The 125,502-nt window shown below is 36.6% G+C and overlaps 3 protein-coding genes and 1 non-coding gene across 10 annotated transcripts in view; 2 read left to right on the top strand and 2 right to left on the bottom strand.

Annotated features, from left to right (window-relative positions):
- Positions 1-28,996: 28,996 nt before the first annotated feature.
- Positions 28,997-48,658, bottom strand: FAM76B (family with sequence similarity 76 member B). The gene is made up of 10 exons (XM_029209668.1): positions 48,514-48,658; positions 47,620-47,684; positions 46,653-46,707; positions 45,442-45,597; positions 43,444-43,643; positions 40,255-40,302; positions 39,985-40,065; positions 39,207-39,342; positions 36,356-36,457; positions 28,997-31,644 (listed from the first exon to the last, which is right to left on the bottom strand). Exons 1-10 carry the CDS (start codon positions 48,598-48,600, stop codon positions 31,555-31,557), a joined length of 1,020 nt encoding a protein of 339 aa, XP_029065501.1. The 5' UTR covers positions 48,601-48,658; the 3' UTR covers positions 28,997-31,554.
- Positions 48,659-49,619: 961 nt separating this feature from the next.
- CEP57 (centrosomal protein 57) lies at positions 49,620-96,446 on the top strand. Of its 4 annotated transcripts, XR_003791444.1 has the most exons (12): positions 49,623-49,869; positions 61,994-62,150; positions 78,519-78,698; positions 79,058-79,179; positions 82,560-82,676; positions 83,788-83,865; positions 86,642-86,749; positions 87,297-87,374; positions 92,313-92,551; positions 93,381-93,525; positions 94,918-95,044; positions 95,232-95,424. XR_003791444.1 is itself a non-coding variant. In XM_029207986.1 (11 exons), exons 1-11 carry the CDS (start codon positions 49,825-49,827, stop codon positions 95,463-95,465), a joined length of 1,503 nt encoding a protein of 500 aa, XP_029063819.1. In that variant the 5' UTR covers positions 49,620-49,824; the 3' UTR covers positions 95,466-96,446. The 4 variants fall into 4 exon arrangements, 3 of the variants coding, with proteins under 3 accessions (XP_029063819.1, XP_029063821.1, XP_029063820.1); XM_029207986.1 differs by lacking the exon at positions 94,918-95,044 and having other exon boundaries at positions 49,620-49,869; positions 95,232-96,446; XM_029207988.1 differs by lacking the exons at positions 49,623-49,869; positions 94,918-95,044 and adding an exon at positions 55,452-55,511 and having other exon boundaries at positions 95,232-95,465.
- On the top strand, positions 77,596-77,668 carry TRNAE-CUC. The gene has a single exon. It is a non-coding gene; the product is annotated as a tRNA-Glu (tRNA).
- Positions 96,447-101,687: 5,241 nt separating the features above from the next.
- The window catches only part of MTMR2 (myotubularin related protein 2), a 108,531-nt gene continuing 84,716 nt past the window's right edge, over positions 101,688-125,502 (bottom strand). For 3 of the 4 annotated variants that reach the window (XM_029207587.1, XM_029207590.1, XM_029207589.1), the window contains 6 exons: positions 117,852-118,037; positions 114,503-114,709; positions 109,932-110,024; positions 106,131-106,244; positions 103,826-104,002; positions 101,698-103,099 (listed from right to left, as the gene is read on the bottom strand). In XM_029207587.1, the coding sequence (XP_029063420.1) occupies positions 102,938-103,099; positions 103,826-104,002; positions 106,131-106,244; positions 109,932-110,024; positions 114,503-114,709; positions 117,852-118,037 (939 nt within the window). In that variant the 3' untranslated portion in view covers positions 101,698-102,937. Of the gene's footprint in view, positions 103,100-103,825; positions 104,003-106,130; positions 106,245-109,931; positions 110,025-114,502; positions 114,710-117,851; positions 118,038-125,502 lie in introns of all 4 variants that reach the window. The other variant, XM_029207588.1, reaches the window with a different exon arrangement.

Here is a 125,502-nt window from a genome sequence, read left to right as displayed (position 1 = left end):
AAGGAAAGGAAAGGAAAGGAAAGGAAAGGAAAGGAAAGGAAAGGAAAAGAAAGGAAGGGAAGGGAAAGGAAAGGAAAGGAAGGGAAGGGAAAGGAAGGGAAAGGAAGGGAAATGGAAGGGAAGGGAAGGAAGGAAGGAGTGAGGGACGAGAGAATGGCTTTTTTTTTTACACTTCTCTGTCTGAAGGCAGAGGTGAAGGCTCTCTTTGCTTGATTCTACCTGTGAATCTGAAATTCTGTACTGATAATTTCAGAGTAAAACTGGTAGAATAATGTAACAACTAAAGGTGGGCTGCACCATACTATGTGGGTTAAAATTTTTGGATGTCTCTTTGTAGCTGTGTGACTTTGGGGGAGTTATTTAGCCTCTCTTTGTCTTAGTTTCTAAACTCTCAGATAGGGATGATAACATGAGGAGTAAATATAGTTTATATAATATCTATATCTACCTATCTGCTTATCTATATATGTAGAATGTCTGGTACATGGTAAACACTATGTAAGCCTGAAGGACTAGGAGTAGAGCAGTAATGAGTTTATGGACCCTTGTTCCCATGTCAATTGCTCTCTCTTAACACGCTGTTCCCTTTTCTGCATCTCTTAGAATTCACTTCTCACAAGGCGGAGGCAGCATCAGGGGCCAAGAACCTAGCAAGGAACAGCATGTATATATTTGTCTGGCCTTGTCCTTTAGTCAGATCTCTCTAGTAGAAGTGGCATCTAGTCAAGGACACTATCTACCACATGGTAGACTTGTGCCCTCTGGCCTTCCCTTTTCTCTATCCTGGGGGTCTCTCATTCACACCTTCTACCCCCAGAGACCATAATAAATTCTAGCCATGCAAAACTCCCACAGTCTCACCAGAAAAACTGTATTCACATCCTAGCTTGGATATTGAGTCAGCGTTACATGAATTCATACAACCAGTAGGATGACTGTTGCTGGCTGAGCAGTGGTCATCTCAGGGACCCATGCTTCATAGTCACCTTCCTTTTTCTCAATGAAAAGTGCTTTTTAAAAAATCAAGTTAATTGAGATATAAATTATATGTAATAAAATGTGCCCATTTTAAGTGTTCAGTTTAATGAGATTTGATAAATGTATACACCTGTGTAACTACTACCATCATCGATACATTTCCCTCCCCCTCCCCAAATTTCCCTTGTACAACTTAATAGTCAATTATCCCCACACCAATCCCCAAGCAACCATTCATTTACCACTACTGATGAGTTTTGCCTTTGCTAGAATTTCATATAAATTCACTTTCGTGTATTCTCTTTTATTCAACATGTTTTCGAGAGTTATTCATGTTGTTACATATTTTAGTAGTTTGCTTCTTTTTATTGCTAAGTAGTATTCCAGTGTATGGATATATTATAATTTGTTTTATTCACCTGTTGATGGACATTTGAATTACGTGCAGTTTTTGGCTGTTACAAATAAAGCTTTTATGAACATTCATGTACAATTTTTGGTGTGGCATACACTTTTATTTCTCTTGTGTAGATTCCTAGGCATGATTGCATGATTGCTAGTCCTATGGTAGTTGTGTGTTTAACTTTATAAGAATCTGCCAGATTGTTTTCCAAAGTTCTTCACCATTTTATGTTCCCATAAGTAGTTTACAAGTGTTACAGTTACTCCACATTCTTGTCAATTCTTGATATTATCAACCTTTTTAAGTTTTAGTAATTCTAGTAGATATGCGATTATATCTTATTGTGTTTTAATTTTCATTCCCTAATGATTAGTGATGTTTGGCATCGTGCTTACTGGCCATTTGTATATCTTCTTTGGTAGAGTATCTGTTCAACTCTTTTACCCATTTTCTACTTGGGTTTCTTTTGTCTTCTTATTATTGAAATCTAAGAGTTCTTTATATGTTCAGGATATAAGTGTTTTGCCAGATATGTATTTTGAAAATACCTTATCCTATGTTTACTTTTTCATTTTCTTAATGGTGTCTTATGAAGATCAGAAAATTTTGATTATGGTAAAGTTAAATTTTTCAATTTTTTTCTTCACATTTCATGCTTTTTGTGTTCCTAAGAAATCTTTATGCCAACACAAGTTCGCAAAGATTTTCTTATATTTTTCCTTTAACAATTTAATAGTTTTGGCATTTACATTTAGGTCTATGAATCATTTCAGGGTACTACATGAGAATGATGGGAAGTAAAATACAATGTTCATTTTTTTCTAAGTGGACACCCAGTTGTTCCAGCATCATTTGTGAAAAAGATTTGCTGCAAAGTGAATTCAGTACATGCACACGCACACACACACAGACACACACACATACACTATCTTCTGTTCTGTTGATCAGTGTGTCTATCTGTACATCAGTACCATGTTATCTTGATTACCGTCATTTTTGTTAATCTTGAAAGCAGGTAATGTAAGTTCTCCACTCTTGTTATTCTTCAAAATTGTTTTGACCTTCTAAGTCCTTTGTATTTCCATATAAATTATAGAATCAACTTGATAATTTCTCCGCCCCCCCAAAAAAAAGTCATGCTATGATTGAGGTAAAATTCTATGCAAGGAGAATTGATATCTTAACAATAAGGAGTCTTCCAATTCATAAACATGCTATATCTTACCATTTATTTAGGTGTTCCTTCATTTCTCTCAGCAAGGTTTTATAGTTTTCAACTCTCATAGTGTACAGTCTTAATATCTCTTGTTAAATTTATCCTTTATTATTTTATGTACTTTATTCTGTTCTAAATGGAATCACTTTTTTGTTGAACGCTCCAGTGGTTCATTGCTAGTATATAAACATGCAATTGTTTTTTGCATGCTACCTTTTATCTTATGACCTTGCTAAATCCACTTGTTAATTCTAGTAGCTTTCTTGTAGATTCTTTAGGGCTTTTATACATGTATGATCATGTCATATGTGAATAAAGGCAGCTTTACTTCTTCCATTCTAATTTGTATGCTTTTTTTTTTGGGGGGGGGGTCTGGCTTTATTGCACAAAGTAGGACCATGTACAAGGACAAATGCAGTGTTGAATAGAATTGATAAAAACAGACCTCCTTGTTATGCTCCCAATTTTACATTGAGTCTTTCACCATTAAGTATGATGTTAGTTGTGATTTTTTTGTTGTTGTTTTTTGTAGATGTTCTTTATCAGATTGGAAAGTTTCCTTCTATTCCTAATTTGCTGAGATATTTTACCATGAATATGTGTTGAATTTTGTCCAATGCTTTTTCTGCATCTAATGATGCTTATATTGTTTTTCTTCTTTATTCTGTTGACATGGTGATTGATATTGATTCTTTTAATATAAACCAACTTTGCAGTCCTCGGATAAATCTTATTTGTTAATTTTGTATTATTTCTTTCATGTATTGCTGGATTCCATTTGCTGATAATTTGTAGAGTAACTTTTTTTCAATATTCATGAGGGACATGGGTCAACAGTTTTCTTGTAATGTCTTAGTCTGGTTTTGTTTCAGGGTAAGGCTGGCCTCATAAAACATGTTAGGATGTATTTCCTCTTCCTCTGTTTTTCAAAACAGTTTGTGTAGGATTTGTTATTTCTTCCATAAATGTCTGACAGAATTCACCAATGAAGCCATCTAGCAAATCTGTAGGGTTTTTTTTTTTTTGTAGGAAATCTTTTCATTTTGAATGCAGTATCTTCTATAGATATAGGACTATATAGGTATTCTATTTTTACCTATGTCGTTTTTGATAATTTGTGCTTTTCAAGAAATGTTTATTTCATCTTAGTTGTCAATTTTTTGACATAAAGTTGTTCATAATATTTCCTTATTTTCCTTTTAATGCTGCAGGATCTACAGTGATAAATCTTTTTATTCTTGATATTTGTAAGTTGTAGCTTTTTTTTTCCTGATCAGTCTGGCTAAAGGCTTATTTATTTTATTGATTATTTTTCAAAGCATCAGCTTTTGGTTTTATTTATTTTCTCAGTTAGCCCACTTTCTATTTAATTACTTTTGTTTTTGTCTTTATTATTCCCTTCCTTCTGCTTACTTTGGGTTTCATTTCCTCTATAGTGTACAATATGCATCTTCTTAAAGTGGAAGCCTAGATCATAATGCCCTTCTTTATCCTGATAATATTCCTTGCTCTGAGTCTACTTTATCTACTATTAATACAGCCATTCTTTCTTTTGATTAGTTTCTCCTTGGTATTTTTTTCCTTCTTTTACTTTTAACCTAGGTTTTGATATTTAAAAATAGGTTTCTTACAGGTATCATAGAATTGAGTATTGCTTTTTTTAATCCAATTTGACAATCTTGGTCTTTTATTTAGGGCCTTTAGTCCATTTACAGTCCATGAATTATTGATATAGTTGAGTTTAATTCCATAATCTTGCCATGTGCTGTTTATGTTTGTCTGAATAAATCTTTTTCTCATTTATTTCTGAAGCATATTTTTGCTTAATATAGAATTTTAGGTTAACAGGGTGTTTTTTGTTTTCTGGGTTTTTTTTTTACTTTTTTCAGTACTTTAAATCTGTTTTTCCATTATGTATTGGCTTGTACTGTTTCTGACAGGAAGTCTGACATCATTGTTATCTTTGTTCTCTTTTATATAATACGATATTCTCATATCCTTTGGTTTTTTTTCTTAATATTTATTTATTTGGCTGCATCAGGTCAGTTGCAGCATGCGGGATCTTTGTTGCGGCATGCGGAATTTTTCTTTGTGGCACGTAGGCTCTAGAGCTCGCAGGCTCAGTAGTTGCAGCATACGGGCTTAGTTGCCCCGCAGCATGTGGGATCTTAGTTCCCCAACCAGGGATTGAACCCATGTGCCCTGCATTGGAAGGTGGATTCTTAACCACTGGGCCACCAGGGAAGTCCCCCTCTGGCTGTTTTAAGATCTTCTCTTTACCAATGATATTCAGCAATTTGATTAAGATATGCCTTGATGGGTTTTTTGTTTGTTTGTTTATGTGATTGTTTGTTCATTTTGGTTGGGGTTTGCTGAATTTCTTGAGTGTAAAATTTTATGGTTTATATCAAATTTGGAATTTTTCTACTTTTTCTACCCCTTCCTTTCTTGTTGGATTCCAATTATATGTATATAGAGTACTTGAAATTCTTGCAAAGATCACTGAGGCACCATTCATTTATTTTAGTCTTTTTTCTTTCTCTGCTTCCATTTGGATAGTTTCTATTCCTACATCTTCAACTTAACTGATCTGTTTTTCTACACAATCTAATCTTCTGTTATGTTCATCCTGTAACATGTTTATGTTAGATATTGATTTTTTTATTCCTAGAAGTTCCATTTGCTTTTTTTGAAATATAGTTCTCTCCTCACTAACTTCATGTTTCTCTTTAAATCCTTGAGCATATTTGTCATGGCAATTTTAAAGCTGTTATATGTTAATTCTGTCTTCTTTGTCATTTCTGGGTTTACTGATTTACTTTTTCCTGGTTATGGGTCACATTTTCCGGCTTCTTTATACACAGCTAGTAATTTTTATTGGATCCTGGGAATTGTGATTGTTATACTTTGAATGCCAAGATTTTGTTGTTTTCCATTAAAGTGTGTTTAAGTTTGTTTTGACAGGCAATTAAATTATTTTTGATCACCTTGACCTTTTTGAGGTTTGTTTTCAAATTTTTAGGAATGTCTAGAGTAGCCTTTACTCTAAGCTTAGTCTAGATCTAGTACTAAAGTGTGAACCTTCTGGGGTCCCCATTTATCATTCATTGAGGTCTCACTACTTTGGTTAGTTGGAACTCAAATATCTTCCAGTCAAGTAAGATCTCTGGAAATTGCTTATTTTACACCTCCCTCATTGTTCCTTGGTTGGCTTTGAGGAGTTTTCATCCTCTGCTTGCATAGCTTACAATTCATCAACAGACTCAAGTGGACCTCTGTGCAGGTTTCTGGTGCTCTTTCTCTGCATGGTTCCCTACTGTCCAATTCCCTGACCTACAAACTGCATCTTCCTCAGCCTTCTCAACCACGGGTTTCTGTGTCCTCAATGCAATAGGACCACTGCATTCTGCTTAGGCTCTCACTCTACAAGCTGGGGTCATTGAAAAAATGACCCCACACTGCTTTTTTGTCATCTCTTAAGGGTCACAGCCCTGCACTGCCAGTTGTCCAAAGTCTGAAGACAGTTATTTAATGTATTTTTGTCTAATTTTCTAGTGTTTTTAGTGGGAGAGCAAGCCCAATCTGTTACATCATCATATCTGGAAGTGGAAGTCAAATGCTGTGTTTTTTTTTTTTTTTTTTTTTTTTAAATGCTGTGTTTTGATTACTGTTATACTTTAGGCAAAAATGGTTTTCTGATTTAAGTAAAGTTCATGTTAATCTACAAAAGACTTAACCTTCCCCTTCAAAGATCACAGTAATCCCTTTTCATCGTCGACAAGATTTGAGGAAGAGAAAAGAACAAACGGTCAAAGAAATCCTAAAATGGTTATGTTGTCAGGATTTCCATTTAAGAAGGGTACGTACGTACCCACTTCACTTAGCAACAAACCTCTGCCTCACCACTTTTCTTCATTTACATTCTGGGTTCTGGATTCCCCATGTAGTACACCGTGATCCTCGCTTTTTTCAAAATGTCTCTCAACAGAATTTTCTGCCCAATGATCCATCTGCTCAGAGTCCAGCTCCCCATACAGGGACCATACATGTGGGACACACTTCAGGGGTGGTGGGAGACTAACTCAGGGTTTATTGCCTTTGACCAAGGTAATATCTGTTATTATCAGCACACCGCTTCTGGAGAAACAGTTCTGCCTTTGTTGTTTAACCCAAAAGAGTACATTTAATCAATCCAGGAAGAACAAAGACCTCTTGGCCAGTCATTGGAAGTGAACATTTTAATTAGATCAGGTATTTAAATGTCTCCAGGTGTGCAGTTAATAAAACAAGAGAACTATCAATGACGTTTAACCAAAATATATTTCTCTCCTTCCAGTATGCAGAAGAGCAATCGAAGGAAGCATTCAAAACGATTCCTACTTAATTGATCTCCAATGGATGATACAGTTATACCTGGCAAGTATTTACAGGCCAGGTGTTTGTTGTTGTTTTGGTTTTGCTCTTTTAAGTAATTTGTTAAATGGTATTTTTATTTATTTATTAATTCAGAAACATTTACTTCACTCTTACTATGTGTCATGCTTTGTCCTAGCCATTCCCTAGTGGTGGCTGGAGATGGTGGCTCTTCCCAAGGTTCTCAGAGTCCCCTAAAGGAGCAAGATGTATAACTGGATCATTATAATATAGTGAACTCATTTTATGGAGATATGCTCAGAGAGCTGCAGGAGCATAGAAAAAGGAGTAATTCTCCATGCCTGGGAAGAGCAACCCAGAGGGAGTATCATTTCAGTAGTAGATTATGGTCAATATATCTGAAGCTTTCAGAATTGAGGCAGTTTTGAACTGGGTACATTGTAAGAAATACAAGGGAAAGTAACACAAAAGGAGACAAAATTGTATAGTAACCGCCCATGTACTAGTTTCCATAATTATCAATAGATAGCCAATCTTGTTTCACCTATATCCCCTTTTCTCACTGGACTATTAAAAACAAAATGACATTACCATTTTTAACATACCAGCAATATCATTATTACACCCCCAAAATGACAGTAAATACTCAGTACCATCAGTGTACAAATTTCCCTGAGTAAGAGTCCAAAGTCCACCCTGAGCCTTTGGGTTGTGAGGGCTCCAGAAGTTTACTCCTTACTGACCTGTCCAAACCCTCCTAGTTAGAGTCCTCTCTTCCCTTCCCCTGCAGCTCCTGAGCCCGAGCTGATCAGGCCAGGATTGCAGCAGCAGTGTTAACCACCAGCAGGTGGATCGGGAAATTATCTTTCTTACCATAGCATCTATCAACTATAGGTGAGCCTGATTTTCCTTTGTGCTTCTGCTTTATTTCCCTGATAAGTTTCTGACCATTTGACTACTGCACTCATGACTATCTGTGGTGGTTTTAAAATCTGGCTACAAATTCTTTGACACCCTTTCTATTGAGAAATGATGTCTATGCCCCAGTTGAATTGGGATGAGTTTTAACTGTTTTGATCAACAAAGTATAGCAAAAGTGATACAATGTGACTTACAAGGCTGGGTCATAAATGGCCAGGGAGCTCTGGTCTTTTTTGCTGCACCAGTTCACCATACTGTGAGGAAGCACAACCCACATGGAGACGTCACATGTGGGCCTTCCGGTTGAGAATCCCGACTGAACCCAGCCTTTTCACCACCCCACCAGACACCATATCTGTGGTTGAAGAAGTTTCTAGCTGATTTCAGTCCATTATTATTTGAGTCATTCTAGATGTCTGAATCTTCCCAACTGAGACTTGAGGTATTATAAAGCAGAGACATGCCATCACCACTTAATTTTTATTAGAGAGTGACCCATCTGAAATCCTTACCCATAGAATAATGGATTCAGCATAATAAAATGGCGAATGTTTTTGCCACTAAATTTCATAGTAATTTGTTACATACAACATTAATAAGCACCCTAGTTCCTGCATGTCTGTTTCCTTGGAGCACTAAATCCCCCCAAACTTCTGCCTCAGTTCAATCCACTGAATTGTCATGATTTGGGAGACCAGCTGAAGAAATGGACCAAGAGATCTTACCATTCACCCTGCAGAATTTAATGTAATCCTCATTTCTAGTAAAGTGGCTCACTCTGACCTCAGGCTGTATCTGTCATCATTAAGTCCAGAGTGTCTTGGTTCCATTTTTCTGGAGAATAAATATCCAGATGCCTGGCTTTATGGTTGTGGGAGAAGGGTTTAAATAGTCTGCATTTCAATCAGTCTTCCTACATTAAGCCCATTCTCACCCTGCCTCCAATCCTTCCGTCTTTCCTGGGTCTTGCAGAGTCAAGCTTCACTGTTGGCATCTTCTTTGGAGGCACTTACATTTCCACTGTTTTCACTTGGCTAAGTTGGACTCCACCAGCATTCTCTCTTCTACAGTATTTGTTGGCATAACACGTCTGCTGTGGTTTCCCACCCTCTTTTCTCTGTCCTTGTGTATTTGTATCTTGTTTTATTCATCCTCAGGCTTCTGATCTCCTAGAAGCAGATCAGGGAAAGTTGCTGGAGGGCTGGCCATGTTTTCTGGATGTGGACTCTCACTCAGTCCCTGCTTTCTGGCCTGCCTCTCACCCTAGCCAAACACGATGCCCAATACTGCTGAGTTCTAAGCTCAAGCTTTCTTCTGTGTGTTGCAGACTCTCAAACACTCTTCTTATTCTCAGTCCTGTGCCTTGTTCCCAACTTCCACAGTACCTGACACCTCCAAGTTCTGAGCCTCGTATGGTCTCTGTGGAGTGGACAAGCTCACCACTTGTAAATTTCCCCCTTTTCAGATGCTACTATGTCAGTCATCACTTCTCTGTCCACTTTCTGTCTCTCAAAAATGTATCATTCCCCCCTAAAGTACCATTTTCTTCCTGGGTCTATAGCTTTTAAATTTCTTTAGGTCTTAGAAGGAAGAGGATATAAACCTATGCGGTCCATATACTAAGTTTAATAAATTGAAAATTGTCAATATTTACTTAGAAAGTCACCAATGAATAATGAAGGTTTGCTAAGACAAAAATCAGAAATCATATAGTAGTTGCTATTTTATATCATACTCACTGTCTAATGTACTTCTTTCTTTTTATTGGGTTGCAGAATATTGAGAGGCTTCTATTTCATAGAGAAAAATAGTTGCAAACAATATTGTTTTTACCAGATTGCCCAGAAGTCTTCTGATACTCAATATAATTGATCCAAAAGCTTGAAAGAGGAGCTGCAAGATATGTTTTATCTACAAACAATAAATGTTGGAGAAGGTGTGGAGAAAAGGGAACCCTCCTACACTGTTGGTGGGAATATAAATTGGTATAGCCACTATGGAAAACAGTATGGAGGTTCCTTAAAAAACTAAAAGTAGAACTACCATATGACCCAGCAATCCCACTCCTGGGCATATATCTGGAGAAAACCATAATTTGAAAAGATACATGCACCCCAATGTTCATTACAGCACTATTTACAATAGCCTGAACATTGAAACAACCTAAATGTCCATCGACAGAGGAATGGATAAAGAAGATGTGGTACATATATACAATGGGATATTACTCAGCCATAAAAAGAACAAAATAATGCCATTTGCAGCAACATGGATGGACTAGAGATTGTTATACTGAGTGAAGTAAGTCAGACACAGAAAGACAAATATCATACGATATTGCTTATATGTGGAATCTTAAAAAAATAAAGGGAGTACAAATGAACTTATTTACAAAACAGAAGTAGAGTCACGGATGTAGAAAACAAGCTTATGTTTACCAGGAGATAAGAGAAGGAGGGATAAAGTAGGAGATAGGAATTGACATATACACACTACTATATATAAAATAGATAACTAAGAAGAACCTACTATATAGCACAGGGAACTCTACTCAATACTTTGTAATGACCTATATGGGAAAAGAATCTAAAACAAAAAAGAAAAAAGTGTATATATGTATAGTATAACTGATTCACTTTGCTATACACCTGAAACTAACACAACATTGTAAATTAACTACACTCCAATAAATTTTTTTTAAAAGATATCTTTTTTTTAAGTTGATGCCTAACAATACCTCACATCTTGTCATCGGCAAGTATTCAGTTTGGAGTGAGTTGGTGCGACAATTTTTTGAACAGCACATAATTGGGAACATAATGAGATATCCAATAATGTCTTTAAAAATCTCAGAAAGATTTCTGTTCAAGGTTGTAAATGAAGCACACACTTCCCTCCCCTTGTTCTTGAAAACCAGTTGGAGTGACAATAAGCAAAGAAGAGGAGAAATTCCTATAAGGGCTGGAATTGGGAAGGGGGGTATCAATGTAATTTACCAAAAGGCATTGGTAGACTTCCATAAGACAGAATCTAGGTGATGTGATTCCCATGGAGGAGCAAGAGTAGATGGCACTCCAGCTCTGAGCATGTCCCAATGTGGCTGAGGCAGAGGGCTGGTCAGCTTTAGTAGTGATACACACCAGAGTCAGGACTTGATAATTATCATAGCTGAGTTTTGTCGAGCGCTTACTACATGCCAAACAATGTTTGTTTTCTTTGTTTGTTTGGTTGGTTGGTTTTTTTGCAGTACGCGGACCTCTCACTCTTGTGGCCTCTCCCGTTGCGGAGCACAGGCTCCGGACGCGCAGGCTCAGCGGCCATGGCTCACGGGCCCAGCCGCTCCGCGGCATGTGGGATCTTCCCGGACCGGGGCACGAACCCGTGTCCCCTGCATCGGCAGGCGGACTCTCAACCACTGTGCCACCAGGGAAGCCCCAAACAATGTATTTGTAAACACCTTAATAGGTATTGTCCCATTTAATCCTGACAACAACCTTATTAAATCTGTACTATATCCAGATGAAGAAACTGCGGCACAGAAAAGTTAATATTATGCCCAAGGTTCCTCAGCTAATAAGTGGTAAAACTACATGTGGGACTCGGGCAGTTAACTCCAGAATCTTATAACTGCTTTACCAGACTGAGGCTGTTTCCAAACGGCTATATTCATTTTGTTTTGCATGTAGAATTCAAACTTTAAGGTTCACTTTTATTGATGATATTTCATCTGTATTTGCTTAAGCTAGAAAATACTGAGAGACTGCACTGTAAAATTGAGCTTATTCAATTTATTAAAAGTCAGACAGAAAGCACCAAAAACTCACAAATGCTAAAGCTGTCATATAATTGGATCACGAGTTACCCATTCACATATCTTTTAAAACCGGCTGTTTCTCCATGAAAATGTCATGCATCCAGTGGAAGCATTTGAGTGTTGCCTAAGATTTAATTGAGCACAGCATACAGTAGCTCGTTATAATGTACTTGTCTATACAACTTTGTGAGGAGGCACATACAGCAAGCTGAATTCATCCTACCCCTACACTGGGGTAGGATGACAAATCTCCTATAGAATGCATTTTTTTAAAGTACAAGTACAAAAGCTGTCAGAAAAATTTTATTCCAAAGTTTGCACAAAAGCTAGTTAAACTAGGTATCACAAGTCAACACCTAATTTGTGGCCCATATAGTAGACTTTGCAGAGGTGTCCTAGGCCCAGCACACACAGGAAGAGGCTCCTGGCAACCGTATTTATACTGCATGATTCTGTGCCCTTGGCCATGGTTGATTGGCTCTACAGTCGATGCCTGGGTCAAGTTAGCCAGCTGGATCCTCTCTCCTAAGCATTTGGAATTGGTACTGCACATTGAGTCAGTGTCTGCAGATACACAAATGCAGAGGGTGTATAGTGGCGATATTTTTGGCTACAAGGCCTGAGGAGCACAGAAAGCATGTCTTGAGAGAAAAGAATGAAGAAACACACAGAGATGAGAAACAGCCCTGTTGACCTCTGGTACCTGGCTTAGGTTCCTTTGTGAGACCTGGCTGCCTTCTAAACCTTGGTCTAGGACAAAGTCCTGAGTCCTTCAAATAAAATACTCCATTTTGGCTTGAGCTAGTTAGGGTTGGTTTATATTACTTTAAATCATAACCCTAACTTATAGGATTAAAATTTAGTATCATGGGGCTTCCCTGGTGGCTCAGTGGTTGAGAGTCCGCCTGCCGATGCAGGGGACACGGGTTCGTGCCCCGGTCCGGGAAGATCCCACATGCCGCGGAGCGGCTGGGCCCGTGAGCCATGGCCGCTGAGCCTGCGCTTCCGGAGCCTGTGCTCCGCAACGGGAGAGGCCACAAGAGTGAGAGGCCCGCGTACCGCAAAAAAAAAAAAAAAAATAGTATCATGGGTTAAAATTTAGTATCAACCCATGGGTGTGCTTTTTACGAGTTTTTGAAGTATTCAAAACGTCTTAAATGAATTTTTCCTATGTTTGCAACTCCTGCTACTTCTGTGGCATGCACAGCATGGAAATCTCTCATCTAAAGCTGCTGAACAGAATGAAGAGTATGGCCAGCCGGAAGTGCAAACATCACACCATTGGCAAGATGTAAAAACCAAGCTGCCTCTCGATCGGATTAGTAAGAAGTCTAGTCTTGCTGAAGATGCGTTCTTGTATCTGTTGGGTTATCTCTTGCTGCTTTGGGCCCAGTGGAAAACAAACAGGAGCCCTGGAGATTCAAAGGCCCTCCCTGCTGCCTGAGGCTGTAGCCTCTGCACTTATTGTTGCTGCTCTTCCTGCCTCTGCCGTGGGAAAGCAGTTATTTGTTTGCTCTGGTATCTCCTTACTTGTTCTTGTTGCCGGTGCAGCTCGTTCTGCTCCAGGCCTCCCACTCCTCAGAGACCAGGCCCAGCTTGAAACAGAGCAGGTCTCTATGGGGCCTTCCCAGGACAGACCCCACTCCATGTCCTCCACCTGCCTTTTTTCTGTAGAAAAACTTTAGCCAAAGAATAAGTTTAATCAAAGAAGTGAGGAAATGCAGAAGCAAAGGAAAGCAATCAAACAAGACCAAATAATAATAGTTTAGCCATTAAACAAAACCAAGGACCTTTAGTTCCTTCTCAAGGGCTATAGATAATATTCTGAGCCATATCCTGTGAGCTGTTTTGCAGATACTGAAACCCCACCAGGTGGAAGAAGTTAACCACATGACGACCAGACTGTAGCTATGACATAGGCTGCCACAATTCAGAGAACTGGCCTCAAAGAAATGGGAACAAACCGACCCTGGAACCGAAGATTAACTGTACTTAAAACAATCAAGATGATGATGATCAAACAACCGCATGATCAATTTCAAGAAAACTGTCAGAGCTGACTGTGCTGTTTCTGCATGTAGCCCACTCCCTCTCCCTAGACACCCCTGAGACTCCCCTTTAAAAGCTCTTGCCCACTGATTGTCAGGGGGGAATCAGCCTTTGGTTGCCGGCCTCCAAAATAAAGCAAACTTTCCTTTCCACCAACCTTGCCTCTCGAGTACTGGCTTTTGAGGGACTAGCGGCTGGACCCTACTTTCGGTAACAAACTGACACACAGCACCAGAGAGGAGTCAAAGCTCCCCCAACCCCAGACCATGGTCGTTGCTTAACTCAGGTCATGACAATGGGAATATCCATTCCCCTCAGGGGAAATCCTTTCCTCACTACAAGGTGTCATGCAGTTTGCGGCCTCAACAAAATAATATGGTACATAGTGGATCTTCCTAAATCTGAGATTTTCCAGTCATATTCATGATCAACTTTTCTCTATGCTCCATTTATTGAGTTGGATCTGTTGGCTGGCTGGTTGGGATATTAAAAGTGCAAAAAGCACTGTCTTTGGTCTTTGATGGCCAGGAAAGTCAGGCAACTCACTAGCATAGTAAAATTAAAACAAAACAAAGCAAGCAAAAATAACAAAACAGAAAATACTAGGGAGAAAGAAAAGAGGGAGAAAATCGAAAGACCAAAGAAGAGTCAGAGAGTAGCAAATGCTGGCAACCAAAGAAAACAGATATTGGGCTTCCCTGGTGGCGCAGTGGTTAAGAATCTGCCTGCCAATGCAGGGGACATGGGTTCAAGCCCTGGTCTGGGAAGATTCCACATGCCTAGGAGCAACTAAGCCCGTGCACCACAACTACTGAGCCTGCACTCTAGAGCCCGCAAGCCACAATTACTGAGCCCACATGCCAAAACTACTGGAGCCCATGCACCTAGAGCCCATGCTCCACAACAAGAGAAACCACCGCAATGAGAAGCCCGCGCACCACAATGAAGAGTTGCCCCTCCTCCCTGCAACTAGAGAAAGCCTGTACGCAGCAGCAAAGACCAAACACAGCCAAAAATAAATAAATAAACAAAATAAATTTATTAAAGAAAGAAAGAAAGAAAGAAAACAGATATCTTTGGACCTTACTTGTGGTTTAGAGGGATGTTCAGTGAAAGGGCAGCTAACTTATTAACCTTGGCAGCTCCATAAGTAGAGCACAGCAGAACTCAGGCAGTGCCAAATGTAAGGTACCCCAGCGGGCTCAGCTCAGTTCAGCTGCCAGGGGAGCATTTGCTACTTGATCGTTAATAACAACAACATTTATGGGAGTTTATGGAATTTATAGGAATTTTCATAATCATGATCTTATTTGATCCTCATGGCCCTGGGAATTGACAAGTACAGCAGTATTATTGCAACACTTCAGAAGTGAGGAAACTAAAACGAAAAATAGAAAAGGTTATTTTCTCAATGTCTCCTGACTACCCACCTCATGTTTCTTTCTATACATCACAACAGACTTTGATTCAATAATTAATTGAATAGAAACTCAGCTCTGGAAGTTATGCCATAGCAGAGATATCACTCCCCTTTATTTGGAAGAGACAAATAATTGAAAAGCAAGTGGCTATCAAGGACTTTTTCAAGTGAGCAAGTTCTAGTGTCTTAATCTATTCAGTCCTACATTTGCCTTTATAAGGAACAATAAGAGCCCATTTACTGAGCACTTAATGGGATCAGCATCTTAGATGCTTTATTTAAACTTGACAACAGCTATGTGATTGACCTTCATTTTCATGACAAAACTGAGTCTCAGAGAGGTTAAGTAACTCACCCAGTGTTGCACAGCCAGATAATGACAGAGTCTGAGTTTGAGCCAGTATCTAACTCTAAAGCCTTGCTTGGTTCTTAACCACCACACCTTGTGGCCTGGGTAAGCAACACTGTGCTAAGTCTCAGGTGAGGTGTCTTGTCTTTGAGTTAAGGAAAAGGTAAATCAACACCTAAGAATGCCAGAAATGTTATATATATATTAGCCAGGGGGCAGGGGAGGAGGGTGCAGGGGAGGATCAAAATCTATTTTAAATTTTTTGACTTAAGTAAACTTTAGTGGTCAGGAGAAATTACTTTCCTGAATTACATTTTTCCTTTCAGTTCAGGACACATGAGGCATTATTCCACTCTTACTTTGTATATCATTGCCCAAGTTTATCTTTATTATTATTATTTTGATTGCACTATTATCTTTATTTACATAAAGCAGAAGGATTTTTTCTAAAAATAAAAAATCTCTTGAGCACTAGTTCATTTTTAAAAATACGTACCCACCTAATTTTTTGTATATGAATAAATGAATAAATGTGATTCTCTTCATGCTACACTCTTACAGCACAGTCCTATTTTGTGGGGCTTCCTCTTCTTTTGAACAATTCCACATTTCTTGTCACTTCTCCCTGTAGTTATGTTTTTGATGATATTTCCTTTTTGCCTTTTCATTATTTTTACTGGTGTGATCAAGGTGCCTTCAGTCCAGTTTTTCTCCTGATATTTTGCAAGTTCTACCTCCCTTTCATTTCATTAATGGCTGCCTTCCCTTTCCTGTGCTCACAATCACGCTCTCATGTTTTCCTAGTTTATTTGAAGAAAAGCTGCCATCAGTTTCTCCCCTACCCCAGGAGTTCTATTATTTCATTTTCTCCCGATTCTAATAAGACTGAACTTTTAAAATATGCTCATTCCCCCTTCTCTTGCTGTTCTCTACTCCCTGCCTTGCTCACCATGAAACTTTGGGAATGGAATTATTTAGTCCTTTTTCCTATCTCCGATTGTTAGACTTTGCTGAGATAGTTAAAATCATTGGTTTCTCTTTTTGAGAGTCCTAATATTAAAATATCCCAGGCTAATATTATCTATTTAGATTTAAAGTAAATATATCTTGCAAGCTTCATTGCTCACCACTGTTTCCTCTCCTTGACATCTCCATACTGATTTTTTTTTCCGTCCTTTTGTTTGGTGTCTTTTCTAGAATAGTTTCCTCATATGGAGAACACAGATGATAGAGTCTCTGATTACTAGCACAACCACAATTAAATTTCTTTCATCTTGACAGGAGAATGATCCTTGGTTAACGTAGGATTCCTAGGTTGCAGGCTTTTTTTTTTTTGTAAATAGTTTGTGGGATGTTTGTTAGTTCTCTATTGCTTCTAGTGTTACAACAGTTGAGAAGTCTGATTCCTTGTCCTTTGCAGAAAACCTGTTTTTTTTTCTGTCTGGAAGTCTGTAAGATTTTCTCTTTAGCCTTAGAATTCAGAAATTTTACCAAGACATGTCTTTAAAAAAAGAATCAATACTACTAGAAACTCATTGATTCTTTCCAATATGCAGACTCAAGCCTTTCATAGTTCTGGCAAGTTTTCTACTATAACTTAATAAATGTTCTACTCTTGTCTCTTGTAATTTTTTTCTTCTAGAAGTCCTGTAAAATTATTACTATTTAGCATGTCAGAACTCCTAAATCTATCTAACCAAAAAGTGATCTTTTCTCATCATTTCTACTGTGCATTTTGGGTATATTTCTTGTCATTATTCTTCTAGGCCACTAATCCAAGCACTATTTACAATAGCCAGGACATGGAAACAACCTAAATGTCCAATGACAGATGAATGGATAAAGAAGATGTGGTACATATATACAATGGAATATTACTTAGCCATAAAAAGGAGCAAAACTGGGTCATTTGTAGAGATGTGGATGGACCTAGAGTCTGTCATACAGAGTGAAGTAAGCCAGAAAGAGAAAAACAGATATCGTATATTAACGCACATATGTGGAATCTAGAAAAATGGTATAGATGAACCTATTTGCCGGGCAGGAATAGAGACAGAGACGTAGAGAACGGACATGTGGACACAGGGTGGGAAGGGGAGGGTGGGAAGAATTGGGAGATTAGGGTTGACAAATATACACTACCATGCGTCAAATAGATAGCTAGCGGGAATGTGCTGTGAAGCACAGGAAGCTCAGATCAGCACTCTGCGATGACCTAGATGGGTGGGATTGGGGGGGAGGGAGGTCCCAGAGGGAGGGGATATAGGTATATATATAGCTGATTCACTTCATTGTACAGCAGAAACTAACACAACATTGTAAAGCAATTATACTCCAATAAAAAAAAATTTGAAAAAGAATAGATACATATATATGTATAACTGAGTCACTTTGCTGTACACCTGAAACTAACACAACATTGTTAAATAACTATACTCCAGTATAAAAAGTTAAAAAAAAAAAGATTCTCATCCCTGAGGTGTGGGGTGTGGGAGGGGAAATAAAAGGAGAAGTTTGAGATGAAGAAAGATATAAGAGACATAATCAGTGCAACATATGGACCTTATATAGATCTTAATTTTAACCCTATACAGATCCTATTTTGATCTATGAGGAAAATTTGAACACTGATCATTATCTCATTATCAAATGAGATAATAGAATTAAATGTTAGGTTTTTAGAAAGAATCTTTTTCATGTAGAGATACATATTAAAATATTTATGGGTGCAATTATATGATGGTTAGGATTTGCTTGAAGAGAATCAGGGGAGAGTGGGACAGCTCCTTTTCCTTTCTATCTAGTCTCAGACTTTTCCTCTCCATGTGGCCTTTCCATGTGGTCTCTTTAGCAGCAGATCTGGCCTTCTTCGATGAATGACCCCGAAAGCACAAAATTAGAAGTTGCCAGACCTTCTTAAAGGCTGAGGCCCAGAACTGGCACAACATCACTTCCTTTACATTATGTTGGTTAAAGGGAGACAAAGGGTCATCCCAGAATCATTGGAGGAGGGGGCTACACCAGGGTGTGAATACTGGAAGGTGTGATTCATGGGGCTAAATTAATTCATCTACCACACCTACGTATTAATTAAACCTTTAAAATTATAACGTTGAGACGTCTTCTCTCCAGCTGAGGACTGCTGTGGACCAGCCATTTCAGTGGGGAGAGAGGTCCTGAGCCTTTTCTATCCCATTTAGCATTTGTCCTCTTCTGCCAGCCTGCCAACATCTCTGACCCAGCCAGCATCAAAGCAGGGAGATGCAAGAACAGTAAACAGAGTGGGAGTTTTTACTTTAATGATGTTTTTCTAAGTTGGCTTCGCTCTTTGAATTTGGCAAATGTTTACAACTGATTTCTTCTCTTGCGACGGGACGGTGGCTGGGGCAGAGTTGGTGTTTCATGAGTTCCTTTGAGATCTCCCTCCAGGCCATGGGGAACTTTGTATTGTACTTTCCACAGCAAAGATACTTTCCTGTGACTCACTGGGCCCTTAAAGCTCAGGTTTGTCTTCTGACTCTTCAATGAAGACCCTTTGCTGGGATCCCCTCTTTACCCATCTCCTACTCACACAAAGCAGTCCTCTTGGACAAAATTCGGACCAACTCCAAGTTGACTAGATCACATTTCCTACAGCTGGAAGCACTACTCACATACCCTTGACTCAGTAATCTCTGAGAATGGAAACCAGTCTGGATGCAGGAACATGTCCTTAGTTGGCACCATCAGAGAAGCTAGCTAAGCAAGCCATCTTTCCCAGATTTTAGATTTTTCCAGGGAGAAGCCCATTTTATCGCCCCAGTGTCAGGGAACATATCAAGCTCTTCAAGTAAATTCACTGAAGATCCCTTTCGTGAGGTTCACACCCCAAACCTACCTCCTTGGGTGGAGAAAAGGGCTTTACAGATCTGCTCTCTCCAAACGAATCTTCTCCTAGGTACTGCTCTCAACCATTTAGACCCTCTGTGTTGGAGGGGATTAAGAATTGTGTCCTGCATAGAAAACAGACTTGTGGTTGCCAAGGGAGCAGGGAGTGGGGGAGGGATGGATTGGGAGTTTGGGATTAGCAGATGCAGACTATTATATATAGAATGGATAAACAACAAGGTTCTGCTGTATAACACAGGGAACTATATTCAATATCCTGTGATAAACCATAATGGAAAAGAATATGAAAAAGAATGTATATATATATATATATATATATATATATACATATATATATATGTATATATAAAACTGGATCACTTTGCTGTACAGCAGAAATTAACACAACATTGTAACTCAACTATACTTCAATTAAAAAACAAAAAAAAGAATTGTGTCCTGGGTTTTCAGTTACCTCCTTTTCCCAAGTTCCTGAAGATGGCTCATCTCACTTTGGTTATCTACTATCTATTGTATCTTGGCATCTCCATCATGACTTTTAATCTCATATCCTAATACAAATGATCTGTATGTGCAAGCTGAATTCATAGCCTGATTCCTAATTCAAATGTTTGTTTTGCACTTCCATTCAAATATTCCCAAAAGGTTTTCTTCCTTCAGTAGTACCTTGAGACAAGTGGATTGAGAACAGTTATTTAGAGAACATGGAGAATGCATAGTGCTTTATATTTCAAAAATAATTTATATCACAACATCCTCAAAGTTCTTTATCCAAAGGAGAGACTAAATAGACAAGTTCCCTTTTCCTCTTCTACTCTGTACAGCTACACAGATATTCATAGTCTAGGAACCAGGCCACTTCACTGACATAGATGATCAGGAATCCAGGGCCCATCTTGGTAACCATAGGAGCAGGCAGCCAATGACATCAGAAGCCTACGTCGTGGCTTCTGTTTGCTTAGTGCTGCTATGTTGAAGGAAATCACAAGGTGAGGCAAGGAAAACATTATATAAAAAGCCTTTCATTCCTTTTGAGAGGTACTTGGGAATGATTTCTAAAAGAAGTATCTGAATCCCTGCAGCCATTTTTAAACCTTCGGCTTGCATTAATAAAATTTACAGTAGGAAAGAACTTGACAATTTGAAAATGATGTAAAGTAATAAGAATGCAGATTCAAATATATCTATTTTTTATCTTATATAAAATATATAAATACATTCTTTTTAAACCAATTGTTAGTTTTGGCTTTTAGTTTGACTATAAAGGCACCCAGCTGTAGGATGGTTACGCCATAGCCCCAGACTTGTATAAAGTCATTTTAACATAAACAAAAGTTGGATGCAGCAATTATGCTGGCCTATGGTGTTTGATTTCTACCTGAACTCCACTTTTCCTAATGCTCCACTTTCCTTCCAGCTACACTCTAGGCTTCTCAGATTACCTCCTCATGCCTGTTCTATTCCATCATTATTGCCAGGTCCACTCATTCATTTTCAGGGAATCTCTAAAACTGTACTTGAAAATAACTTGTCACATGCCAGGTTTATTATTCAGAATGGTAATGCATGTAATATATTTGGCCTAGAGCCTCAAAAAAAAAATTAGTGATTTTATCCCACTAAGAAAATTCACAAGCCCTATCCTGGTTAGAAGTAGCTAGCAGTTTGGTTGGTTGTTATATGGACAAGGGAGAAACGATTTTTCTAGCTTCATTGACAATTAAGACTATTAAAAATAGGGGTTTTCAACAGAAGCTGAATGACCCAGTCCATATGAGCTCCTGAAACCCTGGCAGACCTGTCCCATTACTAAGGAATAAGGGAGGCCTAATAACGCTCTCAAACAAAAATCCATGTCACATGAAATGTACAAAAATGAGCAAAACGCTACAAAGAAATGTCATTTAGGAGTCGTTCAATACATTCATAGCTTGACTCAAACCATATCATTCCAGCCCCGCGGGTACGCCCAGTCTCAGGTCACTGTTGACAGCTACACAAGCTGTGTGTCATACAACGCAGGACTCCGGTGTTACTTTTGACATAGACCAGCTCAGCAATGCAGTGGCCATGTCAACCCTCTCTGGGAGACATAACTTAGCTGGGGATGGAGGGCCTCTGACTTAGGACTTCTGATTCCCTGACCCATTATGTCACCCCTAAGTGTCTTGGGTGCAGGAGCTCTCTCACAGGTAGGAGGAGGAAGGCCTAAACAAATGTCCCTAGTGCATCAGCAGGACTGGCTTAAGAGAAAGACATGTGCACAAAACGTCAAGACAGAAATCTTTAAAGCAACTCTTTTTAAAATAGCACTTCTGAATTCAAAAACAATTTGTCCCAAGACAAACATTTTAAAACTCATCTTTTGTGAGCTAATCGGTTGAGTGAATTGAAAAGGTGTATTTTGGAATTGTGCAAAACCAGTTCTTCTGCAATTTGCTTCTGCAAATGGGTTATCCCACTTGTAACAATATGTATCCTATATATGACAAAACTCTGTCACAAAGAGTAGCTGTGAGAATGCTTGCTCCTACCAGGGTGACTCCACCACAGCTGCACAGCCAATGAAGCTTGTGTAGTATTATTTAGCAGTAAAGCCCACCCCCTGGTGGACATGAGTAGAAATTTAAAATCAGTAAAACCTTTCAAATATATTTCATTCCTCTTTAACGTTTAAATCATAGAATTGAAAATGAAAAGGGGATAGCTGCTTCACTGGTGGGCCATAAAAGCTGTAATATGGTAGAAAGATTTGTGTGTGTGTGTGTGTGTTTTAATATACATTTATTTATTTAATTTCTTTATTTTTGCCTGTGTTGAGTCTTCGTTGCTGCGCGCGGGCTTTCTCTAGTTGCGGCGAGCGGGGACTACTCCTCATTGCGGTGCACGGGCTTCTCATCGCAGTGACTTCTCTTGTTGCGGAGCACGAGCTCTAGGTGCGTGGGCTCAGTAGTCGTGGCACACGGGCTTAGTTGCTCCGCGGCATGTGGGATCTTCCCAGACCAGGGCTTGAACCTGTGTTCCCTGCGTTGGCTGGCGGATTCTTAACAACTGCGTCACCAGGGAAGCCCTGGTAGAAAGAGTTATGTTAAAGTCAAGGCTTTTGAGGCCATAGTGAGGGTTGAGATGTAAAGCCATTTTAGGGTTTGGAGTGGGGCAGGGTCTCTCAGTCTTGGCACTATTGACATTTTGGGCTTGACAGTGTTTTGTTGTGTAGGGCTGTACTGTGCATTGTGAGATGGTTAGCAGCATCCGTCACCTCCAACAGGCTGATGTTTGTAGCACTATACCACACATGCACACACATTGCCAAATATCCCTGGAGGCGCTATAAATAACTCCCAGTTGAGAACCGCTGGAGTAGAGGGATGGCATGATATGATATCATTTAATAAAATCACTCTCTGCTTCTCTGTTGAGAATAGCCAGCAGGCAACAGAGAGACCAGTTAAGATTGGAGATGGTGAAAAGTGGTCAAATCCTGGATATATTTTGAAGTTAGAGCTGACAGAAATTTTGGAAGGACAGATATGGAGTGAGAGGGAAAAAGAGTCAATGCTGCCACCAAAGATTTTGGCCTGAACAACTAGAATTGAGTTGCCGTTAACTGAGATGGGAAAACAGCATTAGGAGCTGGCTCTGGAGTTGTTTGGACTTGAGGGTCTAGATCAGGAGCACACAATTGTGAATGTTAGGTTTGAGAGTCATTTTAGACACTCAAATGGAGATGATAGACTGTCTGGAAATTAGGAGAGAGGTTCAGACTGCTGCCATAAGCTTGGGAGTCATTAGCTTACAGATAATATTATAGATAATATTTAATGAGTTTAAGAAATGAAAAAAATGTACCTATATTATATATTTATAAAAAAGTAGATATATAGACAGATACAATGACTGGGCCCTGAGCAACTCTAACCATTCGATGTAAGGGTATACGAAAGAACCAGCAAAAGCAGCAGCAAGAAAAGTTAAACAGGCAAGTGTAATGTTCTGGAAGTCATGTGTCTTTATATGTTTCTTTTTTTTTTTTTGGCTGCGTTGGGTCTTCGTTGCTGCATGTGGGCTTTCTCTAGCTGTGGCGAGTAGGGGCTACCGTTCGTTGCGGTGCGCGGGCTTCTCATTGTGGTGGCTTCTCTTGCTGCAGAGCACGGGCTTTAGGCACACGGGCTTCAGTAGTTGAGGCTCATGGGCTGTAGAGCGCAGGCTCAGTAGTTGTGGCGCACGGACTTCGTTGCTTCGCAGCATGTGGGATCTTCCCGGAGCAGGGATCAAACCCACGTTCCCTGCATTGGCAGGCAGATTCTTAACCACTGCACCACAAGGGAATTCCTAGTTTTTTTTTTTTCTTTAAAAAAATGGTTTTATCTTAGTAACTCCCTTCTTAATGTTATCATTCATGAATATCTGTAATTTATCATACTTTCTGAAATAACTTAATTACCTGGCTGTTTCTTCTAGATTGTGAGCTCCTGAGAATGAAGATCTATCTTTGCATCTTTGTAGCAACTGGCACAGTGACTGGCACGTAGTACATAATAGATGCTTCTAGTTTAATAGGAAATTCACTCCTCTGAAATGAAATCACCTGTACAATAAGGTGACAGTCACTGAGATTCCCAATTAATTCAAAATCAGCAATAACTCAGACATAATTAAAATAACTAAGATATTTAGATTATGTGGCATCATGAAGGACTCAGCCACCAACATCTGCTGTACTGAATCCTACAATGAAAGGGACCCTATCCTTGCCTTGACTTCTACCAAAGTGTCTCAGCTTTTGTTCGTTTTACATATTGGTACTCCTGATAAGATTTTATTTGATAAAAGAAAATTAGTTCCATGGTTAAAAACTATGAAGACATTAATCAACCCTAATAGTCTGTTGTCATCAGACTCATCAAAAGACATGCTTGAAAACTGAAAAGGCACAGTTAGCCTTCATGTTATCTTTAAAAATATTTAGTTGATTAAGTAAACAACTGCTTAGTCATATTGTATGTCTACAATGTGTCAGAGATTATGTAAAGTGCTTTGTATATTAATACTTTATCTTATTAACTGTCAATAACAACCCTATAAATTGTGACACAGATGAGGAAACTGAGACTCGGGGATATTAATAAATATACCCCCAAAACTTCCAGTTAATAAATGGCAGAGCTGGCTTTGAAACTAGATTTGACTCCAAAAATAGTGGTCTTAAATACTAGGCTCTACTGCCTTACGTGTATGGCTATGAAAGAAAGGCTATGAGATTACTACAAATGGTTTTTTATAATGTAGAGTTGCTTTTGTTATGGAGGTGAAGGGAGAAGGGAAGGATGAAAACAGGAATAAAAATTACATTGTAACATGATTATAGCCCTTACTCACAGATAATGTTAGAAGAAAATGGACGAAACAGAAACACGAATGATCCCAAGTGGTAGAATTGTGGGTGGGTTTTTTTCCCTTATTTCTACTCTTTATTTGTATTATCCTTAATTTTTTCAAAGAAGGTATATTGTTTAAGGTGAGCCATAATTCAGCGGGGTTGGTGGTGCTATTTTTTATTATGAAAAAAAAACTTAACTTACACTAAAGTTGAACTGAAGAGTATAATAAACTGCCATATACCAATTCTGGAACTCAATTCCGATAATTAACAACTACAGTCAATCCTGTTTTGTTTATATTCCCATCCACATCCCTCCCTATATTATTCTGAGTCAAATACCAAACATCATGTCATTTCACTGTATTTGAGTAGGTGTCTTAAACATAGCTGCAATAAAGCCATTATCACACCTAAAAGTTTAATAGTAATTCCTTGCTATTATTAAATAACCAGTCAATATTCAAATTTCCAGTTGTCATAAATGCTAAAATATTTTTTTTTCAATTTTTAAGTTTTTTTGATTCAAGATCCAAATCAGGTCCACATATTGTGATTGGTTGATATCTTCTAAGTACCTCTCACCTTGTATGTTTCCCTCCAACTCCCCTCCATCACTTTTTTCTCCTTGCAAATTATTGAAGAAACAATTGTGCCAACTGCATCCCTTCAGCGTCATTCAACATAATATGCTGTTCTCTTTCCTGTAAATTGGTAGATACTTGATCAGATTTAGGTATGATTCTTTTTGGCAAAACTACTCTATGTGTCATAGTGCGCTCCTCCCTCAGAAAGCACGTGATGCTAAGAGTGAGTCTCTTTGTTTACTTTTAGCAGCTGAACAATAGCATGGCCAATGCTTATTATCTCCATTAATTCTTTGGAAGTTGCAAAGTGATGATACTGTAATTCCATCATTCCTTTTTCACTCATTAAATGGAATTTCTTTTTTTAAGAAAAAGTATCCTTCATTTACTACTTGCCTATCCAGAGGTACAGTGTGTATGGGAACTGTAGGAAATATTGAATTCTTTTGTTTATTTACCAGTTTTCAAAATATTGAGTCAGCTTGCTAGTATCCTCCAACGGTGATCAATTAGTGCTTTGGTTTTTGTATGGTGTCTCTTTATTTAGTATCATTTTGAACTCATGTATTTAAACATATTCAGCGTTTCCACCCACTACAGATATTATTTTCTATATTGATGTTCAAATTGTGCTATCTGCCAACTGGCTCGTGAGTCTTTTGAGAGTGTACTAAATCATCCTTTATAGTTTTCTTGCTATCTGACCTGACAAGATATGCAGGCTCATTTTATACTTTTCCTACTGAATATATCTATTTCTTCTTAAAGTAACTTGAGTTTATGCTGATAATTCTAATTAAAAACAGGGCTCTACAGATTTTCCTAAACTTATATCTCCTTTCTCTTCAGCCAAGAATCCTAGTCCTAAACAATGAATGGAATGATAGAATTAGAAAATCACATAATTATTCACTTGCCTTATTCACAATGTTTTATTCCACACAATAATCTCAGAATGCTGACACTGTCACCAATATGATTGTCAACAGTGTAAGATAATTTTGCAGTTCTTTTTTACTTTAGGACATATCCCACTAGGGAGGTACAAATTATTGCATTTTATAGCAATTAGCATAGTTATCTGTGTGGCTGTGGCACCAACTGGTTATATATTTAGGTACCTTTGGTGTTTCTTTTTGCTTTTTTTTTTTTTTTGGTTATAACATTGTAAAAATATTTAAGTGACTCCAAAGTCAAATCAACAAAACATGGTATATTCCAAGAATTCTAGCTTCCAACATTGTCCCTTCCAACATATTCCTCCCCCCACCCCCTTATTGGTAACCATTTTTTTAAAATTATGGTTAAACCTTCAATTTTTAAAAAATATAATCATATACTTGTGTGTATGTGTGTGGGTATAGAGCCCTACCCTTCTTAAATAGTAACATGCTACAACACACTTTCCTCTAGTTTGCTTCTCAATTAACAATGTATCCTAGAGAAGTAGCTGAGTTAGTTTTACAGCTACATAGTATCCATTACATGGACATATCATAGTTTTTTAACCAATCCCTTGAAACTATTTAAAAAAAAATTTTTTTTTCTAAGTGTGTATTCGGGATAGAATTTTAGAAATTGGATTGCTAGGTCAAAGCATAACTAACTGCATATGTAATTTTGCTGGTTACTGAAATTTACCGCCATAGGGACTGTTTTGCAATGACCAATAGGAATATAGGAAAGTGTTTCCCCACAACTTTGTCAACAAAGTATGTTGTCAGAATTGGAATACTGCCAACCTACAGGTGAGAAATTGTAACTCCATATACTTTTGATTTTCATTTTTCTTATTATGGGTGAAGTTGAGCATCTTTTCACATGTTTAAGAACCATGTGCATTTTTCCTATGAACTGTCTATTCATTTCTCTTGCCTAGTTTGTTATAGGGTTGTTGGTCTCTTTCTTCTCTATTTTGGAAACAAGTCAATCATTTTAGTCAAGATACAGTTTCCAACTCTCTAATCTTATAACTTTTCAGACTGCGTTTCTTGAAAAGTGGTGACTAGCACTACATATTCCAAATGCAGTCATATCACATTAAACATGAGAGAAAGAACACTGGGCTTGAATCATCTACCATCTCCTTGTCAATTAAAAAAACAAATTCTGTGCCTTATATGTCAAGGCATAAGCTTGTTGCATCCAATTTTTTCTCACTATCCTCAACTTCTTAGCTATGTCTGATATGACTGTACACATCCCTCCTTAAAACTTCATTTGTGTGGCAAACTGGCTAGGTACAAATCACTTAAACCAAGCTACCTTAAATTCTTTTTGGAAAATGTCAGGACATTAATAAAAGTCAATACTTAAGTCATTTGCCCTTTCTTGCTCCATTTCTTTGGCTATGAAATAAAGCAGTTGGTCTTCTTAAAGTGTCAAATTATCTGGTCTTACATCACTTCCTTTTCAAAAATCTACTGAGGACTACCCCAACTGCTTTTAAAATACATCTCCAAACACTTTTCCAAGTTTATTCTTCCCCAAATGTCTTCCACTCACTGTCTCTTAAACTTCATTCTTTTTTTTTTTTTTTCTAATTTGTCTACTTCTTGGGCCAGAAGCATCAGCATTACCTGGGAGTTTTAAATGCAAATTTGGGGGCCTCATCCCAGAGCTATGGATTCAAGAAACTGGGGCTGAGGCCCAGCAACACATGCTTAACAAACAAGCCCCACACCCCGACTCCTGACTGACTCACGCTCAAGTTTGAGAAAACAATGATATAGACTAACCTTTCCCACAATTCTGCGAATGCCCTTGCTAAAAGCTATTAGCTTCTATTGCATTTTAATTAAGTTCCAGATATTTTTTCATGTATATTGTCTCCCCAGCTAGGCTAGAAATTAAAGTCAGGTCTTCATCTCTTATCCTATCAAACAATCTAACATGGTTCTAGTCACGTTCCAACGTTTGCAAAAACCTCAACTACATATAGCTTGATTCACCTATTGTTGCTTTGAAATAGCACAATAAAAATTTATGTAATTTCTTTCCAGGAAAATAACTATTTCATGAGAGCAGTCTTAAAAGATAGGAAAATTAAATTTGTTTGGCCCGAGTCAACTCCTTCAAATCTATCGTTTTAGAAAAATGTAGGTGAAACTTACTGTAGGCTCAATAACGTTCTCCCGAGATATCCAAGTCCTAATCCCTGGAACATATAAATACTGTTACCTTACATGACAAAAGGGAGTCTGCAGATGTAATTAAGGACCTGAGACAGGGAGACTATCCTGATCATCCAGGTGTGCCCGACAATGTCCTTATAAGGGGGAACAGAGAGAGACACTATGACCAAAGACAGATCATATGACCACAGACGCAGACACTTGAAAATGCTGTACTTTCGGCTTTGAAGATGGAGGAGGGGGCAAAGAGCCACAGAATGCAAGGAATGCAGCTCCAGAAGCTAGAAAAGGCAAGAAAACACTTACTTCCCTAGAGCCTCCAAAAGGAACCAGACCTGCCAACACCCTGACTTTAGCCCTGTGAAACTGATTTTGGACTTCTGGCCTCCAGAACTGTAAGAGAATTGATCTGTGCTATTTTAAGCCACTAAATTTGTGGTAAGTTGTTAACAGCAGCAATAGGAAATCAGTACAAAGCTTTTGACAAGTTTTTATTGTGAAATATTGGATTTAGAAAAAAAGTACAAAATGTCAACAGTCAGATGTGTACAGGTACAGTATTTCAATAGTCTATACATGTGAACAGCTTAACAGGTTCACTGCAGAATGCATATTTAGACCAATACAATCTAAAAAGGACTGCAATATTCACAGGCTATTAATACATAAATAACTGGAGCCAAAATGACCCTCACTGATAAACGCTAATCGATAGCTGAAAACAGGCTAGAAAGCACAATACGGCACACCATAGTATCTCCTTACAGGTCCACATTGAGAGGATATCAGGTCATTATGTCAATACACTACAGATTCAGGACTGGGACTCAATTACTAGTTTATACAACTGCAAAATAATCAGGTTATAAAACCAGGTCATAGAATAAAGAGAGGGCATTTAATTAGGACTAAATACTGTGAAGCCCCTAAAAGGTTTTAGCCTTGGAATTTACAAAGCTTAAGTATTTAGACTCATTTCAATTTTTAATCTCTTACCTAAAAAATGGGGAAGGGGCATCTTTCTTTTGTAGCAGCTCCAACAAGGTATAAGAACTATTACACAGTTTAAAACCATAATGACCACTGTGGATTGACAAATGGCTATGAAACCAGAATACAAACATTATAAATTTTAAAGAAAGGTAATGATGGTATTATGAATTTAGCAAATCCTGAAAACATTAAAATCTGTGTTAAGGAGGCATTACCTATCATTGTTGAGAATACTAAGTTTAGGAAGATTATTGCATGAAGATTTCATAAAAATAAACAGGTTTAATTCTTTCAAGTCTGACTGATTCAATATTTTACTATCACTTGAAAATTACCCTAGGTATATGTTTTCAAATTGGACAAAGAATTATTTGAAATCTGTTTATAATGAATCACTATAGGAATAATCTACTGAAACATGAATCACGTTAAAAACAATTATTACAATCATCCTGTGTTCTGCAGAAAGAGGATCTTTGATAGGACATTCATAATCAATTCTTCAAGACTGATAAATTTAATAACAGTTTACTTGAAACAAATTTACTTTGCCCATAAATTCCTAAGAGAAGGAGCCTTCTACTCTATACAGTATATCTAGCAATGCTTGACGCTTTAAAATTGAACTGAAACTCTGAACTGGCATTTACTAAGTAGGAGATCAATTCTATTACAGGCTGAAAACCACTGGATTAGAACACAATTAGTCAATAACTTCTCCTAACCTATCCCACCCTACCTTAACCTTTTATAGACAATTTTAAAGACTCTGATATAATTTTCTTATAAATAATGCCTGAATCTTGCAGTAGATTCTAATTTATTTAAAGATAATCACAGATTGATTTAAAAGATATTTAGTTTTTTTCCAGATTTGCTTTAAAACTTACAAATTAAGTATGGTGTACATAAATATTAACTTAGATAACCACATATTATAGGGAAATCAGATATATGGACCACTGCAGAAAAATTATTAATTTTTAAAAATTTTAATAAAAGAAAAATAAAACATGTAACACAAAATATGAACATGAAGCCGTATGACATAAAAAATAAAATTATTCTATCAGAAGTGATTTAAAATTAAATCTTTTGGGAAGTATTTTGACATAATTCAATGAATTCAATGACCAACAGCTTCCCATATCACACAGAAACAAAGCACAAAATTATCTAAAGTCTAGATGCATTATCAGTTCTTAATGCAACCTCAAACATTTTACTAGCAACTTTGATTTCCTTTTGAAATAGGCTTCTGTACATATGCATTTATATACAAACATTTATTAAACATGATTTTAAAACAAACTATGTACAAAAGATCAGCATTCCTATAAATAAAAACATTAGGTGGCAAAAAGGCACTTGTAAGTAAAAATCTACAGTAGTTTTTACAAAACAAACACATTTACCTTGGATACTGTACAATAAACATTAATCCCTATACCAATAATGAAAATACTAGTTTACTAACTAATGGTAACGATGTAACTTTAAAAAACATATTTACATATACTCTGAAGTCCATTTAATAAAAGCACCATGATTCTCTCCTAAAGTCATGTTCATGAAAAGTAAAAACACAATTACCAAAAAACCAGTGTTCACAATTTTTCTTGTTTAAAAGTTTTTGTATTTCTAAATTGAAAACTGTTTATATGAAATTAGCATAGTGTAAAACAAAAAACAAAACAAAAAGCCCTGCTGCTCTGACTTCTGAAAACCATACCTACTCTATTATTGCATGTTGTATTTTATAAAGAGCACTACTCACGCACTCCCTTACAACTGTTTAATACTATTGCTGGCAAAAAAGTTCCTGGATATCAAATAATTAAAAAGTTGCTTCAAACCAGTTGAAGTTTTATCTGAATGTTATACAACTTAAAAAATGCTGTATGTCAGTTACAAAAGTGAATAGGAAACATGCCAATTCATTTGGTGTGCAAAAATATTTTTCCACTACACAGAATTTAAGGGCTTCACAGAATTTTTTTCAAATTTTACATTTTCAGCAGAAACACTAATGAATAACCAACCACTTCTCAAGGGGATGTTAATATGCTTCCACTTTTGTCAAACTTTTTACCCTTTGACAATGCTGCAACCTGTTTGAGTAGTTCTCTGTTTTTGGCCTGTGGAAGACAAAAACATTTACGATTAAAAATGTTTCAAACATTAAGTTATGCTGAAGAATACTATTTCAAATATTTTACTGAAACACTAACAGAATAAATGAAAGAGTTGATATATTTAGGTTCATCTCTTTAATGTTGGATATGTAGAAGGAAAATCCTAGATTCGTTTATCAGCCCCCTTTGTAATGGCAATATTAAAGTAATTGCTGTCCAAAGATATAATTGGTTACACAAAAGGCAACTTAAAGTGAATCCCTTTAAAAGAGGGTCAAAATTTTAAATAGGGGAAAAATATTTTTGTTTTATCTGAAAAACATGAAACAAAAACTATGAATATAAGTACTGTTGTATGATTAATAAGATCAAATAACAAGTGATAATTTGAGAGGGCTATTTTTAGACAAACTCTACAAAGTCTTTCATTTTGATGTTTACCTATTTATAGAGCAAGCATAAGGGGTCCTTTTTGCAAAAATATTCAGACTTTACCACTTTCCCAAAGAGACTACTCTCTTAATGATATTCAAAAGAAAACTTTTTGAAGCACCCATCACAACCACCCTTTCTGGTCTTTTTGTTGTTGTTCCTTTATTTGGCATACAGTTATTTGGTATTGGCTTTGATATAATTTGAGCAGTTACACATCATCACTGTTTTCATTTTCATGAAAGGCTGAAATTTCTTTTCAAAGATTCAAGATTTCATTTTGTCATCAGTCTGAACTGAATTTGCAAGTCATTCAAATGTTCCATCCACCACTGACAACACACTGTCCTCAAGCCAATGTGCTATGACAGTCACTAGTGTTTAGTGAGGAGGAAGGTATAAATGGGGGCCTTCAGTGAATATTCTCAAATTTTGACTACATCCATCTCCCTGTGTAATCTCTTAACACTGTGGCAATGTAGATGATAAAGGACCCTCCATATATACAAATATGTTAATGCACAAATGCTTTTGGAGTTTTTGAGCCAAAACGGGGAGAATGTTGACAACAGTCTGGAATCTGAGAACTGACAAAATTCAGAAGATATCCTCTGGTTTACGTTTGAAAACCATTTTCCTGCACAGGTCTCAAGATTTTTTATTATCTACACTTTTTTAACCTCAGTGCTTTATCTTCTACTCTAATTTTAGCCTTTGTATGGCACTCTGCCTTTTCAGTATACCATCTTAAAGCAGTTTCATAGAATATAAACCTTTCCCAGGCTTTGTACGTCCCAACCCTCCCCAACCCTTCACCAATCAAATTCTCCCTAATTAATACCCATGACCTCCAAAATGCAAATATCCTAGCTATCTTACATTTGCAAGTCAAATCATTTTTTAATGTTCGACTGTATGATTAATAGCATTTCTCTTTTCCACGATTATTAAATAATTAAGGTGGTAATTAAGGGCTTCAATTTCAAATTCAATTTCAAATTTGGAAAATCATCAAGAATTTAAAAGGATTTTTATTTTCCCTTTAAAAAGAAATAGTTTGAGAAACTCAGACGACAAATCAGTGAGAATGCCTGGCAGTTAGTGGAAGTCAAGTGCACGCAACCATTATCAATTGGTGTATTACTCAGCTGACCAGTCCTAGTAAACGTGGTAGTTATAAGTTGTTTTCTTTTCATTGTTTGCTACATATTATTCAATATATAACTATAATAGACTCACTGGTTAAAAAAAGGAATCTTAAGAAACAGAAATTTTAAAATACAAATTAATGAAGGGCATAAAAAAAGGAAAATGTCTGCAAACTTGCCTCAAAGAGATCTCTGTCAGATTTGTAAGTTATACAAAAGTGTTTACACTGACACAGCAAATCATTAAAGAGTTAATTTTCAAACTATCTTTTCTCATTCATCAAGAAAAAAACAAAAAAATCAATGAGTTTATAATTTTCATATTCTAAGTATGAAATACAAGAACTCAAACCTTAGGTATTGAAAGAAGTTTTTCCTTTTAATTCTTTAGCAGCTAATTTTCAATCTGCATGTATATATTCAGTCTCCTAATCACGTCACTAGTAAATTTATTTGCTGATAAATTATGTAAGAAAAAAGCCTTTAAGAAAAATAAACAGTAAGTCAGTTGTTAAATGGGGACAAGTCCAAATCTGTCTTATTCTTATTTCGGTACATTTAAAATATATTTTATAGAAATATTTTATATGCATTAAAATTGTTTATCCTAATATTACTTCTTTATTATGCACCATGCAAAAATCAATTATTTAAGAACTCTTAAGCAAGTTAAGTTAAAAATGTTTAGAAATGCTGGCCTCAAGAAAAGAATATGTGGATTACGAATCACACAGATCCTGCTTTGAATCCTGGCTCTGCCACTTATCTGCTATGTAACTTGGGAGTCTATTTTCTCATATGTAAAACAGAAACTTCACCATCTACCTCAACAGGAGTTGAAAGAACTAATCAAATATACAAAACACTTAGCCTAACACAGTGGCTGGTATATGGTAGGCACTCAAATGTTAATTCCCTTTCCCCTTTTATCAACTTACCTCCTAAATGAAGGTATACTTTTTATTTGGCTTTCTTGATACTTTAGACAATTTGGGTTTTGTTTGGTTGGTTGGGATTTGTTGTGGGGTTTTTGTCTTTTTGTTTTTGGTATTTTGGACAATTTTTTTTCTTGTGATGCTCAGTGCTTATTTTTCAAGTTTGGTAGTTTCAAATGTTTTGAGAGTTATTAGAACAAGATAAATTTTCTGCTTCAGCATTCAGTTTCTTATGACAAAAAGAAAAACAGTTCACTATGTTTACTCACTTAGGTGGAGAACCTTACTAGTACATGGTTGCTAAAGGGAGTGGGGTTAAAAGGGGATACGTAACTGTGACAGAATGTCACCAGTAATAATACAAATGATAAAGGGAAGTGGCCTGACAATAAGGATGAAGTAGAAAACCTGAGTAAGCTGAGGTGGGAGTCAGTGCAGAACAGGAGAAAAGTATAGTTAAATCTGAGTCAGAAGATATAGGTTTCTATGTCACTTCTGACTCTGTGACCGCAGCTTCATCTGGATACCACATAACTTAAAGTTACTGTAGGGAGCAAATAAGAGAGCCTATGTAAAATTATGTTGAAAATGTATACTTCTATATAATTATTAGTTATTATTAAATTATATGAAACTTCAGCTACCAACCAGGAAGAGGTAGGCTTAAGATACCAATCAGGCTAAGATGTCAAAGAGAGGTTCCCTTGTGCTTACAACTACAAAAGGAAACAACAAATTGCTCTTTTGAACAGTGAGAAGTACTAAGTTTTATCATAGTTAAGTACTGCTCACAGGTTTTCTGTCATGTCATTCTGGATTTATGCATGTCTTGGCTAAATCACATTAAACCAGAGATCACCATGCAGAAGATTTTGTTTCCAGTAATCATTCAGCACTAATAACTGAATGAGTAAAATAACATAAAACTACTGCTTGCTGGTGGATGAAAAACAATAATGTACAAGAAGCCTAATATATAAAATGGGCAATCTCTCAGAACAGAGGGCAGATGGGCATTTCCATAAATCGTCACTCATTCAACAAATCATTTGAATTCCTACTATGTATGTGTCAGGTTCTACGAAAGTTTCTCTTCAGAATTCTCTGTAATAGTAAGATCAGCATTACGACTAGGCAATCTCTACCTTGAATTTCAACAGGTTCCTAAATCCACTTTACAATCTTACTCAATTTAAGCTATTTTCAAAGTATGAAGAACACAAAACCAAAAGATAGGAAATAGCAAATATCCCTTGGTATTACACTGTTAAAAAAAAAAAAAAAAAGCAGGGCAATATTAATTCCTTCCTTCCCAAGCTACACTCTCCCATCAAGAGCCTAAAGTCTGTGTGCTGCCATCTTCTATGCTTTTAAGACTTAATTCTACAAATGTCAGAATGTATAAATCGAAAAAACATATGATTAACTTAGTGTAGTCTGATTTCTAAATTTATGAAACCTAGGTGAAAAAAGGCTTAAATAAGGGAATAACATAAATCTCTGTTTGATGCTCTCCATCTCTGCATTCCAGACCTCAGAAACCACCCTCCTTGTCACTGTGGTGACTCTCGGCATCACCATTCAGTTGTTTTGTATATGGACACCTTACTGAGTATCCTCTGCAGTACTCCGAGGAGGCTGGGCTACATCCTTAGAGGCTCCCTGCTGTGGATACAGCAGAACCCTATTTGGCACTTTAAAAATCACAGTACAGAGGTTAAAGTGCACTCTTTGGCCTTGCATCTCTGCACGCAGCATGAATTTCCTCCACTCGAGGTCCCATAAATTGGTTTTGTAGCCCCACCTCTCCTCCCGTTATCTGGGAGGAAACAGGAAGAATAACTACATAATGTACTGAAGACCTTACTTTCACCTTAGTTTCATGAATCTGATTTTTAATTTTTTGCTTTTCACCTGAGGATCAACTGAACATACTTCAGTGATATCCTCCTCTGAGAACCCCATTTGAACTTTAGGCAAAAGGTTTCAGAATTAATCTACTGAATCCCCTTATCAAGTGATTTCAGGCAATAACTTTTAATGGGAGCAGGATTACAAGGTATTTTAAGTCAAAATCAAAGCTGAAAATGCTCTAGATATGCATAAAGTAGGGATACCAATACCAGTCTAAGAGAAAGAATACTATTAACCAAGTTTACCCCTCCTTGCCTAACAGTTTACAAAAATAATCTCATTTACCTGGAGTTGTTCCACAGTTTCTTTGTGAGCTTTTTCCATACTGTTCATCTTTGTTCTCAAGTTTGACTCTTGGTACTGAAAGTCTGCCTTAAGTTCAGTTAACTAAAAGATTAAAGAAAAAAAAAATATATATATGTATATACATGTATATATATATATATATATATATATATGCATGTGCACAAACACATCGTTAAATATTTTTCACAATAAACTCACAATTCATTATAAAAGTGGAGAAGGTTAACAGCAGTTTACTGAGTTTTGTAACTTATCTCGAATTTGTTTTGAGACATGATGAATTCTATCTAATTTACTACTTTAACATTAATACAATTTTAATGTTAGGATAATACTGAAACATCAGTATAACTTTTGAGAAGTTGTCTTTTTTGTTTCTTTTTAAAGGTGGTTTCACTGGACACAGTTTGGCAACTGGTATGCCAACAGAAAAGCTTAATGGTTAATACCTTGGAAAATGCTTCAGTTAAAACATACTTCACATTATATATAAGCAAAGTAAACAGTAAAACTGGTTTCAGGTTACAATAGTCTTTCAATGAAAAAAGAAAAAAGTTTCACACTGGGCAAGTATATAAAGGAACAGTCTTATCAACCAAAAGCTATATTGCTTTCATTTTAAAATTTATGTGCAGAATTCCATATCCAATACCACTTAAGATTTGAGGTAAAAATGGAGAACAAAGAACAGAAATACAACTAACACAGAATAAGAAAGGAAAGGGGGTTACTTTAAAATTTGGGCTAAATTAGACAACGTAAGAAAAAAGATGGTGATTTGAGGAAGGAAAGACAGCTATATGACAATTTTTTTCGTAAATATAAATGACATACATAAAGATACAAAATCTCATGACTTCATTCTAAAAAATAAGGTGGTATTATATCATTTCAACATAAGAACCAGGCAGAAGAAAGCTTCTGGTTATTTTTAATTGGTTTTCATTATGCAAGCTTTAAAGGTTTGCAGGTTCTTTTCTGTAATTACCCCGTAGCCAGTAAACAAAGAAGTACACCAAAAAGAGAGAAAGGAAGTCACAGTGCCCTATATTCTGATTTTCTGAATAAAAGCTCTCGCTTTTTGTCCAGTTCAAAGAATAACTGAATCCTGTTTTCTACATTACAAAGGAATTCCTTTTCTGAAATGTCAGTTCACATCAGATAAGCTATGATAGTTTCATCACTACACTGTGAGTTGCCTCCAGATTATGAATTTCTGGAAGATAAGAATCATGTCTTATTTCACCTTTTTATCCTCATGATCTAGTACATGGCTGGCTCTAGAAGTCACTGAATAAAGTGAAATAAATTCTAGAAAATAACGTGGTTGTCTTACATTTACATTATTTTAAAAAGCTGTAAGTATGTAGCTATTTTAGGCTTACAATTATTTTCCTCATAGTACTGCTAATTTCCATCCCCATTAGTGTTTAAGAAAAAAGGAACACTAACAAAACCAGAAAACTTTTCACTAACTGCACTAACATAGAATAGTGATACTTGAAGGAAAAAAAACATCTAAAAAAGCCAAAATTCCACAATTCATTACTACGTAGTTTTGGAATCATTGCTATTTTATAGTAAACTTCCCATTTTATTCAACTTTTATCTAGGTTAGTACAGATAGACCTGTCTTTGTGTAACAGAAATGTTTCTAATATTTTGTGTGTAGAACAAATTTCCATTAAAGCTAATTTAAAATATTCTGTTGTTAAGCAAAAAGAACCATAAAAAATAAAATACTCCTCACTATCCTATTGTTGTCTATGTCAATCCTAAATTTCACTTATCGAATTTGCTTAAGGTAAGGTACAAATGTACTAAAATAAATTTAAATCTATTAATCATCAAGGTGTGGGAAAATGTAACATAAAAGTTACATTTTTACATGAAAGCCAGAAGTAAAAGCCAACTCAGACTCAAGCACTACTATGTAATCTCAGAGATAGCTACATACTACATATTCATAATCACAACTTGTTGATAATTTTAAAAGAACGTTTTTAATGTTTTCCTATTGCAATGATATGTTTGAAATAGGTCAAGCCAGACAGTCTAGGATCAGAAAGCAAGTACAGAAGTAGGTTCTACCCTCAAAGAAGACCAAACCCCAGTAATAGCAGCTATGAGCACTTATACATGCCAGAAGCTGTAAGTAAACACTTTACATTCTCATTTAATCACAACCATCTTCTCATGAGATGGTGTTAATACTCTCATTTTTAAAATGAGAAAACTGAGGCCCAAACAGGTAAAATTCTGCTCAAGTGCACACAGGAAGTATTAGAACTTTTCACTAAACAGACAACATATTCGATATTCCTCTTTATCGAACTGATAAAGTCCCAATAAGTACACTTACTTCCTATCTTAGATACCTATTGTTAATCATTACCACATAGGAAATTCCCACAGCATTAATTTTCTCCACTTATTTGATCTTGATTGAAATAAATATATAATTGGTATATCAGACTATATTCTATTACTTTCTTATACCAAAAGAATTGACATAATATTCCATTTACATCTCTTTTTCAAATTAAGACATTAGATCTAATTTTAGATTACAGGCTTACTGAAAACTAATGTTCAGAAATTATTAGAATTCTAATCAGCTCTCAATTGATTCTTAGAACTAAAATTCTGAAGTACCACTTTTACATATCATAATTAGATGGCCTATGTTCCACTTTGGGCTTCTGTGTCTTATAAGAATCATGTACCACAAACATGACCAAGTTATTGAAGAAAGTCTAACAAAATTTGCAATTATCAAGCAAGAGTCAAGATGTAAACCTTACCAGGCTTCAGTGAACCATGTACTTACCTTTTTATCTTTTTCTAAAATGGTCTGGTCTCTCTGTTGTAAGAGACGTTTAAGTGACATCACTTCTTCTTTCAGTTGACTTATAAGGACAAAATTGTCTGTTCCCCCACTATCTGCTGACTGATTTATAGAGCTACTAAAAAGAAAAAAGTAAAACACAGTTAAATGAAGTAGAAGGAAAATTAGCAGGTGTTCAAATTGCATAATTTAGACAATTCCACAAACATCCTTAAGGCTAATGCAAAAAAATATGTACCTGACAGAAATGGATGCAACTGGCAAATTACCTTACTAATGGCACACATTACATACACCTGCAGAAATATAATTCAGTATTAGCTTTTAGGGGGTCAATACTTCTAGTGTAAAGCAATAGGCAGCCAATTTGTACAGTAACATCAGCAAACTTTTGGCTAATGAACTAAAACAAAGTCACTCTCAAAATACTTTAAATCTAAAAACATTTTCCAAGCAGGTCAATTTCAAATATCACAATTAGTTTTGTGTTTCACTGAAGAATAATTAAGATAATGTTCTCTAGTCAGATTTTTTTTCAAAACCCAAATTTATGCCCCAAACAGAACATCATTCAGTGCCACTTTCTTATTGCTAAAATTAAGTTAAAAATTTTAACTGATTATGTTTACTCTTCTAGGTGACTCAAAGAAGTCAATGTAGAAGATACATGTTCTATTCTTTTACCTAGTAATAACTGGCAATCAGCCATAACTGTTCAGCTAAGTTGAATTTTCACAGCTCTAAAGGAATTCATTTTTACCTATCTCCATTAGATGGCTTAGATTCCAATTTGGGCTTTTTCTTTGGAGTTTCATTCTGAATTGCTGCAGAGGATTTATGGCTGAAACCAAACATTAATAAAAATAATTAGAGTAAAAAGGGCATAAGCATCAAATGAAAAGTTATTCTTCTTCCCCTAAAGTTTTACTGAACATCAGTTTTTTTAAAGCCTAAGTAACAAAGTTAAAGGAATATCACATCTTAAAAAATACATGTCAAAATACTTCATAAAATACGTTAACATATTTACCTCTGTTTCCACAGTCCCTGCTCTTGTTCTGGACTCAGATTGCTGATTCTGAAAAATACACAGATGATATCTAATAACATTTATTTAACCCATCAACATTTTAACAGCATTCTTCCCAATGGAATCAAATGATATATGTTTATATTCTTTTGTTCTGAGGAAGGCATATTCAACTAAGTTTTCAGACTAAGCTAATATATATTGAATAAATCACATTCCAATAAGATAAATTCTAATCAAATGACTACTAGCCATCTTAAGTTGTTTAAGAAAGGTAAGATGATAGGGACTGGATTTTCTTTTTAATCAGGACTTTCAATAATTCAATTTAATATCATATTAAGGGTTAGGGTATATGAGCATGAAAACCACCACAACAGGGTTCTATAATGACAAAGTCTGCTATTTCAGACAGATGTTTTATCTTAAAGTTAAGGCCTTCCTAATAATCCTACGTAGAGATTCCTTTGGAATAACTCAAGTTGCTCACAATAGTGTGTCAAGTTGAACCAGGAAATATCTGAATTTTTCTTTCTTTCCTAGTTTTCCTAAGAATCTTTTCCAAAGTCTCATCTTTCATTAGGCTGTACTCTGGAGCAGTCATGCTGAAAATACTGGGAAATCTCATAGTAACTACTGATTTTACTTTTACTTATAATTACTACTACAGTACTACTTCTTTTCCACTATGCCGCAATACTAGCGACCACTTTATAACTATGAATTGTCCCTACGTTTTTCCTGTACTTTCACATTGGCCGATCCTTCATTAACCTCTAGCTTATTCATTCAACACGTGCAGAGCATCTCCTATGTACTGCACACCACGTAAACTGCTGACCCTTGAACAACATGGGGGTTTGGGGGTGCTGATCCTCTGTGCAGTTGAAAATCTGCACTTAACTTTACAGTCAGCCCTCCATATAGGAGGTTCTGCATCCACAGACTCAATCAACCACAGATCATGTAGAACTGTAGTAAATATTTAGTAAAAAAAAAAAAAAAAAAAAATCTGAGTATATAAGTGGATCTATGCAGTTCTAACATGTTGTTGTTCAAGGGTCCACTGTATATACAATATAAGAGATGTTAAAAAGACCTGGGCTGTGTGACCTTTTGCAAGTTCTTAAAATCCCTGAGCCTCAGTTACCTCATCTGTCAAATGGATATAAAACATACCTTATAGGGAAAATGAGGATTAAATGAGTTACCTATGTAAAGACACTTAGTACAGTGCTAGCATACACAAAATAAAAATAGGTACATATGTTTGTGTGTGTATATAAAATTTACTATTCTTTTAGCTGTAGAAGCTTTTTAACCATGTTCTTAAGAATCAGCTATAAATAACAAGCTGGGGAAACAGCAGCTGTAATTCTCTCAACCTGAGTTATTCTCTACTTGTGGCAATGAACGGCAACCCTACTGAGGAATTCAGTTGCCATTTTGTTTCTTTTACAAATTTCATTCAAAGCATTAGCAAGGTATATAATCACACATGAATTAATAGAACTATCCAGACCTCAAAATGAGAAAAATCACATTAATAATGACTTAACAGAAACAGAATCTCAGCTTTCTGAGGTGGGCTATTTCTTGCATCCATGTTAACCTGAGTTTCTTCCTTCCCCCATCACTATATATCACAATATGTAAGCTCTTCATAATCATCCTTATCCAATGAACTTAAGATAGGGCTCCACAAACTGGTTGCCTACTCATCAAATACAAAATAGTATTTGCATATCTTAAATAATCAAAAGGAAAATAAAAAGTCAATCCATTCTCTTTCCCTTTACTTCTGAAACCTTAATTTCAAAAGATTAAGTTCCTGTCACAAAATTTGATCTTTATAAACATAATCTGAGTGTGTCCTTTCACATCATGCTAAAACAAATTTATCTGTAAAGGGCAAGGGAAAGGGACATTTCAGCTGAGTCTTAGGTCTGACAGTTACCATCATGGTAGTTATTTCCTCATATTTTTTCCTAAAGCAAGAAGCAAAATCAAGGAAGGTTTACATTCCTTTGTTCCTTGGGATACACTGATATAGAGGCCACAAGATTTCTTCAAAGTAGCCAGATTAGAAGTCATTACGCAGTCTACCACTGTTACATCCAGAAAGCACTACAACACAGTGAGACAAATGGAAAAACTGCTAGAGAAGCAAACAATCTCAGTGCCTCAATAAACCCCCATAATCTAATATGTGCTTGCCTATAATTCAGAATCAAATGTTGTTAATTAGACAGAACTACATTACATTCCACAAATATCTTCATGTGTTCCAAACTAGGGCAGGCATCAGTTTTCTGTAAATGAAACTGTTTTAACTGTCTAGAACTTTAAAAAGGCTCAGAGAAATTTGTGAAAAAAAAAATAAATTCCCCTGAAAATCAGTGGGTATCATGTCCCCTTCTTCTCCATTTTAATATTTGTGTTTATTTTGCATTTTAATATTCTTGATTTGTCCATGAAGACTAAAACTACACCTTAAAAAAACTTTACACACATAAAAGGTTAAGATACTACTACTATGTAACTTTTCTCCCTAAGGCAATTTAAAAATCGAGTAGTTGTTAATATTTGAAGAGTTCCTGTCTGTTTTTTAAAAAAGCAAAGTACCATGTCAAAAAGATTACTTCACAAAGTACCATGTCAAAAAGATTACTTTGTGAACCTTCAAGGTTTAGAATGCTTCCATCATGGTCACAAATGACAGTGTTACAATCTGTTCTCCAAAAATACATTTCCTAGTCACTGGTTTAAATTTGTTTTAACTAAAAAAAGTTAATAGTAACTGAGGTAAATAAAATTTTTACAAGTAAAATCCCAACAATTCTTTGAACATAAAAAGAATACTGAGGCTTTTGATAACATGAATCAATGAAGCATCAATTAACTCTGATGTATTCTGACTTCATTATATGATCATAACTTTATACTGTAAATCTCTAAAGGTCCTATCTTTATATTTATGGTAAACAACTACACTCATTATGTGTAATTCTGTACACTGAATAAAGTGGGGAACAGCCCTAGACGCTGTCATGGTAACACACAAGAAGCTTACCATGTACAATGGAAACTAGACAAGCACATAGCTAGCGTTTACAAAAAGTTAAACACCAAAATCTGGCACTAAAATGCCAGTGACGACTTTGGAAAACACAATTTCAAAGTACTTACTTGTGATGGCTACTGCTGTGACGATGGTGATGGTGATGATGGTGGTGATGATGTTTTGAATGATGCTGGTCTTTCTCAGTAAGAGATGAAGAAGATGAATTTGAATGTGACGATCCCAGGCTCTTCCTTTGTTCTTTTGTCTTCTGCAAAACTCTCTTGTACGATAAAGTACAGAGCCAGCATAATAACTTCCCATCAACCTTTTAAAAGAAAATACTTATATTAGATTAAATATACATGTAACTGGCTATAAGTGAAACCAGGTTAAGATAAACTGCTCAACTGCTGGTGTGCATGTGCACACTCTCTCTCACACACACACACTCACACACACACACACATACATACACACACACACACAGTTGCAAAATGGAAGTAAAAGTAGACTTTTCCGAAACTTGGGGAAATGCTTATTTAGAGGATCATAAAATTAGAAAGGATGATATATGGACTTCCATTAGTTTTGAGGCATTTTTGAATTTGGAGAGGAAAACTTATTTCTTATTACTAGAAAATAAGCATAACTTGATGATATATTTCAAAGAAACCTTATCTAAGCACTATCATAAATTCTTAAATTACTGTAACTACTAAAATGACAAAGTATTTCCCATGAAAGCAAAACTGTTAAAGAAAAAATGAGATTGAATGACATATAGAATCGACTCTCATTTGCAGATTTTGTATTGGCAAATTCACCACCTATTAGCTAAAATTTATCTGTCACCCCTAAATCAATTTGTAGCACTTTTGTGATCATACACCCACATGCACAGAACAGCAAAAAAATGTGTGTAGCTAGACCGCAAATGTTCCCAGATGAGGTTAACACGGTGATGCTTTGCTGTCTTTCTTCAGCTCTCATACTGTAAACAAGTATCCTTTTCAGTCTACCTACTATCACGTTTTTCACATTTGTGCTTTTTATTAGTGATTTCACTGTTAAAATGGTCCCCAAAGGTAGTGCTAAAGTGATGTACAGTGTTCCTAAGCATAAGGCGACTATGATGTACTTTATGTGGAAAATACCTGTTAGATAAGATTCATTCAGGCATAGTTATAGTGCTGTTTGCTGTGAGTTCAATTTAATCAATCAACAATATATATTAAGGTGTCTTTAAACAGAAACATACACAAAACAAAACAAGATTAGGTACCGATCCACTGATTACCACGTTGTGACCAGAGGCAGGGACCGATCCTGTATTGTCTGTAGGAGCAACAGTTCTATTCACTAACTCAGTGTTTGCAGCAACTTTATAGAACACAACTCTCACAGACAATGGGAGGCCAGTGTCTGCGTGTCAACGGGGAGGAAAAGAGACTTCTTTCCAAAATTAAGACTAAAATTAAGTTCCTATCCTCTATTTCTTCAAATGAGAAGTGCTGGAGGAACATGTCTTACAACTAGGGTACATATATTGCTGTGGAGGAACACGGCAGAGCCCCTCAAAGAGACAGTCATCCTCCAAATCAACTGAAACTGACAGTCATCAGGATGCCTGTGTGAATGCTCAGCAGAGAAATGTCACACACATATAGATACCTTTTAAGTCACTGTAGGTAGAGAAAAACAAACAATGGTATAAAATATGAGCCCCAAATCAAAAGGTACATGACTAACTTTGAATCATATGTGTTAAAGTGCCATCAGGTATATTTTCACACCAGCAACTTCAAGTAACCAGCAAAAAGGTAAGTAGCTGAAAAGATTTAAAAGCAGTTAGTAATTCTCCCACACCAAATACTGAATAACCAAATAGTACAGAACAGCTATCACAGAATGTTTTTTAAAGTATAGTAATCTCAACTGATCAACATGAATCTACATATCATGCCAGCAAGGAGAAAATGCACTGTTCCTGCACTTTCATCTAACCACCTGCTTTCAGGGACCCAAAGAATACATCAAGCTTCAGTAATACATTAAGTATAATAACTTCCAACTTGTTTGTGTTTTATTTAATTTCCAGATGTCATAAAATAAATAAAACATACCTTTCTTCTTCCTTCCTCCTTCCGATCAAAAGCACATTGTTGTTTGCACTGTTCACAAGTCTGAGGTGGTCCATATTTTTTTTCTGAATTTGTGCAACGCTGACACTTGGTACCAATAAATGCTGCAATTATGTTACAGTATTGACAAGGCTTAGGCTGAAAAACAGATATATATTTTCTTTAATTGAGACATTTTAAAATACTAAAATTCTGCTGCATAAAATATATCCAGTGAACAGGACATATTTTAGGAATTAATTAAGGAAACTAATAGGCAAAAAGTTTTCTGTGAAGTATGTTGCCCTATCACAGTCAAAGACATTTATTATGCTTCTATTCATTTGCTAACATTTATTTCTAGACTCATTAAACTTTTCATTAGTTAAATAAGATCGTGAAAAATGTACTTATGACCTGCATAGTATGTTATATAATACAAAAGCTACATGTAAAGACATTTCAATAAATGAAAACAAAGGTACACACTGACAAAAGTTTCATGTATCCAGTATTTGGGGGAGTGAATTTCTACTAACTTAATATCCTGTTAGCTTAATTACTATATCATTTATTCAAAATACATTTAACAACTTTTCATCATATATAGGTACAGCTGATGCAAGAAATAGGTGAGTTTTCAACTAAAAAAAAACTGGCACAAGCATATTCAACATAACTATAACAAACATACCTTGATTTTCTTTGATATTCAAAAGACAACTGAAGATTTTAGAATCCCTTAAGGCCAGAAATTTGACTATTCATGACTGTAATATACCAATAATAACTATAATATACATATAAAAAAGAACTTATACGAGGATAACTTCTTGACTTTTGTGACTAAATGCCTGAACTGTGCCACTATATAAAAATTGTCAGAGGTTCTGAGGAAGAGGTAAAGTACAGTTATGCAAACTTTATAAGTAGGTTCTCTACAACCAGGAGTTTGTTTGCTATATTTGACTCCTTAAAGAATAAAATCATAACTTCCCCACTGAAATTCAATATATATAAACATGCACATAATATGACTGTTTTAAAATTTTATCTTCCCATCAGACTCTCTATAGAAAGTTTCTTTCCTGAAATATTTTGGTACTTGAAATATTTAAGAACATAGCATACATATTTTTTAAAAGGTCCATCTTTGTGAAAACATTAATTGACCAGCAGCAATAAAATGAGAAGAAAATATAAGATATACTTACGGTGCCAAATTGCTTCACATTTTGAGCACACTTCTTACAAATCGTGTTAGTTTTGCTGAAAAGGAAATTGTATATCGATGATGAAACTTATGCAGCACGATGCTGAACTAAAGCAAGCAAAGTGTACTATTAGTAGAAGTGTACCATGTGCTTTAGTAGTACTTAAAACTTACTCTAACACAGAGTAAGAATTTTTTAAAAATGCAAACGTAAGGATCTTTTTAGGATCTTCTTAGGATCTTTTTAGGATCTTCTTAGGATCTTTTTAGGATCTTCTTAGGATCTTTTTTGCTCCCCTTAATTAAGATAAATGTTTTCATACATTTTTATTGTGTATTTTAAATGGAAACAAGTCAAAAAATCCTATTGTTTTCTATCTAGTTCCAAAATCCTCACACTTGCCACTATTTATGCACAGCACCAGTGCCTATCTAACCTTCCACTGGGTGCTCTCCACTATTATGATGCTCACACCTACTTGTGAAGAAATTATTTGTTCTTCTTTTAAGCTCTTGTGCATGCACTGAGGCTCTAACAGGAATCACTCCATTAAGAAATATGTGCTGTTCTTCCACTGGTAACAAGTTACTGGATTTCACCCTTGGAAGGTAGCTGGTAACACTATAGACCTTTCCTCAGGTCCATGTCAGCACTAACATTCTGCCATTTTTTAATAGTTTAACAGTAACAGTTTATATTTGCACTTTTCGTTAGCAAGGCTGCACGTTTTCCATGCGATAATTTATTTTTTATCTCCTCAGGTATAAAGTCTAGCTGTAAAATACCCATTAATTTTTGGTCAGCATTCTCTCTCCTACCATGCAAAAAGAGCTTACAACTTAAAGCTTAGAAACTAAACCATTTAATTAAAAAAAAACTGTAACATAAATATGGGATTACAACCCTCAAGTATTCCTTACAGACAATACTTTGTCTTTAACAATCAGAAACTGTTCAATATACAAACCTCTCTTGTTGAAATTCTGATCTGCAGTAAGTACATTTTACAATGGGATGCGCAATCCGACATTCCTGTAATAAGACAATATGTTAGTCATTATCTATCTCAAGGTCCCCAAAATTTCACGTTTCTGGTGGAAAATTATTACCCAACCTAGTCAAATGCCTAAAACATCAATAAAATCTGTCCCCCAACGTAGAAAATTGAGTGATTTATCAAATAAGTAGCCAATTACAGCATAATTCCTTAGGGAAGGCTTAGGTGTCTTTGTCTTTATTAGATGGGGGGGTACGCAACAGATAAATTAAAAAAAGCTGTCAGGGCCGATTCCAAGGACTGGTTAAATGTGAAACTACTTATTATTTTGCACCGTTGCTCACAGACAGCATCCCGGCTTTAATGGGATGGGAGGAGCTCCAAATCATAGAGCATTCTGTTCCCAAGCCAGACGCTTCGCTTTCCTGGACAGGGAAGAAGGATGCCATCAGCTTTGCGGCTTCAGGTTCCTAGCAAGAAAGTGCAAACACCGTCCTCTGCCTCCCGGTGGAAGGAGAGGACAGACTAGACAGAAAACCGAGATGAAAACATCTCCATCCCGGGGTCTCTGCGGCATAGACAGGTGGCTGCCTCACGCAGCCCCACCCCTGAAACCTCTCAACGTTGCTGGGGCCCGGCCCCCTCCTGGGTCGCCTGGAAGAGGGCAGGGTTCCGTCCTCCTCTCAGGGGCTTTCCCAGCTGATGCCCAGGTCCTCGGATAACGGGGTCTCTGAGTGAGGAGGCGAGGGCTCCAAACCCCCAAGGCGCAGGCGAAGAGAGAGGGGCTGCAGTGCAGCGGGCACCCAGCTCCCTCGGGCTATGGCCGAGGAAACCCCACCCGCCCACCACCCAGCGCCCACGGACCTTGCAAAGCTGCTGGCCCTGGGAGAGCTCCTCGAAGGGATAGCGCTGGGTGCACTTGGTGCAGGCGTACAGGGCCGAGGCCGCCATCCTGCTCCTCAGTCTCCTCCTCCACCGCCGCCCGCTCCGAGGCGGGGCCCTACGGGGAACTCGGGCGCCGCCGCCGCCGCCGCCGCCGCCGCCGCCGCCGCCGCCGCCGCCCGGGCCGCGGGCTCCTCCTCCTCCCCCTCCCCCGCGCCCACCAGAGCCTTGACGCGAGAGACCAAGGTACTGCAGACGCAGCCGTCTCCCTCCGCCTCCACTTCCGTCCCAGCCCACCCAGTGACGCCGTCCCAGCAGCTCCCGCTTAGGCCCCGAGAGCGGCGGAGGGAGACGAAGCGGATAGTTCGCTGCGGTTTAGCTGCGCGGCGACGGATCCGCTTCCTCCTCGGCCTCCCTTCCCCACCCCTGATTGGCTGGGGCGGCTACTGCGTCATTCGGTCGCTCCGCCCAACTCCTAACCCCCGCTACGCAGGGAGCTCCCACAAAGGGAGGAAGTCGCTGGCCAATAAAAGCCCGACGGTCTCAGCGCGCGAAAGCCGCTTTAAACTCACCCCGCCCAAAGGTCCCGGTCGCGGCTTTTCCTAGCAGCCAGTCCCAGGTTTGGGTGGAAACTTCCGAATCCAATTGGGCAGTTGTTTGCGGAGGTTTACTCTCTGCTCCTACTGTTTTTTTTCCCCTTGACTTCTATTGGACCAAATCTTTAAGCTCCCTCTCCTTCTATTTGTTATTGGTCGAAAGGTAAGTACCTCACGTGGAGAGGCGTCCCCGAGTCAAACTCACGCTCTCTCCGGCGATTAACGCAAGGGAAGTGATGGAGTGTTTTGAGCTTCGCATTCGCTTTTATTACAGTCATCCCATTCAATCGCCACTGGAGACAACACAACGCCTTGCCCACGCTTCCCCTTCGAGAATGCCCGCCCCTGTGCAGAACCCCTTCAAGAGCAGCCCGGTAGCCAGCCAGCCCAGTCCCCGCGGCGCGCTACCTTGTGACGTCACCGAGGGAAGAGGCGGATTCTCCTACCACCGGAAGACGTCTGATTTTTTGATTGGCTAGCCAGGACGTCCGTTAGGACGTGTTGCGCTTCTGGTGTGCACTCGGAGTGTGGGCGGCCCTGTGGGGGTGTGTGGCAGGGGTTTCCAGACCCGGGGCCAACACACCAGCCCCTTCCATCAGGGGTTCGGTTTAGGGTCGCCCCTGGCGGGCGGCTCTCGAATCTTGAAGAACAGCACGCGAACCCGGACCCTCCCGGGGCTGCGGAGGTCGGCAGGAAGATGGCGGCAGCGTCGGTCTCTGAGACTTCGGCTTCTCAGTTCTCGGTAAGAAGCGGTTGACGTTCGAATAGGCCCCGGGTCGGTCCTGGCGCCCCTTTGCTTTTTCTCACTCTTCAGAGCGCTCTCGGCCCAGAGTCTCACTCCATCTTGGGGAGCGGCGGGGGGCGCCTAGATCGCCCCTTGCTACCTCGGCGCCCACCGCTCCTATGTCAAGGTTGCACCCTTCCATTTAGACAGGCCGGGCCCGTCACTCCCGTCCCCCCCCCCCGCCTCTTTTATCTTTCGGCCTAGCCGCCCAGGTGCCGAAAGTTGCCTGGACTCGCAGGGATGACTACCTACACCTTGGCCTGCGAGAAGAGGGCTCCTGGGTCTCGTGGGTGTAACGGCCCCTCTTGGAAACTCTCCGAGACCAGGTGGGCGCTCTAGTCGGCTTAATGGGCAGCTGTTGAATTGTACGTCTTGAGTGCTTCTGCTGATTCCTTTGCTTGCAGTGCCTCCCCCTCCCATCCTCCCAGTAACTTCGATCTGTGCTCATCCTACCTCGAGCGCGCGTGCTTCCCACCTTCTTCTATATTACGGTGACCTCAGTGTGTAGTAAATGCCCTTTTAGAGAGGCGACAAGGGGAGCCAATCTTAAATATTGTATTGGCCTCTACAAGAGCCACCAGTCTATTCAGTCACTGGTATTTTGTGGAATTGGAGCGAGACCTGCCGCATTGGGAATAGATAGGCAGTAAATGTGAATATGAAGCAGCTCAAGCTGGAGCCATTAGCTCTTCATCTAGCAAATGCTGAGTGTCTGGCGTACTTTTAGGCTCTAGGATTACACGGATGAATAGGGGAGAACCCCTGCTCTGAAGGAGCAAAGCACTGAAGAGAAACTACACGTAATTAGATTCTTACACAGTACAGTTTGATAAATGTCACCCTGCTAGAATAACCTAGGCGAGAGTGATTAGCAGTGCTTGGGTAGAGAAGGTGGAGCTAGCTGGGTGGTGAAGGAATCGGAAATGCTTGTCCCAGGAACAGAAAAGGAGAAAAACTCACCGCAGGCATTTTGGAATATGTGCCAAGACAAGAGGTGTTTTCAGAAAACTTGTAAAAATTTGAATTGAGCAGAGGTAGTGCGGAGGTAGAGTTCGGTTACATGAATTGTAAAAATAGGTTAAAATACGAAAAAAGAGATAGTGAGAGGAGAATATCAGGGTAAGTTTGTCAAAGAAGTTAACGGGGAAAAGCTTAGGGGGACAGTAAAAGCAGAGTCACCTTGGTGAAAACACACTTTTCCTCAGTTTCAGCTTTTGGTGACTGTTGTTAAAATTTGTGTTAATGAGGCCAGAAGTGATCTTCAGAGTTTCAGCACAGTGGGGGTAGCAAGTTTGTAGAGAGGTCAGGGACGATTAAGAGGAAGGAAGGAAGGAAACAATTGGAGTTATCCAGGAATTAGATCAGTGAAAGGGAAGATAAAAGACAAGCTATTAGACTATTAAGAAATGTCATTAAGTAGATGGATGAGATGATATAGGAGTTGTGATTAATCAGATTTAATCAGGAGAAAAAATAATTAAACATAATTGGGAAAGGAGGGCTTTTCACCACTCTCAAAACAGCACTTGGAGACTGAGCAAGGAAAACTCCTATAAATATTGATTTGAGCTGAACTCTGCCAAGGCCACCTAGCTGAGAGTGGTTACTGGGGTGTGGTCAACCCTTAGTCTTTAAGATACCCTGGACAGAAATCCTATAGAGTATTTAATAGGAAAGCATATATATTTTTATATGCTAAGCTCAGCTTTAAGTGGATTCGAAATACTCAGAGTACACTAAGAATACCTAGGACCCTTTACAAATCAAAGTATAACTTTCTTAACTTTACCTGCTAAATCAAAATGTCTAATTTGGAAGTCACTATGTCTCAAAACAAAAATGACTAAATTTAACTTATCAGTGTATAGGAAATGGCCCTGCTTAGATACTTTAACTGTCCTGTCAGAAATAAGGCTGGCATTTCCAACAGAATTTAATAAGCACTCCAGCTTAACAGATAGCTGATCATAAAATAAGGCAACGAAAGAAGACCTTTTAAAACTACAACATGAACTCAGAAGGCTACTCATAATGAGATTTCAGGGTTGTGAACATTAACTATTTCTATTGTATTTAACATTGATAAACCCAGCATAGGTATAGTAAATGAAAATGCTTTTAGGAGGCAAGGATTTTTATCAGGTAGATTCACAAATAACAGTCTTTGGGAAGCAGGTGCAATGTAAATCTCAAATGTGAACAACATGGAAGTAGGTGATACTTTTGAATTGTTCTTGTAAGCATTCTTTCTCTGCAACAACAGCAAGAAGAGTAACAACTAGCAGCTAACATTTATTGAAAGATTGTTATGTATTAACCCACTAGTGGAGAGCCTCAGGAAAATAAGTATGATCAGGCATAATGATAATGAAAGTACAGGCAGCCTAGTGTTGAAACAGAATATCTTTCCTGTTTTTGTTTTAAATTTTCCCCAGTAACCATGGTCAACACTCTTAGGTCACTTTGGACTTAATTAATAAGCTAATCTCCTAATTGGTCTCCCTGGCTTTTTTGCCAGGCCCATTGACAAACCTGCTCTGTATTTCTCTTAAAAGTGATTTATGAATGTATCATAGATTTCATAACATTAAATATATAAAGATTTATTTTTGAGTATAATAAAATGAATACCTTCATGCCCCTTAGTGCATCTTCCTGCTTCTCTTTTACTCTCTTACACACATACACACACACACACACACATTTTGAGATTATAATAATATATAATACTAGTATAGTACTATCCAGCAGGCATTTTAAATACTTTTCATATATTAACTCATTTAATCCTCATAATAATCTTATGAGGTTGGCCTTAGTATTTCCGTTTTTGAATGAGCAAAATGAGGGACAAAGAGGTTAAGTCAAGGTTACACAACTAGTAAATGACAGAGCCTCTTTTATATTTCTGCATAGTGTAGTATCTTGATGGGCTTTGGGGTTTTTAGGGTTTGTTCATTTGTTTGCCAACTATTGTAAACAGTCCTGTTGTGATCATCTCTATATGTTTCACATGTGCAAAATTTTCTCTAGCGTGGCAGTTCTCAGAGAGTGGTCTGAAGACCTTTGGGGGTCTACAGTGTCCTTCCTTATCCAGCCACTTTGTGGGAGACCAGATTCTTCATGTACATTAACCAAAACAGAGAATACAGAAGCAAATAAAATCTGGCAGCCTTCTTTAAGCCAAGAGTTAAAGAGATTTGCAAAAAATGTAAAACAGTGCCACTCTTTTCACTAAATTTTTTGGATGACATAGTTATTTTTCATTCAAAAATTATATTTATGATAACATCATGGGTTTAATATTTTTAAATTAGTAAATATCTTTAAATTTTGTTTTAATTTTTCATGTGATAAATATCAATTGATATAACCCACATAAGCAAAAGCTTTTTGGGGTCTTCAGTAATTTTTAAGAGTGTAAGGGCGTCCTGAGACCAAAAAGTTTGAGGAGCAGCGATTTTTGAAACACAGGTTTGTACTGCGGGTTACAACTTAGTAATGGGTTGTAGTGTATGTTTAGAAACTTAGGACTGACTTTTTTTTTTTTTTTTTTGAGGAGAGAGAGGAAATAGTTCAGTGAAATGCTGGGTCATAGAGTGTGTGCATCTTTGGCTTTATTTGGTAATGCTGAATTGTTTCCCAAAGTGATTGTACCAGTTTACATTCCCATCAACAGTCCCCTTTAATCTATATCCTCTTTAACCGGTGGTGTTGTGTCAATTTTTTTTTTTTTTTTGCTGAGAGATGAGTGTGAAGTGGTGTCCTGTTCTTATTCTTATTTGTGTTCTCTGATCATTGATGAAAATACACTTTTTTTTTCATAATTTACTAGTCTTTTGTGTGTTTTGTTCTTGTTCTGTGATATGCCTCTTAGTATCTTTTGCCTTTTTTCAATTGGTTTGTCTTTTTTTTTTTTTTTTTTTTTTTTTTTACTGATTTATAGTCATTCTTTACGTATTCTGAGTCAACTATTAGGAGTCTTCTAATGCTCTTTGGCTTGTTTTTTTATGATATGTTTTGATTAGCAAGAGTTCTTTGTTTTAATGTAAAATTTATTCTTTCTTTAATGATTATTGCTTTTTGGCTAAATTCTTCCTTATAGCCAAGGCCTTAATGATATTCTTTATTTTTCTCTACAGGTGTTAAAGTTGGGGCCTATTGTCTTTTATTTGCTTGAAATTAATTTGTGTGCTTATGAGGTAGGGATGTTTTATTTATGATATGCATTTCAGCATTGTTTAAACTCATCCTTTCCCCAGTGGTTTACAATTCCAGCTGTAAGTATATTAATTTCCATATGTGTATGAACATGTTACTGGGCTGTTTGTTCCACTGTTGTAGTTTTCTTTTTTTTTTTTTTTTTGGTCTGAGAGGCCAACTATCTTCCTTGTTCCTCAGAAGAAATGGTAGCTATTCTTGGTCCTCTGCTGTTCTTCAGTAGAAATTCTAGAATCTGGTATTGGAATTTTGATTGAAATTGAATTGAATTTCTAGTTCATTTTGGGAATAACTGATATCTTTAGGATATTGAGCTATCTGAACATGTTATTCCAGTTTTTTGGAGTAACATTTATTTGAACATTTTTCAGTAAAGTTTTATAGTTTCAGGTCTTGTATATTTATTAAATTTATTTCTAGTTACTTTATTTTTATATGTTTTCATAAGTTGCATTTTCTAACTAGTATATAGAATTATTATTGCTTATTGCATATTAATTTTACTCAGCAACTTTCCTAAACTCCAGTTGTAACAATTGAGGGTTCTTGGTATTCTCTGTTGAGACAGTCATAATAAGTGAAGTTTGGATTCTTCCTTTACAGTTTTAACATCTGTTATTTCTTTTCATTATCTTAATGTGCAGGCTAGGAAATAACAGCACAACATTGACAAGAAGTTGTCTTGTAGATAATCTTTGCCTTGTTCCTGAATTTTAAAGGGATGTTTTAAATTTTGCACCATTAAATATGTTGCCATTTTTTTGGTAAATTTTCTAATTACCATAAGAAAAAAGTTATTTAATAATGGCTAGATATTAAATTTTATTGACTACTCTTTTGCATTTGTTGCTCGTATGGATTTTCACTTTAATGGGATGGATTGCATCAAAAGATGTTCCTAATGTTCACACAGTTTTAGATTCCTGGAATAACCCCGCGTTGGTCATACTGCTTTATCTTTTCTATGTATTTGTGTATGGTCTGCTAAATGGTATTTAAATTTTTATGTACCTGATTTTTATTTCTTCCAGCTGTGTTGCACATTACATTTGAAAAGAAGGCAAGTAATAGTACATTTTTTATCATCCTTCACACTTAACACAGTGTCATACACAGAGACGTTTAATAAATATTTGAGGGGACTTCCTTGGTAGTCCAGGGGTAAAGAATCTGCCTTCCAATGCAGGGGACACGGGTTTGATCCCTGGTCGGGGAACTAAGATCCCACATGCTGTGGGGCAGCTGAGGCCACGCACCACAACTGCTGAGCTCACGTGCCTCAAGGAGAGAGCCTGTGTGCCGCAGACTACGGAGCCCACACACCCTGGAGCCCATGCGCCAAACTAGAGAGAGAAAAAGAGAAAACCCGCACGCCACAGGTAGAGAGAAGCCCAGGCACCACAACGAAGAACTTGCATGCCTCAATCAATCAATCAATAGTCTTTTTAAAATATAAATAAATAAATATTTGAGTTATAAGTGTTCCTAAGCAGGATGTTTGCCCTAACAACTAAAGCTACCAGGAAAGAAAGTGATCAGGTTAAACATTTTGCCTTTAATCCTGAAAGTTTTTCCTAGAATCATATCATTTTAGTCGGAAAAATATTTGGAAAGAGGACTGGATTAGGAGCTGGACTTGGGCTCCTTAGTAGCTGTGAAACCTGAAGCAAATGGTTTATGTTTTCTTAGCCTCTTTTTTCACCTACAAAATGGGGACAGTAATATTTGCTATGCTTGCTTCATAGGGTTCTTGTGATAATTAAAGGAGAATATGAGTGTGCTTAGAGAAAACAATGTGCTAACAAATCTAAGATACCATGTTCATTGTTCTGAAAATAAATCCAAGTATATTTTCCTGAACTCTAAAGTGGAGATACTTTCTTACTTGCTTACTTGTCAGGAATGTTGTGAAGATCAACCCAGATAATGAAAGTGTAGGTTGTAAAGTGCAAGTTGAGTTTGAGGTTTATGGATTGTTTTTAGTATTAATATGAGAGAAGATAGCATAAACAGTATGCTTAAAGGATCCTTTGCCCTTCCATAGTTCTCAGGTACCATGATTGGATGCATATGGCATTGAAGACAGAAAATAATTCTCTCTTGAAATCTTCCATAATTCCAGATGACTTGTTATTTTTAGAAAGGGCTGTTTGCAAGGTTAGCTCTTCATTGGCATCTGTGAACTTGAGTGGTAAACAGTTTCCTACACAGATCTAGAACTTTAACCTAAATCAGGAAAGAGTGGCTTATTGTGCTTAAACTGTTTATGCAAACAATGTTGAACACCTGTTTTCCTTCTGGGAGTCAGGAATATAACCAGCCTCAAATAAAAACCTTGGCCACTGAGTCTAAAGAGCTTCCTTAGTAGACGCCACTTGACACAGCTGTCTCTGTTAGTTGCTCGAGGAATTAAGCACATCCTGTATGACTCTACCTGGAGAGGAATTTTCAAAGCTTGTGCCTGATCTCTTGTAGCTTCTCCCTTTTCTGATTTTGCTTTGTATCCTTTTGTTGTAAGAAACCATAGCTGTAAGTATAACTCTGTGCTGAGTTTTGTCAGTTCTTCAAGCAAATCATTGAACCCGGGGATGGTCTTGGGGACCCCTGACTCTAATGGTGACAATATTTGGAACCTTCCCAAAATTCAAGTTCCAAAATACCAGCCAAGAACTAACCTTGGAGGCAGACCTTGAGTCTGCGATGTTAACTCTTTCTACACAGCCTCCCTATGACATTTGTGCTATTATTTGGTACAAAAGAAACCAAAAGCTTTTGTCTTCTAAGAGATTATAGTAACTTTATTGAATAGGATTATTCAGTTTTATAAGCATTATGCAGTTTTCCTGTTTTGTAACATATTTATATAATTAATTCGTTCAACAGATTTATTAAACATATTTATTGAGTGTCTTTTTGGACCTTAAACCCTTAATGGGGTGACTATATTTTTCCAACATGCAATTTTTCTATGCCAACTGGGTGTCCTACAATTCAATTCTGACACTACCTAGAGATAGTGCAAACACCACAGGTTAAGACACTAGGTCCCACAAGACTGCCCCCATTTCAGTTGCCACCTGCAAGTCCCAGATGTCCCCAAGGAAGGTGTACTTCTGCCCAGCCAACTGTAGATTAAGGAGTTCTGACTCTTCCCCCGCCACATTCAGTAATTTGCTACAGTGACTCACAGAACTCAGGAAAACACTACACTTACAATTAAAACTTTTTTTAAACTTTTTCTTATAAAGAATACAACTCCAGAACCACCAAATGGAAGAGACACACAGGGTAAGATGTAAAGGGACTTCCATGACCAATCTGGACACTCCTGGGACCTCATTGAACAAAGAGTTTTTTAGGGAGGTTTCATTATGTGGGTAGGATTGACTAAATCATTAGCCATTGGTGAGTGAGCTCAATCTCTAGCCCCTCTTCCTTCTCTTGAGGGCACGGGGTGGGACTGAAATTTCTAACCCTCTAATCGCCTGGTAGGTTTTTCTGGCTATCTGCCCTCATCCTAAAGCTATCCAGGGCCCCCGCTATTACCATAACAAAGACACTCCTATCACTTAAAAATTCTGAGAGTTTTTAAACCTCTTTCAGGGACAAAAACTAAATATATTTTTAATTTTTCCACAGGGCATAGAGATGATAAATATATCAGGTAGAAATAGTGTTTCTTAAAAGGGTAAGGAGATAGAGTGACAAAAGGTGCTACTTTAGATAGGGTAGTCAGGGAAAACCTCACTGACAAACTTTTGAGTAGATAACTGAGTAGTGGGAGGAAGGGAGCTTTCCAGGCAGAGTAAACATAGCAAATGCAAACAGTGCACTGTGCATTTTAGAAATCCAAAAGTTGGTCAGTATGGCTGGAAAATATGGGGGTGGGGCGGAGAGAGACTGGTAAGGGATGAGGTCAGGGTTAGCCTGGGGTCAGTTAATGTGGGGTCATGGTAAGAATTCTGGTTTTTATTCTGGGATGGAAAGCCATTGCAAGGTTCTGATTAGGGGCATTACTTGAATTATTAAAGAATCATAACACCTACTATTTGGAGAACAGACTGGGGGACCTCGACAGAAGTGGTTAGGAGGCTATTATGGTAGTCCAGACAAAAAGATCACAGTGGTGTCAAGCAGGGAATTAGTGGAATTGATGAGAAGTTGAAGACTTTCTGTATATATGGTTAAGACAGAGACCCAGCCAGGTATACTGAAAGATTGGATGTGAGATGTGTATGAGAAATGACTCGTGCAAGGGTTTTGGCCTGAGCAGCTGGGTAGGTGGTGGTGCCAATTATTGTGGTATGCTTTGAGGAGCTGGTTTGGGAAATAGATTCAAGAATTTGGTTATAGACATGTTAAGTTTGGGGTCCTCATATTGACATCCAAGTGGAGACAGCGAGTAGGAAGGTTGATTTGAATATAGAGTTTCAAGAGGGAGAGCTATATATAACATATTTAAACTTGAAAGTTATCAGCAGATAGAGGCTTTTTGAAAGCCCTGAGAGTTGATGAGATCATCAAAGGAATCCATGTAGATGAAGACAAGAGGAGGAAGGACTAAGCTTTAGGGAACTCCAGCATTTAGAAAGAGGAAGGAGAGAGAGCCCAGGAGATTCTGAGGGAGACGCCTGGGTGTTAGAAGGAAAATCTGATTGTGGTGTTCCATCCACTGAAGGAAGTGTTGGGATGAAGTGATCTGCTGTATCACATGCTTCTGGGAGGTCACTGAGTTCAGCCCTGTAAAAGTCACTGGTGAACTTGAAGAGCTGTTTCTCTGAATTGGTGAGGATTGAAGTCTGGAGGGGATTAAAAGGGAAGGTGATTAAGAAGTGGCAGCAATTACAAACAAGTATTTTGAGGGACTTTGTTATAAAAGCTGAGAAATGAGACAGGAGCTGGAGAGGAGTCCCTAAAGTTCAGAAAAGTCTGTCTTTCCTTCCTTCCTCACCTCCCTCTGCTTTCTCTGTTCCCTGCTGTCTCTTCCCTCCCTTCCTTTCCTCCTTCCTTTCTCTCCTTTCTCCCTTCCTCCCTCCCTCTTTCTCTCTATTTCTTTCCTTCCCTCCCTTCCTTTCCTTCCAAATTGGCAGTCTGCAAGGTCTAGTAGGGAGGGAGAAATAGATGGCATCTGGAGGGATACCATGTCCTTTAGAAAGGACAACCAAGACTTTGAGTAGGTAAGTGGAGATAGGTCTGTTATACAAAGCTCATTCCCTGCGTTATGTGTGTGAGAATAGATGCAAGTAGGTTTGTGGGTTCTCTTTTGAAAGCTAGTTAATTTTTCAGTTAATCACATAGAATGTGATTGCCCTGATTCTACTGGAGGTCAGGTTGGTGTGACAACTCACTATTTTCTTATTATCTTTAGTTGTTTACCTAGTACTTTATCATCTTAACCATTTTTAAATGTACAGTTCAGTAGTATTAAACATATTCACATTGTTGTGAAACAGATCTCCAGAACTTTTTCATCTTGCAAAATGGAAACTCTATTAAACAACTCCCCTTTGCAACCTCCCCCCAGCCCCTGGTAACCACCATATTTCTACTTTGTTTCTATGAATTTAACTACTTTACCTCATGTAAGTGGAATCATAAAATATTTGTCTTTTTGTGACAGGCTTATTTCACTAAGCATAATATCCTCAAGGTTCATCCATTATGTAGCACGTGATGGGATTTCCCTCCTTTTTAAGGCTGAATAATATCGTATGTAGGTACCACATTTTATCCTCTACAATTTTTAATAGACACTATGTGTACGTAACTGAGTTATCAGTTTCTTATTTCTTGGTTTAATTTTATTTCAAAATAGTTCTTGTAAATAATTTTTATAAAGCCATTTTGTTTTCTTTCTTCCTTTTGCTTTGGGTTGATTTATGTATTCTTCCTGTTCTTTGCTTCAGACTTCTGGCAGCAAATGAGGACATTAATCCAAAACATTTATAGTTAACAATGGCTTTCATTGCTTAAACCCTGACATTCAAAATGAGGTGACTGACTTAGAAAATGGAATATATTTAGAATTACTATTCAAAAAAAAGTCTCATTATAACTTGCATTTTTATATTAAGACTTTTCTTAATTTGTCAACTGATCCAAGCAGTATTTTGATGATGTATACGTAACAAATTTTGTTGAAAGACAAATATTGAACTGTTCATTTTACAAGAGCTAGCAGGCAATGAATTTAGCAAAGATGGTTTGTTCTTATTTCTTGATTGGGTGTTTTGTTTTTTTTTCTTTTGGGTTTTGGTAAATTATTTATGCATAATCCTTCTGTTAATATCTGTGCAGTGTTTGGTAATACTAATACAATTCCTTTTGAAAATCATAAGGGAATTTGCTCATGGTTTATGTTCTTAGATATGTTAAATGCTCCCTACCCATTGTTCTTTGAATGGTAGTTGTTAAATGATAGGATTCTAGTAGGTTGTATGGAGACATGAGGTACTCTGTGAAGAACAATATTTAAAGTTAAGCTATGTGGTTGATTATGCATGGTGTTTTGCAAGAGCTTTGGCAGTATTATATATTTTAAGAATTGAAAAACACCCTATTTTCTAGCCACCTCCAAAACTTGATGTCAGTTTGCCCAAAAGTTGAAAAAATGCCAGCTATTAGTCCTTGTTGCATGTGAACACACGTTTCACAGTAGAGTAGCATGGATTTAAGTACTGCTTTTGAGACTTACCTCCTACCCTTTCCAAGCTCTTTGCCCTCTCTTAGTTTTCACAGCCATAGTGTATGTTTTGTATTTGCTTTCTTAAATCAACTGGAAAATTGCATGGTTTTTAACATGGAAATATAGTCTTCAATTTTTAATAAGATTTAGATATAATATGGTTTTTGATGGCGTTTTATTCCACGAGGCGGTTTACTGTATTGTAAATATTCGTTGTTCCTTTTTAGTTTTCTGGACACAGGTTATTCTGGTACTTTATAGTCAGATATATTCTGGTACTATTCTGGTATATATTCTGGTACTATATAGTTCCCCAAAGGTAAGAGTTGAGAACCTAGTTTACTGTGGCTATTTGAATAAGAAAAATGGATGTCTGAGAGTTTTGAGCAGCTAGCAGTCATATCTTCCACCTGAGCTTTTCCCACTCTAGGTCTTTCTACCAAAAGGAAGTCACCTACAAAAAGCAAAACAGTTAGCATCCCCTGCACTGAAAATTATCATGTGGAATGTAATCCCGAATTGAACAGTATGACAAATGCAGAATGGTGTATGTGTGGAAATAAAGTTTTATATTTATGTGTTTGATAAGCTTTAATGTTTTCTGATGGCTTCTCCCTTTTTCCCCCCTAACTAAATGTAAAATTTTTGAGACAAGGAATATGCCTTATTTTCTTTCTATATACCCCAGAGTTTTGGACATTTGATAGATACTCAGGAATTGTGTAGTTGATTGGGGAAAGATTAATTTAATCATTTTCTAGCAGTTTCTGATACTGTAAAAAGATAATATTTACTTTTCTGAATATATATCTTACGGTACATATTTTTTAAATAAACTATATTAATAAATTAAACTAATTAATTTATTTTATAATAAACTAATTAATTAAACTATACTCAAAATATTCATTGTGAGTACCATATTTAAGTATCTCTGCAGCATTTGTATTCAAGTTGTGTGAACATTATTTCCTTTTTATAGTATTTGGCATATGGCTACATTTAGACATATGAAACACTTTAAAAGTTTTATTATTTTCAAGTAATGATTGAATTCTGTTGTGTTTGGTCAATGGACTTTAGTTTTTGCCTCCATCAGTGGAACATATGTATATATACACATGCTATTTGTGGTTTAAAATTTTGAAAGGTAATTTCTGTATTTTTATTTTTCAGAACATCTTAGCAGAACCGTCAAAGTCTAATGGAAATATGGTTCACGATTCCTCATCTTCATATGTAATATATCCACCTGATAAGCCTTTCCTTAATAGTGATCTGCGACGTTCCCCAAATAAGCCTACATTTGCCTATCCAGAAAGCAACAGCAGAGGTAATAGAGCCTAACAAAATGGAGGTTTCTTTTGTGTGCTTATTCACTGCTTAAAAACTCTTAATTGTGTCTTCCATTTATTATAAAATTAGAGGAGGAGAGTATACTTCCCCCTTCCTGTTTTTAATTTTTTTTTTTTTTGCAGTACACGGGCCTCCCACTGCTGTGGCCTCTCCCATTGCGGAGCACAGGCTCCGGACGCGCAGGCTCAGCGGCCATGGCTCACGGGCCCAGCCGCTCCGCGGCATGTGGGATCTTCCCGGACCAGGGCACGAACCTGTGTCCCCTGCATCGGCAGGCGGACTCTCAACCACTGTGCCACCAGGGAACCCCCCCCCTTCCTGTTTTTAACCTCCTCAAAATATAATGCCTTTCTTTTGTTCCTTGATTATTAGACTGATGTCTAATCATCAGTCTAAAACCACCTGATCATCAAGACTATGTAACTTTGAGTCATCTAGGACTGCTCTGTCATTTCCAGCATCACTCAGGAACCAAGGCTTGTGTTTTGCTTCTGAAATATCCCCAAAACTTACAGGTTTTCTCTGTCTCTTCATTCTCATTGGTTTGGTTCAGGCTCTCATCATCTATTGCATAGATAATTGTAATACACTTTTAACCAATTTCCCTGCCTTGGTCTCCCTCTCATCCCCAGTTAACAACATTGCTGCCATTTGCTGTTACTCATCTCTCCCACTGTAAAGAAAAGTTTCAGCACCTCTCCATGGCTTAAATAATGAAGTCTTAGATTTTCCATAACTTAGGCTCTACCTGCTTTACCAGCTTCATCCCTAGCCACTCTTCCATTCCTCCTTACCCACACATCCTTTGCTTTGGCTGCTTTGAAATATAGTTGTTCCTGAAACTTGCCATCTGTATTAGTTTTCTTGCTGCCTTAACAAATTACTACAAAGTTAGCAGTCTTAAATAACCAAAATGTATTATCTGTATGACTAGCAGGGTACTCTATGTAGGCTCCTGAAATCACAGTGTTGACTGGACTGTGTTCCTTACTGGAGAGTCTAGGGAAGAACCTGTTGCTAACTCATTCAGATTCTTGGCCAAATTCAGTTCCCAGTGGTTGTAGAACTGAGGTTCCGTTGTCTTGCCGACCTTCAGTCAGCACCAGTCTTTGCTCCTAGAATCTGTCTGCATTCTCGTGCTTTTCTTATGGTCCCCTACAGGAATGGTGGGTCATGTCTCTCTCATGCTTCAGATTTCTCTGACTTCTCCCACTGCTTCTTTCTAATTACAGCCAGAGAAAATTGTCAGCTTTTAAGGGTTCATGTATTTTAGTTAGATTGAGCCCAGTCAAATAATCAGATATAATTTCCCTATCTGTAAGGTCCATAGCTTTAATTACATCTCCCAAAATGCTTTTTACCATATAACAGGTTTTCAGGGATTCTAGGATTAGGACATAGGCATCTTTGAGTGTCTGTTTTGCCTACCACACCAGCCACGGTGAAAATTATACTCTTTTCTCTAAAGCCTGGATTGTATATTATTTCTTCATAGCAGTCTTCTTCTCTACCAGCTTCCTCAACACATACCTCTCTTTACTGTCTTCAGATGTCTCTTCTGAACTCTCTTGGTCCTTTGGTCATACCTCATAGCCTTTACTTTTTTGTCTGGGGCGAGGGGTGGTGGTTTCTGTGTCTATCCATCCTATACTGAAAGTAGGTATCATTGGATTGATACCAGAAACGCTGTAAAAGTATAATGGATCATAATGATTATCTTGGGGCATTGCTAAACAGTTCATAACACCATGTTCTGAAGGAATAAAAGAAGCTTATTTACTGTCTTCCACATTATTTTTTCTCGTTTACTTTCTTCTTCCTCTCCTTTTTTCTGCCCTTTCTCATTTTCCTGAAAACCACAAATTACTCACAGGCAGAATTTAGCTTTATTGCTAACACACTAGGTTAAACACTTGCTAACCTTTGCTTTGTGAATAAATCTGCCCCATTTAATTTTTCTTATTCATGGATTCTTTAGTAATTTGCTTTTCTCTGAACTTTAAAAAAAGTCTTTAGATCGACGTAAAGATCAACGTAAAGATCAAAACTAGATGAAAAATCATGATAGGATTAGTATCTAATTCTTAGACCTTATGTTCCTGCTAGAACTCTTGCATGTTTTTGTGTGTGCTTATTTTTTTAAAAGAAATCATTACTAAAATTTAACTGATTTTTGCTCCATGGTGGGCTTCAGTTATTTGTGTTTTGCTTTTTTAACCTATGTTGTTTGAAAGTTGCACAACTTTTGTTATTTTTCTAAATTGCCAGTCTTTAGCTGCTGTATTCTGATGAGTAGCACTTTATCAATTGTTTTATTAACCGTTAAATTAATTAGTATTTTCTTTATCATCATCTTTGAGATACAGTATCTTATGAATAAGATATTTCTAGTTAGTAAATTGAGTATCACCTATTGAAATTCTTAAAAGACACTTAAAAGAAATTCTTAAAGGCCTCGGGTTAAATTTATTTCAGCAAACCCTTTTAATGTCCCATTACAGGCTAGGATTTACATTGGTAACTATACTTAGATATTGTTACCTACCTAGTATTTTATTATACAGCCAGTACACAGTTTACAAACCAGTGTTATTCTGAGATTGATTTTTAAGATATTTGCAATGCATTTCCCAATTGAAACAGAAGGGTTCCTAAACTAATTTACAAACAGCTGTTTAACCCATATGTGGCTAAAATATAACGCTTCTTTTATCTAGAAAATCATTAGTAAATATAATTGCCACACTACTGATTAAACACAACTTTAAAAAAAGAATGAAAGGAATGAAATGCAGTAACATTTCAGACATAGCAAATATATTTCATTTCATCCTCTCAGGAAAACTGTATAAGGTAGGTATATTCAAAATTAACTGATGAAGAAACATCTCAAAGATGATTACTTTAACATGCAGTATCAAAACCATTTTCTCTTCCCACTTTTTCCCTGATTTGTTCAGTGAACCCTCAAATATTTACTGAATGAATGAAGGCTTATTTTGAATAGATACTTGCCATGATAAACTTTTTCTTTTATACTTAGTAAATGTTTTTTTCTCACTAATACTTTAGAGGGAAAAACTTGTAGTTTAGTTACGGTTTAACATTTTCATTGATAAATTACCATTTCACTTCACTATTGGAAAATGACTTTGAAAATATAATTTGACTAATGCCATGGAACGAGATAAACTGTGCTTCTTGTAATTCTCATATTAATTTTGAACTTCAGTTAGAAAAGAAATGAACAAGAAATTCGAAATTATTACTGACATCAAAAAATGTACTAATGTTTTTAGAGAGTCCTTTAAAATAATGGTAACATCATTCCAAAGATTTTCAGTATAACCCATAGCTCATGTCACTTGTTCAGTACATTTCACATGATAGTAATGTGAAGAATGGCTTGGATGTTTGAAGCAAGGTAAGTAGCTACAAGGTGGTTCTACTAGGCCAGTGCTTTCCAACCTTTCACATACCATAGTACATATGGACAATAAAATAGTAATACATATATAACACACTGAGATAAACTGGTGGGGTTGGTGGCAACTAATCTGGGGTCTTTTACTGTCCCAAGCTACTCTTGATCCCCCTAAGAGCTGAGAGAAAAAACATCTTGGCGTATCTATTACAAATTTGTGTTGGAACACTCAGTGTTATTGGGACCAGTGTTATAGTCAAGTTATAGCTATTGTGTTAGGTATTGATAACAATTTACTGCCCATCTGTTCTTCTAAAGCATTGGTTCTCAATTTTTTTTGGTCCAGGAAACCCATTAAATGTGTACATAAGTATTTCAATGAAGAATATTTTTCCAAATTTAAAAAACATACTATAAACAGTGGCATTGTTTTATTTTACACTGTGTAAATCTCTTGTTTCTGGCTTAATAGAAGACAGCTTAACTCTCATATCTACTTTTGCATTCCACTTGTGATGATAAATTGTTCTGATTGAAGTATGTGGGAAAGAAAATCTGGCCTTACACAGATATGCAGTTGGAAAATGAGTAAGTTTTAATAGCCTTTCCAACAATTTGTGGCTATTCTTTGACACTACATCACAGCTTGGCAAATACAGTTTCTTAAAATTTAGCTGCAGTGTGGATTATGGAAACATTACTGAGTTTTTCATAATCTGGGACCTCAGAACCACCTATGTGGTTGCATATTAACTAGAAGGATTTAAGATTCAGAAGCAGTTGTAATTACACCTGTGGTTTATTACAGTGGAATCTGGAGAAATCCAGATTCAGGCTTCCAAAGTTTTTTCTTGTGATCACATAAAACACACTTCTTCCTCCAGCAATAAACTGCATAACTAGGCTCAGAGACAAGGGCTTTTATTTGGAATTGGTCACACAGACACTTTGTGCCTGCTCAGCCAGTCAAGATATTCACCATAAAACATATTGTTTACACAATCTAGGCAGACTTCTGCAGCAGGATTCAGTGCCCTAGTCATACAAAACGACCTTATCGGTTAGTAACATAGAGAACATTCCCAAAGCCAATTCCCAGAAGTTAGTCAAGGTTCAAGCCTGTAAGCCAATTTTTTTTTTTTTTGAGTACTATTCCACTGAAATTCATTGGTTTGTTTTGAACTTTGAATGGCTCTTTTACCCATGCATGACTTGTTAATTGTATTGACTTATACACACTTGTAAAATTTGACATTTCTTTATACAATAGCAAAAAGATTACGTTTGTTAATATCACTCGATCTCAATAGAAGGAAACCTTTATATTGGGAAACTATAAAGCTCACAAAAGAGATAACTTTTTTTTTTTAGAATTTTAACTTTCACTTGAATTTTATCATTGGCAGCAATTACTGTCAGTTCTTTGAAGGCCCATGTCATTTGAGAATCAGGACAAGCTCATTAGGAAAATGACTAAATACCTTAAGTCTGAATAGTCGCAGTCTAACAAAAGTTCTTTCAAATAAAAAGGGTGTTCCTTTGAAGGAAATGGTTTTTGTTCAGTTCACAAGTCAAACATTTGTGCGTTAAGACCATTGTCCTTTGTTACGTACTTTACAGATGTGTCCTTCCCATTTTGTCACACAGTATTAAGTAGATGTGTACTCAAGGCTTGAGATTTAATGATTTTTACTGCTTCATCGAGGCCAACAAACAAACGGCTTTGTTTTTTCTTACTGAGTGTGGCTGTGGCGAATACAATACCAAAATTATTGTTTAGTGCCAGTTCTTTGATTTGTGCTAAAATTAGTAGTTCTACCCAACATTGCTCTTGCATCATCTTTGCAAATGTCAACACAGTGAAAAGAGTAAATAAAATCTTAGTAGTGTAATGAAAATAGTGTTGATCTCACAGACCCTGGTGATGAGCCACACCTCCCCATGGGGCCATGCCCCATGCTTTGAGAACCAACATAGTAAAGACTCTGAGTACATACAGAGTCATGTTTTGTTTATGTAAATATTTTTCACCAGATGTGGGAAGAGTAGATAGTAGCATCTCTCTCCAGAAACTAGACAATAGCTCCTTGAAAGCAAGGACTATCCTAATTATTTTTATGTTCTCTTCTTCATCTTGCAGAGTGCCTTACCCATCATATGTGCTCTATAAATGTTGAACTGAAATTTAGGTCAGAAATTAGTCTAAACTGAAGCAATGCCAGTTGGGATAGAGAACAGGAGACTGATTAAGGAGAGATTTATGCATAGTTTGGTGGGCAGTGAAGAAGAAGTCCAAGATTTCTATTGTGGAGAATGGTAGTGTGATTAGGACAAATTACAGGAAAGCTAGACCATTTCAAGGAAAGATAATGAATGTAATTTTGGCTGTATCAAATTTGAGATGCCTATGAGTTAGGTGGAGATGAAATAGTAAGCAAATGAAAATAAAAGTGAAGTGTAAAAGAAATCTGCGTTAATGAACTCAGGCATGAACAGGGATACGGTAGTAAATGAAACTATGTGTGTGGAGGGGTTTCTCTGGAAAGAAAGTAGAGGGGGAAAGGGTTTTGGAAAATAGCACTTTAAATAGTGAGCTAAAATTAGTGGGAATAGTCAGAAGGGTAGAGAACTACAAAGACAGAAAAATACTAGGGAAATTAAAGATGTGTACTAGTGATTTGGGTCCCCCCATGTCCCCCCCCTTAATCTGCAGCAAACTTGTGCTGATAAATTAGTGATAGAAATATTCCAGGTAACAGACCCCACTTTGTTGTTAATGAGATGATACTGAGGTCTGCTAGGCTTAATGTACCCCAAATTCTGAATGAATGACAAGCTAGATTGAGAAGAGGAGAAAGTCTTTCATTCTTTTCGTGCTCTAGATGTTACTAGAAAGTTTTCAAACTTTGTACATTAGAATCACCTGAGGATCTTGGACTCCTGCCTTTCATTCCAAATATTCTGTGGTGGTTTTTGCTTGTTTGGGGGTTTTGGGGTTTTTTGTTTTTGTTTGTATGGGATATGTTCTGGGCATTAGGATTTTTTAAAGCTCACCAAGTAGTACAGAAAATGCAGTGAAGGTGGGGAATCACTGATTGTCTTAGGGAAAGAAGGAATTATAAATTACTAAGATGAGGTTTAATTTTATTAGGTTAAGAGTTAGAAAGAGATTGCTGCCGTGTCTTCCAAGTTATATTTTAGATTAATAATCATGGAGACTTTCCTAGATATGTTTATTGAAACATCTACATACCAACTATGTGCCACACATAATATGTAGCATTGGCGTTTGAATTATGAATAATAGGTTGTCTCTTCCCTCTGCGGAGTTCACATTTCAGAGATGATTAAAGTTTAAGGAAAACTCGGTATCTATCTTTGACGCTAAGTTTTCCAGAGGCAATTTGCACTCTCCTACTCAACTAACCAAAATGTATTTAATTTTGAAATGTATGTTCAGGGATACTGTGGGTAAGGAGGATAAAATTTTTAAATCTAGTGTTTGCTGTGGAAGGTCTATTTGTGAAAATAAAACAAATATGTACAGTATTTTAGTATGTCACTTTTTTCCATCTTTCAGTGTTTGAATTTGCTTCTTGTTCTAGAAATGTATTTCCCACTGTATACCTTCCCAATATATGAAGTTAAAAATATCTCATTTTTCATTTCTACATAGAATATTTTTCACTCAAGGGAATTTCTAGGTAATGTGGTTATTTGAACATAAATGCAGTGGTGCATGACCTCATAGATGTGAGGGCAGTAGAAGGGAGAAAAAAGCAAGCGCTCACTCACATACTTTTCTAAGGAAGAACAAAAAACGTAAGATCCATCATTTCATCACCTAGAATGTTTTTTAACTCAATAAAGCAGGCATGTTTGTATGAAAACTAAATATAAAGCTGAAAAACTATGCCAAATGTAACTCTTAAAGTGAAGATATAATGTACATGAACTTCCTTTCATACAAAATCTCATTTTTGACATAGAAAATGTATTCAGGGATGTGTGTGCATATGTACTTACGTGTTTATATATTTTTAAATATATATTAGCCATTTGGTAGAACAAAGTCATTTTGCATCTTTATGGTACTGGATTTATTTAATAAAAACTTAGAAAACAAAGAGCAGTTAATAAAAACTTAGCTATAAGTGATAGACATTCCCAGCCTGAACTAGCTTCGGCAAAGAATCTTTTTGGTTTACAAACATGCAAGGGAGGATTGAACAACCAAGAACAGAAAGGCAGATATACGGGTGGACTTAAAGAACATTAGAAACCAGGGACTCAAACATGACCAACACTTTCTCCCCATCTATTTTTTAAATTCTTCTTCTAGCTAGCTTCATTCTCTCTAGCCACAGAACAGCTTTTCCACATATCAGGAAACATGGCTACTAAAAGCTTGAGTTTGAAGTTGAACTAATTCTGGCTTCAGCTTTTAGGGCCAGAGTCCAAAAATCCCAAGAAGAAAGCCGTTGTCTGGGCTTCAGTTGGGTATCCCTGTGGGTCAGTCAGCTGTGGCCATATTTGTGAGAGGGTACTAAAGGAATACATCAGTTGTATTTATAGCCATGTTGAGGTAAGAGGAACTTACCGGGAGAAGACATGTATAAGCCAGACAAACAGTTCCCAAGATGTATGCTATACTTCATACAGTAAAATACAATAATAAAGAAAAATCAAGGAAATAAAATTAGAAATAATAAAATACAGTGAAAAAAATAGGGTGACATTTATCAGATGTGATGACATTGATTATGTTAAAAAGAAAAACTTGAGTCAGTATTTGCTTTTTAAGCCTAACAGAATGACACAGATTAAAAGTAAAAAGCTGGCAAAGACATGTTAGGAACATAACAAATAAAAAGGATGATGGCAGTATTACTGTCAGAATAATTGTCATAGACAAATAGCAGCAGTTTCATATGATAATAAATAACAAAACCTAGCTTTAAATTAAAAAAGGGAAATACCTAGGTGCCAGAAATAAAATGAATTTAAGGCCAAAAGCCTCAGGGACACTCTGAGGAGTCTTGGTATTAGATATAAGCCTTATTTAGGTATTGGGGTACAGAAGGGGAGAAGTTGGGATTTTAAATCTAGGTAGCAACTGGAGACAGAGCTTTAGGCCCAGGTGAAGTGGCTTCTGGAATAATGCTTCCTTTGCAAATCTAATTGGAGAAAAGGAACTGGAATCGCTCAGCCACCTGGCCTGGGAAGGAGGCCATGGTAGAAAAGTCACCTGAGGTAAATCAGCCTAGGCCTGTTCTGTGTGCTCTGTGAGGAGAATACTTGAAGACTTGAATAAATGGAGCTGTGCAATGTTCCTCAGTGGAAACTCTTAATATTGTGAATATCACTTAAAGAATAATGTGTGAGAGCTGCATTTTTTCTTTTAGTAGAAGGCTTCACTCTAAAGGATGGCCTCACCATGTCAACTAATAACAGATTATAGAGCTATAAAAATAGGAAGTGTGGTTTGAGCCGGTTCAGAACTAGAAATTAGTGGAACAGGAAGTTCCTAGACAAGTATGTATAAGGATGGAATTCTAGAAATGTATCTATAGATTGACATGGAGAAATACTCATATTTCAATAAATGTGATATCAGCTAGCAAAGGGATAATTTCACTAACTTATAAAAGCATAGAAAAATCCAGAAGGATTTCAACAAAATGTTTATAATTATTATACTGAGATGATAGGATTGTGGGTCTCTTGGTTTTCCTTTTCATTTCTGTTTTTTCCTAAATCCTGCTTAATGTGCATTCAGACTTTTTGCAAAAGAAAACGGTTAAGCATTACATACTTAAACTTCTGGATTGCAGTACTTGGAAGGAAATTCATATAATCTTAAATACTCTCATTATCGATCAAGAAAAGAATGAAAATAATTGTAGTTAACACTGCTGTATGATATATAGGAAAGTTGTCAAGACAGCAGATCCTAAGAGTTCTCATCACAAGGAGAAATTTCTTTTTACTGTATGAATATGAGATATAGAAGTTAACTAAACCTACTGTGTTAATTTCACAATACATATAAATCAACCCATCATGCTGGACACCTTAAACTTATACATTGATGTATGTCAAGTATTTGTCAGTGAAACTGGAAAAAGAAAACCGAAGCATTAATTCAAGTTTGTTAAAGAACCAGTAGAGCTAAGACAAGTGGGAGAAAGAAGTAATGTTTGGCTTTTGTTTTGTTTTGAAATAAAAATGCTGAAGATTCCAAGGAACTTCTGAGAAAGATTCTAAAGAAATGCTAAGATTTTAAGGAAAGAACATAAATCAATTATTCACATAGAAATAAGGAGAATATGATAGATGACTGTAGGACTATTAAGTTCAGTTCTCTATTAATAAATTTGGGTGTCTTAATAAAATATTTTTAAACAGAAATGAGGGGGAGGGGGTTGACTAGAAAAAAATGCTTAAAACTGTCAAAGTCTCGGTAAGGTTCTAGCCCCGAGTAGTTTCAGGGAATAAGTTTTGAGAAATGTTTAAATAAACAATCTCCATGATATATTAGCCATTTCAGAATGCAGTGAAGGAAAGCATATACTTTTTGGGTCTTTTCGTTAATCTAGCATATCCCTGCAGTATCATAGTGGGTGATGTATCAAACAACAATAGAGTGTTCCAGCCAATTGCAATAATAACTGTAAATGCAAAAATAAAATACTAGCAAAATCATTTACTGTTAGGTACAGTTTAATGAAGGAATGCAAGAAATGTTTGCTATTACAAAGTTTAGTAAATAGTGGTTCAAAACAGGCAAAACAACTCAAATATCATGTATTAATTTTCTCTTTTTCTATTACTTTTTTTTTACATCTTTATTGGAGTATAAGTGCTTTACGATGGTGTGCTGGTTTCTGCTTTATAACAAAGTGAATCATGTATACATATACATATGTATAAATATGCGTCTCCCACCCTCCCACCCTCCCTATCCCACCCCTCCAGGTGGTCACAAAGCACCAAGCTGATCTCCCTGTGCTATGTGGCTGCTTCCCACTAGCTATCTACCTTACGTTTGGTAGTGTATATATGTCCATGCCTCTCTCTCGCTTTGTCACAGCTTACCCTTCCCCCTCCCCATATCCTCAAGTCCATTCTCTAGTAGGTCTGTGTCTTTATTCCTGTCTTATCCCTAGGTTCTTCATGACATTTTTTTTCTTAAATTCCATATATATGTGTTAGCATATGGTATTTGTCTTTCTCTTTCTGACTTACTTCACTCTGTATGACAGACTGTAGGTCTATCCACCTCATTACAAATAGCTCAATTTCGTTTCTTTTTATGGCTGAGTAATATTCCATTGTATATATGTGCCACATCTTCTTTATCCATTCATCCCATGATGGACACTTAAGTTGTTTCTGGGCTATTACGTTCTCTGGGCTATTGTAAATAGAGCTGCAGTGTACATGACTCTCTGAATTATGGTTTTCTCAGGGTATATGCCCAGTAGTGGGATTGCTGGGTCATATGGTAGTTCTATTTGTAGTTTTTTAAGGAACCTCCGTACTGTTCTCTACAGTGGCTGTATCAATTTACATTCCCACCAACAGTGCAAGAGTTTTCCCTTTTCTTCACACCCTCTCCAGCATTTATTGTTCGTAGATTTTTTGATGATGGCCATTCTGACTGGTGTGAGATGATATCTCATTGGTTTTGATTTGCATTTCTCTAATGATTAATGATGTTGAGCATTCTTTCATGTGTTGTTGGCATGTATCTTTGGATAAATGTCTATTTAGGTCTTCTGCCCATTTTTGGATTGGGTTGTTTGTTTTTTTGTTATTGAGCTGCATGAGCTGCTTGTAAATTTTGGAGATTAATCCTTTGTCAGTTGCTTCATTTGCAAATATTTTCTCCCATTCTGAGGGTTGTCTTTTGGTCTTGTTTATGGTTTCCTTTGCTGTGCAAAAACTTTGAAGTTTCATTAGGTCCCATTTGTTTATTTTTGTTTTTATTTCCATTTCTCTAGGAGGTGGGTCAAAAAGGATCTTGCTGTGATTTATGTGATAGAGTGTTCTGCCTATGTTTTCCTCTAAGAGTTTGATAGTTTCTGGCCTTACATTTAGGTCTTTAATCCATTTTGAGTTATTTTTGTGTATGGTGTTAGGGAGTGATCTAATCTCATACTTTTACATGTACCTGTCCAGTTTTCCCAGCAACACTTATTGAAGAGGCTGTCCTTTCTCCACTGTACATTCCTGCCTCCTTTATCAAAGATAAGGTGCCCATATGTGCCTGGGTTTTATCTCTGGGCTTTCTATCCTGTTCCATTGATCTATTTTTCTCTTTGTGTACCAGTACCATACTGTCTTGATTACTGTAGCTTTGTATTATAGTCTGAAGTCAGGGAGCCTGATTCCTCCAGCTCCGTTTTTCGTTCTCAAGATTGCTTTGGCTATTCGGGGTCTTTTGTGTTTCCATACATATTGTGAAATTTTTTGTTCTAGTTATGTGAAAAATACCAGTGGTAGTTTGATAGGGATTGCATTGAATCTGTAGATTGCTTTGGGTAGTAGAGTCATTTTCACAATGTTGATTCTTCCCATCCAAGAACATGGTATATCTCTCCATCTGTTTGTATCATTTTTAATTTCTTTCATCAGTGTCTTATAGTTTTCTGCATACAGGTCTTTTGTCTCCTTAGGTAGGTTTATTCCTAGATATTTTATTCTTTTTGTTCCAGTGGTAAATGGGAGTGTTTTCTTGATTTCACTTTCAGATTTTTCATCAGTAGTGTATAGGAATGCCAGAGATTTCTGTGCATTAATTTTGTATCCTGCTACTTTACCAAATTCATTGATTAGCTCTAATAGTTTTCTGGTAGCATCTTTAGGATTCTCTATGTATAGTATCATGTCATCTGCAAACAGTGACAGCTTTACTTCTTCTTTCAGATTTGGATTCCTTTTATTCCCTTTTCTTCTCTGATTGCTGTGGCTAAAACTTCCAAAACTATGCTGAATGAGAGTGGTGAGAGTGGGCAACCTTGTCTTGTTCCTGATCTTAGTGGAAATGATTTCAATTTTTCACCATTGAGGACAGTGTTGGCTGTGGGTTTGTCATATATGGTCTTTATTATGTTGAGGAAAGTTCCCTCTATGCCTACTTTCTGCAGGGTTTTTATCATAAATAGGTGTTGAATTTTGTCGAAAGCTTTCTCTGCATCTATTGAAATGATCATGTGGTTTTTCTCCTTCAGTTTGTTAATATGGTTTATCACATTGATTGATTTGCATATATTGAAGAATCCTTGCATTCCTGGAATAAACCCCACTTGATCATGGTGTATGATCCTTTTAATGTGCTGTTGGATTCTGTTTGGTAGTATTTTGTTGAGGATTTTTGCACCTATGTTCATCAGTGATATTGGCCTGTAGTTTTCTTTCTTTGTGACATCCTTGTCTGGTTTTGGTATCAAGGTGATGGTGGCCTCGTAGAATGAGTTTGGGAGTGTTCCCCCCTCTGCTATATTTTGGAAGAGTTTGAGAAGGATAGGTATTAGCTCTTCTCTAAATGTTTGATAGAATTCGCCTGTGAAGCCATCTGGTCCTGGGCTTTTGTTTGTTGGAAGATTTTTTATCACAGTTTCAATTTCGGTGCTTGTGATTGGTCTGTTCATATTTTCTATTTCTTCCTGATTCAGTCTTGGCAGGTTGTACCTTTCCAAGAATTTATCCATTCCTTCCAGGTTGTCCATTTTATTGGCATAGAGTTGCTTGTAGTAATCTCTCATGATCTTTTGTATTTCTGCAGTGTTAGTTGTTACTTCTCCTTTTTCATTTCTAATTCTATTGATTTGAGTCTTCTCCCTTTTTTTCTTGATGAGTCTGGCTAATGGTTTATCAATTTTGTTTATCTTCTCAAAGAACCAGCTTTTAGTTTTATTGATCTCTGCTATCGTTTCCTTCATTTCTTTTTCATTTATTTTTAATCTGATTTTTATGATTTATTTCCTGCTGCTAACTTTGGGGTTTTTTTATTCTTCTTTCTCTAATTGCTTTAGGTGCAACATTAGGTTGTTTATTCGAGATGTTTCCTGTTTCTTAAGGTAGGATCGTATTGCTATAAACTTCCCTCTTAGAACTGCTTTTGCTGCATCCCGTAGATTTTGGGTCGTCGTGTCTCCATTGTCATTTGTTTCTAGGTATTTTTTTAATTTCCTCTTTGATTTCTTCAGTGATCACTTCATTATTAAGTAGTGTATTGTTTAGCCTCCATGTGTTTGTATTTTTTACAGATCTTTTCCTGTAATTGATATCTAGTCTCATAGCGTCGTGGTCGGAAAAGATACTTGATACGATTTCAGTTTTTTTAAATTTACCAAGGCTAGATTTGTGACCCAAGATGTGATCTACCCTGGAGAATGTTCCATGAGCACTTGAGAAAAATGTGTATTCTGTTGTTTTTGGATGGAATGTCCTATAAATATCAGTTAAGTCCATCTTGTTTAATGTATCATTTAAAGCTTGTGTTTCCTTATTTATTTTCATTTTGGAGGATCTGTCCATTGGTGAAGGTAGGGTGTTAAAGTCCCCTACTATGAATGTGTTACTGTCGATTTCCCCTTTTATGGCTGTTAGTATTTGCCTTATGTATTGAGGTGCTCCTGTGTTGGGTGGGGCTTCCCTGGTGGCGCAGTGGTTGAGAGTCCGCCTGCCGATGCCGGGGACACGGGTTCGTGCCCTGGTCTGGGAAGATCCCACATGCCGCGGAGTGGCTGGGCCCGTGAGCCATGGCCGCTGAGCCTACGCGTCCGGAGCCTGTGCTCCGCAGCGGGAGAGGCCACAGCAGTGAGAGGCCCGTGTACCACAAAAAAAAAAAATCTATTACATTTTTTATCTGATTATTCCAGGTATATCAAAGAATTATTGTTCCTTTAAATACTAGTCTTATGTCTGGGCTGTTTTCCTATTCTCTTAGTCTTCTCAGTTGGTTTTTCAGGTTTCTGAGTGTGTGTATTCATGTTTCATATCTGTGTTCTTTCTAATTAGATTGTAGTCTCATTGTATACCAGCAAGAATAAGCTGGCTATATTATAAAATGTATCATTCTTCTATTTGGGGCCTGCCACATCCTAGGCACAGAAAAACTTGTTGAATTAATGAATTAGGTTAATACATGGGAATGCGTGCCTTGTTTTTAGTGAGAAAGCTCGATTTTTAAAAGATGGTAGTTCTTCCTACTTATTGTATAGTTTACATGAAGTTTTATTTAAATCATTGTTTAGGTGAAATGATTCTGAATATTTAATTGGTAAGAATAATTTTGAAATGTTTTGAAGATTTATATACTGTGGGAGACTGGCAGAATTGATGTTTATATTATAAAGTTTTAGTAATGAAAATACTGGCATAATATTAATGAAACCAGAGTAAAAGAAAGTCCTGAAACTGTCTTGGGTATGTGTAAGTAATAATTATATCTGTATGTATAGATATATGTGTGAACTTGGTATATGATAAAGTTGCCATTTAAAGTTCTTCCTTCAATACGAAAATGTTTGTATTGACTTTTATTTGACTTAAAGAATTAAATGTAAAAGTGTATGAAACTATAATAAAGGAAAATACAAAGTTTATCTAATCGAGGTTACAGAAGAACTTCTTAACAAAGAACTTGACGGGAAAGATTGTTAGATATAGCTGTGAAAAATCAAAACATCTTTGTATCAAAACTAGAATTAAAGACAATAAAATGGAATGGGGAGACTAATGAAAAATGGGCACAGAAATTCATAAAAGACGGCCAACAATATATAACAAAATATTTAAACTTTTAGTAGAAATGCAAAATAAACTAACCAGAGTAGCATGGGTTTCCTAATCAGAATGGTAGAGATATTGTAATTAGTGATGGTCTATATTGGCAAAGACATGTACTTCTGATGAAAGTACAAATTGATAAAACACTTTTTGAAGGTACTTTGCTCAAGGGTCTTTAAAATATGAATATTCTGGGACTTCCCTGGTGGTCCAATGGTTAAGACTCTGCTCTCTCAATGCAGGGGGCCCGGGTTCAATTCCTGGTCAGGGAACTAGATCCCGCATGCCACAACTAAGAGCCCGCATGCCACAAGTAAAGATCCTGCATGCCGCAACGAGGATCCCGTGTGCCACAGCTAAGACCGTCTGTGGCCAAATAAATAAATATGTTTAAAATAAAAATAAATAAATAAAATATGAATATTCTTTGATCCAGTAACTTAGTTTTTCAATTACTAATTGGTCACAAGGAAATAATCTTTTAAGTCTATCTGATTGCATGAGGGAATGCTTGCAGTTCCATAATGCTAAGTGAAAACACTTAGATCAATTTTGATCTCAATTTATGTTATACACATAGGAAAAGATTGAAAGAAATGACCAAAATTGATAGTCATTATCTCTTAGGATTATCAGTTCTTTTCTTTGTTGTATTTTCCTGTGCTTTCTACAGTGAATATGTATTATTTTATAATCAAAAGCTTTTTGAGGGGCAGAGTGCTTAGGGTTTTTTTTGAGATCAAAAAGAAATAGTCCTTTATGTGCTTGACTATTTTTAGCTCTATAATTGGATTCTGCATGTGATCCTATTAGTAAAACAAAATATTTATAGTTAATAATGTGCCTTGGGACAGTTTATGAATTTTGTATGATTAGCTAAATATTTTTACCATTTTATAAAATCTTTGAAATGTTTTTACCATGGCATTTTTTACTTGAGTACCTAGCACATTTCAGAGACTCAAAAGATGTCTTTAAATGGAGTTTTTTAAACAATTACAATGTGATGATAATTCCCAAAGAGTGATCCTCCATCAGTTTTATTTTTTATTTAGATGAATTTATTCTTTTTCAGTGAACTTTTTCCGTATGTATTATAGTATCCATGTTTGTATTTGGCAGCTATATTTTCTGCTCTGAAGAATCTTCAAGATAAAATTCGACGTTTAGAACTTGAAAGGATTCAGGCAGAAGAAAGTGTGAAAACCTTGTCTAAAGAAACAATTGAATATAAGAAAGTACTGGATGAACAGATACAAGAAAGGGAGAATTCAAAGAATGAGGAATCAAAGCACAATCAAGGTTTGTTTAATTATGAAAGAAATGAAACACTATCAAAATAAGTATTGTAAAATCACTCTAAAAGAAATTCCACATTAGTGTTTTCTAGTGCTTAGTGTCTTCGAGCACTACAAAATTACATTTATATTTGGGAGCATTTTGTGGAACAAGTGCTGATGTCCTGTATTATATTTACTGTCAGAATTCAAGGCAGATTAGACTAACATACAGAAAGAGAATGACTTAGGTCATCTGAAAAGGCTTCTAGAGCTACTGGAAAATGTTTATTATATATACTGTAGATTCATGTTAAGCAGGTTCTTAAAACTAAAACTTCTGCGAGTGAGCTGATTTCTGCTTTTCTTATGAATTCTTTTTAGAGCTGACATCTCAGCTGTTAGCTGCAGAAAATAAATGTAATCTTTTAGAAAAACAATTGGAATACATGCGTAACATGATAAAGCATGCAGAAATGGAGAGGACATCTGTATTAGAGAAACAGGTATGTTACTTCATAGAGTCACTCTCAAGAAAAGTTAGTTATAGAGAAAATTAAGTTGACATAAAGACCTTTTTTCTCAGTGAGGACTAATGCTGCTGTTACAAATAATCAATTCTCCGTCCATCTTAAAAGATAATAGTACCAGTAGTTCATTTTGAAAAACTGCTAGTGGAAGCTTTGAGAAGAATGTGGTTTGTTTTTTCAGCGAAGCTAAATAGAGGAGTTTCCTTTTTGGATGACCCTCACACACACTGCCATATCCTCTACACACAGCTTTAACAGCTTCTGCTTTGGAACAGTACAACAGCACAGGACTGAAATTACTTGGGATCAGTTATGGTGTCTGAAGATTTGATTGGTCTTCATTGTTATTGCTGTATTTGGTAGAGTTTTACTTAAATTGGAAAAATACTACACATTTAATTGTGTTTTCTTTTCAGGTCATGTTAACTTCTTTGTACATTATCAAAAGTATAAATAAGCATATTATGTACCTCTCTGCCTCTTGAATTTTGTTTAAAGACTCAACTCAGGTAGCACATTTCAAGGTTCTTTATACTTTGAAAGACTTTTTTACAGTTGTTATTTTAACAAAAATATTTTGCTCTGTCAAACCAGAGGTATTTTAATTTAAGTAACCTATGCATTTACGAGAGGACATCTGCAATATCAGTTTCGAATATATTTTTTTAAAACATACCTCCTTTTCCTATTATGAATATAGAATTTGATTTCATCATGAATACCATAGTTTCTGGGCATCTTAACTTTATTATGCAAAAGTTGAATGTTTATATGCTTAATATTTTGCTGGGTACTCTGCAGTGTGAAAGAAATTAAATGCTTTCCACCTCAGTCAGCTTTCAGTCATAGTTGGAGATATCAAAGAAATATTTGATTAAACAATATTTAAGAGGATGTTTCAGCAATTTTCATTTGTATTATAGGTCTCTTTACTATGCCATTGAGTTTATTTGTGACCATATTTTTTGTTTCCATTTGGTTCCTCTTCAGTCCACCTATTTTTGTTGTTATTTTAATGTACCATTACTTTGCTTTTTATTCCTTCATTTTATCTCTTTGAACACTATAAAAATTCCTAGTCTTAAAATCATTTTTTTTCTTATGAGAACTGTATACGTATATATATTTTTTTATGATGAACTCTTATTCTTTGGAGTTGTTTATCTTGGGAATTCCATACTTCTAAGTTGTGTAGGCAGCCTTATGAAATGGTTGTGGATTTGCCTTTGCTGGGGCTTGATGGGTTTCCCTGGTTCTGGTCTGCATTTATGATAATTTGTTGGCTTTGGGCTCCTGCATTGTGCAGATGGTACGTTGCCTGAAATTTATGTCACGTTCCTTGTGTATCTTATACACCAAGGCTATAGTCTTGCCTCGTGTAATATTTGGCTTCAGTATTACTTGCTTTTGATTTATCTTTTTTGCATCTGAAGAGTTCCCTTTCTTCAAACTTGCTATGCAATTATTATTATTTCTGTGTTTTCTCTGACACTTTTATGTGATGGATGGGGTTGGGAAAGGGATGGTGAGTTAAATCTGATTGGAAATGGCAAAACGTTACGTACAATAATACGCAGTTCTCTTCATTGGCATATTTCTGTTCTCGGGTTAGAAAGCATCCGTAAGACAACCATGAGATGTCTTGACTAACATTGATATAGCTGTTAGACAAATGTGTATATATATATATATATATATATATATATATATCTTTGAATTAAGCCCTGTTTTCATCAGTAAAGTTTAATTAGCCCATTTTATGAGTGGTTCCAATACTGGAAGTGAAGTGTGATTTGTGCCAATATTTAACTCAATGTATTATTTCAAGGGCAGTAACTCCGCTAAGGTAGGTAGGAGGAAATTAGTAGTTCACACAAATTCCTGAGGAATTTATTGGTTTGTATTACTTTGTCATATTTAAATTTCTGTTAGTATGATACCTATTGCTATAGACTTGTATATGAAGATACACTGTTTACAAGTTCATGTGCTTAATGTTTTGCTTTTTAGCAGTAGACCTCAGTTTAGCATACTTCCACTTCTTATCCTAGTTTAATGGTTTATCCTGTGGCTGTCAGTCCTTAAATCTGATAGGTGGCAGTCTTTTCAAATCCTTGACCCTAAGCCTGAAAAAAAAAAAAAAATGATAGATGTTTTGCGTAGAATTCAGAGGAAGTGTAAATGTTACATACCAAAACTGTGATTATTGCCTTAATTAAGAGATTAACTATGTTAGAGAACCAGACTAATTACAACTATTTGTGTGTAGCCTATATGTCCAGTAAATACCTTCATTCAGAGCGTATTAACAAGTCTTAGTATAGAGAACCAAATGTTATAATAGTATATAATAAGAACAAGATTTCACTTGTATTTGTTAATTTTCCTCTGGTTTCATCTTAATATTTTTTTCCTGGAATTCCTCTGTAGTACCTAAGTAGTTGTATGAAAAGCCAGACAACATCCCTAGTACTTATTTTACTTGTAATTGGAAGTTTGTACTTTTTAATTTTTATTTTATATTGGAATGTGGTTGATTGACAATGTTGTGTTAGTTTCAGGTGTACAGCAGAGTGATTCAGTTATACATATACATGTATCCATTCTTTTTCAAACTATTTTCCCATTTAGGTTATTATAGAATATTTAGCAGAGTTTCATATGCTATACAGTAGGTCCTTGTTGGTGATCAATTTTAAATATAGAAGTGTGTACATGTCAATCCCAAACTCCCAATTAATCTGTCCCCCTCACCTTTCCCCTTTGGTGACCATAAGTTTGTTTTGCTAAGTCTGTGAGTCTGAAGAAACTTAGTATTTTTTTGATTTTTTAAAGGACTGATTTGTAAAAGTCAGTTTTACAATTGTCATGGTCATAGCCTACCTTTTCTCAAGTAAAGCTGGTTAGTCTCATTTTAGGTTATTGGGTTTTTTGCCTGGTTACGTTTCAAGGTTTTATATGGTGAAGGAATCTCAGATTCCTTTTAATTTTTTCAGGGAATTTAGATTACTTTTGATTAAGACCTGTAGATCAGATACATAGGATAGAAACATCATGAATGAAAAACCATTCATAGGAACACCTTTCTAAAAGTATTATTTTCACTTGTCCAACAAGTATTTATAGCCACTCCACTAGGCAAGTGGAGACCACAAAAATCAGAGGCTACTGTGATTGTGTTTTATAGTCTTGTAGTATAATAACATATATGTAAGTATAAAATAGTACACTAAAAATATAAGAACTTTGAATAATCAAAAATAAATAAATAAAAGCCAGACAAGTAGCATAGTACTCTCAGTGTTAGTTTTTCAATTTTGTCAAATTATTATGCTGTATTTAATATTGTTTCCCAGGTTTCCCTAGAAAGAGAACGACAACATGATCAAACGCATGTTCAAAACCAACTTGAAAAATTGGATCTTCTTGAACAGGAGTATAACAAGCTTACCACAATGCAGGCCCTTGCAGAAGTCAGTGAAAATCTTTTATACTCATCAATGCATAATATTGGTTCTTATGTAAAATCGGATATTTTATAGGAAAAAAAGTGACCTTGTAGCAAAGAAACATATAGGAATTTTTTTAAAGGAAGAAATGTAAATTTGGAGAGAAAGTTCACATTTTATCATCTTAGTGTACATAAGGAAGGAGTTCGTTTTGAAAATGTTGAAAGATGAAGTGTTTTTGAGTATCCTTAAGGCTTGTATCACTTCGTTTTTGTTCTCTGAACTAATTTTTTTGTTTTTTTTTTTAATTTTTATTTATTTTTGGCTGCACTGGGTCTTTGTTGCTGTGCGCGGGCTTTCTCTAGTTGTGGTGAGCGGGGGCTACTCTTCCTTGTGGTGCGCGGGCTTCTCATTGCGGTGTCTCCTCTTGTTGCAGAGCATGTGCGCTAGGCACGCGGGCTTCAGTAGCTACAGCACGCAGACTCAGTAGTTGCAGCACGTGGGCCCTAGAGCACACGGACTTCAGTAGTTGTGGCATGTGGGCTCAGTAGTTGTGGCTCGCAGGCTCTAGAGCTCAGGCTCAGCAGTTGTGACGCATGGGCCTAGTTCCTCCACAGCATGTGGGATCTTCCCAGACCGGGGATCAAACCCGTGTCCCCTGCCTTGGCAGGTGTATTCCCAACCACTGCGCCACCAGGGAAGTCCTAATTTTAGTCTTAATTGATTCATTTGGGAAGTATTTAATACCACTGAGACTATAAAGTTTCAGATTCAGCTTCCGTGTAGCCCAGCGGTCCCCAACTGATGAGGAACCGGGCCACACAGCAGATGAGTGGTGGGTGAGCGAGCAAAGCGTCATCTGCTGCTCCCCATGGCTCACATTACTGCCTGAATCACCGCCCCCCCCAACCTCATCCGTAGAAAAATTTTCTTCCATGAGAAACCGGTCCCCAGTGCCAAAAAGGTTGGGGACCGCTGATGTAGCCTATATGGCTTCATACAGAGGCTGTGTTCTTTGCCCGTGAATTTTACCCATAATTCTGTGGAATTGCAAAGGAGAGTCATGGATAAAAATTTTACAAATAGACACTGAAACTCTTTTCACTATTATCACTTTTAATATTTTTATCACTAGAAAAAAATGCAAGAGTTAGAAGCAAAACTCTATCAAGAAGAACAGGAAAGGAAACGTATGCAAGCTAAGGCAGCCCAGGTAAGTTGAAATGTGAGCAGGTAGGCTCCTCACATTTCATGCTACTCTTTATATATAAATAGATGTAGATGTGCGCTGCTTTGATTATTTATAATTTGGAATGATCCAGTATATAAATTTGCACACTTAGCTTAATATGGAAAACTATAAACATATTTTTACAGACAGAAAGTGAAAGCTGAGCAATTCTTTAGGGTTTTTTAAATTGTGGGCTTTCTATCAGCTTTATTTTTTTTTAAATCAATAGACTAAAAAATATCAGCGACTGTATACATAATATAATATGTAATCATCTAAAACTTTTCACATTAGTCACTACTGGAAATGTTTGAAAGCCTCATTCAGTATCCTGCTTGTAAGTGCTTCCTGTTTTTGGTGGCCTCGAGACACCAGGACAGTAGCTGAGGTAGTGGGCTACACAACAGGTGGTGACCCATACTAATTTACAAAAGCCACCATATAAGGAAAATGAGCTCTTCTCATTTCTAGCCTTGAATTTTAATCCCATGCAGTGGCCACCAGGTAGAATAGGTGAGGCAGTGTGAATTCACAGAATCATTGAGTTTGTATATACCAACTAGAACTGCATTTCTAGAAGATATAGCAACATTTCTATATCCAAGAAATCTTACAGGCTAAATAAAATACTTCTGTTTATAACTGAAGACTCTCCCCATGTGAGCTTATTAATTCAAATACCTCTTGTTTATTGCCCCTCCCCTTCCAAAGTCTTTAAGTTTTATAACATTTACATGTATCTTTTCTCATAATATTAACACAAGAAGCAGGTCCTGATTCCAAAACAATTAGGAGAGGAGGCTCTGCAGTTCAGATTGTGGCCAGATGCCAACGGTGTCCTGGGATCACTTCATAAATGTGCTCGCAGGACTATAAACATCTATTATCTCATCTTTGTTATCTTGTCTATTTTTTCCAGTGCTTCCCAGAAGTCATTGACTTAACATATTCTCTTTCTATTAAACGCAATATATTTTCTTTTTCAAATATTTACCTTCTGATCAATTTGTATGTACTTTTTACCTCTCTGTGCTTTCTGAGTTATATAGTCATGTGGCTTTATTTTTGACCACCAACAAATTTTGAAATTACTTGATTTCTCTCCCCATTCCACTTTTTAGGGTAGGTAGGCCACTTTACTGTGCCTCTGCTTCCTCACTCATAACATGCAAACTTTAAAGTTATGCTTTATATACACTGTGGTGGTGAGTTCTACTATACATGAAATACAGAATTAACAAGTTATTTTATGAATTTAAAAAATTATTTTGTGTTAGTTTTATTTTGTATTTAGCAGGCAAAATGTTGGGACCAAATCAGTTATTACTGATAATATATCAGTAAAGGTTTTGAGTTCTGAGTTCTGATAGTGAACACTGTTGTGGTAGAACAGGGGCCGGGGTTGATACATGGTACCAAGTCTAACCATAATTTGTGTAGTCCTGGGCGAGATATGTAACCATTCAGAGCTTGGGATTTTACCACTGATACTGGTCTTTATTTTACATCTTCTTAATGTTGGAGAGATCCAACAAGAGAAAATATAATGAAAGCACTTACAAATGTTAAAACTCTGCCACACAAATATATGACAGCTACTGGGAAGAACTTAAGAAGTTAAAATAGTTCACATTTTTTTTGTTTTGTATACTCTTCAAACTAATTGGCTTCATAGGTCTTCCAGAGTAGTGATTTCATGTTCATGGAATTATGTCCATTCAGTTTACTACGTATAAAACATCGTTAGATGTGTGGGAATGTAGACACTTCTGAGAGTAGGAATCCCTGTGTTCCTTTGTCACTGAATAAATTCTATCCCTAAAGAATGCAGTCATTGTGGGAAGCATTAGTAATGATCTCAGGATTTCTTTTAACTAATCCATTGGTTCTGAGTGTTTGAGCTCCATCATAATTTCCTGGAAAACTTTAAAATACTTTTAAAATATAAATTTCCCCAGCCTGGAATGTTTAAAATCATGATGTCTGGAGAGGCACCTAACAATCTGAATTTTCTCATAAACTCCAGACAATTTTGATACATAGGCAGGTTTGAAAACCCCTATTCTAGACAAATACACATGAACACAGACACACACGAACACACACATACCTGTGTATATGTATGTAATTTTATTTTTTAAGGAAAGTTGAAAACAGCAGTCCTTGTTTGAAATCCTTAGTAATTGTTTGTGGAATTTCTACCATGTTAAATTAATGTAGTTACTAAGCTGCTAGAGAAAAGGGCTTGATAACATTCTCTGATATACTTCCCAGTTGTTTTGGACATAGATTTCCAGTTCCTTTTTCTTACATTGTTAAGTGTATGAGTTTTTAAAAGAGGAAGAAATTGTACTTTGTTCTCCAGCGGCTTTGTGTCTAACGCTGTTGTATATGCTGTGCGTGACAAGAAGAAAATGTTGAAACATTGGTTTGGAGTTAGAAATACTGCCTTTAACTCATTAGATAAAATTTAAGGACCAACCTCAAATAAGGAGCTAAACGTTTCCAGGCTAAGTGAAAGGACAAATTATAGGACAGCACTTTAAGTAAATTGAGAGAGTGGTATTGATTTAAAATATTGGATAAATGTTGACGGATTGATTCCAGATATAGCTACACAGCTATGATGGGTTTTTCATTCTATACTATACGATACTACTGTAGGTTTTTTTAACAGGCCTTTACATGGCAGATCTAAAATTTGAATCATAGCTTTTATTTCTACAGTATTAACTTTAGGCTCTCATATTTTTCCTAGTTGCAGAGTGGTCTAGAAAGAAATAGACTTATCTTTGAAGATAAGGCAACTTCATGTGTTCCCAATGCAAAAAGAATTAAAAAAAAGAAGTCAAAACCACCAGAAAAGGTATGAAAAAATAACCATTAAGTCAAAGTGCTGGTTATTACTTGGCGTAGTTTATGTGAAAACACTTATAAACCATGTGGTACTTCGACCTTGGATGAGTAAATCTCTTTCATTCTCAGTTTCTTCATTGGGAAAATGGGGATAAGTAATACCTACTTCTAAATTTTCACCCTGACAGTGAGATAATATATATGAAAGTGTTAGAACTACACAGCACCGCACAAATGTTAGTTATTATTCAGTATCGCATTATCTTTTGCACTTAAAAGGTTGTGTATATACACATGGACGCGTGCGCGTGCACACACACACAGTTTCTCTACTGAGACTGTAACTGATGTTTTGTCAGGAACTGTTTTTTCTTTCCTAGCCTTTCCTAGGCTAGGATATGTGTTGACGAGCATTATTAGGAACTCCAGACCATAATGCCTATAGAGATAAAACAAGCAGTAGCCCAGCAGTAAGCTGAAGTTTCAGGTTAGTCCTATATGGCCAGCTTTTATCATCATGTGAGTAAAATTGCTCTTCTTTTTTCTTTTCCATGCAGAAAGGTTCTAGGAACTATTTTGCTGCACAACCACATTATAGATTATGCTTGGGTGATATGCCATTTGTAGCTGGAAAGGTGAGTTGGTCGAACTCTGGCTTTTTTTGTACAACTTAGATCTTTGAATTAAATCCACTCATCTGCCTGTATACCTATAAACGGCGGAAATATTTTTCTGCTTTTTTACCAGTTGGATCATAGTGATGTGAGAATGAGATGAAGGAAAGTTTTATGGGACTGGGGGAGCAGGGAGGAGACTGGGGGGCACTTTAAAGCAGGTAGAGTCTATGCAGAAGGGAACTTATGAGCAAAAGCAGAGACTCTGGTTTGCAGAGGGTGTGGTTGCAGATAGGAAATAGTATATTTGTAGCACTGGATTTTTAGGATCAGCCCTGTTGAATTGTATTTAGATAGAGATAGATATTTAAATGAAAAGAAGTCACATCCTCTTTGTCCTCACATGCTTATTACGTATAGGATTCATTCTCCAAGAAGCAGTCATACATAGACTTGAATCTTAAGTTCCTTCAGTGCTTAAAAATGTGGAGATAATTTTATCAAATATCAACAAGTACTGGGTGATTTCTAAGAAGTGCTTAACATTGTGTTAGTTTATACCACTTTTTCATTAATGTTTCTGTTGCTGGTTATAGATGCCTTGAGTATCCAACTAGATTGTGAATCTGAGAAGCTTGAGGAGTAAATTTTAATTTTAGGTATTTATTTGCTTGTTTTAACCCCACAGTAAATCCTCAGTGAAAGCTTAGGGAATGAACTGTTTCCTAGCTTTTCCACTTGCCCTTTGTAGATGCGTGCGGCCAAATCACTTTTAAAAAGTTTTGTCGTTGGCTTTCCTTTACCCTAAATTTAACCTCTTCTTAGATTGCAGACCATCTTTTGACCTACCAAGGTCAAAAGGTTCATCTTTGAACCTTTGTTCCTAACCAAGGTTCTTCTACTTTCCCACAGAATCTTTGATTTGGGCTGGAAAGTTTCTCAAAGGATGACCAGTTGCATCAGAATCATTGACTATGCATCTGAAAAAGCAGATTACGAGGCCCCACCACAGTTCTGCTAAATCAGAATTTTCTGGGTGTGGGACCTAGAAAGTATAGTCAGTTGTTCCCAAGTCTCAATCTAATGTTCATTTAGATTTGGGACCCACTTAGTACAGTTCCCTGTCCAATGTTTTCGTTATGTAAGCATCCAGAATAATGGTCATGTACTCTGTCCAAATACAGCTATTGACGAGACCTCATTATACCCTCAAACAGCCCTTCACAGTTCTAGACAGCTTTATTTGAAAGTTCTTAAGTGAGATGAAATCTGTCACTATAAATTCTACTCATTGGTATTTTTGTCTGCTCTCAGGGATCCACATAGACCAAATGAACCCTTAACTATAGGAAAATTTTAAAACTTTAGAAAATAGCTGTATCTTTTTTTTTAACCTTATATTGATAATAGATTAAGGGTTTTTTTTTGTTTTTGTTTTAATTAACTATTTTTTGGCTGTGTTGTGTCTTAGTTGCAGCATGTGGGATCTTTGTTGAGGCATGCAGGATCTTGTTGCGGTGCAAAGGCTCTTCATTGCAGTGTGCGGGCTTCACTCTAATTGTGGTGTGCCGGTTTTCTCTTCTCTAGTTGCAACACGCAGGCTCCAGAGCATGTGGGCTCTGTAGTTTGCGGCCCGTGGGCTCTCTAGTTGAGGCGCCCGGGCTCAGTAGTTGTGGCGCACAGGCTTAGTTGCCCCACAGCATGTGGAATCTTTGTTCCCAGACCAGGGATCGAACCTGCGTCCCCTGCATTGGAAGGCGGATTCTTTACCACTGGACCACCAGGGAAGTCCCAGATAACTGTGTCTTTATTCTCATCTCCTTATTCTAGGTTATAAATAATTCTTTTTCTTCAGCTATTCATCATTAAGATATGCTTTATGAGTTTCTTTTTTTTTTTTTTTTTTTTTCGGTACGCGGGCCTCTCACTGTTGCGGCCTCTCCCGTTGCGGAGCATAGGCTCTGGACGCGCAGGCTCAGCAGCCATGGCTCACAGGCCTAGCTGCTCCGCGGCATGTGGGATCTTCCCAGACCGGGGCACGAACCCGTGTCCCCTGCATCGGCAGGCGGACTCTCAACCACTGCGCCACCAGGAAGCCCTTTATGAGTTTCTTAACCATCTCCTCACTCCCTTCCTGAATCGAATATAGTCCTCTAAATGTGGTGTGACTAGCACAGGATAGAGAGTCTTGGTCATGTTCTGGATAGTCTGTTAAATCAGCCTAGTATCACATTAATGTTATGGGGAAGCCACAGCATCCCTTTCACTCATTAATTCTAGAGTCATCTGAAGTAACAGATCTTCTACTTAGTCTTAGCATCAGCCTCTCTAGGTCCTATACTTGTGGAGTTGATTTTTTTATACAGAATTTTTAATCAAATGGAGCACTACAGGAATTGATTCACCCTATCCTACATTAGATTAGAATCTAGTTCAGTTTTCCATTATGTATGTGTTATCCCCAAACTTAATTTGCCTATCTTTGGTAATTCTCACTGAAGTCATTAATACTTGAACAGGACAGGTTCGAACATAGGGCTTTTCAACCTGAGGTCTTCTTTTGAAGGTTTAATTTGTACTTTTTGTGAAATATTCAAACAGCTAAGAATGTGCTGTCATCTGAGCGTTTCCCAAACTTATCTGTTGTGGAGGACCAGTTTTTATTTTTATTTATAGAGTCATAAACCAGTACATTTGTAAAGTGAAATAAAGGTGAATTACTAGAAAAAATGAAATTTAAAAGATAAAATACACGTTCCAATTTTTTTAATTACTAGATTCAAGACATAAAATTTCCTTAATAGAGTCAGAAAAATAACAGGAAAAAGAACTTCAAGATTCTTTTAGCTTTTCTAGTTCCTTTGCCTTTCCATGTGAATTTTAGAAAAAACTTCTCTACCAAAGAAAAGGTCTTGCTGGAATTTTGATAGGAACTGTATTAATTTGGGAGGATTGACATCCTTGTTGAGTCTTTCAGCCCATGAGAATGGTACATCTCATACTTTAGATCTTTGATTTCTTTCATCAGGATTTCATCATACTAGTCCCATTCCTGTTTTATCAGATTTATATACAAATTTTTTTGAGCAATTGTAAATTGTGTTGTTTTAATTTCAGCTTCTACATGATCATTTTAGTATATTTGAGTTTTTATGTTAATCTTATATTCTGTGACCTTGCTGAATTCACTTATTAGTCCTAGGAATTATTTTTTGGATTTACGTAAGCTTTTCTATGTGAAGAATCATGTCATTTGTAAATAAGGATAGTTTATTTCTTCATTTTTAATTTGTGTGCCTTTTATTTCCTTTCTTGCCTTACTGCACTGGCTAGGATTTCCTGTATCATGTTGTAAGTAAGAGTGATGAGAGTGGATATCCTTGCCGTTTTGCTGATCTTCAGGGGAAAGCATTCAGTCTTTCACCGATAAGTATGATATTAGCTGTAGGTTCTTTGTGCTCTTTGTCAACTTGAGGAAATTTCTCTCTGTTCCTGCTTTGCTGAAAGTTTATACCCTTAATGGGTGTTGGATTTTTTTCAAATGCTTTTCTTCATCAAATGATATGGTTATGTGACTTTTCTTCTTTACCTTGTTGATATGCTGGATTACATAGATTCATTTTCAAACATTGAACTAGCCTTGCATTCCTGGAATAAACCCCACTTGGATGTGGTATATACATCTTTGTATATATATTACTAAATTCAGTTTGCTACCTAACAACAAAAACTAGGATAAAAAGAGCATCTGTTTAGTTTAGCTGAGTGGTTTGTAAACCTGGCTGATTAGAATCAACTGGCAGACTTTTAAATGTTTCTAAGCCTTGACCACACACTGATTGAGTTTGGCATGCTACCTAGGAATCTGCATTTTAAACTTGCTTATGGAGCCAAGTTGGCCCAACCATCTGTTTATAAATTGAAGTTGCACATTGAGACTTGTTCAGTGTTCAAAACAAAAATTTTGAGAGGGCTACCAGGTTTTTCCCGTTGCTTATGTGACAAACACGAACTTAATGCTTCCTACTAGAGGACAGAGAAATGAATACGGTAATAGTCTGTACCACCTGGAAGTGCTTACACTACTTAATAGGTGAAAAAGACATGCAAACACAATTACAATATATTGTGATAAATCCTGTGATCGAGATAAATGCCATAGGTGATCTGAGAATGGACCAATTAATTACCTGGATGTTTTAAGAAAGTCTTTACAAATCATGTATTTGAACTGGGTTTTTAAAAATGGTATAGGGGCTTCCTGGTGGCGCAGTGGTTGAGAGTCCACCTGCCGACGCAGGGGACACGGGTTTGTACCCCGGTCCGGGAAGATCCCACATGCCGCGGGGCAGCTGGGCCCGTGAGCCATGGCCGCTGAGCCTGCGCGTCTGGAGCCTGTGCTCCGCAACGGGAGAGGCCACAACAGTGAGAGGCCCGCGTACTGCAACAACAAAAAAAAGTGGTATAAAAATTGGCACACAAAAGAAATGGCATGTGCAAATACAGTTCATTCAAATAGTGGAGAGCAGGTAGGAGATAGTGGGACATGAGGCCAAGGTGGAGAAGTTGCAGCTTAGTGTTATAGGGCCTTGATTTCTGTGCTGAGGAGTTTGGACATTAGAGTCAACGAGCTTAACATTAAAGGGTGTCAAATAGAAGAAAGTGATCAGAATAATATTTTCGGAGGATAACTGATAGAACTATGGAGTTAGAGACTGAAGAGACTGGGAGCAGGGAACAGCTGGGATGTTCGTCCATAGCTAATAGAGGCGGGTGTGTAGTAGGTAACACTAGGGTGGAGAGTAAGGGGAGACTGGAGATGCACTGTACACCAGGAGGTTTGTACCACAGGCTTTCCTGCAGAGGTGGAGAGGGTGTTTTTACCCAGGCTTAGGGGGGAAAGAGAAAACATTTTTCCAGAGGATGTGGCTTCAATTACTTCTCTTCATTTTCCTTCAGTCCACCAGCCCTAGCCATGCTGTGGTAGCCAATGTTCAGCATGTCTTACATCTAATGAAGCAACACAGTAAAGTCTTGTGCAATGATCGAGTAGTCAGCAGTGTTCCTTTGGCAAAGCAAGTGTCTTCACGACGTGGGAAAAGCAAGAAGTCAGCAACGCCTCCCCCCTCTAGCAGCATTAATGAAGAGCTGGCAGAAGTCTTAGAGACTTTACAAGATGAATTTGGGCAAATGAGCTTGTAAGTTTCAGTTTTTTCGTTTTTTTAGTTATATTTAGTTCTAAAACCTCATTTAACTTCTTGGTGACTTTATTAATTCTGTCTTTCATATTTCAATATTTTAAGAAATATTTGTTGAACACAGTCCTTGCACCAACCACTGAACAAGTTACTAGGACTTTAACCAATACAGCTGTTCTGGGTGAAATCTCTCCTTTTTCTATAACTGTTAAATGTTTTGGAGACCAAGGTTTACATTTAAGTTTTATTTCCTCGTTTGGGAGCTTGATCTACATTGACTTTGGCTATACGTAACTGATAAGTTAGGAATTGAGTGTTTGAAGAACAAGATCCTTCTCTAGACTTTCCTTTTCTACATATTGTAATGCTCTTGTGGGGGAGGTAGAGGTATAAATATAAGTGCTTTGAAATTAAGAACTCTTCTTGCATTTGCATCCAGTACCTTTTTTAAACTTTTACACTATCACTAATAATATGGAAAATTTTGCTCTATTTTTAAAAATTGAGTCTTTTTTTTTTAGGTTTGTTTTTGTTTTTATGTGGACCATTTTTTAAGTCTTTATTGAATTTGTTACAGAATTGCTTCTGTTTTTTTATGTTTTGGTTTTTTGGCCGCAAGGCATTTGGGATCTTAGCTCCCTGACCAGGGATCGAACCTGCACCCCCTGCACTGGAAGGCGAAGTCTTAACCACTGGACCACCAGGGAAGTCCCAAAATTGAGTCGTTTTTTAATGCGCAGAGCAGTGGTCCCATGGTGAGTGAGATGTAGTGGACTTAACCAGCTGACACAGGAAACTTAACCAAGCTCTCCTTCTGTTTCTTATACAGTGACCACCAGCAGCTTGCGAAACTTATCCAAGAATCACCAACCACTGAACTGAAAGACAACCTAGAGTGCGAACTGGAGGCATTAGTGGGCAGGATGGAGGCAAAGGCCAATCAAATAACTAAAGTTCGAAAATATCAAGCCCAGGTAACTGTTTTCCTTAACTCGTTTCTAATAATTAAAAAAACAAGAGTAAAACAGAACAAAATAACCTCTTTTCTTCAAATATGTTAATTGATGCCCTTGTAAGTGTATCATAGAAAGAAAGCTACAGGAAGTATTTTTCACTGTAGACACTTATTAATTCATTGCATTAGTTATTAAGAAATGGTGTTAAGCAGGCCAAGAAAGAGGACACTGTCTTGAAGTCTCAGAGTAGATTTTGTAATCTAAAATACATCTTCCAAGTACTGAATATATTTAATATTCTTATATGAACAAGCTTTACCTCTGTGATGAGTTTAAATGGTTCCGAGTTTACCCAAGTCTTTTTAAAAACACCTAGAAATTCTTAATTTCTAAAGGAATAAATCGGATGTAAATATGTGAAAAAGATCTTTAGTTACATTTATGTTACTAATTAATAAAACAACCATGTATTTACTATCTACTAAGTGCAATGGGAAGTCACACTCCAGGGTTTCCATCCAGAGAGAAGTGTAATGATTGGTGTATTTAAGAGAAGACTGTGACTGCCGGGAAGGGGTAGACAGGAGAGGCTGCGAGACAAACTATGCCATTTAAGCTTATCTTGATCAGAGGTCACCGGTGACTGCAGTTGGGGAGAAGTAGACAGATTTGAGGTGAGTCTTGGAAATAGAATTATCAGGGCTGCTTGCTGCTGGATATCATGTGGAGGGAGAGGACGGTGGTACAGCTGACTGAAACGGAGAAGACTGGTAGCAGAACAGGTTGGCAGACATTTATTAATTGGTTGCTGTGTAACAGGCACAATGCTGAGTGCTCTAGCCCATCTTATTTAATTTTCATGGAAGGCTTATGAGGTGAGTATATATTTCATTTTACAAATGAGGAAACTGGAGCCAAGGTCCTGGGAGGTGGGCATACCCTAAAATGAAATTATGTAACTGGCCCAAGGACATCCTGGCTCACTGGTAAATGGCAGAGGTATGATGCAGACTGGGGTCTTTGCAACTCCAAAACCTAGCTTTATAAGCATTTTTTTCCAAAGTTCACATCCTAAAAATAAAAGAATAAATACAAGCAAATGATTCCTATAGGAGTAATGATCTAATTTGTTTCCTGTACATTAGATTTAACTTTATTCTAATGGAACACCAGTGTGCCAGCAGCGATTTATTTCAGCCAGCAGCTAAAGTAAAAATAAAGCTCCCTATCTGAAATTAAATTATTCTAAAAGGAGAAATAATAAAATTAAAAATCCTTTTCATAGTATTAATACATTACCATTACATCCCTTCATCCATCTGCAACGTGCTTCTTTGTCTGTGCAGACTAGTTTCTAGGATGCCTTTCTCCTTCGTGTATTAAAATCTTGTCTTCCATTTCCCATGTCAGATTTTTTTGCCGCCTCCCTGAGACCTTCCTCCGAACTCCCTTGCTTCTCAGTCACCCTGTGCTGCACTTTGGCAAGTCTTAACTTCTGATACAGCACCAGAATTGATGTGTTGACTCTTGTTTACAGGTGTTTATGTCACTATCTATTTTAAACACTGTTAAATGACTAGTACAATAGATTTTTGAAGCCTTTAAAAATATAAACCCAGAATATATTATATGCGTTTTAGTATGAGAGTTAGAAATAACAGTTTTCAGAAAAATATGTTTTCATTAATTTCTCCCTTTTTCCCCACCTTGGTTTTTTGGTATAGCTGGAGAAACAGAAGTTGGAGAAGCAGAAGAGGGGATTAAGAACCACCAAAAAGACTCTTGATGAAGAAGGAAACAGCAGCGGCCGTTCTTCTGCAACCACAGGGACCACAAATAAGAAGGACTTTGCCAAACCGAGACCTGGAGAAAAAAGCAGGAAAAATCTTCAGTTATTGAAGGACATGCAAACCATACAGAATTCATTACAGAGCAATAGTTTGTGTTGGGATTACTGACTGGTACCAGGTCATAAATGTTATTCACATAATCCGTACCTCATCAATCAGATGTTGACAGTTTACTTTCTAGGTCTCATACTCTTAACGTTGGAATTAATTAATAGCAGGTATTAAGGGGCCCAAGCTTCATTACATAGGCTTCTTGTGTTACATATCACAACTAAATGTTAACCCATCTAAGTGGAAACCAGGGGAGTTTTAAAGGCCAAGAAGCCACACATACTCTTTCTTTGTTTGAGATGAATTTGCTGTACTGAGATATTGCACTTTGTAAACAAATTACCAGTGTTTTACTTGTGGGTGTGATTTTTTTAATAGTTCTATATATCTAAGTAAAATGAGGTTTAAATTATCAAAGTATGAGGCTGTCCCATAGGCAGTGTTTGAAAAGTCTCATTTTTAAATCTTCCCCTGGCGTGAACTGCCCACTTCTCCTTTTCAATACAACCATTAAATGTACTTTGTTTCAACTATTGATGGAGGTTTTCTATATTTAAATATTTATACATATTTAAGAGGATTGTTTTCTTTTGACACTTCAAACATTGATCAGTGTTAAATACACCTTTATCGATGTTAATCCACCATTAAAAATTTTTGAAGACCGAAGCATTCATTTTAAATCAGTTAACTGTGAAGATTACAAAAGCATGTTTAAAACTATAAACAAATTGTAAATGAGGTTTTAGAATGAAGAGAGAACGGGAGGTGTTGTAAAGCATATATGTTTGTATTTTTAGGTAATACCTGTTTGTAATCATGCTATTTATTTCAAGGCATTATGGTTTTTAATCTTAAAACTTAGAAGAACCCCTTGGCTATTTACTTTTATTGGTGTACAGTGTGAGTGCAATATTAACTGTACACATGCAACTGTCATTGTGTTAATAATGTAAATCGTAATTTTGAATAGATCAAGACATGTTAACTTTTTATAAATTTGCCACTGAAATCAATAAAGCAGTTTTCTTAAGGAAACACTGAAATTTTCCTTAACAGCCTGTTAATAAAGGCTTTATTTGTTGCATTCTATCAAAAAAATACACTTAAATTTTAACGTATTATGAGGAACAGTAAGAATATATGGTATTTACTACATAATTTACTTGCCTTTTTCATGCTTACATAGATACTAGGCCCAACAAAACTGGATTATCTCATGGTATAATGTTAAGATACTCTTAAGAGTACTAATGAACATGTTAACTAGATAGATATTAAAGCAATTCCTTTTTTGCCTCCCCTGGGATTGAAATGGAGTTCTAGGATTTTATCTAGCACAGCATGAATTGTAGTGGCTGTCTGGGCACTAAGCTTGTTAGGCCTTTTACTGAATTCATTGTCTACAAAGTTTTTAATTAAGTAAGTGTCCTTAGATTTGGGGGTATTTGTGAATCTCCTAAAATTGTGTGTACACCTCTGCTTACATGTACAGTTTTCTTCCTTAGCAAGCAAGGTATACTTACAGGCGGGCTGTAGACACCTGAATTACACGTTTCGGTACAGTGTGGTGGTGGCATGTGTACCACAGAGGCGGTGGCACAGAGGGAGGTGAGGCATGGCAGAGAAGGGAGTGATGAACAGGGATCATTTCCTGGAGGAGGAAATGATGCCTAAACTCTACAGAACAGGAGTAACTCCAAGGGAGAACAGTTCCAGGTCCACAAGGTAAAATGAACAAAAGCAAGGAGGCAGGAATCTGCCCTTTATATGGGAGAATTGGGACTAGCTGAGCAGTACTAGTACATAAAAGTTGAGGTATGCCGATGAGAATAGAAGGGTAAGCAGACAAGTGACAGGAGGCTCAGGAGCTTCGACTTAACCACACAGGCCTCTAAATTTTATATCCCTGATCGTAAAGGAAAAAGGTACACCTATGCAACCAATATTCACAGATAAATATAGTTATAAAACATAGAACTCTCCACTCAAAAGTTTTGTGGAAATATATAAAAAGTGCTAAGACCACCCTCCCAGGCTTCCACACACCTCAATGGATTATCTTTTTTTTTCTTTTAGATTTGCATTTGTTAGAAACACTTTTATTACAAGTGTTTTTCTTCATTACATGCATTACAGAATGGGTATCATTTGCATGCACTGAAATAACACTGCTGAACACAGCTTCAGCTAGCTTTGTAGGAAGTATCTTTATTATGTCCTCTTAACATGCATTACAAAATGGGTGGGTATCACTTCCAGTCCCTAAAATGACACTGTGCTGAACACAGCTTGCAAGTAGCTGTGTTAGAAACATCTTTATTATAAGGGTTTCTTTTTAATTGAACAAATTTGACATGTAACATTGTATAAATTTCAAGGTGTACAATGTGTTACCTTGATACATTTAAATATTGTAATATGATTGCCACTGTAGTGATATTTATCACATATAATTATAGTATAATATTGTCTATATTCATTATATTATACATTATCTCTATGGCTTATTTACTGCTTGTTGCAAGTTTGTACCCTTAACATCGATCTTATCCCTCTAAGCTCCATCTCCTGGTCACCACCATTTTACTGGTTTTTGAGTCTGACTATTTTAGATTCCACATATGAGATCATACAGTCTTTTTCTCTGACTTACTTATATCAGTATAATGTGCTCAAGGTCCCTTCATGTTGTTGCAAATGGCAGGATATCTTCCTTTCTTGTGGCTGAATAATATTCTATTGTGTATATATACCACATCATTTGTATCCATTCATCTATTGATGGGCATTTAGGTTGTTTCCATATCTTGGCTATTGTGAATAATGCTGCAGTAAACCTGGGAATGCATATATTCTCTTTGAAATTCTATTTTCATTTCCTTTGGGTATTTACCTGGAAGTATGTTAGCTCAATTTTGAAATTTTTGATGAGCCTCCATATTGTTTTCCATGGTAGTTGGACCAGTTTACATTCCCACAACAGTGTACAGTTGACCCTTGAACAAAAGCATTTCTGCATTCAGAGACTCAACCAACCTCAGATTTCACTGAAAAAAAATCTAAGTGGACCTGCACAGTTCTAACTTGTGTTAAGTGTCAAATGTATAAGGGTTCCCTTTTCACCACATCCTCACTAGCACCCGTTATGTCACTTCTTGGTGACAGCCATTCTAACAGGTATGAGGTGTCTTATTATGGTTTTTATTTGCATTTCCCTGAAGATTAGGCATGTTGAGCATTTTTTCATGTACCTGTTTGCCATTCTGATGTCCTCTTTGGAAAAATGTCCATTTAGTTATGCCCATTTTTTAGCTGGATTGGGTTTTGTTGTTGTTATTAAGTTGTATGTATTGTTTACATATATTTTGGACATTAAGCCCTTATTTAATATATGGTGTGCAAAAATTTTTCTCCCATTCAGGTTATCCTTTCATTTTTTGTCTCTTTTGCTGTGCAGAATTCTGAGTTTGATGTAGTCCCATTTGTTTTTTGCTTTTGTTTGTGCTTTTGGCGTTATGTCCAAAAAATCATTGCTAAGACCAATATTAAGGAGCTTCTCCCCTCCTAGAAGTTTTATGGTGTCAGGTCTTATGTTTAAGTCTTTGATCCATTTCAAGTTATTTTTTTTTAAATTATGATTTCTGTTAATATATTCAAAGCAGGACTTCTTTGATTACATTATCAAAAATTGCCCCCTCATCTCCTCATTTACTATCCAATTAGCCTGTTTTATTCACAGCACTTATCACTATTCAAGTTAATTTTTGTGAATGGTGTTAGATAGGCATCCAATTTCATTGTTGTGCATGTGTTCTTCTCTGGTTTCCCAGCACCACTTTTTGAAGAGACTATCCTTTCCCCATTGGGTGTTCTTGGCTCCCTTGTCAAATATTAGGTGACCACTGGGATTTAATTCTGAGCTTTCTATTCTATTCCATTGGTCAATGTGTCTATTTTTGTGCCAGTACCATAATGTTTTTATTACCGTGGCTTTGTAATATAGTTTGAAATCTGAACGCATGATATCCACAGCCTAGTTCTTTTTTCTCAGGATTATTTTGGCTGTTCGGGGCTTTTTTGTGGTTCCACAAAAACTTTTGGATTCTTTCTTCTGTGTCTGTAAAAGAATGCCTTTGGCACTTTGATGGGAACTGCACTGAATCTGTAGATAGCTTTGGGTAGTAAGGACATCTAGTAAAGTCCTCCATTGGATTCTTCCAATCCATGAACATGGGATGTCTTTCCATTCGCGTCTTCTTTGATTTCTTTCAGCAGCCTTGTAGTTTTCATTGTACAGATCTTTCACTTCCTTGGTTAAACTTTTCCTCAGTAGTATATTGTTTTTGTGCTATTTTGAGTGGGATAGTTTTATCAATATTTTGTTTTCAGATGCTTCATCATTAGTGTAAAGGAATGCAACTGACTTATGTATGACGATTTTGTATCCTGGAACTTTACTGAAATTGTTGATTAGTCCCAACAGTGTTTTGGTTGACTCTGGGATTATCTATATATAAAACCAAATCATCACAAATAGAGACATTTTACTTCTTCCTTTCTGATTTGGATGCCTTCTTAAATTCTCTTGCCTAGTTGCTGTAGCTAGGAATTCCAATACTATAATGAATATGAGTGGTGAGAGTGGGCATCATTGTCTTGTTCCTGATCATAGAGGAAAAACTTTCAACTGTTCTCCATTAATAGCTGTGGGTTTATGGTACACAGCCTTTGTTATATTGAGGTATATTCTTTTTTTACCCAATCTGTTAAAGGTTTTTATTATGAAAGGATGTTGTATTTTGTCAGATCCTTTTTCTGCATTTATTGAAATGATTATATAATTTTTCTTTCATTTTATTGAAGCGATATATTATTACATTTATTGATTTGCATATGTTAAATCATCCTTGCATACAAGGGATCAATCCCACTTTGGTCATGGTATATAATCCTATTTGTGTGTCCTTGAATTTGGTTTGCTAATATTTGGTTGAGAGTTTTTGCGTCTATATTCAGCAGGGATATTGGTCTGTAGTTTTCTTGTATCCTCATTTGGTTCTGGTATTAATGTAATGCTGGCCTTGTAGATGACTTTGGAAGAGTTCCTTCCTCCTTAATACTTTGGAAGTTCATTCTTCTTTATATGTTTGGTATATGTGTTCATTCTTCTTTATATGTTTGGTAGAATTCACCACTGAAGCCATCTGGTACTGTAGTTTTCTGTGTTGGGATTTTTAAAATTACTGTTTCAGTTCCTTTACTTATTACTGGTCTGTCATGGAGATCTCTCCTCAGAAATCTGGGGTGTCACTGAAAAGCAATGGGACCCTCCAACTGCAGCCCACAAGCTGAGTAGACTTATACTTACCTTTTGCACTTTCCACCTCCTCTGCTGGACAGGTTGCTACTGCCGCCACAGCCAGTGTCACCACATCTCCCTTGGCTCCCTAGCCTCCTTTGAGGTTTCATTCACCCAATTTCAGATACACAGATGAATCTCTCTCAGGTGTCCTGGTATGCTGTGCAGCGGCATTTGTGTCCAGTTATGGATGTCTGATTCGTTAGAAGTCAAAGGGAGAGAAAAGGAAGCACTGGTGCCACCGTGATGCTGATGTCTTCACTAAAGGATCATCTTAAAGGCACTCCACTTTGGAGACTCCTGCAAAAGGTAAAAGGAAACCCCTGGAAAGTTTTAAAAGGAGAAGTGACAGATTTGCACTTAAGATTGCTCTGAATGGAATTTAGATTCTGAATGGAATTAGATTGCTTTGAATGGAATTTCAAGTGAATATGAGGGTATTAAGACTAGAAGTTTTAAATTCTTGAACCTCTTCAGTCATCTACATTCTTTTATGTGGCATCAGACCAAGATGATAAAGGCTTAAGGGAGGGAAATGGTACAATGCACAGAGAGAATGGATTTATAAAATATTTGGAATAGAAAACTTAGCTTTAATACTGACTGGTCACTTAAATACTGTTATAAATTTTCTTATAACAAATTTCAATGATCAAATCATTTTGGTACCAATTTTGCTGATACTGGATGTACTAATAACGGAAATTATACTTACTCATTGCAAAACCAAGAGCAGGGCAAAAGGTTCAGACTAGTGAGTTAACAAGTGAAAAAACACTGATTTTGAGTATTTGATTTATCTGATCAAACTGAACATTTCCTTTAGAGCAGCTGCTATGAAACACCCATTTCCTCAAAAAATTCCAAATAACATTTCTGCAAAAGAAACTTAAGGCAAACAACTTAGAACAAGGACAAAGGTTAAAAGTCAGTTGAAATTTTCTTTTAATTAAAGACCCAAGGGACAAGAAGCTCCTTTGTGTTACAGTACATAACATATGGCTCTTATACAGAGTAAAATAGACACCAGGGAGTCAAGTGTTTATACCAGCGCTGAATTCTTACTGTAGCAGCCAAAAAGTGAAGCAGGATTTCCTTTACTGGCATTGAGACTGTAATACATTTTTACATGCAATAAATTCTTTGGTAGACTTAATCATTCAGTGGAATTACAGAATTTGCAAAGGAAAGTAATAGTCAAATATTTCATGTAAAATTTGAGCACAGTACTTCTCACCATATGCTATTTATACAGACTTCAGAAAAAATGTCAATCCTACTAAACTTTTACATACTGCCTCAAAATTTGCCAGTTAACTTCTCTGTGTTCAAAAAAAAATGTAACTAAAACAAAGGGCAGATAATGAGTTTTTAAAATATGTTTCATGATATTTCTAGTAATTGTGCAAATGGAAACTAATCTGAAGGATGTGGAATTCTTTGAAATCCTGGATGGCTACCACTTTCTCCTCTCCATCCTCCTCCCAAGCACATCTGTAAGGCATCATTTTGGAACAGCTATCTAATACATCTTAAATTAAGTACATAAATAATGACAGCAATAATTTTCAACTATTACTACACCATAATATCCTCAAGACTTTGCCTTATTATATGAAGAACACGAGTTTTGAATGGTGAAAGTAAATGACTTACTACAAAAAGGAAAAACCCATGATGGGCAAAGGAGCATCCAATGATCTTGATTATGACACTGAAGCCCAGTATGTATAATGCCATGAAATGTCAGTATTGGTTTGGTTTGAAAACTGATGCTCCTCCTGTGCAATGAGTGCTCTTCCATCAAGAAGTATATTTCTGAAGTAGTTTGTGTTTTGATCTTACCACACACCAAAATTTCTGAGACAGCATTTTCCTTTTAAAATCAGAAACTTGTCCCCACTGTGGATCCAGGACTGAAGCATTGTAATGTTCTTTGGGTGACTTATAAGATTAGTGTCATAATCATGTAGTTACACGTGGGGTTATTTCACTTAAACCACCTGCACTGCTACAGTTCTAAACTCATCCTAGAGAGATGTAAAATAAATAAAGTGACTTAAGTTCTCTCACAGATGGGTTCTATATTCAGAAACTTCCTCCTCGTGAAGCTGCCACTGTAATCAGAGCTCATGGCGATGACCGACGGCCCCATCCAGTAGCCCTCTCACACAACAGTCTGTACAGGAGTGACACACTGTGCAGGAGAACCGGCTCTCTCCGAGGATGAGGTTGATCGGTTGGAAATTTCTCTCTGTAGTTCCTCTACTTTCTTCTGAAGCTCTGCTCGTTTAGCAAGAAGTTCTTTATATCTGTTGTGAATGGGCTCCTACAAGAGCAGCACACCCTAAAATTATTTAACTAGGCAATCCTAAACAAACCCAAAGTCAAGTCATTCCAGTATAGAGCTCCTTCCCTCAATGCTGCAATGTGTGTGTTTTCAGCTATGGGGACCACACCCACCTTTCCAGAACATCAGTGAAAACTAACTTCAGGGACTCCTCTGACACCACTGCTCTTTTCACTGGCTTCCCTAGTGCCCCCCAAGTGTTTCCACAGAATACCCTGAAACTGGTACTTAGCCAAATACAACAAATAATTAAGTAACAATGTAATCTAAAAGCCAGTACTCAAAGATTTCCTGTCATTTAGTTGCAGACTTTTTAGTCTTTTAAACAGTTCTAAGCAGTAAATATTCCATAACATTTTAAAAAAAATCAACCAGAATTTTGTTAGGCTTTTAACTTTCCTAAAGCTATTTTCTCCAGCCTATTAAAACAAGACCTCTAGTCCAGCGCCCTCATTTTATAGAAGAGGGGAAAAAAGACAAAACAGAAGTGACTTGTCCAAGGCCAAACAAGCGAGTCATGATAAGAACCAAGTGTACTGATTATCCCTATGTAGTGCTTTTTCTACTATGCAATTAAAACTGTTAACAGGAAAAAGTGAAAGCTTTAAATATGCACAGATAATTTTTCTAGCTGCTTTAAAGGGGACAAATGTAATTCATACAACTGCATGGATAAAAACTCTCATTGTATATTGCAGGGCATACCTGTGGCTTCATCCGTGGATTCCACCTTACGTAGTATCCCACCCAGAGCTCTAGGTGGCGCATGCTGGCTACTGGATAAAGGACATGATTGGAATAGCTCCCATAGAGAGGATTAGTGAAGTCCTCCAGCTGACTATTTATGTAAGACCACAATGACACAGTCCTTTTGGGAAGATTCTATAAGAAGGAAAAAGATTCTCCATTACATAAGCTAATTATACTTTAGATGGAATTTGTAAAGAGGTATATTGTGTTCATTTAAATTGTTTCAGAGGGAGAGAGAACTCAAGACACTGTGGTGACAGCCCCACTTAGATTAAAATTAGAGGGTATTGGAAAACTGTGCAGTTCTGCAAAAAGTTAAACAGAGTTACCATACCAGCAATTCCACTCTTAGTTATATACCCAAGAGAAGTGAAAACACATGCACACACAACCCAGTACACAAATGTTCAAAGTAGCATCAGTCATAGTAGCCAAAAAGTAGAAACAACCCAAAAGACCATCAACTGATAAATGGATAAAATGCAGTATATCAATACAATGGATGATTCAGTCATAAAAAGGAATGAAGTACTGATACACGCTACAAATTGAACCCTGAAAACATTATGCTAAGTGAAAGAAGCCAAACACAAAGGCCACACTCTGACTGATTTCACTTATATGAAATGTCCAGAAGAGGCAAATTAAGAGACAGATTAGTGTTTGCCAGGGTCTGAGAGGAGAGAAGAATGGGAAGCAACTACTAATAGGTATGGGGTTTCTTTTCAGTGTTCTGAAATTAATGGTGGTGATGGCTATACAACTCGAGAGATGCTAAAACCCACTAAATTATACACTTTAAAAGAGTGAATTTTACGGAATGCAAATTATAGCTCAGTTTTAAAAACATTTCTTTTTTTAAAGATATAGTGAATCCTATCTGAGGCTCTCAAAATATGAAAGTATCTTTGGAAGTTATCTATTAATTACCTAACATGCAAGAAATTCTTTTTTTGTACCAATAATTGTTTCTTTTATTGCTGAGTAGTACTACATCATATAGAAATACCACAGGTGAAGGGCATTTAGGTTGTTTTCAGTTTTCAGCCATTGTAAGTAAAGCTGGTATGAACATTTGTGGGAAGAAAATCAGAATTTTGTGGGAACAAAAGTTTCTATTTCTCTAGGATAAATACCCAGTAGTATGATTACCAGGTCATATGGTAAGTAAATGCATAGCGTTATATACAAATGTCAACTGTTTATGAGACATTCAATAAATTCTTGACTGCCTACTATGCACGGAAATATTTACTGCATGCTACATACTGAAGATGTAATGGTGAATTAAAAAATTTAATACCGGTCGTCAAGGAATTTCTAGTCTAGGAAGCACTTACTACATGGCAGTTATTATAGTGTTTTGTATGGCTTATTTTATGCAATCCTCACAACAGTAAGCAGTATTAGGTACTTAAGTAAATAAGTACTATCATCCCTACTTTACAGAAGCCTAAATTAACTTGCCCAACTTCACACAGTAAGTCAAAGATCCAAGATTTGAACCCAGGCAGCCTGGCTCCAGAGCAAGCATTCTTTGCCACTAGGCTTTATAGAAAAACATGAAGAAACTATTCTATAGCCACATTTTTTAGAATGGAAACTGAAGCAGAGGGAGACACTAATCAAGATAATTTAGAATTTCATACATAGGATAGATGTATTTTGAGGAAGACAACCTGAAATGTAATCCTTACAAGCTTTCTTCTAAATAATATCAACCACTTAAAAGTGGTAACTCTGGGCTAGTGGGGTAACAAATTTTAACTTCCTGCTTAATATCTTTTCAGTGTTCGAATGTTTTATGGTATTATTTTACAATTTTAAAAAAACCTAAAATGGCTCATACATATGCAGAATATATTTGGGGAAGTGAGCTGTCCATTCATTCAAATACATTTTTTTTGGCTAATTATATTTTTCTGCACCTGTTTTGATGGATTTCCATCCTGCAGGGAGTGACAGGTACATGGGCACTCCTAAGGCTCCACATACCTCAGTTCTCTTTAGGAGACACTGCTTCCTACCCATAAACTCAACTAACAGCTGGCTAGCATATTCAGCCTTGTGACAGAGGTGCTTTAAAATAGATCAGGTTCAGATGTATGGAAAGAAGCATATTACAGCATATAAAATAAAATATAGCTAAAGGAATCATCCAAAAACACAAATGTTAAGTTGAAATCCATCAGAGGATGCACTCTAGTAGAGAAAGCACATATTAGGGATACAGGGGGGAGGGTCAGGGCTCATGTTTTACCTCTTTTCCTCTCTGCTGTTCACTGTTACAGAGGAATGTTCCAAACAAACAGCTATATAGGTGGTCCAAAATGGTAATGAGAAAATATTCGTTGAATTCAAATGCTGTAGGAAACTGCAAAATCAAACACCACAAACACACAAAATTAAGACATTTTCTCAAGCATATTCATCCCTGTATACTGGCAGATCCTTTGTAATACTTCTTAAAATTAGGCTGAACAATATTCAAGACTATATATTTCTAAGCCATTATGGCATTATCTGCTTGGTCTTCTGTTCAAAATTATTTTCTGAGATAATTTTTCCTAATATCTCCTTTTCTTGTACAGTAAGAGTTTGAATGGTCTGATCTTGATGTTTCTGCATCCGTTTATATCAGTTAACCCTCAACTTGAGCCTAATAAATTCTGACTTGTCTTTCTCTGCCAAAAATGACCATAAGCAACATAGTAAGATGTTTCTTTAAATTTTCAACATAGTTTTATTTCTAGGAATTACACAAAAAAATATCGACGTCTCCAGAAAATGTCAGCAATGCACAAAAATAAATTCCAAGGCAGACATGCAGATCATTTAAAAGCCAACCTACTTATCTTTTCAAGGAACATGCACTCAAACCAGGATATCTTGTAATCCAGTACTCTGGCAGCCTCTTTCTAAAAAAGGAAAATTCACTGTCTCTTTAACCTAGGACAAGTGCTTGACTGGATGTCTTGCTATTACACAAACAACACAATTTTGGGGGAATGTATCAAGGACCAATTACAGATACCAGGAAGGAGGGTAAGGGATTTAGTATAATCCGTCCTATCCATCTCATGTTTCAAGAATTATCTGAAAGCTTCTATGTAGCACTGTACCATTTATAGGACTGTGAAAAGGAATTCCATGAATATTTGGATTGTGGATTTGGGAAATAAATATTGGTGCCAAATTTTTCTTAGAATGATCCCTACCCCATAGTGGAGGAAAACAGTATGAACTGCATGCAAAAGGGACAGGGATGAAAACAACTTTGCCTTGAAGTTTCCTAAATTTATAAGCACGGTAACGTGGCAAGTTTATCTTCTCAAACAATTTATCTTCTCGAACAATTCTTGAATAATAATTTTTGTGGCTGTGAAGCAAATGAAGCAGGTAATAAAGCACATGCCAACATAAAGCCAATCAATTGTAAGAAACTTTGTCAAATCTCATTCATTCATTTACAGAACAAATCCCATCTCCTGTACTGTTGGGTTTTTTTTTTTAATTTTTTATTTATTTTTGGCTGCATTGGGTCTTCGTTGCTGCGTGCAGGCTTTCTCTAGTTGCAGCGAGCTGGGGCTACTCTTCATTGCAGTGCATGGGCTTCTCATTGCAGTGGCTTCTCTTATCGCGGAGCATGGGCTCTAGGCGCACAGGCTTCAGTAGTGGCACGCGGGCTCAGTAGTTGTAGCTCACAGGCTGTAGAGCACAGGCTCAGTAGTTGTGGCACACAGGCTTAGCCCACGGCATGTGGCATCTTCCCGGACCAGGGATTGAACCCGTGTCCCCTGCACTGGCAGGCGGACTCAACCACTGCACCCCCAGGGAAGTCGCCCCATCTCCTGTACTGATACACACTCTTAACAGCCTTATTTGTTAGTCAACCATGAATGCACCCTGACCCATTACATAGCAAGCCAAAGGAGCTAAGCCTATGATTAGTCTTTCATCTTTGTGACAAAACTATTATCTCAGTTATGAGAAGATGGCTTAATCAGTGAGCATTTCCTGACAACAAAACTAAAATAGCATTATTTTAGAGCATTATTTAAATAGAGTAGTAACTGCTGCTCTTGTTTTTAAAATTCTGAGCAGAGGAGGAATACTTTGTCTCCTTACATGTTTAAACTCTAAAGGGCCCTTTATCAACTGCTTCCTGATCCCAGGACTGAGAGGATGAGGATGAGGGCAGAAGGAGATGTAGAATCTGGCTAATTACATTATTGGTCCCATTTTAACAAATTTGCTATTTAAATCTCTGCACATTCAATTATTCATAAAACTGACGATTGCCAATAAACATTATTACTATCTAACACATTCAATGCTCAGGAAGAAAATATCACACAGAAAAATATAAGCAGACATTTACAATAAAGACTCACAACTATAGTGGTAATTTAAGTTCTATCAACGAAACAAGATTAAACTGGTATTACATTATTTATTAACTTAAGCTCAAAATTAGAGTTAAACTGCTTTTAGATATACAGCATATAAAAAGTTAACACAACTACTAAGAAAGAAATGCATTTGTCATGTACTCTTCTATGTGAACAATTGGTAAATGTGACTGATTTTGTTTTTCTAACAAATATACCAGAACTAATAGTTCACACACATTGCTCCCTTCAAGGTATGTTCCCCAGAAAGCAGTACACTTAACCATCAATGATGACTTTTGTAATCCTTTGATATGGCATATTTGATTTTTACCAACACTGTCAAATATTACTTAAAGATTGATAATGGTCAAAAGTAGGTCCTATTGTTTATGGTCAAACACCCCCCCCCCCAAAAAAAGGATTGATAAGGATTTGTAATAGCTAATATATCGAAAACTATCTCAAAGGCAGTTCCAAAGGAAAAATTCAAACCTACTCCAAGAAGCAGTAAACATTATTAAACTAATAAGCATGTTGTGTCTCCCTTCCCCCTAGTATGCCAAGGGCCTAATTTGTAGAACAAAACTGAATTGTATACCCATTTGCATCACATGTGTTAAAATACCAGCCTTACCAAATGGTAGTTGTATCTATTAGGACACTTCATTTAAGCCAGCAGGTTTCAAAACCATCCACCCAAACTGAAATGCTTATGGGAGAAAAATAAACTATTTGATATGTAATTAATGTATTTCACTTGAGGATCACCATTTTTCTCTTAATGAAATAAAGAGTATTTTATTGAAACCAGAACACAGTCCTAAAGCGAAGCAGAGCCAGCAACTGCCCTACTTTATATTCCTGTGGCAGTCTAATGAAAAACTAACCAGGCTCCCAGTTGTTTGAGGTCTAATAAAACTCTTGGATAAATAATTAACTGAAAAAGAAATAATTAACTGATACACCAATGAACTGTATCTAACTTTTGGGTTCTGAGATTATTTTTCCTGAGTTAAACATTTTTAAGACACCAATTCCTTGCCTCATTAGTGAAGTGATCCCATAATAAATCAGGTGTTTTTCAATCTCCTCTGGTATCTTTCCAAAAGACTAAATCTATTTACAGTAATATTTCAAATCATTTGCTAGAATGTTGATTAAGTCTAAAAGAACATAATCTCTCTCTCCATACCTAAAAACAAAAAGAACTGAATCTATTACATACATACCTTGCCATAATTCCCATCTAAATACATTTTTCCATCGAAAGTGCTTAAAACATGATTTCATTTCGCTTCAGTTACCTAGCCTATTTCATTTCTTTACCTCCTTTAGCAATGTACAGATGAGTTTCTGGGTGAATATAAAGCCATTATTTAACACTAACTGTCCAAAACAAAAGAGGAATTGTCCAAAACTCTCAGGGGTTATTATCAATGCCATGCATTGAAATGCTAATGGAATGAAATTGTCAAGTGTTTAATACTACCTCCAAATAATATCATTTAACTTAATTCATAATGTAATAATAGGTAATAGTTCTAGTACCTAGAAAACTTACAAGAATTTCCATTTTACATGAAATGTAAGATAATCAGTGATCAAATCCAACTCTGACTGGACAGCTTAAAAGAGAGATGTAAGAATGGATATCCCAGATAAATTACCTGTCTTGTCATTTGCCAGACACAGTCAATAAACTGAAGAAAAACAGGTGATCTGTCTGCATCTGCATGGTTCTTATCTCCATGGCCAAGTCTCTGAAGCAAAGAATGAAATATTATATGAGCTTTGTGGGATTTTTCAGCTTTTAATGAAAGTAATTTTATTTTCCAAGAAAAGTAATATTTGCTCAATATTTTTAAAAATTCAGAATATCTTTTTAAAAGAGCACTGCAAGGAAAACAGAAATTACCATAATCCCACCAAGCAGAAATCTCTATTAACATTTCAATGTGCAAACTGCCAGGTTATTTCCTAACATGAGACACTTGTAACAGGAATTACAACTCAGTTTAATAAATAAAACTCAGATCCTAAAAGGCTGATAACGGGACACAGGAGCAGCCAGACCTCAGAGCCCAGATTTTTCTTCTGGAGATTTTGCCCTGAATATTAACAGTTCCTTGTACACTAGCTTCAGGAAGCACCCTTCTCCTTTAACACCTTGGCCAGTGCATGAAGGGGACCTGTTGCATCTGAGTTCCAGACTGTCTTTCAAAAAGAATCACATTAGCACAAATCTTTGAAAACTTTTAAAAAATGCTTGACATCTCCCCTCAAGCATGCACTCACCTACTTTCTCAATTTTTTTTCTCCTCTGAAGACTTCTGCCCCCAGTGACTGAGATAAACCTCTACTCTGTACCCAAAAACAGTGATTCTAAAAGTATGGTCCACAGACCTCCGGCAGCAGGGCTGGTCTGTGAGTTCAAAACTATTTTTATAATATTACTAAGACATGTTTTGTCTTTTTCAATGTGTTGACATTTGCACTAATGGTGTTAAAGTGATGAAGAATAAAAACTTTTGGTACCTTAGTAGGAATCAGGAAGCAAGGCATTGAAATCAATCTATACTAGCAGTTATTATATTCTTCCTTGCCAAACACGTGCAGTTAAAGAAGGAAAAAAAAAAAAGCCAATCTCTCTTAAGCCAGTTTCCTTGATGAAGCAGTAAAAGTTATTAACTTTATTAAATCTCCCCATTTGAGTACAAAATTTTTAAGTATCCTATTAACAAAATGGGAAATACACATAATATGCTTCTGCTGCAGACTTAAGTAGGATGGTAGGAAACACGACTTTTTCATGGAACATCATTTTGACTTGAAAGAACAATATATGAACTATGATTATTAAGACCTGAATATCTTGCAGACATTTTTTTGAAAATATACAAAAGTGAATGCGTCACTTCAAGGAAACAATGGACAGTATTTGTTACCAATGATACAATTCAAGTTTCTGAGTGAAAATTAGACTTGGGGGAAATTTTTATCTGCTACAATGAGTTTGATAATACTTTTCTGATAAAATCAGTAGCGGTATTAACAAATGTGACTATATTATATAATGAAATGCATTAATATTGGAAGGGCTGTGTAAATCAGTAAGCCAGTATTTTCCAAATTACCAACACTTGATGTTACAAAATCATGCATGGGTAAGAGATCTATTTATTCAAGGTGCAAGACAGACCAAAGGAATTTAATAGAACAAACAACGAAAAATTCATTGAGTTAGTTTTGGATTCCACATTACAATTAACTGCTAAGAAACTACCATTTGTCGAGTTTTGGCACAGTATCAAAGAAAAATATCCACAATTCCCTGAAAAAAATTAAAATACTCTCTATTTTTCAACCTACATATCTGTGTGTGGTCAGATTTTCCTCATTTCTTCAACCAACAGAACATATTGCAACAGATTGAATGCAGAAGGAGACATGAAATTCAGCTATCTTCTATTAAGCCAGACATTAAAGAAATTTGCAAAAGATGTAGAATAATGCCACTCTTCTCATTAAACTTCTTTATTTGTTTTGGAAAATATAGTTATTTTTCTTTAAAATGTTATTTATGTTAATATATAATAGTACTATGGTTTGAATGTTTGTGTTCCCCCAAAATTCATATGTTGAAATCCTACCTAATGCCCAGTGTGATGGTATTAGGAGCTAACTAGGTCATAAGGGTGGAATCCTCATGAATGGAATTAATGCTCTTATCAAAAGAGACCCCACAAAAAAAAAAAGAGACCCCACAGAGGCCCCAGCCCTCTTCCACCATTCAAGAACACAGCGAAATGTTGGCAGTCTGCACCCCGGAAAAAGGCCTTCACCAGAAGGCCATGCTGGCACTCTGAACTTGGACTTCCAGCCATCAAAACTGTGAGAAATATAGCTGCCCAAATGGATTAAGAAAACAGATTTATTTCTTTAAATAATATTTAAATTTTTAAAATTTAATTTCTAATATGGTAAATACTGATAGATATAAACAAGGTTCTTTCGGGTCATCAATAATTGTTAAAAAAGGAAAGACGTCCAGAAATCAAAAAGTTTGAGAATCATTACCCTGTATTAACCATGTGAGCATACCCTCTTGATCAGATGTCCTTTAACTGTCAAATTCTGCTTTCAGATAACAACTAAGGGGGAAAAAATGGAGTACGTAACCAGATTCAATAATTTAAGAATCCACTGCAACTTCAAACAGTCTGAAATATTTATGATTTTGGTTATATTTATATGAACATGTACAGCTTTGGCTGACTAAAACTTCATTCTTCTTCTTTTTTTTGCGGTACGCGGGCCTCCCACCGCTGTGGCCTCTCCCGTTGCGGAGCACAGACTCCGGACGCGCGGGCTCAGCGGCCATGGCTCACGGGCCCAGCTGCTCCGCGGCACGCGGGATCCTCCCGGACCGGGACACGAACCCGTGTCCCCTGAATCGGCAGGCGGACTCTCAACCACTGCGCCACCAGGGAAGCCCCATTCTTTTTTTTTAATGGTCTTTTCATGGTAAGTACGTTTTATAGAGAACTGAAAAACATGAGCTATTTGAATAGATACTCCAGATGACCAATTTTATTTAACAGTTCAAGTTCAAAAGAGCAAACTACCTTTAAATGTCCATTTCTTGCAAGTTTTTTCATAAACACTGCTGGTAGCTACTGGATACTAACGGTTAACATTAGAGACAGCATCTGAGCAAACATATTTCAGAAAGTCTTTCAGTTAATCTAGGAAAATGCTGCCAAAAATCACACTCTCAGAGGCTTCAAGGCCTCTGAACAATCTTAACTCTCATCTCCAGATTTTCTAAACCTGCCCCTCCCTCGACTCTACTCCAGCCACACTCAGTCCCGCCCAGTGTGAGACACTCACACTCACCATTTGCTCACACTGCTCCTCTTTCCTGGGAAAATATTCCCGCTCCGCACTCTCTAAATTCTATGATTACAACTAACATATACCACGGATGGGCATACATGAGAACCAAGGCCTACAAGGTAACTGTTCCCAAGTTTGCTGATTCCAAATTTAGAGTTTAGCAGAAACACAGCTAAAAACCACTTGAATGTTTATTTAATTAAAAGCTACATGAATCTAAAGTATGTTGTAACAAAAAGCAAATACAAAAGCACAGTATCCTTTAAAAGGGACATAATAACCCCATTCCTCTATTTTAGGAACTACTACAGTTTTGGGTACCACACTTGTAGAAAGCCATGAGCAAAGTCGAGAGGACAAAGGGGAGGGTGAGGGGATTAGGATGAGAAAAGACTGAAGAAAACGGACATTTTGCCAGAACTGAAGATTATGACTGACACAGGAAGACAGCTACTTTCAAATATTTGCAGGGCTATCTTATTTGGATTGGTAGTCATATTTGTTCTTCTTATCTCCAAAGGGGAATGTAAGAAAATGAGAAGTAAATTTTAATTCACTATGAAGAAAAATTTGTAGTAGGTAGACTTTCTTCAGTGAGACTGGACAGCCTCAGGAAGGGACTTGCTGCTTATTTCTGGAGGTGTTAATGAAGAAACCAAACAACCATTTCACGGGGACACCAGAGAAGACATTCCCTGGACTCTGAGGCCTTTCCAACTTTTATATTTGATACGAATGACAACATCAAAATAAATTTTAAGTCATATAGAGGGCACAAAAATTTGTCATTTCCATAAAACTAACTGCAACACTTTCCATACATATGGTCATTAAGGGTAATAGAAAAGCTATTTTATTCCCAACTCTAAATTATTTTTTCTCTGTTATTTCTTTTAGTCCCAGTCTAAATTGTTTTAGGCCCTGATCCTGTGTGAGTAGTGCTACTTTGTAGGCCTACTTTAAATTAAGAATAATAGGCCAGTCTCACGTTTTTTTAAGTCTACAGGAAAAGCTAGAAGCGCCCTGTAGCTCCGTAACAGTCCATGCTGCTCTGAACTATCATTTGAAGGTGGAAGTCACAGAAGGGTATCTCCTATTCCTGACAGAGAGTATGGAAGAGACTGGGCCAGGAGCCTGACCAACAGCTAACCCTGGCTCCAGACTGCAGAGCCACAGCAGGATAACCCAGTGCTTCCAAAACAAGCCCAAAGTTCTCTTGGGAAGTTTACCCATTAGAACAAAGGATCAGATTTAGACGAATATCTAGTGAGCAAAGGCATGATTTTCACACGCCTTACATGACATGCATATGTGATACACTGAGTCACGGTTCTTTACTCACAAGCTGAAATCGATGTCCAAAGCTTAGCCACTCTTTTTCTACAAGGACTTCAAATCCTCGGATGGTTCGGTAGTATCCATCCAACATGAGCATAGCCAGGGAGGTCAGCTGAGCTGTGCGATCCCAGCCATCACTGCAGTGGACTACCACAGACGTCTTTCCTGACTCTACTTTGTCAGCAATCCTAAGAGCCCCTGCGAGAATAAGCTGCAAACAGATTTTTTAAATTAATTTTTTAAAAAATTAAATGCTTCCTTCTTCAAAATTTACTAATAGAATTTTGTTCAGAGATGACTGTCTCAATACCACGTGGAGAAAAAAACATCAGTCCCTTCCCAGAAAGAATTTTTGTGAATGGTAGAAGATACATAAATTTTGCTTTTAAAACTAAAAAAAAACTCATAAATGCAGACTCCTATTAATCTACACAATGAAATATCCAAACAAAAGGTGCCTTTGAGTTCTAAAGAAATCAAAAATATGAGTAAGAGGAAAGAAGGATTAAGTTCTAAAGATATCTATTTCTGAGAATCTTCAAATATTCCAACATCATCCATTTAAATAAAAATAATACACCAACTTTAGTTTTACCTGTTATTTAAAACAATGATACTTAACCAAATTAGAATATGAAAGCCATAAAGTTGGATATTTTAAAATATTCTACAGCTTCTATAGCATTTATTCTACTGTTTTTATATACATCATATAGCATACAGCAAGCACAGTATAAAACTTCAGAGTAAGCTGCTTTTTTTGTATTAGTATGAATGGAAAATTCTGATCAGACCAATATATTACCATGTCAATTTAACTGGTATCTAAAATAATTTCAGGTTTTTTTTTAAATATGCAGAGACTCTGCAAAATAATTTACCTTTTCTGAAGCTGATCTTGAGTTAAAACTAGACAGAATTAGATGTAACCAAAAAAGAAACACAAAGTATGGTATCCTTTAAAATGAACAATATAGCCACATTTTTCTCTGCAATGGCCAAATCATACTTAAAGAACAGCATGATTACACAAACATAGATAAGAATGAAAGAAAAGATATACTAGGCTTAGAGAATCTCATGATGACCTCCTTTTGATTATAACTGTAGGCATATTCTGGAAGTGGGGTACTCTGAAGCAATCTCAATCTTAACTATGCATCAGAGTCATTTGTGAGCATTAAAAAAAACAAAACCAAACACCTGGTCCCCATTCTCCACTAATCCTAACTTACTATTTTAAATAACTTCTACCTAAAATTCAAATGTATATCCAAACTTACACATCACTGACCCAAAGGATTAAAACAGCTGGAGAGTTAAGACAGACAAGAAAGAGTTATCCAAAGTGGTCATCTTCATTGATTCACTAATTCATTCATTCATTCAAAAGATAAACATTTACAGAGTCCCCTACCATGTGGCAGGCACAGCTCCAGGTGTTGGAAATAGAGCAGCAAACAGAACAAAGTGTTGGCTTAACAAAGTTTACATTCTACTTAGGTGAGGCCAGCCAGGTGCAAATAAGGAAAGAAATACACAGTGTGTCAGAGGGCAGTAAGTGAAAAAGCACCATCTAGGTCTAGGGAGTGCTGGCAGAACTGCTATTTTATATGGAGTGTTGGGAAAGGCATCTTTGAGAAAGTGATATTTGAGCAGAGATTTAAAGAAAGTAAGTGGGTAAGCCTTGCAGATGTGAGGACTGGGGGAGGAGAAAGTGGTCCAGACACAACTGTACCTCTTAAACTTCTAAGGAAACTTATTTCGGTTATAGCCAGATTTTGTGTGTGTGTGTGTGTGGTACGCGGGCCTCTCACTGTTGTGGCCTCTCCCGTTGCAGAGCACAGGCTCCAGACGCGCAGGCTCAGCAGCCATGGCTCACGGGCCTAGCCACTCCACGGCGTGTGCGATCTTCCCGGACCGGGGCACGAACCCGTGTCCCCTGCATTGGCAGGTGGACTTCCAACCACTGCGCCACCAGGGAAGCCCTATAGCCAGATTTTTGGAGAGAATGTTGTACCTGCTAAAAATTGACCTGGAACTTACAGAATGCTGCAATTTACGTTAGTTCTGAAATCAAGTCTTATGGTTTTCTACTTATACATCATACAATGTAATAGATGGTCCCGTAACCATTTTCTTTAACAAAAGAGTGTGTATACACTTTGCTACATTCAAGCTTCTATGTTTCTAGAAGAGAAACAGTAATCAAAATAGTCTATAATTGTCATTAGGTCAATTTAGCTTTCAATTCTTAGATTTAGAGGTTTTAATGTGAGTACAATCTGCTCCTTCTTAACATGAAAAATCTCATTTCCATTTATTTCATAATATGAATATATGTGGTTATATATATTATAGAAATCTATATTTTGGTAAGGCATCTTACTGAAATTCAGACACTATCTGAAAATATTTGTAACTACATTAACTGAAATAACATTTGGTGCTTCAAACATTAATATATATTGGGCTTCCCTGGTGGCGCAGTGGTTGAGAGTCCGCCTGCCAACAAAGGGGACACGGGTTCATGCCCTGGTCCGGGAGGATCCCACATGCTGTGGAGTGGCTAGGCCCGTGAGCCATGGCCGCTGAGCCTGCATGTCCGGAGCCTGTGCTCCGCAACGGGAGAGGCCACAACAGTGAGAGGCCCACGTACCGCAAAAAAAAAACAAAAAACAAAAAACATTATATATATTAACATATTAGGCAAGCTAGGGTTCACACGGTAGTCTCCAAATCATTTAGCATTCAAATGGTATCCTTCATTTAACTATTTCACCTCATGTGCCTGACCAGAATGGTTTTCACAAGCCATGCAACAATTATTTATTGAGTGCTTTATTCATATCATATAGTGCTGCCCTGGCTCCTGAGGGGACAAAGAAGAAATATGATTTAGCCTGTCCTACTCTCCATGAATTAGCAATATATGTTGGGTGACACATAAAAGTAATTAAATCAAGTGCATGGTAACACCTGATTAGCTGGAAAGCAAAAGTAAAGTGAAAAGTTCAGAGAAAATGAAAATGAATGCAATCTGGGAAGACTTCATGGAAGAAATGAAATATGAGCTGGGATCTGAAGAATGGGCAGAATTCAGATAGGATGGGAAAGAGAGGGAACAAAAGAAGTAAAACTGAACCAAATGCATAATATAGAAAATTAATTCATTCAGACACCAAAACTTAAAAGTTGTTCTAATTATCAAAGCAGTTATCAATTTTTCACTGTTTAAAAAGGTACTTTCATCTTGATTCCAATTGTAAGAAAAGAGCCGATATAGACAAAAGGGCAGAGAAAGTCCTTGTTTGATATCCTATGATAGTTTAAAGAAATAATAACATACCCACCTTAATATGCTCTAGCCAGTGAGTAGATTCCAAGTTAGACAACCAGTGGGTCTCCTCAATGTTGGGGTACACAATCTCCTTAAGTTTTCGTAAAGATTCTCTCATAACATGGATATTGTGGATATCTAGAAAAACTAGTTCTGCATTTTGATAGGCATCTTCACTTTCATAACCTCCACCTTTTGCCTGGAAAAAAAAAAGCAAACATCACAGGAAATTATAAATGAATGCACATCCATTGTATGTTGACATCCCCAAGAATGCCACAAAATATCTAATAGAATCAAAGACGATACACATTACTGATGGATAGGAAAACTCCACGGGAAAATGTGGCTGGCTCAAGGCAACTTAACACAACCACGCTCTATCACATGTTCTTCATAAAACCAGAATATACTCTCACCCTGACTTCCTTTTGTTAAAATTATATGTGATAACATAAATGAAGGTGAAATTTCCCTATCCATATTTCAAGTCCTACTCAAACATAATTTCATAAAGAAGACTGAAGTCACCAGACCACCAAGATCCATGTGCAGGGACTGGCCCAAGCTTCTTCACCTCCCTTCCTCTTCACCTCATTTTAATCTTAATATTTGCAAAGTGCTTTGCAATCATAGTGACTGGCTTCTATTGTAACCACACAACTACTATTAAACAAGAAGACTGAACAAGTATAAAAGCACAGAGTACTATAGTATAATACTGTCACTATTTTCAAAGATCTACAAGTACAGAACAGAATGAGAAATATTTGGTGTTCACAATAAGCTATGGCTGGAGAACTAAATTTTTCTGGATTGAATCTTTCTCTATTTTAAGAAAATATTCTCCTACCTTATGTATAAAATATGCATCCTGTCTTATGTATAAAAACATGCTTCTTAGAGCACTAATGGAAAAAAATTAGGAAGATACAGGAACAGCCACTGTAGTTATACAAAATTAAGAGATTAAACCTTTGAAAACAACAAAACTCACCTCTTAACCAACAACAAATTACCAAAGGAAGTTCAAGTTTCCGTTCTGACACTGACAGTCTGGGAAATAGTTTGGAGTTAAGAATGGTACAGGTACAAAATTAACAGTGTTTCATTAGGTACCTGTTAACACGGATTACTTCTGGAGAGTGGGATAGGACAGGCAAGGGGTAAAGGGACGTTCAAATTTGTTGCAACAAATCCTAGAAACATGGCAGTAGTAGCAACTACACAGAACCTGTCACAAAAACACACAGAATGAAAATGCTCTGCAATCAGATAGTTATACAACTTTATGAATATAATAAAAACACTGAAATACATACTTTAAAAGAGTGCATTTTATGGTGTGTGAATTATATTTCAATATAACTGATCTTTTAAAAAATAGAGCAACTAGATAGTAAAACTAAAAACACACAAAAATCATTCAAGACAGAGCTGGAGGACAAAGCATTCCATCAAACCCCAAAACCACCAACAGTCACAAGATCTAGATGCTATCGGCGAATGTGTGAAGGAACAAATGGATATAAGATGGACTGGAGAACAAGAGATTCACAAGAGAGTCTTATAATTTGTAGTGTCTGTTCTGCTTCCTTGTTTTAGCTTTCTTCCTCCAGAACTACAGGGAAGAACAACAGATCAATCTAAGAAGTACCACTGAAACCAGGAAGGGTTCTGTCCAGTCTAACAGCCGAGTTATTAGAGAAACTCAGAAATGAAATGAGACTTGGGAACAAATTAGAAATAAAAGAAAAAAAATCAGAAATAAAGACTAAATTAGAAGAAACTCATTCTAATTAAATTAAATATTAAATTAAAAGAAATAGACAGTGAAAAGCAAAATATAAAACCAAAACAGGAATAGAAAGCATAAAAAGGATTCAAGAGAAAGTGGCAAATGATGAAGATAGGCAAAGAAGAGCCAGCACAGGAATAACAGGAGTCCAGAAGAAGCAAGCCATACATGGAAATGAAACAAATACTAAGAACTATGATTAAAGAAAAAATTCATGAAATTTTTAAATTGGAAATTACCAATTAAAATAGCATACAAGCATACTTGATAATATAGACCCAGAACACAAAACATGAAGACATATTCTGGCAAAATAACTGGACTTCAAAGAAAAAGAAAAAACAAAATCTTTCACAAATCCAAGTAAAAAGAGTGACTTAGACGGAAAGGAAATTTAGTTTATCATCAGACTTTGAAAATTTATGCCAAAAAAAGCAACATATTTAAGACATTCAATAAAATCAAATGTAAGCCAAGAATTTTATGCCCAGCAAAACTAACTCGAATATAAAGGACATAAAGCTGCTATTAGCATACAAATACTCAGAATATAGTTCTTATGAGCCTTGCTGAAATATTTACAAGAGAACAACTCCAGACAAAAAAAAAAGACCAGAAAGACATCCATATAAGAATTGGTTATTGGCACAAAATATTTAGCTACTTGTAGAAGTCAGAGGTAAAAGGCAAAAAGTATGTGTACAAAAGGGAGACTATGTAAAGTCTACACATGCTCTGATGACATAAATATAATCAATTCATTTTAAAATGGGAGAAAATGGAAAAAAATTTAACTTTTCAGTAAATGTACTGGTGATGATACTATTAATACTGTTATTCTAAGACCATGGTAGGATAAAGCAAATGAGTTATGTAGCATACTAATGTTATTATCCCCTCTGTCTTTGAGAATCGGGATTTCTGGTGTGGAAGGAAGGAGATACACATGTAACTTAGAAGAAGTATTGTAAAAACTCTAGCACTGAATTTAAATTGAAAGCACCAGTATGAACTCATGAGGTATAATACTTTATCTTTAAAAACATTTGTTCCCTAGCTCTATCCACTGAAAAGACTTAGAAATTAGACCAACCCAGTAGCAAATAATTATCCTTAGCACCCAGATTATGGTTTGAAATACCATTTCCTACTAACAGAAACCAGAACTTCTTAGAGAAATGGCTATTCTAAGCCTGTGGCAGGAAACATACAAGACTTCCTGATGAGTCTGGTATACCTTGTCATACCAGATAGCAAAGATTACTATGGTTATGTCAAAAGAACTCAGGAGATAACTTGAAAAGTGCCCCTCAGACCAAAGGTGGGAATTTTTTTTTCCAAAAATACCATCTGCAATGAATTAGAAATTGTTGACTACATATAAATACATGCATTCATAATGACACTTAAAAAAATTAGTCACCCTCATGGGATGGTACGGAGTAAATTCATTACTGGGAAAACTGATAAATAAGGAAAAAGAATCAAGCACTTATCCTGGCTTTCTTATAGGAACTGAACTGCTGGTTAACCAAAATTTAGATAAGAGAAAGTGTTTCTTTACAGAAAGAGTTCAACTAAGCTGAAAAGGAAATCATGAAATCAGAATATCACCATTTGGCAACCCCAGTGAATTAACACATCTCGGTACGGAGCATGAACAGCTGCTGATATCCCAAAAAGAATCAGCCACAAATTATGCGCCTCCTGATATATCCCCTATAGCCTTGCCAAAGGAGTTGAACCTGAATCTGAATAAACCTCTGAATTCATGTGAAGGAAATTCAGAGAACAGAAGAAAGTTGAACCATACCATAATACGATTGGCAAAACCTGGACTGTGGAAAACTCTACAGTAAAATATATTGGAGTGAAGGAGGGAGGGAAGGAGAAAGGAAGGGCAAGGGGAAGACTATAGATGAAGAGAGACTTAAAAGACATATCAAATACAATACTTGAAAAGGCAAGGCTAAGAGTCTAGAGATGTATACACTTCAGTAATAAAAGTATAAAGTAATGTAAGAAGACTGCTAAAAAAGTTAGGATAGTGGTTACTTTTAGCAGGGGTAGAAGGTAAATTTAATTGCAGTAGGGCACACATGGAAGACTTAGTGGCTAGTACAGTTTTAATTCTTGATATGGCTCATGGTGCAAAAGCAGTTGTCATATTCACACTGACAAAGCTATAAAAAATGTTCTTACTATGAAGGTAAAAAAATACTTGTTGCAACAAGGATATATACTTTTGCAAATTTTAAAAGGGAGATGGTGGGGATATTGGGTGAAGGTAGTAAAAAAGGGCAAACTTCCAGTTAAAAGATAAGTAAGTAGTGGTGATGTAATGCACAACATGATGACTATAGTCAACAATACTATATTGTATATTTGAAAGTTGCTAAGAGAGTAGACTTTGAAAATTCACAAGGAAAAAAAAATGTAACTGTGAGGTGATGGATGTTAACTAAACTTAGGGGGGTGATCATTTCACAATATATGCATATATCAAATCATTATGTTGTACACCTCAAACTTACGCACTTTTCTATGTCAATTTTATCTCAATAAAACGGCAGGAAAAAATATATCAAACTGGTAAACTAACCTTCCTGAAGAATGCTGGCAATATGTAACAAAACTTTTAAAAATATGCATACTTTAAACTATGATATAGTAATGGTATATCTACGAAACTATTTTATGGAAATAAAGATGCCAACAAAAGATACTTATTTTAGCTATATTTAAAATACTAAATACTTAAACACCTAATATTAGTAGAATGATTAACTGCACAATGATATAGCTGTATGATGAGTACTATTAAAGTTATTTCAGGGATATTTCATGAAAAGAAATAATTCATATAGAGCGGAAAAACAATGAAAACTAACAATACATAAATGCACAGAACAGTGGGAGAAAATATATCAAAGATTAGTGATTATAAGTGATTTTTATTTCTTTGCTTTGTGTATGCCTTCCTAGATTTTTGTTGTCTATCACATATCAGAAAAATGTCCCAATAAATAAAATATATCAGAGTCTTTTAAAAAAAGAGGGATTTCTGTAGTGAAATATGCATGGGAATGACTTAAAAAATAAGACGACACTAAGACAAATATTAATCAAACTATCAAAAACTAAATACAAAGAAAAAAATATTAAAAGCAGCAAGGGAAAAACAACAAATAACATACAAGGGAATCCCCATAAGGTTAATAGCTGACGGCTGATCTTTTGCTGAAACTTTGCAAGCCAAAAGGGAGTGGCAGGACATATTTAAAGTGATGAAACAGAAAAACCTACAACCACGATTCTCTACCCAGCAAGGATCTCATTCAGATTCAATGGAGAAATTAAAACCTTTACAGACAAGCAAAAGCTAAAAGAACTGAGCACCACCAAACCAGCTTTATAACAAATGCTAAAGGAACTTCTCTACACAGGAAACACAAGAGAAGGAAAAGACCTACAATAACAAACCCAAAACAATTAAGAAAATGGTAATGGTAACATACATATCGATAATTACCTTAAAAGTAAATGGATTAAATACAGACTGAAAGTGAGGGGATGGAAAAAGATATTCCATGCAAATGGAAATCAAAAGAAAGCTGGAGTAGCAATTCTCATACTGGACAAAATAGACTTTAAAATAAAGACTATTACAAGACACAAAGAAGGACACTACATAATGATCAAGGGATCAGTCCAAGAAGAAGATATAACATTTGTAAATATTTATGCATCCAACACAGGAGCACCTCAATAAGTAAGGCAAATGCTAACAGCCATAAAAGGGGAAATCGACAGTAACACAATCATAGTAGCGGACTTTAACACCCCACTTTCACCAGTGGACAGATCATCCAAAATGAAAATAAATAAGGAAACACAAGCTTTAAATGATACATTAAACAAGATGGACTTAATTGATATTTATAGGACATTCCATCCAAAAACAACAGAATACACTTTCTTCTCAAGTGCTCATAGAACATTCTCCAGGATAGATCATATCTTGGGTCACAAGTCAAGCCTTGGTAAATTTAAGAAAATTGAAATCGTATTAGGTATCTTTTCCGACCACAATGCTATGAGACTAGATATCAATTACAGGAAAAATCTGTAAAAAATACAAACACATGGAGGCTAAACAATACACTACTAAATAACCAAGAGATCACTGAAGAAATCAAAGAAGAAATCAAAAAATACCTAGAAACGAATGATAATGAAAACACGATGACCCAAAACCTTTGGGATGCAGCAAAAGCAGTTCTAAGAGGGAAGTTTATCGCAATACAATCGCACCTCAAGTAACAAGAAAAATCTCAAATAAACAACCTAACCTTACACATAAAGCAATTAGAGAAAGAAGAACAAAAAACCCCCAAAGATAGCAGAAGGAAAGAATCATAAAGATCAGATCAGAAATAAATGAAAAAGAAATGAAGGAAATGATAGCAAAGATCACTATAACTAAAAGTTGTTTCTTTGAGAAGATAAACAAAACTGATAAACCAGTAGCTAGACATCAAGAAAAAAAGGGAGAAGACTCAAGTCAACAGTATTAGAAATGAAAAAGGAGAAGTAACAACTAACACTGCTGAAATACAAGGGATCATGAGAGATTACTACAAGCAACTGTATGCCAATAAAATGGACAACCTGGAAGAAACGGACACATTCTTAGAAAAGTACAACCTTCCGAGACTGAACCAGGAAGAAATAGAAAATATGAACAGACCAATCACAAGCACTGAAATTGAGACTGTGATTAAAAATCTTCCAACAAACAACAGCCCAGGACCAGATGGTTTCACAGGCGAATTCTATCAAACATTTAAAGAAGAGCTAACACCTATCATTCTCAAACTCTTTCAAAATACAGGAGAGGGAGGAACACTCCCAAACTCATTCTACAAGGCCACCATCACCCTGATACCAAAACCAGACAAAGACGTCACAAAGAAAGAAAACTACAGGCCAATATCACTGATAAACACAGATGCAAAAACCCTCAACAAACTACTAGCAAACAGAATCCAACAGCACATTAAAAGGATCACACAACATGATCAAGTGGGGTTTATCCCAGGAATGCAAGGATTCTTCAATATACGCAAATCAATCAATGTGATACACCATATTAACAAACTGAAGGAGAAAAACCATATGATCATCTCAGTCGATGCAGAGAAAGCTTTCGACAAAATTCAACACCTATTTATGATAAAAACCCTGCAGAAAGTAGGCATAGCAGGAACTTACCTCAACATAATAAAGGCCATATATGACAAACCCACAGCCAACATCGTTCTCAATGGTGAAAAACTGAAACCATTTCCTCTAAGATCAGGAACAAAACAAGGTTGTCTGCTCTCACCATTATTATTCAACATAGTTTCGGAAGTTTTAGCCACAGCAATCAGAGAAGAAAAAGAAATAAAAGGAACCCAAATTGGAAAAGAAGAAGTAAAGCTGTCACTGTGTTCAGATGACATGAGAATACACAGAGAATCCTAAAGACGCTACCAGAGAACTACTAGAGCTAACCAATGAATTTGGTCAAGTAGCAGGATACAAAATTAATGCACAGAAATCTCTTGCATTCCTATACACTAATGATAAAAAAATCTGTAAGAGAAATTACGGAAACACTCCTATTTACCACTGCAACAGAAAGAATAAAACACCTAGGAATAAACCTACTTAAGGAGACAAAAGACCTGTATGCAGAAAACTATAAGACACTAAGGAAAGAAATCAAAGATGATACAAACAGATGGAGAGATATACCATGTTCTTGGATTAGAAGAATCAACATTGTGAAAATGACTATACTACCCAAAGCAATCTACAT

The sequence above is a fragment of the Monodon monoceros genome, unplaced genomic scaffold (genome assembly GCF_005190385.1).
Source record: "Monodon monoceros isolate NGI ecotype Baffin Bay Population unplaced genomic scaffold, NGI_Narwhal_1 Super_Scaffold_7, whole genome shotgun sequence".
Taxonomy (NCBI): domain Eukaryota; kingdom Metazoa; phylum Chordata; class Mammalia; order Artiodactyla; family Monodontidae; genus Monodon; species Monodon monoceros.
The sequence above is the reverse complement of the archived record's forward strand: the minus strand, read 5'-3'. Positions and strand labels throughout refer to the sequence as shown.

Coding starts and splice junctions, on each gene's coding strand:
- FAM76B (XM_029209668.1), bottom strand. CDS start 48,600: ATGGCGGCCTCGGCCCTGTACGCCTGCACCAAGTGCACCCAGCGCTAT. Junction 43,644..45,441: donor AGGAGGAAGGAAGAAGAAAG/GTATGTTTTATT, acceptor TTCTTTTAAAAG/GTTGATGGGAAGTTATTATG. Junction 36,458..39,206: donor TTTTAGAAAAAGATAAAAAG/GTAAGTACATGG, acceptor TTAATCTTTTAG/TTAACTGAACTTAAGGCAGA.
- CEP57 (XM_029207986.1), top strand. CDS start 49,825: ATGGCGGCAGCGTCGGTCTCTGAGACTTCGGCTTCTCAGTTCTCG. Junction 83,866..86,641: donor TGCAAGCTAAGGCAGCCCAG/GTAAGTTGAAAT, acceptor TATTTTTCCTAG/TTGCAGAGTGGTCTAGAAAG. Junction 93,526..95,231: donor TTCGAAAATATCAAGCCCAG/GTAACTGTTTTC, acceptor TTTTTGGTATAG/CTGGAGAAACAGAAGTTGGA.